Source organism: Bos indicus, chromosome 5, assembly GCF_029378745.1.
Source record: "Bos indicus isolate NIAB-ARS_2022 breed Sahiwal x Tharparkar chromosome 5, NIAB-ARS_B.indTharparkar_mat_pri_1.0, whole genome shotgun sequence".
NCBI lineage: Eukaryota > Metazoa > Chordata > Mammalia > Artiodactyla > Bovidae > Bos > Bos indicus.
Genome location: NC_091764.1, coordinates 100,034,550 through 100,178,728, shown reverse-complemented (window position 1 = coordinate 100,178,728; position 144,179 = coordinate 100,034,550). Strand labels below are relative to the sequence as shown.

Here is a 144,179-nt window from a genome sequence, read left to right as displayed (position 1 = left end):
GGTTCGAGTTTATACATCCTTTCTGTGTTTCCTGTCTAGAGAAGATCATTTAGCAGTTGTTTGAGAGCTGGTTTGGTGGTGCTGAATTCTCTCAGCTTTTGCTTGGCTGTAAAGCTTTTGATTTCTCCTTCGTATTTGAATGAGATCCTTGCTGGGTACAGTAATCTGGGCAGTAGGTTTTTTTTCTTTCATCACTTTATGTCCTACCATTCTCTTTTGTTTTGAAGAGTTTCTATTGAAAGATCAGCTGTTATCCTTATGGGAATCCCCTTGTATGTTATTTGTTGTTTTTCCCTTGCTGCTTTTAGTATTTGTTCTTTGTGTTTGATCTTTGTTTATTTGATTAACATATGTCTTGGGGTGTTTTGCCTTGGGTTTATCCTGTTTGGGACTCTCTGGATTTCTTGCACTTGGGTGACTATTTCCTTCCCCATTTTAGAAAAGTTTTCAACTATTATCTCCTCAAGTATTTTCTCTGGTCTTTCTTTTTGTCTTCTTCTTCTGGGTCTCCTATGATTTGAATGTTGGGGTGTTTAACATTGTCCCAGAGGTCTCTGAGGTTGTCCTCATTTCTTTTAACTGTTTTTTTTTTTCTTTTTATCCTGTTTCATTTAGTTCTACCACTCTATCTTCTACCTCATTTATCCTATCTTCTGCCTCTGTTATTCTACTGTTGGTTCCATCCAGAGTGTTTTTGATCTCATTTTTTGCATTGTTCATTATATATTGATTCTTTTTTTATTTCTTCTAGGTCCTTGTTAAACATTTATTGCGTCTGCTCAATCCTTGTCTCCAGACTATTTATCTGTAACTCCATTTTTTTTTTCAATATTATGGATCATTTTCACTATCATTATTCAGAGTTCTTTATCATGTAGACTCCCTATCTCTTCCTCTTTGGTTTGGTTTGGTGGGCATTTATCCTGTTCCTTTACCTCCTGAGTATTTCTCTGCAGTAGGTTATAAAAATGAAAATTAAAGGAGTAATAGAAGACTTAAAAATTAAAAAAAATTTTTTTTAATGATAATAGTAAAAGTATATCTAGGACATTCTCTGGATCTGTTGCAGACAGTGTGGGGTCAGTTCATTTTCAGATAGTTCCTTGATCTGGCTTATATTTCTCAAGATTTACAGGCCCCTTTCTATGTAGTCGGTGCTAACTACAGGGTTTGAATCTATTACACCTGTCACTTCCAAAGCAGTTCCCTCTATTTATTTTAGCTTCTGCTTCTGTTAGGTCCATACCATTTCTGTCCTTTTTCGAGCCCATCTTTGCATGAAATGTTCCCTTGGTATCTCTAACTTTCTTAAAGAGATCTCTAGTCTTTCCCATTCTGTTATTTTTCTCTATTTCTTTGCATTGATCGCTGAGGAAGGCTTTCTTATCTCTTCTTGCTATTCTTTGGAACTCTGCTTTCGGATGCTTATATCTTTCCTTTTCTCCTTTGCTTTTCGTTTCTCTATCAGATCTAGTCCCTTAAGTCTATCTCTCACTTCCACTGCATAATCATAAGGGATTTGATTTAGGTCATCCTGAATGGTCTAGTGGTTTTCCCTACTTTCTTACATTTCAGTCTGAATTTGGCAATAAGGAGTTCATGATCTGAGCCACAGTCAGCCCCTTGTCTTGTTTTTGCTGACTGTATAGAACTTCTCCATCTTTGGCTGCAAAGAATATAATCAATGTGATTTTGGTGTTGTCCATCTGGTGATGTCCATGTGTAGATTCTTCTCTTGTGTTGTTGGAAGAGGGTGTTTGCTATGACCAGTGCTTTCTCTTGGCAAAACTCTACTAGCCTTTGCCCTACTTCATTCTGTATTCCAAGGCCAAATTTGCCTATTATCCCAGGTGTTTCTTGACTTCCTACTTTTGCATTCCAGTCCCCTATATGAAAAGGACATCTTTTTTGGGTGTTAGTTCTAAAAGGTCTTGTAGGTCTTCACAGAACCCTTCAACTTCAGCTTCTTCAGTGTTACTGGTTGGGGCATAGGCTTGAATTACTGTGATACTGAATGGTTTGCCTTGGAAATAAACAGAGATAGTTCTGTCATTCACCTGCATTTAACTTTTCTCAAACCTTGAGTTAACCAAAGCATTTTTCTTATGGAAATGTTTGTCCTAAGCTCTGTTTATGTAGTATGTATTTACCCTAGACTCTATCTTCAAGCGGGTTCTGCCTGAGACTCAGAAGAGACTTGACAAACCAGTATGTTTTACTCATACATTGTTCTCCTAATCTATGTTAATGAAACTAGCTTGTAACAGAATACCAAGTCAGTTAGGGTCACAGTTTGACTCAAACATCATTTGCAAGCTAATCACACCAAGTTTAGCAATATAAATTTTACTGATTGATTTTACTGTCCAGATTTCTGTAAAAATTTAGCTTTCTTTATGAGAAAATTAGCAACCATAAACCAAGCAAACAGGGCAGCACCTCATAGTCAGGAAGATATTATATATTCACAGGTATGTTTAGAACATTCTGTATTTGGAACGTTGTAATAGTCTCTGAGGACACGTAGTGAACTAGACATAGTCCATGAATATTACAAAACCTGAGGTAAAAGGGACTGTAAGACAAAAATCATCAAATACATAATTTCCAGTATATAAAATCATATATAATTTTATGATTTTATAATCATAATATATATTATGATTATATTATATATATTATATATAATATATTATGATTATACAATATATATATTATATATAATTATATATATTATATATTATATATATATATATAATATATATAAATAGATACAAAACTAAATATCTTCAAAATTATATAAAATTACAAGGAGAAATTGATGACAAACATATGATATTGCTTATACATGGAATCTAAAAAAAGGGTACAAATGAACATATCTACAAAACTGAAATAGAGTCATAGATGTAGAAATCAAACTTATGGTTACCAGGTGGTAAAGGGGTGTAAAGAGGAGTAGAGGGATAAATTGGGAGACTGAAACTGACATATATATGCCACTCTCTATAAAATAGATAATTGGTAAGGAATAATGCATTGCCCAGGGAAACTCTATACTGTGTTAATTCCTATGGGGAAAGAATCTAAAAAGAGTGCTACATGTACATGTAGAGCTGATTCACTCTGCTGTACACCTGAAATTAACACAATTTTCATTGGAATATAGTTGTAGATCAAAATTAAAAAAAAAAAAAGAAGAAGAAAACAAGAAGCACACCACTAAGATGGGAGAAATGGAAGCACTGGGTTGGCCACAAATGTCATTTGGATTTTCTATTCTATAAGATCTTATTCACTGGACAACCCAATACAGAAGATGCATTATAAATTGCTATTTAGTCCATTTTTGGACTCATCGGTACAGTGCAGCTAATACTCTAAAAATCTAAAACATTCTGTTTCTAAAACTCAGTCATACATAAACATTTGTGAGATTGGGTATCACACGGGTAATGAGTGGTGGTAATTCAGTATTTGTGATTTAAATGGGGTGAAAGCAGGATTTTTAAAATCCATTAAAGTGTAAAAAACATATTGGTATTTGTTTATAGGTATAATGTTTACTTAGCACACTGCAATTTAAAACAGAAACACTGAGAATTAAAGTGTAAAAGGCACCTTTACAGTATTTATAATGCCTTAAAATACAGAATCTAAAATAAAGATTAGTCTTAGTAATTTTAAAAATTTTTGGCTGCCCCAGATCTTAGTTGCAGCATGTGGGATCTTTGATTCATTTCAGCATATAAAATCTAGTTTGTTTGTTTTTCTTCCAATTTCATGATTTCTTTCGTTTCCTACTTATTGTGGTAAATGGAGAATTTATTATTACTGGAGCAAAATCCCACATGCCACAGCTAAAGATTCCACATGAGGTACATCGGATTCACTTTGTTGCACAGCATGTGGAATCTTTAGTTGCTGCAAGTGGGACCTCTTGCTTGCAGAATGCAAGTTCTAGTTCCCTGACCAGGGATCCAGCAGTCCCCTTGCACTGGCAGCAGAGTCTCAGCCACTGGGCCACCAGGGAAGTCCCTAGTCTTAGTAGTGTTAAAAATTTCTCTATAGATTTGTTTTCTTAATTTAATTAATTAATTATTAGTTTTTGGCGGAACTGGGCCGTCACTGCAGTGTGTGGCTTTCTCACTGTGGTGCCGTCTCCTGCAGTGGAGCACAGGCTCTAGGCGTGAGGCTTCAGTAGCTGCAGCACTCGGGCTCATAGTTGTGGCTCACGGGCTCTGGAGAGCGGGCTCAGTAGCTGTGACACAAGAGCCTAGCTGCTCTGTGGTGCATAGAATCTTCCTGGAACAGATTTGGAGCCCGTGTCTGCTGCATTGGCAGGCAGATTTTTATCCACTGTGCCACCAGGGAAATCCAAAAAAGTGACCATGTACATTTGGAACTGACAGTAAGCGAATTTTGAATGTGTTAACCAATGGTAACATTTCTCATTTGTTATTAAAATAATTGTGCATGGTTTCAGCTATCATAGTCATTTTTATAGTCCCACATGTGCTAATAGTTGCTGTTTGATGGAAAAAAGGGAATTCTTTCATATTCATGGGTTCAAAACATAAATATCAACTCATATTATTTAACACCTACTTAACTTAGAATCTCACTCTTCCAAATCCATATCTCATTCAAGTATAGCTTGCTTCTGTGTGGTTAACAAACACTATAAATATATATTGCTGATATTTCTGGCAGAGCAAGCAATAGAGCAACTGTTTATAATATATATATAAACATTTATAATAAAAATAATAAAATTTTATTATAAATGTTTATATATAAACAGTTTTTAATGCATCTTTTAGGGATGAAAGTGAAAGTGAAAGTGAAGTAGCTCAGTCGAGTCTGACTCTGTGACCCCATGGACTATAGCCTACCAGGCTCCTTCCTCCATGGGATTCTCTAGGCAAGAATATTGGAGTGGGTTGCCATTTCCTTCTCCAGGGGATCTTCCCGATAACTTCTGAGCCAGCTCCCTAAAAATGCCTTGAAGAATTTAAGCACGTGGAGATGTTATTTGTTTGCTGCAAATCCATTCTTTATCTATATAGCTTCTGGCACTGCTAATTCCAAGGTCATGCAGGTAGGCACATTCCCCATCTCCTGTGATGATGAACCTAAAACCAAACATGAAAATGTTAAAAAAAACATAGGCTGGACATCTACATTTATTTCTCCTCTACAATCTTTAGCACCCCCACTCCAGGTATTTTTAATGTGGACAAGACAAAAATGAAAATCTGATGTTCATAAGGCTTCTGAGTAAATATACACCATTTCTGTATTCAGTTCCTTTTATATTCTGAAAGTCGCTGCTGGAAAATTGGAAGATTATTATCATCCATTCCAAATTCAGTTATGCTGTTGACTAGGTATTTAACTAGGGCTCGCTGTTGTAGCCAAGTGAACTGCTGCCATGGGTGGTGATAAAAAAAACTGTCACATACTGAAATATCGGTAAGTCATTCTGGCTTATACATGACTTAACTTGAATTTTATGCTATAAAATAGTCTGTCTGTGCCATAATAAACATCCGCTGTACATCTACTTTAATTATTACACAAAAGGGCACACTGACCAGAAGTAAAGAATGTCCAAAGTAAAAATAAAGTTTAAATGTCCCTCTTCTTGAGACACCAACGCTGGTCCTGCTTCGATGATAAGACTCCCTTCCCAGGTGCCAATGCCGTATTGACCCACCATGTACTTGCTGGTCTATTCTTTTTTTTTTTTTTTTTAAGCAAAACCTTGAAGGAATGTAACTCTGACTTGTTTAATATTCTCTTTTCTGACAAGATATAAAACAGAGCCAGAAACCCTGTTTCTCTGAAGCAGTTTCTCAGAGTAAATCTGGGAAGTGGGCTTCTGGGCTAGTCCTCAACTTGGCTCAAATAAAACTCTTTTCTATTCTTATTTTTGATCGTTTACTGATTATTTTAATTAGCTTTCAGGGAACATGATTTTCAGTGTTCTCCTGACCTGTTTCATACATGTGTGAAAATAAACATAGGTGCTTACTAGTAAATTCTTAAATGGGCTTAGCTTTGATTGAGGGAAGTGATTGCCTCTTATATTCTATATGCTCCAAAGTAATGGTTACATTTAACACATTCCCACTGAAGTGTTCACAACCCAAGATGTGTTACTAAGTTCCTTCCAGGGATAAATTATCACAGGAGGGATTCTTACTGGCTCTCTGATGACCTTCCTTTCAGGAATGGACAGGGCAGTGGGCAGAGTGGACTGAGGGTCTGTGGATACCAACTCTTCAGTGGCTTTATAAGACAGTATAGGATTCCAGAGTACCTCAGCTGCTCTCTCTACATTCTAAATATGGATTTCAGCACAGTTTAAGTCAGTGGGTAAAAGTGGAAGAACTGATTCAAATGTATTCTTTTTAATGGCTGAGTAATGGACTCTGTGGGAGAGGGAGAGGGTGGGAAGATTTGGGAGAATGACATTGAAACATGTAAAATATCATGTAAGAAACGAGTTGCCAGTCCAGGTTCGATACACGATACTGGATGCTTGGGGCTAGTGCACTGGGACAACCCAGAGGGATGGTATGGGGAGGGAGGAGGGAGGACGGTTCAGGATGGGGAACACATGTATACCTGTGGCGGATTCATTTTGATATTTGGTAAAACTAATACAATTATGTAAAGTTTAAAAATAAAATTAAAAAAAAAAGTGGAAGAACTATGTCCCATGTCATCATCATGCTTAAGATTTCAATTAAAAACATGATACGTAAATTTTTCCCAAAAGCACAGATAATAAACAGAAGAGCATACAAAGGATTTCTATTTTATACCTCATAGTGCAGCAAACTTTCCGTGATATTAAATTTATCTTCCCATAAATACAACTCACACCCATAACCACACAGAATAGAAGGCAGTCTAAAAACTTACGAGGCATTATATTTAGAGTTGTCTGTCCACTTCCAAGCATGATGTGATGATTCTCTGCTAAGGCCAATCCAATGGTCAGAAGGGCCTTTGTATCTTTTGAGAAAGTTCTATTATAAAACACCAAAAGCAAAAACATATGTCTCCTTCATTTTACTCTTGAGACCTCTTCCCCCCAGCCTTCTCTCTTTGGATGACAGCCTGGTAAGATTGAGAAGCTTAGACATTGAAGGGAGAAGACTAGTCCCCAGTTCTCAGCTTAAGTATCGCAAATGTCTCTGATCCTAAAGTACATTAAAGTGATCACACATCTCAATTTGACTGGGAAAGTCCCAGGTTATGCCTGTGGTTCCAACATAATATTGTCACTTTCACTCCCCAAAATGTCCCAACTTGGATGATAAATTACAGGATTACCATACTTCTTTTTACAATGGAAACAATATATCTAATTTGAAGATTAACTATGAGGATTACATGACAGAATGTGTCCAAATCGTCTCACAGAGTTCCAGGCAGAGAACATACCCAAGAAATATCAGGCACTAATATGCACTCTAAGCCCCCAGGTCTGCATGGAATGGGATCCTTCCTCTTCTTTCAGCTGTCACCCTGTGCGGCCTATATCCTTCTCAGGGGCTAAGTATTTAACAAAGAACATGATCCAAAAATATTCCTTACCAGCTCCTCCTCCGTTTCAAACTGAGCAAGAACAGCTCCCATGAAAATACAGGATGTCTGACTGAATGTCCAATTCTTTGAGTCTTCAGAAAAATAAAAACACTTACTCCCAAATCCAATCCATCCTTTTGGGCAGTTGACATACAGAACTTGCAAGTCTGTCTCTCTGCTTCTCACTAAAAGTTGGACAGACACAGTGAAGCAAAACAAATAAATTTTCCCATCCATTTTATCTATTTTTCCACTTACCATCCTGAGGTCAGTCTATTTTTACATATGTATATATACATAGATACATGTGTGTACATGTATATGTAGGTATGGTATAACTAAATTCCAAAATGAGGGGTTTGAAGAAAAGTATGCCAAAGAACAACTAGACTCTTGTACTTTTATGGTCTTGGCTAATAGCATTTTTTTTTTTCCCTCAAAATCTGAACACAGGCTACTTTCTATAGGTAGACAGATTCTTAGAAATGTCTTCCAAGTCTAAACTCCTTTGTTTTTCCCAAAGAATAGTTTTTCTTTATATGTACGTTGGCACCATTCATTACATATAGATCTGTGGAACCAGCTCTCTGCTTCTCAGTAAAAGTTGGACAGATGCAGTCAAGCATAACAAATTTCTCATCCCTTTTACCTATTACTCCACTTATCATTTTGAGATTGGTCTTTTTTTTTTTTTTTAATATAACATATGTATGTTTGTACACATATACACACATGTATTCATATATGTAAGTACAACAAAACTAAATTCCAAAATGAGGAGTTTGAAGAAAAACATGGCCAAATATAAACTAGACTCTTGTACCTTTATGGCTGTGCAAACAGCATTTTGTTTTTCTTAAAATCTGAACAGGACCTACTTTCTATAGGCAGACAGATTGTTAGAAATGTCTTCCATGCCCAATGTGTTTGTGTATCAGAATGCACAGTTTTACTTTATATGTATTTTGGCACCATCCATTACACAATTTCATATTATTTTGCTTCCAGAGTCATATTCTCAGGTGCTTGTCTATGTACTAAACACTCTCTATGGAGGCCACCCAACTCTGGGTTATATGCAGAATTGCTGAGCTGTAATGAACATTACTTTGCCAACAAAGGTCCGTCTAGTCAAGGCTATGGTTTTTCCAGTGGTCATGTATGGATGTGAGAGTTGGACTGTGAAGAAAGCTGAGAGCCAAAGAATTGATGCTTTTGAACTGTGGTTTGGAGAAGACTCTTGAGAGTCCCTTGGACTGCAAGGAGATCCAACCAGTCCATCCTAAAGGGGATCAGTCCTGGGTGTTCTTTGGAAGGATTGATGCTGAAGCTGAAACTCCAGTACTTTGGCCACCTCATGCGAAGAGTTGACTCATTGGAAAAGACTCTGATGCTGGGAGGCATTGGGGGCAGGAAGCGAAGGGGACGACAGAGGATGAGATGGCTGGATGGCATCACTGACTCAATGGACATGAGTCTGAGTGAACTCCAGGAGTTGGTGATGGACAGGGAGGCCTGGCGTGCTGCGATTCATGGGGTCGCAAAGAGTAGAACACGATTAAGTGACTGAACTGAACTGAATGAACTTCCAACTAATATTTCCAATGCCTCATGAAATGCTACCAGCTTTAACCATTTATAAAACACCGACTGCTACTTAGTGTGTGGAAAAGTGATTGTACTTTGCTGCTTGCCAAAAGAGCAGACTTTCCCGAGATCTCTTTTCTGTTTTTGGTTTCTTGGAAAATGCAATATTGAGATCTGTGGTCACTTGCTGAGTGTAGGAACCACTAGCTTAGTGTAGTAATCTAATAAATGATCTTATTAGATTGAGAATTTGCCTTGGAAAGAATGTTCTGTGAAAACTAACATATGAATATACATATATATATATATATATATATATATATATATTATATGGTGACTTTTTCCCCCGAGGTCAGTCTTGAAGTACATATTTTACATTTGATTGTTGCCCCCCAGAGTCATCACTAACAGACTTATCTCAGGCACAAAAGCTAGTGGTAGTTGTTTTTCTAAATGATTTTATTAGATTGAGAATTTGCCTTGGAAATAATGTTCTGTGAAAACTAACATATGAATATATATTTTTTATACGGTGACTTTTTCCCTGAGGTCTGTCTTAAAGTACATATTGTATATTTGATTGCTGCCTCCCAGAGTCATCACTAACAGTCTAATCTCAGGCACAAAAGCCATCAGTCCACTGATCTTCAAGCAGAGAATCTGTGCATCTCTCTTCTCAGGGGTCCATGGAGAGTAGTGGTTTTAAGGAAATCAATTTCTGTGGCATTTAATTCCTGTAGTACGCTTTCTTAGCATCATACAGATTTCCTTTTTCCCACATCTTCCTTAATATCAGTCCTTCTTACTCTTGACAAAAGAAAGGCAAACTCCTTACCTTTCCTAGATTTTACTATGCTACATCTCTTAGGGGTATAAACCTTCTAGTAGACAAAACATGGCATAGTTCAACTATTGATTTTAGTACCACAATACGATGAGGTATTTCCAGTGTCTCTGGAAATGCTATTTTATATGTATTTCTGTTGAATATGTATAAAAATATTTGGGCCCTTGTTAGATGCTCTGAAACCAGCAAGATATCAGAGTATAGGCTATGGGAAGAATAAGTGTTTTTCCTTCATAACCTCACTTTTCCCTCCCTTATCCAATCTGATAGGAAATACTGTTGGTTCAACTTTCGAGATAGATTGTGCCACCAGGTCCCACCTCCACTGTTATCACCAGGGCCAAGCCACGGTCCCCTCTGGTGTGGATTTCTATAAGGTTACTCTAGTAGGTGTTCCCAAAGTCTAACTTTTCTTCCAACAGTCAAATGGTTTTATTCTAATGAAATTTAGATCATGGCATTCCTCTCCTACAATTTCCCTTTTCTTGATACCCCCTACTGCACTCAGATTAAAAGCTCAAGTCTTTACCTGCCTCATTAGGCTGTGACCTCCCTGACCCCCAGCCCATTACTCTTCCTCATTCCCGCCTTGCTTTAGCTGTAGAAGCCTCCATGCTGTTCCCCAAACCTACCAGGAGATTTTTCCTTTCATTCTACTTGTTCCATCATATGGAATGCTTTCTCCACATAGCCACATGGCTCCTTCATCTCCTTCAAGTGTGCTGAAAAGTCATCTTGTCAAGGAGGCTTACCCTGGACACTTATATTCATGTCAATCTGTTACCTTATATTAGAATATCTGCATCTTCCTGCTATTAATAGAATAGGAGTTCCCTGGGAATTTTTTATGTTTTCTTCACTGATATACCTCAAACATATCACACACCCTGGCACATAATGGAACTCAATAAATATTTATTGACAATGTGAATGTGCAAAGAATATGGTACGGTTTGAAGAACAGGTAACTCACCTGCCAGAAGAACGGAAAGTGTCACCACATTTAGAGCTACAAGTATAAAAATAATCAGGACACAGTAGCAAAGCTTGGTAGGTGTAACAGGAGATATCATTGCTAGGGATATCTGTCGGAGATCTTTATCTGTAAATAGAAATGTCATAATCTCAACTTCAAGGAAGCAGTAAAAGAAAAACTTAAATTTATCACAGAATCAACATGTAAAATCCACTGTACCTCACCTCCCCTATTGCCAAAATCTCTCACAAAAGGTCCATGTCCAGGAGAGATGGCCATGGCCCAAAAGTGACCCAGAAATAAGAGAAACAGTATTTTTCCCCTGGAGAGTCTTCCAGTTATTGTAAGAAGAGCTAATAAGAGAGTAAGAGACAGACAAACTAGAAATCAGAATGAAAATGAAACATGCACACAATCCAGATTTACCTCCACAAATAACAAATTTGGTTAGAAGTTCTAAGAGGAGCATTAGAAAACTAATCAATGTAATTCATCACATTAACAGAACAAGAGAAGAGAAAGGATATGACCATCGATATAGACATAAAAGGAGAAGGAAATGGCAACCCACTCTAGTACTCTTGCCTAGAGAATCCCGTGGACAGAGGAGTCTGGTGGGCTGCTGTCCGTAAGGTCGCCCAGAGTTGAACATGACTGAAGCAACTTAGCATGCATGCATGCATGCATAGACATAAATTTCGGAGAAAAGTGAGTCATCCCAAATAACAAAGCACAGCAAATTATGAACTTTCACTTTTCATAGAAATAGTACAGCTAACATGATACTTAATGGTGAAAAAGTGAATGCCTTCCTCTAAAGGTCAGGAACAAGGCAAGGATGCCTGTTCTCACCAATCCAATTTAACATTTTCCTAGAGGTTCTATCAGTGCCAATAAGGCAAGAAAAGTAAATGAAAGAAATATAGAGATTAGGAAGAAGTGAAAGTGTTTCTAGACATGGTATCCACTCACCTCCCACTAGAAATAGTAATTTGAAAATTATCTGCACATGAAAATACCTTCCCAAGAGACAAGGATTCCAGGCACACCCACTCCCTGTCTCATCCCAGCTCCTTGCACTCCAGCAATTCTGGCACATAATGCAGTCTCAGACAGCTTCCACCCTGGGTTTCCTGTGAGCTTCTAGGAGCCAAGCTCCTGTCTCCCCGCTGCACCTGCCAATTCCAGCAGCTCCAGGTGGGGCTCCTGTAACAGTTGGTTCCTGGTGAACTCCTGGGGACCAGGCCCCCCAAACCCTTCCCTCAAGACTCGGCAGTCCAGCACAAGGAGAGTAAAACGGTGCTTGACTTCACTACAGATTCCAGGTCTACCTGCTCTAGCATCACATCAGTCTGACTCCTTCAGCCCTGGGTGACACCCTGCAGACTCACTAACCAAGGTCCCCTCTCCCCACTGTCTGCCAGCTCCAGTGAGCCAAGTGACTACTGCGAGATTAGGCTCCTGGCAGGGTCCTGGTAACCCAGGCCACCTTTCACCCTAGGGACTGTGGACTTGCGTGGCCATAGGCAGCTATCACTCCTGCTGGCTCCCATGAATCAAGAAACCAACATAACCAGTCATTGCTATGTTTAGTTTCTAAACCTTGTCTGACTGTTTTGCGACCCCATGGACTGTAGCCTGCCAGGCTCTTCTGTCTGTAGGATTTGGTGCCTATGTCCACGGGATTTCCCAAGCAAGAATTCTGGAATGGTTTGCCATTTCCTTCTCCAGGGCACCTTCCCAACCCAGGGATCAAACCTATGTCTCCTGCTTGGCAGGGGAATTCTTTATACCACTGAGCCACCTGGAAAGCTCCAACTAGTCACTAGGGAAACATAAAATCCAGTGGGCTGCCACAAGATGTGTATCAGAATGGCAAAAAAAATAACAAAACTGAATGATGGTGAAGAAATGATACAAATGGAATTCTCATAAACTGTTGAAAATGCAACAGTACAGCCACTTTGGAAAACAGCTTGGCAGTGAGGTGTGGCAAACATAACATCGCCACATGCCCTAGCAATGCCATCCCTAGGTATCTATGCAAGAGGAATGGAAATTTCCATTTACACAAAAACCTATACTTGAACATTTATAATAACTTTACTTATTGCTACCAAAACGGGCAACAATTCAATATCCTTCAGCTGGGAAAAAGGTAAATAAAGACCACTTTGTAGTAAGAAAAAAGAAAAGCTTGACTCCATGCTTCAGATCAGATCAGATCAGATCAGTCGCTCAGTCGTGTCCAACTCTTTGAGACCCCATGACTTGCAGCACGCCAGGCCTCCCTGTCCATCACCAACTCCCGGAGTTCACTCAGACTCACATCCATCGAGTAAGTGATGCCATCCAGCCATCTCATCCTCGGTCGTCCCCTTCTCCTCCTGCCCCCAGTCCCTCCCAGCGTCAGAGTCTTTTCCAATGAGTCAACTCTTCACATGAGGTGGCCAAAGTACTGGAGTTTCACCTTTAGCATCATTCCTTCCAAAGAAACCCCAGGGCTGATCTCCTTCAGAATGGAGTGGTTGGATCTCCTTACAGTCCAAGGGACTCTCAAGAGTCTTCTCCAACACCACAGTTCAAAAGCATCAATTCTTCAGTGCTCAGCCTTCTTCACAGTCCAACTCTCACATCCATATATGACCACAGGAAAAACCATAGCCTTGACTAGACAATTGCTCATTTATTATTTTGCTTTGACTCAGTAAATTTTACTGAGACTTTCTCTTCCACAAAGACCCCGAAAACTGTGGATTGCCTGAAAATGTAAAAGGGCACTAAAGAAAGCAGTGAGATGCTTCCCAACTCATGTGTGATCACCACCTCATGTCCCTAGAACACAAGTGAGAAGTGTGACTTTGGAAATGCCACCTGCTCTTCCACCTCGCTCTCCCTTCCAAACAGTGTTCTGTTCCCCTCTTTGCCTTACTTAAAAATGAGAATCTTTTTCACAGAGTGTTTCCTATTGTGAAAGTCCTTGTGAATAATATCTCTCTTTATTAAGTCTACACTATTGATATACAGTACAATATAAATGAATTTCAAATGCATTATGCTGGTGAGAAAAGCCTGACTCTGTAGGCATTCTTATAATGCAAGAGTATCACAATAGAAAACAAATCATTGGTTGCCAAATGATGAGGAGAGAGGAAAGAAATATATACAGAGAGCATGTGTGTGTGTGTTAGGGGGTGTGGGGGGTACTCTTATTGTGCTGTGGCCACATGATTATATGTATTTGTCAAAACTCATAGAAATGTACACCAAAAGGTGAATTTTACTGAATGTTAATTATACTTTTAAGAAGTTCCTGCTAACTTTCTTTTAACTGCCACATTTCACTCATTGCACCTATATTTCCTAGAATGTTCAGGAGCCTCAGTTTAAGTGCTAGGCAGGGAGAAAAAATATAGGAATGACTTCTTTAAATGCTATACAAGGGCATTTGGATTTTGGCTCCATATGAAACTTTCCGTCTTCATTCTTTCTGGTTCTGCATTAAAGCAAAATTGTCTTGAAATTCCGTATGTTATGACTTCTGAGAAATGGAAGATTTCCGGCCATAACAGTAAGCAAAGGATGCCACAGTAATTAGCAATCGCAGTCATCATAGAATGGTGAGCTGGTGAGCCCTGAGGGAACTTAGGAAGAGGAGAAATTCCTCCTTCTAGTAGCCCTCAGACTGCAGCCACTCTCTATGCTGAGCCCTGAAGGAACTCAGGATATGAAAACACTGGATACTGGCCCCAGAAATTGAGGTGCATATCAAAGGAATGATTTCAGTGACACCAGACTTTTGCATTGGACCCGACTGCGCAACTTCACTTTCACTTTTCACTTTCAGGCATTGGAGAAGGAAATGGCAACCCACACCTGCTGGGAGCGAGCTCCGCCTGTGGCAAAGGTCATGAGGAAGGAGGCTTGGCATACGCAAAGGCAGGATCAAGCCTCAGGAGTCTCCCTGGAAATTCTCGAGCATCTACCCCCAAAACCAGAGTCTGCCTACTTTCTGCTTCGTGCTTTCACCTACACCTCTGACTTTACGGGGGGCTGTCCCCCACTACCTCTCTCTGAAAAAAGAGTTAGCTTACAGCTCCAGTTAATAATTCCTGGGTGTGACAGTGTTTCAACCTACAAACTCCTTTGGAAATCCTCTAGCCTGCCTGAATAGGTTTTTCCTGCCACATGTGATTGTTCAGAGCCTCCCAACTGTGAGAGGCAAGAGATGTTCTAAACTGTCTAAACACAGATTCCTTTGAGTAGTTAAAAGATTGATTAGAAATTGTATTGGTGAAGGGTTTTTCACTTATTGGGCCAATGTTTGCTGCTAAGTCTCCATATCCCTTATCTACTGTGTCCTTGGCAGTGTATTGATTGATATAATGGGTGTATAGAAATGTAAGTAGTAGCCTCAATGTTTGTAACCTTGGACCCTTGAGTTAATTCTTTTCTTGACTGAGCCCACCTCAACTTTGCCCTATAGGAATACAACTTTATCCAATGCTTTTTGGAGGCTGGCACCTGACTTTGGAATAATCACCTTTAGAGAAAAATAAGTTTTCTGAAGAAAGAGTCTTAAAATGTTAACAGGCCTCCGGGCCAGAAGATGATGCAAATCACCTAAACTTTTGCATATGATAAGTTTGCAGGAAGAAAGCCTGGCTTACTGCATGACTCTACCCCTTCCCCCATTATCCTCTATGCATAACTTAAGGTATAAAAACTACTTTGGAAAATAAAGTGTGGGCCTTGTTCACCGAAACTGGTCTCCCCATGTGGTTCTTTCTCTCACCTTCTGGCTGAATTAATCAGCCTCTTTTCTCCATTGAATTTCCTCACTGAGCTATCCTTATTTCAGCCTCTTTTCTCCACTGAATTTCCTCACTGAGCTATTCTTATTCTACTACTCTTATATCCTTAATTAACATTTAATTAAGCAGTTGTTTCCTGATCTCGCCGACGCTGTCCCCGCTTCGAATTTCCTGGATCCACCGGGGCTTGAACCCCACACACTCCAGTGTTCTTGCCTGGAGAATCCCAGGGACGGGGGAGCCTGGTGGGATGCCGTCTATGGGGTCGCACAAGGTCAGACACGAATGAAGCAACTTAGCAGCAGCAGCATACATAGAAAAGTGCTAAATTCCTTAACCTGGGATATCTGGTTTTCTTTAATTTACAAAAACATCTTTTGATACTCAAAGGCTACATGCTGTTTGTTGCAACGTTTCTATACCACCTGGCTCCTCTCTTGCCTCCTTGGAGCAGTTCTCTCAGGGTTATTTGAGATGCTCTCTCCCTGGCTTAAGTTCTAAAAGTTCCCACTGAATAAAACATAACTCTTGTAACCAGGAAGGGTTAATTTTGACTCCATACAGGATCTGTTTCTTCGACTTTAACTCTCATTTCACTGCTTTTGTTATTACAGGCATACACACTGGCCTGCCTCAGGGAGCCCTGCCTGCCCCACTTCTGCCTGCCTCTTGGGCTGGGGTGCCTTTGTTTGGCTCACAGGGAGAGCCTGCTGTCTCTCATCTGTGAAGGACTATGACATTCTTGTTCTTTGTGTGGGAAATTGCACCCCTCCTCTGTTGATTACCAGCCTGACTGAGAAATTCATATTTGGCGGCCAGAACTGCAAAGAGCTGTTTCATCTTTGTTTATTGATATCACAGCAAATATTTCATATCACACCACCCAAGATTGACGTAAAGAAGTGAAACTAACACATCCCTCTGCGTGAGGCCTGCTATTCTAAGAGATACTGACAAAAATCAATTATTTTCTTTTTACTTTGATTCCTCATCTCCCCCCATCTCTGATCCATAAAATAACCTGGTATCCAGACCCCAACATGATGGTTATTTCAAGATGTTAGTCAGCCATCTTCATGGTCAGCCAGCTCTTTGAATAAAGTCATATTCCTTGCCTCAACACCTTGTCTCTCCGATTTATTAGCCTATTGTCAGGGATGAGCAGAGTGAACTTGGGCTCGGTAATACTCTCAACTTTTAGGTTGTGAATCCTTTTTTAAGTTTACAATTCCACAATTTTTTTCATTGTTAGAAGAGTAAGATGTGCATCTCCACTTAACTCTATCCAACGAATCTCCTATTTGCCCCTTGTCACCCTGCTTATTTAACTTATATGCAGAGTACATCAAGAGAAACGCTGGACTGGAAGAAACACAAGCTGGAATCAAGATTGCCAGGAGAAATATCAATAACCTCAGATATGCAGATGACACCACCCTAATGGCAGAAAGTGAAGAGGAACTAAAAAGCCTCTTGATGAAAGTGAAAGTGGAGAGTGAAAAAGTTGGCTTAAAGCTCAACATTCAGAAAACGAAGATCATGGCATCCGGTCCCATCAATTCATGGCAAATAGATGGGGAAACAGGGGAAACAGTGGAAACAGTGTCAGACTTTATTTTTTGGGGCTCCAAAATCATAGCAGATGGTGACTGCAGCCATGAAATTAAAAGACACTTACTCCTTGGAAGGAAAGTTATGACCAACCTAGATAGCATATTCAAAAGCAGAGACATTACTTTGCCAACAAAGGTTCCTCTAGTCAAGTCTATGGTTTTTCCTGCGGTCATGTATGGATGTAAGAGTTGGACTGTGAAGAAGGCTTAGCACTGAAGAATTGATGCTTTTGAACTGTGGTGTTGGAAAAGACTCTTGAGAGTCCCTTGGACTGCAAGGAGATCCAACCACTCCATTCTGAAAGAGATCAGCCCTGGGATTTCTTTGGAAGGAATGATGCTAAAGCTGAAACTCCAGTACTTTGGCCACCTCATGCGAAGAGTTGACTCATTGGAAAAGACTCTGATTCTGGGAGGCATTGGGGCAAGAGAAGAAGGGGATGACAGAGGATGAGATGGCTGGATGGCATCACTGACTTTATGGACGTGAGTCTGGGAGAACCCTTGGAGTTGGTGATGGACAGGGAGGCCTGACGTGCTGCAATTCATGGGGTTGCAAAGAATCGGACACGACTGAGCGACTGAACTGAACTGAATATTCTAAAAGTGGCTCCCCTGGTAGCTCAGCTGGTAAAGAATTTGCCTGCAATGTAGGAGACCTGGTTTTGATCCCTGGGCTGGGAAGATCCCCTGGAGGAGGTCATAGTATTCTTGTCTGGAGAATCCCCATGGACAAAGGAGCCTGGAGGCTGCAGTCCATGGGATCAAAAAGAGGCAGACATGACTGAGTGACTAAGTACAGTATTCTAAAAGTCCTCCCTTTTTTTTCTTATTTCTCCATATCTTTCTCCTAACACCCTCCCTTGTTTCATGTTTCATTTCTCTTCCTTGCTTACTTACTTCTGTTCTGTTTTTTTGTATGGAAATAAAATTTGCCACCCCAAAAATGTCTCTTCAGCATGTAGATTATTTCAACCTGGAAATCAGCAAGGCACCCAAAATCCAGGAAGAATGTTTGATCTTCGCTCTATCTGTCTTAATAAATTTAGATAGAGGGGCTGTTTAGAAGAGAGCTATCACCAGAAATATCTGCAAAGAATATGGGCCTGAGTGTGGTGGGGGAGACTGGGCAGGGCCTAGAGATCAGAGTCCATCGTGGCCCTAAAGATCTTTGTCTCTGCACAGCCCTGCAAACATTTATTCATCAAACTTTTGCTTTTCCATTTCCATTTCCTTCTCTCTGAAGTCCCAAATCACTACCCCCAACATCTTTTGTCTTTAGCTGAAGATGCTATTTAAGGTGAAGCTATTGGCCATTTTGGTGAGTTACTCAGTTTTCCTGGGTCTGTCTCATGTATACATATGATTCAACTTGAGATGTGGAATTTCTTGCCATATCAATAAACAAGGATGTCACAGCCATCAGCAGTTTTGACCCTCCAAATGTGAAATTCTGAGCCTTGAGTGTGCTTAGGAAGGAGAATGATACTTGCTATCTTGCAGTCATTAAGCTGCAGCCCTCCCTGCCATGAGCACTAAGGAAAAGTGCAGGAGACCAGCCCCAGACAGCTGAGGTGCATATCAAGGGAATGATTTCAGTGAGCCCAGACTCTTGCATCTTCTAGTACAAAGAAATCACTACATTCCTTAGCTTGGGATATCTGGTTTTCTTTAAATCACAATAATCTGGATGTTCAGATTACCTGCCCCTTGTTCCAAACTTCTACATAACCTGACTCCTCCCTGCTCTCCTCAGAGCAGTTTTTATGGGGTTACATGAGACACTGTCTTCCAGGCTTGAAGACCTAAAAATTCTCATTGAATAAAAGGTAACTCTCAACATTAAGGTGCATATATTTCATTAGTCTGCAAACTTTTGTTTGATTTTTGATATCTGTCTCATGTGAATTTAATTCTTAAACCAGAAGAGCAGAGGAAAATATCTTCCTCCCTTACACTCTCCTGTGGTGTGTCCTCTTACTGTCTCCCTTTAAATTCATATGGCTTTTATATTACACTTTGAACACAATAACCTTAAAATTTCTAGTTTGAAAAATGGTGTTAGAAATTATCTCACAGAAGAACAGAGAGGAGCTGATGATGGAAGCATGACATGTACTCAGGAAAGACAAAGAAGGTCTTCTCCGCCACCTACTTTTCCTTTGACTGTAGCCCAGTAAGTTCTGCAGTGCAGGAGGACACTGCCCACCCACTCGAAAGCCTCACAATTGTTCCATTCTAATAAATCACTTCTTATCTATCACCAGGGCTTCCCTAGTGTCTAAGATGGTAAAGAATCTGCCTGCAATATGGAAGATCTGGGTTCAGTCCCTGGGTTGGGAAGATCTTCTGGAGAAGAGATGGGCTACCTACTCCAGCGTTCTGGTCTGGAGAATTCCATAGGCAGAAGAGCCTGGCAGGCTACTGTCCACGGGGTCGCAAAGAGTCGGACACGACTGAGCGACTTTCATTTATTCATCACTTTGCCTCTCAGTGAATTCTTTCTAGGCTCAAAGATAAAAAACTGTGATACCGGAGCTCTTGGAGCTCCTGTAATGACACCAAACAGTTTCACCAATAGTCCTAGTTTTTGCAGTTTACCTTTTTTTGTGAATTATTAGTCATGGCTTTATTAAACAAATGTCTCTTTAGAGAACAGTAAGAAATTAATTCTCAGCTGACATCAGGGGAAAGTGACAGGAGGTTACAATTTTTTTTTAATGCAGTGATATTGACAATAACATTAACCAGAGAGGTACTATATTTCAACAAATACTTTTAATAATCAATCACTATGTTACATTAATACTCTGATGCTCTCATTAAATCAAAACTGTTTAACTAAAATGGTTATATTTAAAAGATGCTCATATTTTTATATCACTACTGACAATGTCTGGTAGTATATAAACTACTTTGTAATGTACTCTAAAAAGGATGATATAAAGCTGAGCCATTTAAGATCCTCTATGATCAAAGGACTAGATAACAAAAATTGTAGTATATTATAGTATGTAAACATTGATAGTATATATAATCTATAGAATCCCAGGGACGTAGGAGCCTGGTGGGCTGCCATCTATGGGGTCACACAGAGTCCGACATGACTGAAGCGTCTTAGCAGCAGCAACATGACCAGAGTATATAGCATATATACTATATATGTATGTGTGTACATATATGCATACACATATACATATGCATATATGTGAATGTATACGTATACATATGTATGTATGTATATAGGTGTACATGTGTGTATGTATGTACATGTGTACATGTGTATGTATATGTGTACACGTATGTACATGTTTGTGTATATGCACATGTATACATGTACATGTATTCATATGTGCATATACATATATGTATATACTGTATATATGTGTGTATATATACACATAGTATGTGTGTATATATACACATAGTATGCTATGTATACTATATATAGTATACTATATAGTATGTTATAGTGTACATAGTATATATACATATAGCATGTATATATAGTATACATAGATGTATGTACATACATACATACATGTGTTTATATACAGACATATATATACTATATATACCATATATAGCATATACTATAATATACATAAACTATTATATACATTATATAATATAGTATATATTACAGTATATAAACTATTACAGTATATATATTAGTATATATACTATATATATGTGTGTGTATATATATAGTATACTTATGTTATTATCTCTTTCTCTTATTTTCATACTCTGGTCCTTTGATCATAGTGGATCTTAAATGGCTAATGCTTTTTCCAGTAGTCATGTGAGAGCTGGACTATAAGGAACACTGAGCACAGAAGAATTGATGCTTTTGAACTGTGGTGCTGGAGAAGACTCTTGAGAATCCCTTGGACTTCAAGGAGATCCAACCAGTCCATCCTCAAGGAGATCAGTCCTGGGGTACACTGGAAGGACTAATGCTGAAGCTGAAACTCCAATACTTTGGGCACCTGATGAGAAGAGCTGACATGACTTATTTGAAAAGACCCTATGGTGGAAAAGATTGAGGGCAGGAGGAGAAGGGGATGACAGAGGATGAGATGGCTGGGTGGCATCACCAACTCAATGGACATGAGTTTGGGTAAAGTCTGGGAGTTGGTGACGGACAGGGAGGCCTGGCGAGTTGCAGTTCATGGGGTCCCAAATAGTCAGACACAACTGAGCAACTGAACTGAACTGATATATATATAAATAACACTATATATAAATACAGAAGTATACCAGACCTCGTGAGAGGGAGAAAGAGACATAAGAGGGAAACAGACAGAGGGAAAGACAAAGAAAATTATTTGGACACATAAAGGAGCCTTAGTAGATTTCAGCTGAAACACTTAATGATATTACTGAATCACATTTACCCTTAATTCCAAAAGGAAACTTTGCAGGGCACTTTTGTGCCCAATGGAAAGAAAACAGTTTTGTATTTACTTAAAATTAAAAAAAAAAAAGAAATTGTGACTTTTACTCCTATTCCTCCAGAAAATGTGATACCATCATTCAAGGCCCAAGTCAAAAGTAACTTCAGAAGCAGCAGCCATCACCAACTCCCTAGGTTTCATTAAATGCATTGTAGCACAGATCACATCAAATGATAGTAAATTCATTTGTCTGTCCATGAGATGATGATGTCCTGAAAGCAGGGTCTAAATACAATCTGTCTTTGTAGCAAATAACAAATAACAGGTTCTAAATACCTCACTACTACATTTAATCAGACTACAGAATAGGTGTCATGGTTAATTTTTTTAACATATAAATGAATCTATTCTTATTCAAATTCTTTTCCTATTTAGTTCGTTACATAATATTGAGCAGAGTACCCTGTGCTACACAGTAGATATGGGCAACTTTTATTAGTGTATGTATTACAAAATTGTTGGTATCTGTTTGCCATCACCTCTGGAATATAACCATCTGTTATTTAATATCATAATGTAACTTGCCAGAGTGAAAATTGCCCACAACATGGGAAAAATATGAGGACTAATAAAATAAATCCAGAGAACATTTTTCTCTTAAAATTCTGTAACCTAAATCTGTGCAGAAATATTTAAGTAACATGCCAGTAACAAAACACCTGATGTGACAATTACACACCTGTCATCTCACCCACCTCTAGATTCTCAAAACCTATCTCCTTCTATGGAGGTTAAATGTGAAGTACTGATATTCCTAAAGTGCAATTTCTATCCTGTCAGTGGCTGGTGGTATAAGAGCTCCCCCTCCCTCAACCCTCATTTTGTTTTGTCAAAGTTTGTCAATTTTCACTCACCAGATCTCCCCTCTTCTACACTTCCTCTGGAGGTAGGGTCACTCAGGAACATTTTCAAAGTCTCTGTCAGAGTAATGTTTCTACTTAAGCAAGAGTATTCGGCACTGTTCTTCACGTGGTTGCCAAAACAGGAACTGAGAAGTAAAGCAGGAAACTCTCATTCAATGAGTAAGCAGCAACAAGATAAGTGAAATTGACAAGACCTTTAAATTTAATGTTGACAAGATCTTAAATTTAAAATGCAAAGTGCTTTTAACTTAGAAAGATCTACTCCACAGACTTTTGTTCCCTATCACAATGGAGTAACAGGGCCCAGATTTACTTTCCTGTCTGAATCAACTAAAAAGAAAAAACTAAAAATAAAAAAAACTGTTAGAAAAAATCCTTTTCAATCACTGGGCACCTTTCAATGAAGGACAGTGAGCCTTACACTTGTCCCAGCTTATAGCCCATAGACAACTTTGTAGGGGTTGGTGTTTGTTGTTCAGATGCTAAGTCCTCAGACTTTTTGCAACCCCATAACAGCAGCACATCAGACTTCCCTATCCTTCAGTATCTCCTGGAATTTGCTCAAACTCAAGTCCATTGAATTGGTGATGCCATCCAACCATTTCACCCTTTGTCCTTCCCATCTCCCGTTGCCCTCAAGCCTTCCCAGTATCAGGATCTTTTCCAAAGCAGAGAGAAACCAACAAAATGCCAAGATATTCCCTGAGGCGAACAGGAGAAGCACAGGGGTAAGACTATAGAGTATCAGAAGAGAGAGAGACAAAAGGGAGAGAACTCGAGGGAGGTACAGTGTTCCCTTTGGATATCCAGCAGCTTACTGATCACTTGTATATGAGGATGGAGAGGGGGAAAAAAAAACCCTGTCAACTACAAACTGGCACTTGCCATAGGCATTTGCCAATGGCAACCCACTCCAGTATTCTTGCCTGGAAAATCCCATGGACGGAGGAGCCTCGTAGGCTACAGTCTATGGGGTCGCAAAGAGTCGGACAGGACTGAGCAACGGCACTTCTACAAGGAATTAATTGTGTTCTGGGCCTTTCAGGCTCAGCTGCCTCTGCTGGTGCCCATGACCCCAGGGCAGACTCGCAGCTGAGAGCCAAGCCAGGGAGGCTGCTTGAAGCCCGAGGGCCGCCTGCCATGCCTGGCTTCAGGTTGCTCCAAAGACAGGGCAGCTAGGCCAGCCACCCTGGGGGCCTGCAGCCCGCCTGCCCCCCACAAACCTACCTGGGTGTGGTTGCCTGCCCCTGGGCCAGCTGTGCTCCTCCTTCTCCGGCAGCGACGTCAAACTACCTCTCCGGCTTGGCGGCCCTCTGGGCCTCTGCCGACCCGCCGCCACCTTGGCCTGTGCTTCCGCCCGCCGGATGCCACTTGGGCTCCCTCCCGCAGAATGCTGCCTGAGCTTCCGCCCGCCAGCCCCGCCTCCGCCTGCCTGGCCAGCCACCCTTGAGCAACAGGGAGTACAGGGGCTATGACACCCTACAGGGGCTAGGAAGTGCAGCAGCACTTACTGCGCCGAGGTAATCAAGATGATTACCAGCTGGGTCCCTTGGACAGCAAGGAGACCTAACCAGTCAATCCTAAACTTAGGAAATCAACCCTGAATATTTATAGGAAGGACTGATGCTGAAGGTGAAACTCCAATAATTTGGCCACCTGATGGAAAGAACTGACTCACTCCCTGATAAGACTGAAGGCAGGAGGAGAAGGGAGTGGCAGAGGATGAGATGGTTGGATGGCATCATTGACTGGATGGACAGGAGTGTTAGCAAACTCTGGCAGATGGTGAAGGGCAGGGAAACCTGGCATGCTGCAGTTCATGGGGGTCACAGAGTCGGACACGACCAAGCAGCTGATCAACAAAAACCAGCTGGTTGGAAAACTTGGGTCGGGGAAATTATAGAGAAGTATTTGAGGCCGTTAACATCACCGACAGTGACAGAGTGGTTTTAAAAATCCTTAAGCCAGGGAAGAAAAAAATGAGAAAACGAGAAGTTGACCATTCTGGAGGACTCTCCTGGTGGAACAACTATCATTTAGCTGATTAACACCGTGAAGGATTCTGTGTTGGAGAGACCAGCTTTGGTATTTGAATATATCAATAATACAGATTTTAAGATCTGTCCCATATCCTGACAGATTTTGATATCTGGTTTTACATGTCCTTAATAAAAAAATGCCCTTATTTTATAACTACTTAAAGCTCTGAATTACTTGCCACATCAAGGGAATATGCACAGGAATATGAAACCTCACGATGTCATGAAAGAGCACCACAAGAAAAACTGTGACTGATATACTGGGGTCTGGAGGGGAACTTTATCATCCTGCCCAGGACTACAATGTCCAAGTGACCTCCAGGTACTTCATGGGACCAGAGCACTTTGTGGACTAGCAGATGTATGAGTACAGCTTGGATATGTGGAGTTTGGGCTGTATGTTAGCAAGCATGATCTTTCGAAAGGAACCCTGCTTTCAGGTGGCGCTAGTGGTAAAGAACCTGCCTGCCAATGTAAGAGATGTAAGAGACTCAGGTTTGATCTCTGGGTCAGGAAAGTCCCCTGGAGGGGCGCATGGCAACCCGCACCAGTATTTTTGCCTGGGAGAATCCCATGGACAGAGGAGCCTGGTGGACTACCGTCCATGGGGCTGCAAAGAGTCGGACATGACTGAAGTGACTTAGCACGCATGCACTTCTTTCATGGACAGGAGGACTATGACCAGCTTGTTCACATCGCCAAAGTTCTGGGTACAGAGGAGCTACGTGGGAATCGGAATAAGTATCACAGACCTAGATCTACACTTCAACGATATTTTGGACAACATTCACGGAAACGCTGGAAACATTTTATCCATAGTGAAAACAGAAGCCTTATCAGCCCTGAGGCCCTAGATCTTCTGGACAAACTTCTGCGATATGACAAACAACAGAGACTGACTGACAAAGAGGCCCCGTGGTGAAGAAGTGGTCCCAGCCTTGTGCAGATAATGCTGTGCTTTCCAGTGGTCTCACAGCAGCCAGATGAAGATTGGCAAATGATGGCCTCTCAAAGAAAGCTTCATTTCCCAGCACATCTCTCTGTACAAATGTATTTTAATGCACATCTCTGGATCAAAAACGTTTTATTCACAACCATAACAAAGGTGGAAAGTCAGTTTTCAGAAAGAGAGAGGGGCAAAAAAAGATGTAATATTAGAATTTATTTAGGAAGAACAAATTGGATGGAAGGGAAAGAAAGTTCTAGCCTCCCACCCTTTACCTCTTTTTATCCCCATGAGAAACAATTTTTCTCTATTAAGGTAATCTACATTTTTGAGCTCTGATAGGTATACATGGGGGCTTTCCTGGTAGCTCAGCTGGTAAAGAATCTGCCTGCAATGCAAGAGACCCCAGTTTAATTCCTAGGTTGGGAAGATCCCTGGAGAAGGGAAAGTCTACCCACTCCAGTATTCTTGGGCTTTCCTGGTAACTCAGCTGGTAAAGAATCCATCTGCAATGCAGGAGACCTGGGTTCAATCCCTGGATAGGGAAGATTCTCTGGAGGAGGGCATGGAAACTGACCCCAGTATTCTTGCCTGGAGAATCCCCATGGACAAAGGAGCCTGGCAGGCTACAGTCCATGGGGTCTCAAAGAGTCAGACAACACTGAGCGACTAAGCACAGCACACAGCAGAAAGAAAGAATGTGAAGTATACACAGCAGAGATATCCATGAATGTGTTGGCAAAGAAAAGTCTTTCTTGTGTGCAGGGACTGGCACTGTGTGGGCTCCTACCTTCAAGACCCTCCTAGATCTCACCCTGTATAATCTCTACATCTAGTGGTTTGTCTGTGTCCTTTATCACACCCGTTTATAAACTGGTAAGCACAAGTGTTCCCCTGGGCTCTATGAGCCACTCTGGCAAATTAATCAAAATCGAGAAGGGTTCATAATCTCTTTGATTTGTAGGCAAATTGAACAGGAGTTGTAACCTGGGTCCTGCCACTTGCATTGGCATCTTGAGGTAGGGGTGGGGGGGCAATCTTGTGGGGCTGAGCTCTTAACCTGTGGGATCTGATGCTATCTCCAGGTTGATAGTGTTAGAAGTGAGCTAAATTGTGGAACGCCAGGCTAGTGTCACAGACAGTCGTTTGTTTAGTAGGAAAGTCTTGTGCACTTGGTGTCCAGAAGTGTCAGAAGTGAAGAGGTCTGTGTGCATAATAATGGAGATTCACAGGAAAGAAAAGCCAGTGAGGAAGAACTGTGGATTTTTCCTTTACCCAAATCTTAAAAGGAAGACCCAAAAGGATAGAATTTAACTTCACTTGGAACAAATTCAAGAATATTTAGAGAAAGGCAAAAATACCCAACATCCAATGGTAAAAACTCACAATCTCTGGAGTGCAAAGATTGCACAGAAGCAGAGAAGTATGACCCCTGATGTGGAGAAAGTGACCCAAAAAAAAAAAAAAAAAAAAAAAAACCGACCCAGGAATGAAACCGAGCAGGACCCTGTGGGGCTCCTGGGTAGGGAAGTCTTTCTGCCCCCCATTTCTTGTTTGTAGGTTAGAGACTCCAGCCCTAAGATCTTCCTTGTGTTCTTTTTTTTTTTTTAATAGTTTTTTACATTTTCCTATGGTATTTCTTTTTATTATTTATTTTTAATTGGAGGATACTTGTTTTACCATGTTGTGTTTGTTACTGCCATACAAGAATGGGAATCAGACATAACTATATATATATATATATATATACATATCCACTCCCTCTTGAGCTTCCCACCTCTCCTCCCCACATTACACTCCTCTAGGTCATTACAGAGCAAGAGGCTAGTCTCCCTGTTTTATATAGCAGATTCCCACTAGCTATCTGTTTTACACGTGGTAGTTTATATATATCAGTGTTACTTTCTCAAATTTTCCCTTGAGTTCTAAACAGCAGATTAGAACAGGTGCTAATCAGGGAAGGAAAGGGACACAAGACAAGGGAGGAGGAACAGCCAAGAAACAAAAGAGCAGGCTTGGGGAAGGATCCTGGTTCTACCTCGAGGCATATATATGTATAACAATATCTTTAAGCCCTTTATAGAACTAAATCCCCAACAGATGGAAGATCCCCAACAGAATGAAGATTCTTCATTCCAAATTAAAGGGACCAGAGAAGCTCCTCTAGAAGATCACCTCAGGCCAGTTTAACAGAACCACTCTCACAACACATAACACTTAACCACACTCACAACACATAACACTTAACCACGCTCACTTAACCTGTATGACACCAAGAGGGGAACTTCTTTTAAAACACATTTATTTTGCCAGAGAGACCTTGAGGACATTCAAACCAAGCTTAAAGAGAAATCTCCCCAAAAACATTGGACATTTGTGTTCCTGGAAAAGAGGGGGATTCAGGCCAGTTCCAGAGGGATCTCTAGTTTCCAATTAAGATGCCATTCCTGGGGGGCAGGCTATATTGAGAAAAAAAGGGGGGGCAATATCCTGAACCAGCTCACTAGGAACACTGGCCACCCTCTCCCAGCTTTTCAAAGCCCTTAATCCCCAGACCACAGGACCTGTCCTAAGGAATCTCCCAGTCATCTGCTAACATTCTGCAAACTCCCATGAAGAGGGCAGCTTAGGGGCACAGCTATCTGGGGAGAAATCAGGTTATATTTTCCCAAATTACCTGTCCAGGCCAGGTACTCATTCCTGCATAAGAGGTAAGTAAATATATACTGTGCTATCAATGAAATTTAGGAGGTTATTTATTGCAGCAACTATGTTACATACCTAGTTAGTTACTAGGTAACTAGTTCAGATACTAGTTACTAGATCAGATACTCACATTGAAAACAAAGCCCTGGAGAGGTCATGTTGCCAAAACTTGGCCTCTGTTCACGGATGCCAAGGAGAAACATGGAGACCGTTTTGGGTGAAGTACAAAAGAATAGCCGTTAATTTCTTTTCCAGGCAAAGGGGACCAGAGCAGGCTAATGCCCTCAAGACTATGTGGTCATGAGGAGTTTTATAATGTTCAAGGAGCAGAGCAAGGACAATTCTCAGATTGGTTGGCATCCAGATGAAGTTTCAAGCATCTTCAGTCTTCTGGTCTCAACCAGTCTAGGATCAATGTTGTGATGGTCAGCAGTTTTCATCTGGAGAGGATCCACTTCTGTAAAAACACCTTAGGAATGTGTGTCATGCCTTTGTCTATATCTTTCAGGGAACTTGGAGTTCAGTGATTCAGCCATATGGCAGAATTATAATCTAAACTGCTACCGATTCCCCAGCCCAACACCTAGTATTTGTTTCTGCATCTTCATATTTCCTGATGACTGACTCTTGAGCTGGCATTCTACTTCAAAAGACAAAAACACAGGGAGTTGTACATGGGTTCAGTCATGGCCGAGTGAAAGCAGGGAAGGCAGTTTCTTCATCCTCTCCTTGGCGCTCCTGGTGGCAGATCCTCTTCACTGTGGGCTGCCGCTTGCCAAAGGGGTCGGCTGGTCTCAGGACTGCAAACACTGCTGCTACTGCCATGCCCTCCGGTTTCCTGGATCCTCACACACACCCCTCACCATCCACGGCCTCTCCTGGGTAGTCTCTCACTTCCAGGCCTCAGTCTTCTGCCCAGACATGGGGGAGGCACCAGATACAGGGACCAGAAAATAAGTCTGACGGTAGACCAGATTACACTAGGTATCCCTCAGTCTGGATGTCACATACTGGCTTTGTTTTATTTATTGATTTTTTTTTTTTTTTTACTGGCTTTGTTTCAACCCAGCTCTGCTTCCTGTGATTTGTTTCTCAGGGCTTCAAGCCAGAAGAGGAAGTCAGAACAGGAGGAAACAGGATGCCTGAAGGTTGCTGGTCTTGGGCTCCTCTTCAAACTGCCAAATGTCTGATGGGGGCTGGTGGACTACTGGTGGATCTAAGAGAATGAACCTCTGCTCAGGCTGTCTGCCACTCTGGGTGCCTTCCTGGCAGAGCAAAAAAAAGGTCTGCAGAAGGTGTCACAGCCTGGAAATCACCTTGGCCTAGCAGAGATGCAGACAGGCTTTGTCTCTTTGAGGTTCAATCTGAGGTAACCAAGACTTCTTGGTTTTTCTGTCCTGAGGTGACCAGGACAAAAACTCTGGTTGAGGACACACATCCATATTCAGAAGGCCTTGATTTGTGGTTTGTTAGGAGTGTTATCTCTCAGGAGCCACAGATCAAAATCATTGAAACTACCCCTGGATTACAAAATAGGGGAAATGTATAAAAACCCAAACTACAATGCTACATAAATTGTCAAGAATTAGGATTGGAGTTGGCAAGAAATAAAGGTGCTTCTTTAAGTAAGAATTGATTGGAGGTCAAAATGGTTACATAGTTGCATGTAGGGGAAGAGGGTACTTTGAAATTATGTTTGTAGCTGGCCTGCAGCTGCAGACATTGTTCTGAGAACCCTTGGGATCTTCCTGGTGGTCCAGTGGTTAAGATTCCAAGCTTCTACTTCATGGGGCACACATTCCATCTGCATGCTACAGGGCATGTCCAAAAAAAAAAAAAAATGCTGGTGGTATTCTTGAGTTTGATATAGTCCCTAAAGTTCAAGTTCTCAGAGATTTAAGAATATGTCTGACACCACATCCATGGATGGCTACCTGGCTCCATTTTGAATGTGTGAACCATGGATATTTCTTTTTAATTTTTAAATGATCTTCAATATGTCATCACCTGTTTTCATCACCCTTTTTTGGGGTGATCAGATATCAAAGCTAAGAATCTGTCCACAGTGAGGTTGGTTCAGTTGGATTAGACTTTACAAACATATTCTTAAAACAAGACAGTAACTGCAGAAAGTGGCCTTTGAACAATTTTTTTTTCTAGTGAATTACTTTAGTCCTTGAAATGATTTAGAAGTTTCACCAAGTGTTGATAATAAAAAGCAGATGACTCTTTAGAAGACAGTTTGGCAGTTTCTTAAGACATTATTATACTCATCATATCCAAAAATCTCACTTTTTGATCATATGCTCATCATATGATCCAAAAATTACACAAATAATTTGAAAACGAATGTTTTTGCAAAATATGCACAGGTATGTTTCTAGCAGTTGTATTCATGATCGCCAAAACTTGGAAACAGCCAAGATGCCTGTCGATATATAAATGACTAAACACACTTTAGACTCTCCAAACAATGGCATAATATCCTGGGACTTAACAAAGAAGCACTTAATTCAAGAAAAACATGAAAGAACCTTTAATGCAGGCTACTAGGTGATAGAAGTCAATCTGAAAAGGCTACATACTGTAAATTTCAACAAGTAATCTTTCCAAATTCAGGAAAAGGCAAAACTATGGAGACAGTGAAGAGATCTGTCTGAAGGGCCAAGGTGGAGAGGTTGAAAGGAATGAAAAGGTGGAGCCCAGGGGACTATTAAGGCACTGAAACTATGCTATATGGTATTGCAATGATGGATTCAAGTCATTATGCATTTTTCAAGATCTGTAGCATACACAACACAAAGAGTAAACCCTAGACTATAGACTTCAGATAATAGTAATGTAGCAAAGAGCTAACATCCATCCTTCTCAAACTCTTCCAAAAAATTGCAGAGGGAGGAACACCATCAAGCTCATTGTAAGAAACCACCATCATCGTGATGCCAAAACCAGACAAAGGTATTTCAAAAAAGAAAATTATAGGCCAATAACACTGATGAACATAGTTGCTAAAATCCTCCATGAAATACTAGCAAACTGAATCCAGCAATGCACTAAAAGGGTCATACACCATGATCAAGTAGGATTTAGCTCAGGGAGGCAAGGATTCTTCAATATATGCAAATCAATTAATGTGATACATCATATTAACAAATTGAAGGATAAAAACCTTATGATCATCTCCAAAGATGCAGGAAAGCTTTTGACAAAATTTTATACCCATTTATGATTAAAGAAACGCTCCAGAAGATGGGCAGAGGAAACCTACCTCAATATAATAAAGGTCATATACAACAAACCCACAGCAAACGTCATTCTCAATAGTGAAAAACTGAAAGCCTTTCCTGTAAGATCAGGAACAAGACAAGGTATCCAAACTGGACGAGAAAGACAGCAGTCAGTGTTTGCAGATGACATGATTGTATACATAGAAAATCCTAAAGATGCCACCAGAAAACCACTAGTGGTAATCAATGAATTTAGTAATGTTTCAGGATATATAATTAATACACAGACATCTCTTGCATTCATTTACACTAACAACATAAGATTATGAAAGAAAAATCCAAGAAATAATTCCATTTACCATTGCAGCAAAAAGAATAAAATACCTAGGAATAAATCTACCTAAGAGGCAAAAGGCCTGTCCTCAGAAAACTAATAGATACTAATGAAAGTAATCAAAGATGACACAAAGAGATGAAGAGATATAACATGTCCTTAAATTGGAAGAATCAATATTGTGAAAATGACAATACTACCCTAAACAAACGACAGATTTCATGTAATCATTATGAAATTGCCAAGGGCATTCTTCACAGAATTAGAACAAAAGGTTTTACAATTTGCTTGGAAACACAAAAGACCCTGAATAGCCAATCTTGAGAAAGAAAAACAGAGCTGGAAGAATCAGTCTCCTTAACTACAGACAATAGGGCAAAGCTATAGTCTTCAAAACAGTGTGATACTGGCACGAAAATAGACCTACAAATTAATGGAAGAGGATAGAAAGCCCATAAATAAACCCACTCACCTATGGTCAGTTAATCTATGACAAAAGAGGCAAGCCTACACAGTGGTGGAAAGACAGTATCTTCAATTGTTGAAAACATTGGGCAGCAACATGTTAAAAAAACATGTTTTTTTTTAAAAATCTACATAAAAAGTAGATTATGCTCTAACACCATACACAAAAATAACCTCAAAATGGGTTAAAGACCTAATTGTGAAATGGGAAGCAATAAAACTCCTACAGGAAAACATAGGCTGAGCATTCTCTGACATAAATTGCAGCAATATCTCTTTCAAACCATCTTGCAGATTAATGGAAGCTAAAACCAAAATAAACAAATAATACCTCATTAAACTCCAAAGCTTTTGGACAGCAAAGAAAACCATAGACAAAATTTAGAAAGACTAGGAGAACTCACAGATTGGGAGAAAATATTCCCAGTGATATGAATGACAAGGAATTAAGTCTCCAAAAATTGCAAATAGCTTAATATCATCAAAATAACCTAATAGAAAAATCAGCAGAAGGCCTAAATAGATATTTCTCCAAAGAAGACACACAGATAGCCAAGAGACACATGAAAAGATGTTCAACATCTCTAATTACTAGAGAAATGTAAAACAAACTACAATGAGATATCACCTCATACCAGTGAAAATAGCTATCATCAAAAACTCCAAACAATAAATGCTAGAGAGTGTTTGGAGAGAAGGGAATCCACCTACACTGTCGGTGAAAATGTAAATTGGTATAGCCACTATGGAGAACAGTATGGAGAGGCCTTAAAAAACAAAAAACAGAACTACCATATGATTCTGCAATTCCAGTCCTGGGCATGTATCCTGAGAAACACATGGTCTTAAAAGATGCATGCATCCCAATGTTCACTGCAGCACTGTTAACAATAGCCAAGATAAGGAAGCAACATAAGTGTACATTGACAGAGGAATGGATAAGGAGGATGCAGTACATATACACAGTGGGATATTACTTACTGTTAAGAAGAACAAGACACCATTTGCAGCAAAATGGATGGACCTAGAGATTGTGATACTGAGTGAAGTAAGTCAGACAGAGAAGGAGAAATACTGTTTGGCATCCCTTATATACAGAATCTAAATAGAAATGATATGAATGTACTTATTTACAAAACAGACCCACAGACCTAGAGAATAAATATATGGTTGCCATGGGGAAGGATGTGGGGAAGGATAGTTAGGGAGTTTGGGATAGATATGTACACACTGCTATTTTTAAAATGGATAACTGACAAGGACCTGCTGTATACTACAGTAAACGTTGCTCAATGTTATATGGTAGCCTGGAAGGGAGGGGAGTTTGGAAGGAAATGGATACATGTATGTGTATGGCTGAGTCCCTTTGCTGTGCATCTGAAACTATCAAAACATGGTCAGTTGGCTATACTGCAATATAAAATTAAAAAAAAATAACATTGTAGATCTTTATAGCAATATTTGTAGCACTACATTATTGTTTTTAATGTCTGTATTGTTTTCTGTAGTATTGTTTAATAACCCCCCAGGCTCCTCTGTCCATGGGATTTTTCAGGTAAGAATACTGGACTGGGTTGCTGTTTCCTTTGCTAAGTGTATAGTATAAATGTACCATAATTTAACCTAGCTCATATATATAGACATTAAAGTTGTTTATAATTATTTTACTATTTTAAATATTTTTGAAATAAGTATCATATAGGAATCCATTTATTTCCTTATGATAAATTCTTTGAAGGAGATTTGCTTGGTCCAAAATTTCTTGATATATAAAATATTTTGAAATATTATTAAAAAGGTTTCTATATTAATAAAATGCATACTTATACTGAAATAGAGGAAAGCAGTAGAATGGGAAAGACTAAAGATCTCTTCAAGAAGATTGGAGCTATCAAGGGAACATTGTATGCAAGAATGGGCATGGTAAAGGACAGAAATAGCAAGGACCTAACAGAAACAGAAGAGATTAAGAAGAGGTGGCAAGAATACACAGAAGAACTGTACAAAAAAGTCTTAATGACCTGGATAACCACAACGATGTGGTCAGTCACCTAAAGCCAGGCATTCTTGAGTGTGAAGTGAAGTGGGCCTTAGGAAGCCCGAAACAAAGGTAGTGAAGGTGACAGAAGTCCAGTTGAGTTCTTTCAAATCCTAAAAGATGATGCTCTTAAACTGCTTCACTCACTATGTCAGCAGAAAACTCAGCAGTGGCCACAGACAGGACTGGAAAAGGTCAGTTTTCATTCCACTCCCAAAGAAGGGCAGTGCCCTTCTTTTAGAATGTTCAAACTACTGTACAATAGAGCTCATTTCACATGCTAGCCAGGTAATGCTCAAAATTTTTCAAGCTAGGCTTCAGCAGAACATGAACGGAAAACTGCCAGATGTTCAAACTAGGTTTTGAAGAGGCAGAGGAAGACATCAAATTTCCAGTATCTGTTACATCGTGGAGAAAGCAAGGGAGTTCCAGGAAAACGTCTACTTCTGCTTCATTGACTATGCTAAAGCCTTTGACTGTGTGAATCACAACAAACTGTGGAAAATTCTTAAAGAGATGGAAGTACCAGACCACCTTACCTGCCTCCTGAGAAACTGGTCAAAAAGCAACAGTTAGAACTGGACATGGAATAATGGACTGGTTCAAAACTGGAAAAGGAATATGTCAAGGCTGTATGTTGACACCAGCTTATTTAACTTACATGCAGAGTACATCATACAAAACGATGGGCAGGATGAATATGTATGTATAATATGTTATTAATAAAATTGAAGATGCCTTACCACAAGCTCTACTGTGATGCAGTCAAGACAGACATCATTATTTCCACTTTATATTTGACTTAAAAAGGTTCAGTTCAGTTCAGGTGCTCAGTCATGTCCAACTCTTTGAGACCCCATGAATCGCAGCACGCCAGGCCTCCCTGTCCATCACCAACTCCCGGAGTCCACCCAAACCCATGTCCATTGAGTCGGTGATGCCATCCAACCATCTCATCCTCTGTCATCCCCTTCTCCTCCTGCCTTCAATCTTTCCCAGCATCACGGTCTTTTCAAATGAGTCAGCTCTTTGCATCAGGTGGCCAAAATATTGGAGTTTCAGCTTCAGCATCAGTCCTTCCAATGAACACCCAGAACTGATCTCCTTTAGGATGGACTGGGTGGATCTCCTTGCAGTCCAAGGGACCCTCAAGAGTCTTCTCCAACACCACAGTTCAAAAGCATCAATTCTTCTGCACTCAGCTTTCTTTATAGTCCAACTCTCACATCCATACCTGACTACTGGAAAAATCGTAGCCTTGACTAGACGGGCCTTTGTTGACAAAGTAATGTCTCTGCTTTTGAATATGCTGTCTAGGTTGGTCATAACTTTCCTTCCAAGGAGTAAGCGTCTTTTAATTTCATGGCTGCAATCACCATCTGCAGTGATTTTGGAGCCCTCCAAAATGAAGTCAGCCACTGTTTCCCCATCTATTTGGCATGAAGTGATGGGACCGCATGCCATGATCTTAGTTTTCTGAGTGTTGAGCTTTAACAAGGTTACCATATCTGGAAAGAAAAAAAAAAAACAAATTACCTATCTGGTTGAATTCACAGAATCACTGAGTAAAATAGCTGAGATTGGTACACAAATTTGTTTCTGTCCTAAAAAGTGAAAGAAAGTGAAAATAAAGTCGCTCAGTCACGTCCGACTCTTTGCCACCCCGTGGACTGTAGCCCACCATGGGATTCTCCAGGCAAGAAGACTGTTTCTGTGCTAAAGTCCTGTTTAATCTAATGTTATACTGCCTCCCAGTGGTATAAACTTATATTCACAGGCACTTGTAAATCAGTAGTTAACATATTTCCATTCTTATGCCTTGGGAAATAGTGGAGATCTATTTACTTGTTTACTAGCAAAGTAATTTTTCCTGCATACCAAAGATGCTCTTTTTAAAATATTTACATCTCTTGAATCTGTATATTCTATGCTTAAGACACACAACAAGCAGTTAATTATATGAAATTTAACATATATAGCATATATATTGTCCAAGTCATTGTATCCTAAAAGTTATTAAACTATTATTATTATTCATTTTACTTTAGTAGTAAAATGAATGAATCTCACAGAGTCTATGTAACTTGGCAGTATCACACAGCTACCAGTGGCCAACCGATACTCACACTGTCTTGTTCATTCTCAAAGCCCATCTTTGTAACCATGAATTACGCTTCTACCGTAGTTCTTCCGCAATTAGAATTTTTGTCGAGGCTTTGATCTTGCACTGCATGTTTACGGCTTTTCCAACATAATATCTTCTGCATGACCACAAGCATCAGATCTTGTGAAATCAATCCTTGAGTAATACCTTGTTCAGGTACTCATTTGTGTACTGCTACTGCTACTGCTGCTGCTGCTGCTAAGTCGCTTCAGTCGTGTCCGACTCCATGCGACCCCATAGACGGCAGCCCACCAGGCTCCCCCGTCCCTGGGATTCTCCAGGCAAGAACACTGGAGTGGGTTGCCATTTCCTTTTCCAATGCATGAAAGTGAAAAGTGAAAGTGAAGTCGCTCAGTCGTGTCCGACTCTTAGCGACCCCATGGACTGCAGCCTACCAGGCTCCTGCATCCATGGGATTTTCCAGGCAAGAGTATGGAGTGGGGTGCCATTGCCTTCTCCGACTCATTTGTGTAAACACAACAAATAAATATCTGTTCATTGTCTACCATCTATAACTGTACACTTTTTCACAAAACATAAACAAGAATTTGTGTTCAAATATGCGTTGATTTTTGCTACTCCACTCCTGACATTGGTGGTAAAAAACAGTGGTGAAAAAATTCTTCTCTAAGTGCTTTAAGGTCTAAATCCAAATCACACCTTTAGAAATGAAGTGATGTGAAAGTCACTCTATTGTGTTTGACTCTTCGTGTCCCCCTGGACTATATAGTCCATGCAATTCTCTAGGCCAGAATACTGTAGTGGGCTGGCTTTCCCTTCTCCAGGGCTCTTCCCAACCCAGGGATTGAATCCAGGTCTCCTGCATTGCAGGCGGATTCTTTACCAGCTGAGCCACAAGGGAAGCCTTTAGAACTGCTGTGCAATAGGATGGTCATTAATCACATTTGAGTATTAAAATTTAAATCAATTATAATTAAATAAAAATTTAAAATCTAGCCACATTTCAAGTGCTCACAGCTCCATGTGGCTAGTGGCTACAATTGTGGTTGCACTGATGTGGAATATTCCCACCACTGTAGAAAGTTGATTCAAAAGTGCTGATCTAGAATAAAAACAATAGTTTTCTTCCAGATGTTGAACAAAAGGAACTCCAGCTAACTTGCTTTAAAATAATGAACCATATGTAGCTCAATACATTTTATAGTAATTAGAAACATTAGCCTTCTTCAGTATGTGTGCTTGTAAAATGTATAGACGTTAATATCGAAGTGAAGAAAGACTGTACAATGAGTCTGTTGGATTAATATTTTTCATAGTTTTCTTTCACCATCTTTTTGACGTCCAAAGACTCGGTAGTATTGTGTGTGTTAGTCGCTCAGTCCTGACAATTCTGCAATCCCACAGACTGTTAAGATCCAAGTGAAGCAAGACTGTACAATGACTTTGTAGAATTAAGAATTTTCAGAATTTTCTTTCACTATCTTTTTGATATCCAAGGATTCTGTAGTATTTTCCCTTTTTTAATTTCTAGTATTATTGATTTGTATCTTCTCTCTGTTTTCCTCAGTTCACTTGAGGTTTATCAAATTTACTTATATCTTCTGAAGAACCAGCTCTGTTTTGTAGAGGCTTATCGATTTTATTGATCTTTTTCAAAGAACCAGCTTTCGATTCCATTGATCATCTCTATTGATTTCTGCTGTTTAATGTCATTTCTTTTCACTTTGCATTTTCCCTTCTTTTTCTAGTTTACTATGGTTAAAGCTTAGATATTTGTTTTTAGATATTTATTCTTTTTGAATATGTGCATTCAATGTAGTAAACTTTCCACTAAACACTTATTTTACTCTATGTCACAAATTCTGAAGTTGTATTTTCATTTAGTTAAAATATTTTTAAAATTTTCTTGAAATGTCCTCTTTGACTCATGTATTGTTTAGAAATATGTTGTTAAATCTCCTGTATTTAGAATTTTCTAGTTATATTTCTATGTAGCCATCTGATTCTAGTTTAATTCCACTATGGCCTGAGTGCATACATTATATGATTTCTATTCTTTTAATTTTTTAAGCTATAATTTTTCAGAATGTGGTCTAACATGGCAAATATTTAACATAACCTTGAGACAAATGTATATTCTGCTGTCGTTAAATAAATAGCTTATAAATGTCAATTATTTTGTATACAGTTGATTGACGGTGCTGTTAGTACAACTGTGTTGTGATTTTCTGCCAGATGGCTCTGCCCATTTCTGACAGAGGGTTACAGAAGTCTTCAGCCATAATAGTGAATTCACCTGTCTCTCCTAGCAGTTCTATCAGGTTCTACCTTACATCTTGACACTGTTGTTAGGTTCACATACAAAAGAATTGGTATGTCTTCTTGGAGAAGTAATTGTTTTATGAGTATGTAATGTTCTTCTTTTTCCCTGGTAAGTTTTCTTGTTTAGAAGTTGCTCTGCATGAAATTAATATAGTGTAGCTACTCCAGCTTTCTTTTGATTAGTATTCACAAGGAATATCTTTCTCCATTCGTTTCCTTTTTCTTTTTTTGACTACATGTATCTTCATCTTTAAAGTGGATTTTTTATAGAAAATACAAAATTGGATCTTGTTTTTGTTTCACTCTGACAATTTCTTTTAGCTGGTATATTTAAACCATTGACATGAAGATGATTATTTAAACAGATGAATTAATATCTGCCATGTATGTTAATGTTTTCTATTTGTTGCTATTGTTCTTTGTTTCCATTTTGTCTTCTATTTTTTCAGCCTTATGTAGTTTTAGTTGGGTAGCTTAGATTATTGCATTTTCTCTCCTATCTTGTATCCATTGCACTTCTTTCTTTTTAAAAAAATATTTTTAGTGATTGCCCTGAAGCTTGTAATACAAAATTACAACTAGCTCAAATATGCTTTCAATTAATACTGTAAACCTCAAAAGAATAGTGCAATATCTTATAATAACAAAATAATCCTAATTATACTCTTGTCCCTTACATTGTTACTGTCATTCATTCCACTTATGCATAAACTACAAGAATCTAATACAGTCATTATTTTGAACAAGCTGTTACCAGTGTGATCAATTAAGAATAGGAAAGATACATTTTAAATTTTCTCATTTATTCCTCAAAGTAGGTCCTAGTTTTTGACCTATATTACTTTCCTTCCCTCTTTCTATTCTTTCCTTATTTTAACATTCTTACAAGGAAGGTCTCCTGGCTACAAATTCCCTGAAGATTTTTTTCCAGGAAAAAATCTTTATTTCCCCTTCACTGTGAACAGGATTTCAGAGAATATATAATTTTATGTTGATAATTTCTTTTTGTCTCAACAATTTGAACATTTCACTCCACTCTGCTTGTTTACCTGGCTTCTTTGGAAACAAAAGGTGGCAAGGTAATTTTTTTTCTTCTTGCTTCTTTCCAAATTTTTTCTCAATTTTTGTTTGGCTTTCTGCAATTTGACTAGGGTATACCCAGATGTATTTGATGTTGTGTGTGCGCGCAGTTTTATGCTGCTTGGTTTTCTCCAAGCTTCCTAGATCTGTGCTTTAGAGTCTGATATTAATTTGGGGTAAATTCTCAGTCACCGTTCCTTAAAATATTGCTTCTACTTCTTTCTTCTCCTTTTGGTGTCCCCATTACATGTTACACTTTTAGTAGTTATCCCACAGCTCTTGGATATTGTTTTGGGTTTTCTTTTCTGTTTTTTCTGTTGTTTTGTTTTAACATTTCAGTTTTGGATGTTTCTGTTGCTATGTCCTAAACTCAGAGATTCTCTCCTCAGCCATGTATTAATGACATCATCAGACACTCTATTTTGGTAAGTGTTTTGATTCTCTGACATTTCTTTTTTTCCTTTCTTATAATGTCTATGTTCTCCTTACACTACTTATTTATTCTTCATGGTGTCTATATTTTGCATTGGAGTCATTAGCATGTCAGTCAGAGTTTTTAAAAAGTTTCCAGTGTGATGATTCTAATATTTCTGCCATATCTAAGTTCTGATACTTTTCAAACTGTGCTTAACTTATTGCTTTTGTTTTCTGTGCTTAACCATATGTGACCCTCTGCAGTGCCGTGGGCTATAGCCTACCAGGCTCCTCTACCCATGGAATTTTTCAGGCAAGAATACTGGGGCAGGGTGCCATTGCCTACCTCAGGGGATCTTCCCCACCCAGGGATTGAACCTGCATCTCTTGCATCTCCTGCATTGGCAGGGGGATTCTTTACCACTAGCACCACCTGGGTGACTGAAAACTGTGTTGCAATAGATATATTTGATCTTTACCTCTGATTCCTGGCAAGGAGCTTCAAAAATCATTATAATTTTGTCCATTTCTTGAGTCATAGAAGTAACTTTGTTATGCTAGTGATCACTCATTGTGAAGGTTCTGTATAGTTTCAAGGGAGTGTCTGGTCACCAGAAAAAACCACCACCATGTGATTAGAGGGTAGCAAATTCCTGTATTTCCCCTGTCCTCAGACACATGAGCTGTGCATGCCTACACGTGGCTCTAACGTACCAAAGACACTGAGACCTAAACTCTTCATAGCAGAACATTGCCCACATTCCAGATTGGCCGTTGGTTGATTCACTTGCAACAAATATCCAAATAACACTACAAGGGCTCTGAAAACTGAACTGGAACCAGAGCCCACAGAAGGCCTGAACCTAGCCAAAGTGATTGTCTGCTCAAACCAAAAATTTGGATATGCGTCAGATATTTAAACAAGAATCTCCTAACAAAATATTTATTAAAAATGTCCAGAAGACAATCCAAAACTATTCAGCATACGAATAGCCATGAGAATTTGGACTTGCATGGAGAAAGACAATCAACAGAAGCTGTGCTGACGTGACACAGATGTTGGAATTATCTAGCAAATATTTTAAGCAGCTATTATAAAGATACTCAAAATACCAAAGGAATGAAGAAATAAATGAAGTCATTTAACAAGAATTAGAAATCATCTTTTTACTCTTCTGAATTGCCTTCTATCTAAATTGATTGCTACTTTTATCAAGGATAAGGAAAATTTTCCATCCTAAATTATGACACCCCAATTTTTTCCAACAGGTAAAGGTCACTTTTTTCACTTAGTAAGTCATCAAACAAAATCTTAATACATGATTATTAATTTCAATCTCATACATATGTGTGTATATGTATATACATATATATATATGTATATACATATACACACATTTTTCTTTCTATACGGCATCTAATGTAAGATATTTTATTTGAATGTTCTCCTAAATTTTTATCTGGAATTGTTCACTTTTTTAAATTGGTAAATATCTTTTACTTCCTTTTAATGTTTTCCCTCCTGTGAGCTTCCATGATAAGTTTTATACTTTATTTCACAATAATAATATGCTGCATCTGTGTAACACTTTACAGTATGTATTTTTCCCAGTGAAATTAATCATTCCATTGTCAGTCATAAATTTTACCTGTTTCCATTCTCTTACCTCTTTCTCTTAATAGTTCCCTTTCATTGCCTGTGAGAACAAGAATTTCCATATCTGCTTATTCTTAAACAAATTATAAACACATTTACAATTTATAAATTATAGCACTCTTTCAAGATCTCTCAGCCTTGAAAACTCTGTAACTGTGAACCACTAGAGTCTTATCAGTAGCATTATTTTATCACCTCAATCCTCACCCTCATTCCTTACAGCCCAAATTCTTACCTCATTTTGCAATCCGCCCAGTTGGAAAACATCTTTCTCTACCATATTTATATCAGGCATTTTACCTCCAGCTTTTATTAGAGAACTAAGACTACAGTCAACCGTTTGTGGCCGGAACTTCCTGAGTAACTGAAAATGTCAAGCTAAACTAATTTGGATAGTGAAAAATTCACACAGTGAACCACACATTTTTCGTCAGAAGGCCACTTGCCACAAACACACAGAAGATTGGGCTTTGTATGAATGTTTAAAAAGACAATGAGCTATTTCATGAATAGTACTTTAATTGCAAGACAATGGATTTCAAACTAATCACCATGATAAGTCCAGTTACGACACGTCAGCTTGCAAATATATTACCCAGTTATTGACTATATTCCCTGCACTGCACGTTTGATACTTATAACTCATTTATCTTGTAACTGGAGGTTTTGGTTCTCACTCTTCCTCACCTATTTCTTTCCCTCTGCTCCCCCCACTCCTTCCTGGCAAACACTTATTTGTTATTTGCATCTATAACTATATATATGCAGTATAAAAATTTTGAACTGCTATATTGTACATTCGAAGTTAATTTTGTAAATCTACTATTCTTTAGTAAGGAAGAAAAGGAAATGGTGCTCAAGAGGACATGGGAGTTATTTACTGAAGCAAGGTCACTGGATACAGCAATAAAGATAGGAGTGATGTGGTGAGGGCTGCTTTTATTCACTTTTGTCGAGTGATAGACAAAACTGGATTTGATGCATTTAAATGCTGAGAGAATGTATTTTCCTTTAAATACATTTCCTGAAAGAAGCAGTGGACATTCTAGGTTATGCTTGTATCTGAAAAAGATGAAACATAGAAATGAAAAGAAGTTGATATTGATAATGTTGCCAAAACCCTGCCTGTGTTCTCTGTTGCCGAATAGAAACATAGAGACAGGTTTTGCCTGAAGTAGAAAAGAGTAACTTTTATTGTGCTGCCAGGCAAAGGGGACCACAGAGGGCTAATGCACTCAAGACTGTGTGACCCACGCAGGAGTGGGATAGTGAGGAGTTTTATAGTGTTCAAGGAGCGGTGTGTCACCAACTCATGGACATTTTTGGATTGGTTGGCATCAAGGTGACGTTTCAAGCATCATTAATTTTCCAGTTTCAACCAGTCTAGAGTCTATGTTCTCATGGTCAGCAGTTTTCATTTGGAGTGGGTCTGCTTCTTGTAAAAATAACGTAGCAACGTGTGTCATGCCTTCATGTATTTCAGAGAAATAGGAGTTCAGTGATCCTGCTATGTGGTTGAATTATAATCTAAATTGTTACCAGTTCCCCAGCCCAATAGCTAGTCTTTGTTTCTACATCTTCACGTTTCTCTCTTCAACGACGGGTGCTGGGAAAACTGGTCAACTCCATGTAAAAGAGTGAAACTAGAACACTTCCTAACACCACACACAAAAATAAACTCAAAATGGATGAAAGACCTAAATGTAAGACAAAAAACTATAAAACTCTTAGAGGAAAACATGGATAGAACATTCTTCAACATAAATCACAGCAAGATCCTCTATGACCCACCTCCCAGAGTAATGGAAATAAAAACAAAAAATAAACAAATGGGATCTAATTAAACTTAAAAGCTTTGGCACAACAAAGGAAAGTATAAGCAAGGTGGAAAGACAGCCCTCATGAAACAACTGACAAACAGTGAATTAATCATGGATTCTTGAGTCAGTCTTTTATTTTAAAAACAAGGATGCAGGGGTTTTTACACTTCAGAAATACAATGTGTTAATGCTACTGCTGCCATAACAAAGTGCCATGCACTGCATGATTTAAAACACCAGGAACTGATTGTCTCAGTACTACAGCCTAGAAGGCCCAACATCAATATGTCCTCTGGGTCATGCTCTCTCAGACTGCTCTAGGAGACAGTCCTTTCTTGCCTCTTCCTGCTTCTGGTAATGGCTGGCCATGCCTAGCGCTCTTTGACTTATAGGTATATCACTTCAATCACAGGGCTGTCTTTTCCCTTTGTCTTCACGTTGTCTTCACTTTGTTAAGAGTTTTGTCTGACTCCAAATTTCCTCTTCTTATAACACCACTGGTGCTAAAGAGCTTGAGGCCTAAAGTAATGATGTCTTCACTATTACATTCAGCCCAGCCCTAATTTCCAAATAAGGTCACAGTCTGAGGTCCTGAGCATTAGAATGTCAACACAACATTTTAGGCTCATAGTTGAACCTCATAAGATATGCTGCTGCTGCTGCTAAAGTTGCTTCAGTCGTGTCCGACTCTGCAGCCCCATAGATGGCAGCCCACTAGGCTCTCCCATCCCTGGGATTCTCCAGGCAAGAACACTGGATTGGTTTGCCATTTCCTTCTCCAATGCATGAAAGTGAAGTCGCTCAGTCATGCCCGACTCTTAGCGACCTCATGGACTGCCGCCTACCAGGCTCCTCCGCCCATGGGATTTTCTAGGCGAGGGTACTCATAAGATACAGGAAGAGGAAATTTTTTGAGTCTACACACAATATACGTAACTCAGACGGTAAAGTGTCTGCCTACAATGTGGGATACCTGGGTTCGATCCCTGGGTCAGAAAGATCCCCTGGAGAAGGAAATGGCAACCCACTCCAGTATTCTTGCCTTGAAAATCCCATGGACCGAGGAGCCTGGTAGGCTATAGTCCATGGGGTCACAAAGAGTCAGACACAACTAAAGGACTCACTTTCATTTTTTGGTAGTTTACAAAAATAATTCTATCCCATGGGATAGATTGTGTAGTTTTTCATATTAAAATTCATAGATATTACATAAATTAAGTTACCCTCAACTGCAAAGACCCTGTGTAATCATTGATTACTGGATATTTCACCTTATAAAGGCTTCCACCTGGGTCTGAGATCTAGGGCAAACATATATGATAGGGTCTTTCTTCAAACAACGCTTTGCTTAAAGTGCATTACAGAACTCATAAGCTCATGAAGAGCATTATTATTTAGCAAAAAATCTTCTGAATAGTGGCAAAAGGGAATTTGTTATACATTGGCTTATCCAGTGAGGGTGCATTCAGATTGTTTATGGTGTTCAGATGTTATTTCTTCTTGTTCAGGTCATGTGTGCTCAGTGGCTCAGTTGTGTCCAATTCTTTGCAACCCTGTGGACTGGAGCACACCAAGTTCCTCTGTCCATAGAATTCTCCAGTCAAGAATACAGGAGTGGGTTGCCATTTACTTCTCCAGAGGATCTTCCCAGCCCAAACCCATGTCTCCTGCAACTCTTGGATTGGCAGGTGGATTCTTTTTCCACTGAGCCACCTGGGAAGCCCCTTTCCTGTTGAGAGCCAGTGATAATATCAGATTTGTTATTGTCAAAAGTGTCTTTTCTAATTTTATTTCTCTATCAGGAGAAAATGAGTTTTTTTTTTTTTTTTTCATTGAAACAATATAAATCTTCTAGAGGCTGCAGCTCTCTAGTACCAGCATTCAACTTTGGTGACATCATTATGTCATGATATCCATGAATACTGTTTTCTAGCAGCTCCCTCAAAGGCTGCTACTGCTCTTCATTGAAGATCACAAGTGCATATCTAATGGGGTCCAGCCCCCGTTGGATCCAGGGATTCCCTCAGGAGGACGGCGTTGGTGATTAAAAGATAAATAAAAGGGAAAAGACAGAGGTGAACTATCTGGTTTACGCGGAAAGCCAATAAAACCTGTGACATCAAGTTTGCTCTGACCACGGAGGCCGCAGGTGCCCTCTTGAATAGCAGAAGGTGCCCCACCTTAGGCACCTTCTCGAGTGGGTCTTAGATGCCCAGGCAAGTAAGTGGTCTCAGAGAGCCCCCACGCTCTAAGTCAGTCACCCTGAAGGAAGAACAGAGAAGAAAAGGAGAGAAAAGGAAGCAAGAAAGAACAACACGGGGAGACCAAGCTTTGAGCAAGGCCCGTAGCTTTATTTTCAAAGGGAGCTTATATACCTTAAGTTGTGCATAGAGGATAATAGGGGGTGTGAAATCATGCAAAGTCAGCAGTCTTTGATCCTTACAAGACCAGGTTTTCTTTTCTGCAAACTTTTCATATACAAATGGTTTAGGTGATTTACATCGTCTTCTGGCCAGAAGGTCTGTTAACATTTTATGACTCTGATAAAGGTTTGTCAACCATAAGACTTATTTTCTCTAAGAGTAATTATTTTAAAGTTTGGTGCCATCCTCCAAAGGTGTTAGATAAAGTTGCATTCCTATAGGGCAAAGATGCAGTGGGCTTCCAACAAAGGAAAGAATTTATTACCTTAAGGGTCTAAAATTGTTAACACCAAGGCCACTGCTTATTTTTTCTATATACCAACTGTATTAATTAATACACTTCCAAGGATACAATACAAGGGATGTGGAAACTTGGCAGCAAGCATTGGCTCAACAATGAAATCTTCTACTAGTTCTATTCTAACAATTTCTAACTCCGAGAGAGGCTCTATACTATTTGAATATCTTAAGCTTCCTGTGCCTCTCGTGGTTGGGAGACTGTAAACAATCGTATGCGTAGCTGTAGAAGTCTGGGTAAACCTGTCAAGCAAGTAAGAGAGCCCTCTGAGGGGTTTGGATTTAAACACTCCTATTATGCCCAGGAGGCTTATTAACTAGAACTTTAAGTTGATTTCCTTCAGAGAAAGGTGGTCGGGGATAGCCCCCCGTTAATGTCGGAGGAATTGGTGAAAGTCGTAAAACAGTAAAACAGACAGATTCTGGTTTTGGGGTAGACGCTCAGGCAGGTCCAGCGGGGTTTTTTTTTGGGGGGGTGGGTTCCTCTAGCCCTGACTTGCCTTGCCCGTCTGGGTTCTCCCGCATGACCTTGTCATGGGTGGGAAATCCTGTGCTGGCTCCTGGCAGCTATCTTAAAAAAAATATGCAGAAAATGTGAGCAGGAATGAATTTTCAAGACATATGAAATTTATCATTCACATTTTTATAGCATAATTGTAAAGCAGCACATTTTTCAACCATGTCATCACTGAATTATTCAAACTATAATCCCGGCCTTCCTAAGGAAAATTTTAGAGTAATCACACTCAAGACTGTTAAAAAATAAATATAAAAATGAATATATCTAAAATAAATAGGATATCATGTCATGACCAAACTGAATTTTATCTAGGAACATAAAGCAGTCTCTTAACATTAGAAAATTTAAAATGTCATTCATTACATTAAAAGATTAAGAAATAGAAACCATGACAACATCAAAACAGATACAGCAAAAAAAAGCATACAAGAAAATGAAGTCTCTTCCTACAGAAAAAAAAAATCTCTTAACAAATAAAAATAGAAAAGAATCAACCTAACTTTTAAGAAAAGGATATAAAAAACTAGATACAATACGACTAATGTTAACATATCAGAAGCATTTCCTTTAAAATGTGGAACAATTTTTACCATCAATATTGTCCTGGAAATTCCACCCATTTTAATTATACAAGAAATAACTAATTTTTACAATATAGGAAAAATAAAACTGTTACTACTAGATGCTATGTTTTCCAGTATTTAAATGAATCCACAAATTATTAGAAAATTATGAATTGTCAGAAAGCATGTTGAACAGAACAAGAATACCTAAAAGAATTATCTTGATAATAAAAACAACTATTTTAAAAGATAATAAAAGTATATAATTGCAAAAGCAATAGATACATATAATAGAGACACATATAATAAATACTATGGAGTAACTGTTTAGAAAAATTGTAAGTTATACAAGACAAAAATCAATACAAGAGATACACTGTAAATGATTAAGAAAATAATATATAAATGCAACACTCCCAAAATTAACCTAGAGATTCTGTTAAATTTCATGATTCTTCTCAAATTGATATAGATGAGCCAAGATCCAGACAATTTAAAAAGTATAAAACTAATAAGAAAATTGCTTTCAAAATCATTCCAGCTGTGTCATCAGGCTATAATATTAAAGCAGTGAAATGCTGAAATTTCAACAAAAGGAAAGGGGAAAAGTTGATAAATATTAAAACCATCTTTCTCCTGAATGTTAAGTCCACTGTCGGAAACTGATTTAGTGCACTTTTTTTCCTGCAAATCCATTTCCTCTCTGTGTAGCATCTAGCTGTTGCAACACCATCTTCATTAAGGTAAAAACATATTTCATTCCTTGTCATATTAATCCTACAATAAAGGAATGAAACACTGTGCATTAGGGAGTCCTGTGACTTCTCTCTTGGTCAATGACACCTTTAAAAAAAAATTAATCTGTTTCAGTTCAGTTCAGTTCAGTCTCACAGTCATATCTGACTCTTTGTGACCCAATGAACCACAGCACACCAGGCCTCCCTGTCCATCACCAACTCCTGGAGTCCACCCAAGCCCATGTCCATCGAGTCGGTGATGCTATACAGCCATCTCATCCTCTATCGTCCCCGTCTCCTCCTGCCCTCAATCTTTCCCAGAATCAGGGTCTTTTCCAATGAGTCAGCTCTTTGCATCAGGTGGCCAAAGTACGGGAGTTCCAGTTTCAATATCAGTCCTTCCAATGAACACCGAGGACTGATCTCCTTTAGGATGGACTGGGTGATCTCCTTGCAGTCCAAGGGACTCTCAAGAGTCTTCTCCAACACCACAGTTCAAAAGCGTCAATTCTTAGGCGCTCAGCCTACTTTACAGTCCAACTCTCACATCCATACATGACCACTGGAAAAACCATAGCCTTGACTAGATGGACCTTTGTTGACAAAGTAATGTCTCTGCTTTTGAATATACTGTCTAGGTTGGTCATAACGTTCCTTCCAAGGAGTAAGCGTCTTTTAATTTCATGGCTGCAATCACCATCTGCAGTGATTTTGGAGCCGATAAAAATAAACTTAGCCACTGTTTCCATTGTTTCCCCATCTATTTGCCATGAAGTGATGGGACCGAATGCCATGGTCTTAGTTTTCTGAATGAATTATCTGTCTAGAATTCTGAAAAAGCATGCTGCTACACAGTCCTTTCCTACTAAGGTTAAGATGTCTGTATCAAATTGGACCAAAGTTGTCTCCCTTCCAAGAATCTGTATTTGTTAAACTAAGTTATGTGTTATTGGTAGAGTCATCAAATTGTAGAAATCAATGGTTCTTAACCGTGGGGTGAGTTTGCCTTCCACCAGACCTTGCAAGGGACACTTGGAAATATCTGAAGACATTTTTGGTTGCCTCAAGTGGAGTGGGGCAGGGGGAATTGCTACTGTCTCATGAGTAGCGGCCAGAGATGTTGCCAACATCCTATTGTGCAAAAGAAAGTGGTCCCTCCACACAGGAAAGAATGATGTGGTCCAAAATGCCCACTTTTTCTGCTATTTAGAAATTCTAGCATAGACTAAATGCCTAAGTGGCTGGCAGTCACAATTTGGGGTGTTTATACTGGGTCGTATATGCAGTGAACTCAATTTTTTAGGTCCAATTCTCCATGTTGTAAAATAGAAGGTATGAATCCCAGGTTAAATTGCAACTATCAGTGCAAATAAAAGCAGGTTAAAATAAATTTACCTTGAACTGTGAAACTTGTCAGCAAACAGATAGCATGAAGCTCGTGAAAGAGATATAAGATTAGAGAAAATAGGGTAAAATCATGAAAAAGTCTACTTCTATTGTGTATGTGAATCTCAGGTGTTTACTTTCAAAGTAACCAACTAAGAAGTCTTTTCTCTTATATCTTTTTTCATTTTTTAAATTGGAATATAATTGCTTTGATATGTTGTGTATTTTTTGCTTTACTTTTTTAAAATATAAATTTATTTATTTTAATTGAAGGGTAATTACTTTACAATATTGTAGTGGTTTTGCCATACATTGACATGAATCTGCCATGGGTGTACATATGTTCCCCATCCTGAACCCCCCTCCCACCTCCCTCCCCATCCCATCCCTCTGGGTCATCCCAGTGCACCAGCCCCGAGCACCCTGTCTCATGCATCGAACCTGGACTGGCAATTGGTTTCACATATGATAATATACATGTTTCAATGCCATTCTCCAAAATCATCCCACACTCGCTCTCTCCTACAGAGTCCAAAAGACTGTTCTATACATCTGTGTCTCTTTTGCTGTCTCACATACAGGGTTATCGTTACCTTCTTTCTAAATTCTATATATATGCATTAGTATACTGTATTGGTGTTTTTCTTTCTGGCTTATTTCACTCTGTATAATAGGCTCCAGTTTCATCCACTTCATTAGAACTGATTCAAATGTATTCTTTTTAATGGCTGAGTAATATTACATTGTGTATATATACCATGGCTTTCTTATCCATTCGTCTGCTGATGGACCTCTAGGTTGCTTCCATGTCCTGGCTATTATAAACAGTGCTGCAATGAACATTGAGGGTACGTGTGTCTCTTTCAATTCTGGTTTCCTCAGTGTGTATGCCCAGTAGTGGGATTGCTGGATCATATGGCAGTTCTATATCCAGTTTTTTAAGGAGTCTCCACACTCTTCTCCATAGTGGCTGTACTAGTTTGTATTCCCACCAACAATGTAAGAGGGTTCCCTTTTCTCCACACCCTCTCCAGCATTTATTGCTTGTAGACTTTTGGATAGCAGCCATTCTGACTGGCGTGAAATGGTACCTCATTGTGGTTTTGATTTACATTTCTCTGATAATGAGTGATGTTGAGCATCTTTTCATGTGTTTGTTAGCCATCTGTATGTCTTCTTTGGAGAAATGTTTGTTTAGTTCTTTGGCCCAGTTTTTGATTGGGTCGTTTATTTTTCTGGGATTGAGCTGCAGGAGTTGTTTGTATATTTTTGAGACTAATTCTTTGTCAGCTGCTTCATTTGCTATTATTTTTTCCCATTCTGAAGGCTGTCTTTTCACCTTGCTTATAGCTTTTTTGTTGTGCAAAAGCTTTTAAGTTTAATTAGGTCCCATTTGTTTATTTTTGCTTTTATTTCCAATATTCTGGGAGGTGTGTCATAGAGTATCCTGCTGTGATTTATGTCAGAGAGTGAGTTGCCTATGTTTTTCTCTAGGAGTTTTACCGTTTCTGGTCTTATGTTCAGATCGTTAATCCATTTTGAGTTTATTTTTGTGTATGGTGTTAGAAAGTGTTCTAGTTTCATTCTTTAACAAGTGGTTGACAAGTTTTCCCAGCACCACTTGTTAAAGAGATTGTCTCTTCTCCATCGTATATTCTTGCCTCCTTTGTCGTAGATAAAATGTCCATAGTGCTTGGATTTATCTCTGGGCTTTCTATTTTGTTCAATTAATCTATATTTCTATCTTTGTGCCAGTACCATACTGTCTTGATGACTGTGGCTTTGTAGTAGAGCCTGAAGTCAGGCAGGTTGATTCCTCCAGTTCCATACTTCTTTCTTAAGATTGCTTTGGCTATTCGAGGCTTTTTGTATTTCCACACAAATTGTGAAATTATTTGTTCTAACTCTGTGAAAAATACCGTTGGTAGCTTGATAGGGATTGCATTGAATCTATAAATTGCTTTGGGTAGTATACTCATTTTCACTATATTGATTCTTCCAATCCATGAACATGATACATTTCTCCATCTATTTGTGTCCTCTTTGATTTCTTTCACCAGTGTTTTATAGTTTTCTATATATAGGACTTTTGTTTTTTTCAGTTCAGTTCAGTCACTCAGTCGTGTCCAACTCTTTGTGACCCCATGAACCACCACACACCAAGCTTTCCTGTCCATCACCAACTCCTGGAGTCCACCCAAAATCATGTCCACCAAGTCAGCAATGCCATCCAGCCATCTCATCCTCCATTGTCCCCTTTTCCTCCTGCCCCCAATCTTTCCCAGCAGCAGGGTCTTTTCCAAAGAGTCAACTCTTCAGATCAGGTGACCAAAGTATTGGAGTTTCAGTTTCAATATCAGTCCTTCCAATGAACACCCAGGACTGATCTCTCCTAGGATGGACTGGTTGGATCTCCTTGCAGTCCAAGGGACTCTCAAGAGTCTTCTCCAACACCACAGTTCAAAAGCATCAATTCTTCGGCACTCAGCCTTCTTTATAGTCCAACTCTCACACACATACATGACCATTAAAAAAACCGTAGCCTTGACTAGACAGGCCTTTGTTGACAAAGTAATGTCTCTGCTTTTGAATATGCTGTCTAGGTTGGTCACAACTTTCCTTCCAAGGAGTAAGCGTCTTTTAATTTCATGGCTGCAATAACCATCTGCAGTGATTTTGGAACCCAGAAAAACTCAGCCACTGTTTCCACTGTTTCCCCATCTATTTCCCATAAAGTGATGGGACCGGATGCCATGATCTTAGTTTTCTGAATGTTGAGCTTTAAGCCAACTTTTCCACTCTCCTATTTCATTTTCATCAAGAAACTCTTTAGTTTTTCTTCACATTCTGCCATAAGGGTGGTGTCATCTGCATATCTGAGGTTATTGTTATTTCTCACTGTAATCGATATATTCCTAAGTAGTTTATTCTTTTCTTTGTAATGGTGAATGGAATTGTTTCCTTAACTTCTCTTTGTTTTCTCATTGTTAGTGTATAGGAATGCAAAGGATTTCTGTGTATTAATTTCATATCCTGAAACTTTGCTATATTCATTGATTAGCTCTAGTAATTTTCTGGTGGAGTCTTTAGGGTTTTCTATGTAGAGGATCATGTCATCTGCAAACAGTGAGAATTTTACTTCTTCTTTTCCAATATGGATTCCTTTTATTTCTTTTTCTGCTCTGATTGCTGTGGCCCAAACTTTCAAAACTATGTTGAATAGTAGTGGTGAGAGTGGGCACCCTTGTCTTGTTCCTGACTTCAGGGGAAATGCTTTCAATTTTTCACCATTGAGGATAATGTTTGCTATGGGTTTGTCATATATAGCTTTTATTATGTTGAGGTATGTTCCTTCTATTTCTGCTTTCTTGAGGGTTTTTATCATAAATATATGTTGAATTTTGTCAAAGGCTTTCTCTGCATCTATTGAGATAATCATATGGTTTTTATCTTTCAATTGGTTAATGTAGTGTATTACGTTGATTAATTTGCAGATATTGAAGAATCCTTGCATCCCTGGGATAAAGCCCACTTGGTCATGGTGTATGATCTTTTTAATGTGTTGTTGGATTCTGTTTGCTAGAATTTTGTTAAGGATTTTGCATCTATGTTCATCAGTGATATTGGCCTGTAGTTTTCTTTTTTTGTGGCATCTTTGTCTGGTTTTGGTATTAAGGTGATGGTGGCTTCATAGAATGAGTTTGGAAGTTTACCTTCCTCTGCAATTTTCTGGAAGAGTTTGAGTAGGATAGGTATTAGATCTTCTCTAAATTTTTGGTAGAATTCATCTGTGAAGTCCTCTGGTCCTTGGCTTTTGTTTGCTGGAAGATTTCTGATTACAGTTTCAATTTCTGTGCTTGTGATGGGTCTGTTAAGATTTTCTATTTCTTCCTCATTCAGTTTTGAGAAGTTGTACTTTTCTAAGAATTTGTCCATTTCTTCCAAGTTGTCCATTTTATTGGCATATAGTTGCTGATAGTAGTCTCTTATGATCCTTTGTATTTCTGTGTTGTCTGTTGTGATCTCTCCATTTTCATTTCTAATTTTGTTGATTTGGTTCTTCTCTCTATTTCTTGATGAGTCTGGCTAATGGTTTGTCAATTTTATTTATCTTGTCAAAGAACCAGCTTTTGCTTTTGTTGAATTTTGCTATGGTCTCTTTTGTTTCTTTTGCATTTATTTCTGCCCTAATTTTTAAGATTTCTTTCCTTCTACTAACCCTGAGGTTCATAATTTATTCCTTTTCAAGTTGCTTTAGTTGTAGAGTTAGGTTATTTATTTGACTTTTTTCTTGTTTCTTGAGGTAAGCCTGTATTGTTATTAAGCTTCCCCACTAGCACTGCTTTTACAGTGTCCCATCGGTTTTGGGTTGTTGTGTCTTCATTTTCATTCATTTCTATGCATATTTTGATTTCTTTTTTGATTTCTTCTGTGATTTGTTGGTTATTCAGCAGCATGTTGTTCAGCCTCCATATGTTGGAATTTTTAATAGTTGTTCTTCTGTCATTGACATCACGACTGAGTGACTTCACTTCACTTCACTTACCGCATTGTGGTCAGAAAAGACGCTAGGAATTATTTCAATGTTTTTGAATTTACCAAGGCTAGATTTATGGCCCAGGATGTGATCTATCCTGGAGAAGGTTCCATGTGCGCTTGAGAAAAAGGTGAAATTCATTGTTTTGGGATGAAATGTCTTATAGATATCAATTAGGTCTAACTGGTCTATTGTATTATTTAAAGTTTGTGTTTTCTTATTCATTTTCTGTTTAGTTGATCTATCCATAGGTGTGAGTGGGGTATTAAAGTCTCCCACTATTATTGTGTTATTGTTAATTTCCCCTTTCATACTTGTTAGCATTTGTCTTACATATTGTGGTGCTCCTATGTTGGGTGCATATATATTTATAATTGTTATATCTTCTTCTTGGGTTGATCCTTTGATCATTATGTAGTGTCTCTGTCTCTTTTCACAGCCTTTGTTTTAAAGTCTATTTTATCTGATATGAGTATTGCTACTCCTGCTTTCTTTTGGTCTCTATTTGTGTGGAATATCTTTTTCCAGCCCTTTACTTTCAGTCTGTATGTGTCCCTTGTTTTGTGGTGGGTCTCTTGTAGACAACATGTATAGGGGTCTTGTTTTTGTATCCATTCAGCCAGTCTTTGTCTTTTGGTTGGGGCATTCAACCCATTAACATTTAAGGTAATTATTGATAAGTATGATTCTGTTGCCATTTACTTTGTTATTTTGGGTTCGAGTTTATACATCCTTTCTGTGTTTCCTGTCTAGAGAAGATCGTTTAGCATTTGTTAGAGAGCTGGTTTGGTGGTGCTGAATTCTCTCAGCTTTTGCTTGGCTGTAAAGCTTTTGATTTCTCCTTCATATTTGAATGAGATCCTTGCTGGGTACAGTAATCTGGGCAGTAGGTTTTTTTTCTTTCATTACTTTATGTCCTGCCATTCTCTTTTGTTTTGAAGAGTTTCTATTGAAAGATCAGCTGTTATCCTTATGGAAATCCCCTTATGTGTTATTTGTTGTTTTTCCCTTGCTGCTTTTAATATTTGTTCTTTGTGTTTGATCTTTGTTAATTTGATTAACATATGTCTTGGGGTGTTTTGCCTTGGGTTTATCTTGTTTGGGACTCTCTGGATTTCTTGCACTTGGGTGACTATTTCCTTCCCCATTTTAGAAAAGTTTTCAACTATTATCTCCTCAAGTATTTTCTCTGGTCTTTCTTTTTGTCTTCTTCTGGGTCTCCTATGATTCGAATGTTGGGGTGTTTAACATTGTCCCAGAGGTCTCTAAGGTTGTCCTCATTTCTTTTAACTGTTTTTTTTTTTCTTTTTATCCTCTCTGTTTCATTTAGTTGTACCACTCTATCTTCTACCTCATTTATCCTATCTTCTGCCTCCGTTATTCTACTGTTGGTTCCATCCAGAGTGTTTTTGATCTCATTTTTTGCATTGTTCATTATATATTGATTCTTTTTTTATTACTTCTAGGTCCTTGTTAAACATTTCTTGCATCTTCTCAATCCTTGTCTCCAGGCTATTTATCTGTAACTCCATTTTTTTTTCAATATTTTGGATCATTTTCACTATCATTATTTGGAGTTCTTTATCATGTAGACTCCCTATCTCTTCCTCTTTGGTTTGGTTTGGTGGACATTTATCCTGTTCCTTTACCTCCTGAGTATTTCTCTGCAGTAGGTTATAAAAATGAAAATTAAAGGAGTAATAGAAGACTTAAAAATAAAAAAAAATTTTTTAAATGATAATAGTAAAAATATATCTAGGACATTCTCTGGATCTGTTGCAGACAGTGTGGGGTCAGTTCATTTTCAGATAGTTCCTTGATCCAGCTTATATTTCTCAAGATTTATAGGCCCCTTTCTATGTAGTCGGTGCTAACTACAGGGTTTGAATCTATTACACCTGTCACTTCCAAAGCAGTTCCCTCTATTTATTTTAGCTTCTGCTTCTGTTAGGTCCATACCATTTCTGTCTTTTTTTCGAGCCGATCTTTGCATGAAATGTTCCCTTGGTATCTCTAACTTTCTTAAAGAGATCTCTAATCTTTCCCATTCTGTTATTTTTCTCTATTTCTTTGCATTGATCGCTGAGGAAGGCTTTCTTATCTCTTCTTGCTATTCTTTGGAACTCTGCATTCAGATGCTTATATCTTTCCTTTTCTCCTTTGCTTTTTGTTTCTCTTCTTTTCACAGCTATTTGCAAGGCCTCCCCAGACAGCCATTTTGCTTTTTTGCATTTCTTTTCCATGGGGATGGTCTTGATCCCTGTCTCCTGTACAATGTCAAAAACTTCTGTCCATAGTTCATCAGGCACTCTATCTATCAGATCTAGTCCCTTAAGTCTATTTCTCACTTCCACTGTATAATCATAAGGGATTTGATTTAGGTCATTCCTGAATGGTCTAGTGGTTTTCCCTACTGTCTTCAATTTCAGTCTGAATTTGGCAATAAGGAGTTCATGATCTGAGCCACAGTCAGCTCCTGGTCTTGTTTTTGCTGACTGTATAGAACTTCTCCATCTTTGGCTGCAAAGAATATAATCAATCTGATTTTGGTGTTGTCCATCTGGTGATGTCCATATGTCAATTCTTCTGTTGTGTTGTTGGAAGAGGGTGTTTGCTATGACCAGTGCGTTCTCTTGGCAAAACTCTACTAGCCTTTGCCCTACTTCATTCTGTATTCCAAGGCCAAATTTGCCTATTATCCCAGGTGTTTCTTGACTTCCTACTTTTGCATTCCAGTCCCCTATATGAAAAGGACATCTTTTTTGGGTGTTAGTTCTAAAAGGTCTTATAGGTCTTCACAGAACCATTCAACTTCAGCTTCTTCAGTGTTACTGGTTGGGGCATAGGCTTGGGTTACTGTGATACTGAATGGTTTGCCTTGGAAATAAACAGAGATAGTTATGTCATTTACCTGAATTTAACTTTTCTCAAACCTTGAGTTAACCAATGCATTTTTCTTATGGAAATGTTTGTCCTAAGCTCTGTTTATGTACCATGTATTTACCCCAGACTCTATCTTCAAGCGGGTTCTGCCTGAGACTCAGAAGAGACTTGACAAACCAGTATGTTTTACTCATACATTGTTCTCCTAATCTGTGTTAATGAAACTAGCTTGTAAAAGAATACTAAGTCAGTTAGGGTCACAGTTTGACTCAAACATCATTTGTAAGTTAATCACACCAAGTTTACCAATATAAGTTTTACTGATTGATTTATTTTACTGTCCAGATTTCTGTAAAAATTTAGCTTTCTTTATCAGAAAATTAGCAGAAACCAAGCAAACAGGGCAGCACCTCATAGTCAGGAAGATATTATATATTCACAGGTATGTTTAGAACATTCTGTACTTGGAACGTTGTAATAGTCTCTGAGGACACGGAGTGAACTAGACATAGTCCATGCATCTTACAAAACCTGAGGTAAAAGGGACTGTAAGACAAAAATCATCAAATACATAATTTCAAGTATATAAAATCACATATACTATATAATATAAATATATAATATATATAAATAGATACAAAACTAAATATCTTCAAAATTATATAAAATTACAAGGAGAAATTGATGACAAACATATGATATTGCTTATACATGGAATCTAAGAAAAAGGGTACAAATGAACATATCTACAAAACTGAAATAGAGTCATAGATTTGAAATCAAACTTATGGTTACCAGGTGGTAAAGGGGTGTAAAGAGGAGTAGAGGGATAAATTGGGAGACTGAAACTGACATATATGCGCCACTCTCTCTAAAATAGATAATTGGTAAGGAATAATGCATTGCCCAGGGAAACTCTATACTGTGTTAATTCCTATGGGGAAAGAATCTAAAAAAGAGTGCATTCATGTACATATAGAGTTGATTCACTCTGCTGTACACCTGAAATTAACACAATTTTCATTGGACTATAGTTGTAGATCAAAATTTTTAAAAAAAGAAGAAGAAAACGAGAAGCACACCACTAAGATGGGAGAAATGGAAGCACTGGGTTGGCCAAAAATGTCACTTGGATTTTCTATTCTGTAAGATCTTATTCACTGGACAACCCAATACATAAAGACAGAAGATGCATTATAAATTGCTATTTAGTCCATTTTTGGACTCATTGGTACAGTGCAGCTAATACTCTAAAAATCTAAAACATTCTGTTTCTAAAACTCAGTCACACATAAACATTTGTGAGATTGGGTATCACATGGGTAATGAGTGGTGGTAATTCAGTATTTGTGATTTAAATGGGGTGAAAGCAGGATTTTTAAAATCCATTAAAGTGTAAAAAACATATTGGTATTTGTTTATAGGTATAATGTTTACTTAGCACACTGCAATTTAAAACAGAAACACTGAGAATTAAAGTGTAAAAGGCACCTTTACAGTATTTCTAATGCCTTAAAATACAGAATCTAAAATAAAGATTAGTCTTAGTAATTTTAAAAATTTTTTGGCTGCCCCAGATCTTAGTTGCAGCATGTGGGATCTTTGATTCATTTTAGCATATAAAATCTAGTTTGTTTGTTTTTCTTCCAATTTCATGATTTCTTTCGTTTCCTACTTATTGTGGTAAATGGAGAATTTATTATTACTGGAGCAAAATCCCACATGCCACAGCTAAAGATTCCACATGAGGTACATCTGATTCACTTTGTTGCACAGCATGTGGAATCTTTAGTTGCCGCGAGTGGGACCTCTTGCTTGCAGAATGCAAGTTCTAGTTCCCTGACCAGGGATCCATCAGTCCCCTTGCACTGGTAGCAGAGTCTCAGCCACTGGGCCACCAGGGAAGTCCCTAGTCTTAGTAGTGTTAAAAATTTCTCTCTATATGTGTTTTCTTAATTTAATTAATTAATTATTAGTTTTTGGCGGCACTGGACCGTCACTGCAGTGTGTGGATTTTTCATTGTGGTGCCGTCTCCTGCAGTGGAGCACAGGCTCTAGGCGTGAGGTTTCAGTAGCTGCAGCACTCGGGCTCATAGTTGTGGCTCACGGGCTCTGGAGAGCGGGCTCAGTAGCTGTGGCACAAGAGCCTAGCTGCTCTGTGGTGCATAGAATCTTCCTGGACCAGGGTTGGAGCCCGTGTCCGCTGCATTGACAGGCAGATTTTTATCCACTGTGCCACCAGGGAAGTCCAAAAAAGTGACCATGTACATTTGGAACTGACAGTAAGGGAATTTTGAATGTGTTAACCAATGGTAACATTTCTCATTGGTTATTAAAATAATTGTGCATGGTTTCAGCTATCATAGTCATTTTTATGGTCCCATGTGTGCAAATAAAGTGCCATTTGTGTGGGAAAAAGGGAATTCTTTCATATTTATGGGTTCAAAACATAAACATCAACTCATATTATTTAACACCTACCTAATTTAATATTCAAAGGCTACATGCTGTTTGTTGCAACGTTTCTATACCACCTGGCTCCCCTCCTTGCCTCCTTGGACAGGTTTCTTAGGGTTATTTGAGATGCTCTCTCTCTGGCTTAAGTTCTAAAAGTTCCCACCAAATAAAACATAACCCTTGTAACCAGGAAGGGTTAATTTTTACTCCACACAGGATCTGTTTCTGTGACTTTAACTCTCATTTCACTGCTTTTGTTATTACAGGCATACCCAATGGCCTGCCTCAGGGAGCCCTGCCTGCCCCACTTCTGCCTGCCTCTTGGGCGAGGGTGCCTTAGTTTGGCTCACAGGGAGAGAGTCTGACTCCTCTCATCTGTGAAGGACCATGACATTGCTGTTCTTTATGTGGGAAATGGCACCCCTCCTCTGCTGCTTACCAGCACGACTGAGAAATTCATATTTGGAGGCCAGAACTACAGATGTTCAGATTACCTGCCCCTTGTTCCAAACTTCTACATAACCTGACTCCTCCTCCCTCTCCTCAGAGCAGTTTTTATGGGGTTACATGAGACATTGTCTCCCAGGCTTGAAGCCCTAAAAATTCCCATCGAATAAAAGGTAACTCTCAACATTAAGTTGTATGTATTTTTTCAGTCTGCAAACTTTTGTTTGAATTTTATTTGTTATTAGTCTCATGTCAATTTAATTCTTAAACCAGAAGAGCAGAGGAAAATGTCTTCCTCCCTTACACTCTCCTGTGGTGTATCCTCTTCCTGTCTCTAAATTCACATGGCTTTTATATTGCACTCTGAACACAATAGCCTTTAAATTTCTAGTTTGAAAAATGGTGTGAGAAATTATGTCACAGAAAAACAGAGAACTGAATCATATTACAGGTCTACTGGTTTTAACTTTAATTTCATGTACTAGAAAACTTAGTTAATTTTCAGAAACAGTTTAAATAAAAAAAATAGATTTCACATTTGCATTGGTCAAATTGCTTCAGCTACATAAGCACTTGGTTTGCTAGTAAAATATTAATGTTCCTTAAGAACTTTCTTATCAGTAAACATGAACCCTGTGACCCAGGAACTTCAATATCCTGTTGTCCCAGATAAAAAATAAAGTGCAGGGAGAGGAGATAAGGAAAGAAGAAGAAGAAAATTTTTATTTTAGCAGAAATTAGACATATAGCAAAAGGAATTCCTTTTCTTGGACTAAAGTACAAATGTGCATGAACTACCTTCTTTTTCTCATTAAACTTGCTATAAAATAAAAATGCTAAAGTATTTGTTGGTAGATGGATTTAGCCTCTATTCCTACCCTGAACCACCACATCTGTCGTTTTAAGGTCCCATATATGCAAAAAAAGTGCTGTTTGTATAGAAAAAAGGGAATTCATTAATATTTATGGGTTCAAAACATAAACATCAACTCATTTAACACCTACTTAATTTAGAATCTCACTCTTCCAAATCCCTATCTCATTCAAGTATAGCTTGCTTCTGTGTGGTTAACAAACACTATGAATAAATATTGCTGATATTTTTGGCAAGCAAGCAATAGAGCAACTGTTTATAATGTATATATATAAACATTTATAATAAAATATTTATATATAAACAATTTTTAATGCATCTCTTAGGGATGGTGTGTGAAATTCCCTAAAAACGCCTTGAAGAATTTAAGGACATGCAGACGTTATTTGTTTGCTGCAAATCCATTTTCTATCTGTATAACTTCTGGCACTGCTAACTCCAAGGTCATTCAGGTAGCCACGTTCCCCATCTCCTGTGATGATGAACCTAAAACCAAACACAAAAATGTTAAAAAAGCATAGGCTGGACATCTACATTTATTCCTCCTCTATGATCTTTAGCACCCCAACTCCAGGTATTTTTAATGTGGACAAGAGAAAAATGAACATCTGTTGCTCATAAGGCTTCTGAGTAAGTATACACCATTTCTGTATTCAGTTCCTTTTATATTCTCAAAGTCGCTACTGGAATATTGGAAGATTATCATCATCCATCCCAAAGTCAATTATGTTATAGACTAGGTATTTAACTAGGGCTCACTGTTGTAGCCAAGTGAACTGCTGCCATGGGTGGTGATAAAACAAATTGTCACATACTGAAATATCGGTAAGTCATTCTGGCTTATACATCACTTAACTTGAATATTATGCTATAAAATAGTCTGTTTGTGACATATTAAAAATCTACTCAGTTTAAATGCTAGGCAGGGAGGGGGGGAAATATAGGATTGACTTCTTTACATGCTATACAATGGCATTTGGATTTTGGCTCCATGTAAAACTTTCCATCTTCATTCTTTCTGGTTCTGCATTAAAGCAAAATTGTCTTAGAAATCCCATATGTTATGACTTCTGAGAAATGGAAGATTTCCTGCCATAACAGTAAGCAAAGGATCCCACAGTAATCAGCAAAGCAGCCACCACAGAATGGTGAGCTGGTGAGCCCTGAGGAAACTCAGGAAGGGGAGAAATCCCTCCTTCTAGTAGCTCTCAGACTGCAGCCACTCCCTATGCTGAGCCCTGAAGGAACTCAGGATATGAAAACACAGGATACTGGCCCCAGATAGTTGAGGTGCATATCAAAGGAATGATTTCAGTGAGATCAGACTTTTGCATCTTCCCATACATAGAAAAGTGCTAAATTCCTTAACCTGGGATATCTGGTTTTCTTTAATTTACAAAGGTCTGTCTGTACCATAATAAACATCCACTGTACATCTACATTAATTATTAATCAAAAGGGCACACTGACCAGAAGTAAAGAATGTCCAAAGTAAAAATAAAGTTTAAATGTCCCTCTTCTTGAGACACCAATGCTGGTCCTGCTTCGATGATAAGACTCCCTTCCCAGCTGCCAATGCCGTATTGACCCACCATGTACTTGCTGGTCTATTCTTTTTTTTTTTTTTAAAGCAAAACCTTGAAGGAATGTAACTCTGAAATGTAACTCTGACTTGTTTAATATTCTCTTTTCTGACAAGATATAAAACAGGGCCAGAAACCCTGTTTCTCTGAAGCAGTTTCTCAGAGTAAATCTGGGAAGTGGGCTTCTGGGCTAGTCCTCAACTTGGCTCAAATAAAACTCTTTTCTATTCTTATTTTTGATCGTTTACTGATTATTTTAATTATATCACATAATATATCACACATGATTTTCAGTGTTCTCCTGACCTGTTTCATACATGTGTGAAAATAAACATATGTGCTTACTAGTAAATTCTTAAATGGGCTTAGCTTTGATTGCGGGAAGTGATTGCCCCTTCTATATGCTCCAAAGTAATGGTTACATTGAAAACATTCCCACTGAAGTGTTCACAACCCAAGATGTGTTCCTAAGTTCCTTCCAGGGATAAATTATCACAGGAGGGATTCCCACTGGTTCTCTGATGACCTTCCTTTCAGGAATGGACAGGGCAGCGGGCAGAGTGGACTGAGGGTCTGTGGATACCAACTCTTCAGTGGCTTTCCAAGATGGTAGGATCCCAGAGTACCTCAGCTGCTCTCTCTACATTCTAAATACGGATTTCAGCACAGTTAAAGTCAGTGGGTGAAAGCGGAAGAACTATGTCCAGTGTCGTCATCATGCTAAAGATTTCAATTAAAAACATGATACATAAAGTTTTCCCAAAGGCACAGATAATAAACAGAAGAGCATACAAAGGATTTCTATTTTATACCTCATAGTGCAGCAAACTTTCCATGATATTAAATTTACCTTCCCATAAATACAACTCACACCCATATGCACATAGAATAGAAGGCAGTCTAAAACTTACGAGGCATTATATTTAGAGTTGTCTGTCCACTTCCAAGCATGATGTGATGATTCTCTGCTAAGGCCAATCCAATGGTCAAAAATGCCTTTGTATCTTCTCAGAAAGTTCTATTATAAAACACAGAAAGCAAAAACACATGTCTCCTTCATTTTACCCTTGAGTCCTCTTCCCCCCAGCCTTCTCTCTTTGGATGACAGCCTGGTAAGATTGAGAAGCTTAGACATTGAAGGGAGAAGACTAGTGCCCAGTTCTCAGCTTAAGTCACACAAATGTCTCTGATCCTAAATTACATTAAAGTGATCACACATCTCAATTTGACTGGGAAAGTCCCAGGTTATGCCTGTGGTTCCAACATAATATTGTCCCTTTCACTCCCCAAAATGTCCCAACTTGGATGATAAATTACATGATTACCATACTTCTTTTTACAATGGAAACAATATATCTAATTTGAAGATTAACTATGAGGATTACATGAGAGAATGTGTCCAAATCGTCTCACAGGGTTCCAGGCAGAGAACATACCCAAGAAATATCAGGCACTAATATGCACTCTAGGCCCCCAAGTCTGCCTGGAATGGGATCCTTCCTCTTCTTTCAGCTGTCACCCTGTGCGGCCTATATCCTTCTCAGGGGCTAAGTATTTAACAAAGAACATGATCCAAAAATATTACTTACCAACTCCTCCTCAGTTTCAAACTGAGCAAGAACAGCTCCCACTGAAGTACAGGATGTCTGACTGAATGTCCAATTCTTTGAGTCTTCAGAAAAATAAAAACATTTACTCCCAAATCCAATCCATCCTTTTGGGCAGCTGACATACAGAATGAGTAAGTCTGTCTCTCTGCTTCTCACTAAAAGTTGGACAGACACAGTGAAGCATAACAAATAAATTTTCTCATCCATTTTATCTATTTTTCCGCTTACCATCCTGAGGTCAGTCTTTTTTTCCATATGTATATATACATAGATACACGTGTGTACATGTATATGTAGGTACAGTATAACTAAATTCCAAAATGAGGGGTTTGAAGAAAAGCATGCCAAAGAACAGCTAGACTCTTGTACTTTTATGGCCTTGGCTAATAGCATTTTGTTTTTCTTAAAATCTGAAAAGGGGCTACTTTCTATAGGTAGACAGATTCTTAGAAATGTCTTCCAAGCCCAAACTCTGTTTTTCCCAAAGAATAGTTTTTCTTTATATGTGTGTTGGCACCATTCATTACATATAGATTTGTGGAACCAGCTCTCTGCTTCTCACTAAAAGTTGGACAGACACAGTGAAGCATAACAAATAAATTTTCTCATCCCTTTTACCTATTACTCCACTTACCATCCTGAGGTTGGTCTTTTTTTATATATATAACATATGTATGTATGTACATATATACACATATGTGTTCATATATGTAAGTAGAGCAAAACTAAATTCCAAAATGAGGAGTTTGAAGAAAAACATGGCCAAATATAAACTAGACTCTTGTACTTTTATGGCTGTGCAAACAGCATTTTGTTTTTCTTAAAATCTGAACAGGACCTACTTTCTATAGGCAGACTGATTGTTAGAAACGTCTTCCATGCCCAATGCGTTTGTTTATCAGAATGCACAGTTTTACTTTATATGTATTTTGGCACCATCCATTACACAATTTCATATTATTTTGCTTCCAGAGTCATATTCTCAGATGCTTGTCTATGTACTAAACACTCTTTATGGAGGCCACCCAACTCTGGGTTATATGCAGAATTGCTGAGCTGTAATGAATATTACTTTGCCAACAAAGGTCCATCTAGTCAAGGCTATGGTTTTTCCTGTGGTCATGTATGGATGTGAGAGTTGGACTGTGAAGAAAGCTGAGCCCCAAGAATTGATGCTTTTGAACTGTGGTGTTGGAGAAGACTCTTGAGAGTCCCTTGGACTGCAAGGAGATCCAACCAGTCCTTCCTAAAGGAGATCAGTCCTGGGTGTTCTTTGGAAGGATTGATGCTGAAGCTGAAACTCCAGTACTTTGGCCACCTCATGCGAAGAGTTGACTCATTGGAAAAGACTCTGATGCTGGGAGGGATTGGGGGCAGGAGGAGAAGGGGACGACAGAGGATGAGATGGCTGGATGGCATCATGGACTCGATGGACGTGAGTCTGAGTGAACTCCCGGAGCTGGTGATGGACAGGGAGGCCTGGCGTGCTGTGATTCATGGGGTCGCAAAGAGTCGGACACGATTGAGTGACTGAATTGAACTGAACTGAATGAACTTCCAACTAATATCTCTAATGCCTCGTTAAATGCTACCAGCTTTAACCATTTATAAAATACCAACTGCTAGTTAGTGTGTGGAAAAGTGATTGTACTTTGCTGCTTGCCAAAAGAGCAGACTTCTCTGAGATCTCTTTTCTTTTTTTGGTTTCTTGGAAAATGCAACATTGAGATCTGTGGTCGCTTGCTGAGTGCAAGCTAGTGGTAGTTGCTACCACTAGCTTAGTGTAGTAATCTAATAAATGATTTTATTAGATTGAGAATTTGCCTTGGAAAGATGTTCTGTGAAAAACTAACATATGAATATATATATATATATATACATATATATATATATATAATATATATCTATATATATATTTTTTTATATGGTGACTTTTTCCCCTGAGGTCAGTCTTAAAGTACATATTGTACATTTGATTGTTGCCTCCCAGAGTCATCACTAACAGTCTTATCTCAGGCACAAAAGCCATCATCCACTGATCTTCAAGCACAGAATCTGTGCATCTCACTTCTCAGGGGTCCATGGAGAGTAGTGGTTTTAAGGAAATCAATTTCTGTGGCATTTAATTCCTGTAGTACGCTTTCTTAGCATCATACAGATTTCCTTTTCCCCACATCTTCCTTAATATCAGTCCTTCTTACTCTTGACAAAAGAAAGGCAAACTCCTTACCTTTCCTAGATTTTACTATGCTACATCTCTTAGGGGTATAAAACCTTCTAGTAGACAAAACATGGCATAGTTCAACTATTGATTTTAGTACCACAATACGATGTAGTATTTCCAGTGTCTCTGGAAATGCTCCTTTATATGTATTTCTGTTGAATATGTATAAAAATATTTGGGCCCTTGTTAGATGCTCTGAAACCAGCAAGATATCAGAGTATAGGCTATGGGAAGAATAAGTGTTTTTCCTTCATAACCTCACTTTTTCCTCCCTTATGCAATCTGATAGGAAATATTGTTGGTTCAACTTTCGAGATAGATTGTGCCACCAGGTCCCACCTCCACTGTTATCACCAGGGCCAAGCCACAGTCCCCTCTGGTGTGGATTTCTATAAGGTTACTCTAGTAGGTGTTCCCAAAGTCTAACTTTTCTTCCAACAGTCAAAATGGTTTTATTCTAATGAAATTTAGATCATGGCATTCCTCTCCTACAATTTCCCTTTTCCTGGTACCCCCCACTGCGCTCAGATTAAAAGCTCAAGTCTTTACCTGCCTCATTAGGCTGTGACCTCCCTGACCCCCAGCCCGTTACTCTTCCTCATTCCCACCTTGCTTCAGCTGTAGAAGTCTCCATGCTGTTCCCCAAACCTACCAAGAGATTCTTCCTTTCATTCTACTTGTTCCTGCCATCTGGAGTGCTTTCTCCACATAGCCACATGGCTCCTTCATCTCCTTCAAGTTTGCTGAAAAGTCATCTTGTCAAGGAGGCTTACCCTGGACACTTATATTCATGTCAATCTGTTACCTTATATTAGAATATCTGCATCTTCCTGCTATTAATAGAATAGGAGTTCCCTGGGAATATTTTATGTTTTCTTTACTGATATACCTCAAACATATCACACACCCTGGCACATAATGGAGCTCAGTAAATACTTATTGACAATGTGAATGTGCAAAGAACATGGTACAGTTTGGAGAACAGGGAACTCACCTGCCAGAAGAGCAGAAAGTGTCACCAAATATAGAGCTACAAGTATAAAAATAATCAGGATGCAGCAGCAAAACTTGGCAGGTGTAACAGGAGATATAATTGCTAGGCATTTCTTTCGGAGATCTTTATCTATAAATAGAAATGTCACAATCTCAATTTTATGGAAGCATTAAAAGAAAAACTTAAATTTATCACAGAATCAACATGTAAAATCCACTGTACCTCACCTCCCCTATTGCCAAAATCTCTCACCAAAGGTCCAAGTCCAGGAGAGATGGCCATGGCCTAAAAACGACCCAGAGATAAGAGAAACAGTATTTTTCCCCTGGAGAGTCTTCCAGTTATTCTAAGAAGAGCTAATAAGAGAGTAAGAGACAGACAGACTAGAAATCAGAATGAAAATGAAACATGCACACAATCCAGATTTACCTCCACAAATAACAAATTTGGTTAGAAGTTCTAAGAGGAACATTAAAAAACTAATCAATATAATTCATCACATTAACAGAACAAGAGAAGAGCAAGGATAAGACCATCGATATAGACATAAAAGGAGAAGGAAATGGCAACCCACTCTAGTATTCTTGCCTAGAGAATGCAGTGGACAGAGGAGCCTGGTGGGCTGCTGTCCGTAAGGTCGCCCAGAGTCAAACATGACTGAAGCAACTTAGCATGCACGCATGCATGCAGGCATAGACATAAAATGTGGAGAAACATGAGTCATCCCAAATAACAAAGCCCAGCAAATTATGAACTGAACTTTCACTTTTCATAGAAATAGTATAGCTAACATGATACTTAATGGTGAAAAAGTGAATGCCTTCCTCTAAAGGTCAGGAACAAGGCAAGGATGCCTGTTCTCACCAATCCAATTGAACATTTCCCTAGAGGTTCTATCAGTGCCAATAAAGGCAATAAAAGTAAATAAAAGACATATAGAGATTAGGAAGAAGTGAAAGTGTTTCTAGACATGGTATTCACTCACCTCCCACTAGAAATAATTTGAAAATTATCTGCACATGAAAATACCTTCCCAAGAGACAAGGATTCCAGGCACACCCACTCCCTGCCTCATCCCAGCTCCTTGCACTCCAGCAATTCTGGCACATAATGCAGTCACAGACAGCTTCCACCCTGGGTTTCCTGTGGGCTCCTAGGAGCCAAGCTCCTGTCTCCCACTGCACCTTCCAATTCCAGCAGCTCCAGGTGGGGCTCCTGTGACACTTGCCTCCTGGTGAACTCCTGGGGACCAGGCCCCCCAAACCCTTCCCTCAGGACTCTGCAGTCCAGCACAGAGAGAGACCCTCTCCCTGTGGGAAAAGGAGAGTAAAACGGTGCTTGACTTCACTACAGATTCCAGGTCTACCTGCTCTAGCATCACATCAGTCTGACTCCTTCAGCCCTGGGTGACACCCTGCAGACTCACTAACCAAGGTCCCCTCTCCCCAGTGTCTGCCAGCTCCAGTGAGCCAAGTGACTACTGTGAAATTAGACTCCTGGCAGGCTCCTGGTAACCCAGGCCACCTTTCACCCTAGGGACTGTGGACTTGCGTGGCCATAGGCAGCTCCTATCACTCCTGCTGGCTCCCATGGATCAAGAAACCAACACAACCAGTCATTGTTGTTGTTTAGTTTCTAAACCTTGTCTGACTGTTTTGCGACCCCATGGACTGTAGCCTGCCAGGCTCCTCTGTCTGTAGGATTTGGTGCCTATGTCCACGGGATTTCCCAAGCAAGAATTCTGGAATGGTTTGCCATTTCCTTCTCCAGGGCATCTTCCCAACCCAGGGATCAACCCTATTTCTCCTGCTTGGCAGGGGGATTCTCTATACCACTGAGCCACCTGGAAAGCTCCAACTAGTCACTAGGGAAACATAAAATCCAGTGAGCTGCCACAAGATGTGTATCAGAGTGGCAAATACAATAACAAAACTGAATGATGGTGAAGAAATGATACAAATGGAATTCTCATAAACTGTTGAAAATGCAACAGTACAGCCACTTTGGAAAACAGCTTGGCAGTGAGGTGTGGCAAACATAACCTCATCACATGCCCTAGCAATGCCATCCCTAGGTATCTATGCAAGAGGAATGGAAATTTCCATTTACACAAAAACCTATACTTGAACATTTATGATAACTTTATTTATTGTCACCAAAAACTGGCAACAATTCAAATATCCTTCAGCTGGGAAAAAGGTAAATAAAGACCACTTTGTACTAAGAAAAAGAAAAGCTTCACTCCATGCTTACAATTGCTCATTTATTATTTTGCTTTGACTCAGTAAATTTTACTGAGACTTTCTCTTCCCCAAAGACCTCAAAAACTCTGGATTGCTTGAAAATGTAAAAAGGCACTAAAGAAAGCAGTGAGATGCTTCCCAACTCATGTGTGATCACTACCTCATGTTCCTAGAACACAAGGGAGAAGTGTGACTTTGGAAATGCCACCTGCTCTTCCACCTCACTCTCCCTTCCAAACAGTGTTCTGTTCCCCTCCTTGCCTTACTTAAAAATGAGAATCTTTTTCACAGAGTGTTTCCTATGGTGATAGTCCTTGTGAATAATGTCTCTCTTTATTAAGTCTACACTATTGATATACGGTATAATATAAATGAATTTCAAATGCATTATGCTGGTGAGAAAAGCCTGACTCTGTAGGCATTCTTATAATGCAAGAGTTTCAAAACAGAAAACAAATCATTGGTTGCCAAATGATGAGGAGAGAGGAAAGAAATATATACAGAGAGCATGTGTGTGTGTGTTAAGGGGTGTGGGGGGTACTCTTATTGTGCGGTAGCCACATGATTATATGTATTTGTCAAAACTCATAGAAATGTACACCAAAAGGTGAATTTTACTGAATGTTAATTATACTTTTAAGAAGTTCCTGCTAACTTTCTTTTAACTGCCACATTTCACTCATTGCACCTATATCTCCTAGAATGTTCAGGAGCCTCAGTTTAAATGCTAGGCGGCGGGGAATATAGGAATGACTTCTTTAAATGCTATACAATGGCATTTGGATTTTGGCTCCATATGAAACTTTCCATCTTCATTCTTTTGGTTCTGCATTAAAGCAAAATTGTCTTGAAATTCCGTATGTTATGACTTCTGAGAAATGGAAGATTTCCTGCCATAACAGTAAGCAAAGGATCCCACAGTAATCAGCAATCGCAGTCATCATAGAATGGTGAGCTGGTGAGCCCTGAGGGAACTCAGGAAGAGGAGAAATCCCTCCTTCTAGTAACCCTCAGACTGCAGCCACTCTCTATGCTGAGCCCTGAAGGAACTCAGGATATGAAAACACAGGATACTGACCCCAGATAGTTGAGGTGCATATCAAAGGAATGATTTCAGTGAGACCAGACTTTTGCATCTTCCCATACATAGAAAAGTGCTAAATTCCTTAACCTGGGATATCTGGTTTTTTACAAAAAAATCTTTTGATATTCAAAGGCTACATGCTGTTTGTTGCAACGTTTCTATACCACCTGGCTCCTCTCTTGCCTCCTTGGAGCAGTTCTCTCAGGGTTATTTGAGATGCTCTCTCCCTGGCTTAAGTTCTAAAAGTTCCCACTGAATAAAACATAACTCTCGTAACCAGGAAGGGTTAATTTTGACTCCATACAGGATCTGTTTCTTCGACTTTAACTCTCATTTCACTGCTTTTGTTATTACAGGCATACACACTGGCCTGCCTCAGGGAGCCCTGCCTGCCCCACTTCTGCCTGCCTCTTGGGCGAGGGTGCCTTAGTTTGGCTCACAGGGAGAGAGTCTGACTCCTCTCATCTGTGAAGGGCTATGACATTCCTGTTCTTTGTGTGGGAAATGACACCCCTCCCCTGTTGATTACCAGCGTGACTGAGAAATTCATATTTGGCGGCCAGAACTGCAGAGAGCTCTTTCATCTTTGTTTATTGATATCACAGCAAATATTTCATGTCACACCACCCATGATTGATGTAAAGAAGTGAAACTAACACATCCCTCTGCATGAGGCTTGCTATTCTATGAGATACCGACAAAAATCAATTATTTTCTTTTTACTTTGATTCACCTCTCCCCACCTGATCCATAAAATAACCTGGAATCCAGACCCCAACATGATGGTTACTTCGAGATGTTAGTCAGCCATCTTCTTGGTCAGCCAGTTTTCTGAATAAAGTCATATTCCTTGCCTTAACACCTTGTCTCTCAGATTCATTAGCCTATTGTCAGGGGTGAGCAGAGTGAACTTGGGCTCGGTAATACTCTCAACTTTTAGGTTGTGAATACTTTTTAAAGTTTGCTGGTGCTGCCGCTAAGTTGCTTCAGTTGTGTCTGACTCTGTGCGACCCCGTAGACAGCAGCCCAACCAGGCTTCTCTGTCCCTGGGATTCTCAAGGCAAGAACACTGGAGTGGGTTGCCATTTCCTTCTCCAATGCATGACAGCAAAGAGTGAAAGTGAAGTCGTTCAGTTGTGTCCGACTCTTAGCATCCCCATGGACTGTAGCCCACCAGGCTCCTCCATCCATGGGATTTTCCAGGCAAGAGTACTGGAGTGGGGTGCCATTGCTTTCTCCATTTCCACAATTTTTTTCATTGTTAGAAGAGTAAGATGTGAATCTCCCCTTACCTCTCTCCAATGAATCTCCTATTTGCCCCTTACTTATATTTTAAAAGGGGCTTCTCTGGTAGCTCAGCTGGTAAAGAATTTGCCTGCAATGTAGGAGACCTGGGTTTGATCCCTGGGTTGGGAAGATCCCCTGGAGGAGGTCGTGGTATTCTTGCCTGGAGAATCCCCATGGACAGAGGAGCCTGGTGGGCTACAGTCCATGGGGTCACAAAGAGGCAGACGTGACTGAGTGACTAAGTACGGTATTCTAAAAGTCCTCCCTTTTTCTTCTTCTTTATTTCTCTATATCTTTCTCCTAACACCCTCCATTGTTCCATGTTTCATTTCTCTTTCTTGCTTACTTACTTCTGTTCTGTTTTTTTGTATGGAAATAAAATTTGCCACCTCAAAAATGTCTCTTCAGCATGTAGATTATTTCAACCTGGAAATCAGCAAAGCACCCAAAATCCAGGAAGAATCTTTGATCTTCTCCCTATCTGTCTAAAAAAAATTAGATAGAGGGGCTGTTTAAAAGAGAGCTATCACCAGAAATACCTGCAAAGAATATGGGCCTGAGTGTGGTGGGGGAGACTGGGCAGGGCCTAGAAATCAGAGTCCATCATGGCCCTAAAGATCTTTGTCTCTGCACAGCTGTGCAAACATTTATTCATCAAACTTTTGCTTTTCCATTTCTATTTCCTTTTCTCTGAAGTCCCAAACCACTACCCCCAACATCTTTTGTCTTTAGCTGAAGATGCTATTTAAGGTGAAGCTGTTGGCCATTTTGGTGAGTTACTCAGTTTTCCTGGGTCTGTCTCATGTATACATATGATTCAACTTGAGATGTGGAATTTCTTGCCGTATCAATAAACAAGGATGTCACAGCCGTCAGCAGTTTTGACCCTCCAAATGTGAAATTCTGAGCCTGGAGTGTGCTTAGGAAGGAGAATGATGGTTCCTACCTGGCAGTCATTAAGTGCAGTCACTCCCTGCCGTAAGCACTAAGGACAAGTGCAGGAGACCAGCCCCAGACAGCTGAGGTGCATATCAAGGGAATGATTTCAGTGAGCCCAGACTCTTGCATCTTCTAGTACAAAGAAATCACTACATTCCTTAGCTTGGGATATCTGGTTTTCTTTAAATCACAATAATCTTTGGATGTTCAGATTACCTGTCCCTTGTTCCAAACTTCTACATAACCTGACTCCTCCCCCCTCTCCTCATAGCAGTTATTATGGGGTTACATGAGACATTGTCTTTCAGGCTTGAAGCCCTAAAAATTCCCATAAATAAAAGTTAACTCTCAACACTAAGTTGCATGTATGTTTCAGTCTGTAAGCTGTTGTTTGATTTTTAATTGTTATCTGTCTCATGTCAACTTAATTCTTAAATCAGAAGAGCAGAGGAAAATGTCTTCCTCCTGTACACTCTCCTGTGGTGTGTCCTCTTCCTGTCTCTCTCTAAATTCATATGGCTTTTATATTACACTCTGAACACAATAACCTTCAAATTTCTAGTTTGAAAAAGTGGTATTAGAAATTATGTCACAGAAAAACAGAGAAGTGAATCATATTACAGGTCTACTGGTTTTAACTTTAATTTCAGATACTAGAAAACTTAGTTAGTTTTCAGAAAGTTTAAATTAAAAAAAAAAAAAGATTTCACATTTGCATTGGTCAAATAGCTTCAGCTACATAAGCACTTGGCTTAACTAGAAAAATATTAATGTTCCTTAAGAACTTTCTTTTTCATTAAACATGAACCCTGTGTCTCAATAACTTCAATATCCTGTTGTCCCAGATAAAAAATAAAATGCAGTGAGAGGTGATAAGGAAAGAAAAAGAAGAAAATGCATATTTTAGCAGAAATTAGATGTTCAGTAAAAGGAATTCTTTTTCTTGGACTAAAGTACAAACATGTATGAACTACGTTCTTTTTCTCATTAAACTTGCTATAAAATAAAAATGCTAAAGGATTGCTGATAGATGGATTTAGTCCTGCCCTGAACCTCCACATCTGTTTTTCAGTTACAAAAGAAAAGCAAAAAGCAATATATGGGAAACCACTGTAATTTAATGATTATTCAAGAAAGCAGATTTGCTTAACCACAAAACCAAGCAGACTTGTCTAGAACAGAATCATGTGATAGAAGCATGAGACACATCCCAAAACAATAAAACAGTGGCACAGTGAGACCCTAATCCTGTGCAGTGAGCTCAGTAAGTTAACGATTCTTGTGATATGCTCTCTGCACACATTAAAAAAAAAAAAAAAAATTTGTGGACTTAGCTTGACCATCTAGGCAAAGGAAACTCTTGATCAACCTGGATTAGCTGATGATAGAAGCATGACATGTACTCAGCAAAGACAGAGGTCTTCTCCCCCACCTACTTTTCCTTTGATTATAAAGCTGTAGCCCAGTAAGTTCTGCAGTGCAGGAGGACACTGCCCACCTACTTGAAAGCCTCACAAGTGTTCTATTCTAATAAATCACTTCTTATCTATCACCAGGGCTTCCCTAGTGACTCAGATGGTAAAGAATCTGCCTGCAGTATGGAAAATCTGGGTTTGATCCCTGGGTTGGGAAGATACCCTGGAGAAGGAAATGGCTACCTACTCCAGTATTCTGGTCTGGAGAATTCCATGGACAGAGGAGCCTGGCAGACTACTGTCCACGGGTTCGCAAAGAGTCAGACACGACTGTGACTTTCACGTTTACTTATGGATCACTTTGCCTCTCACTGAATTCTTTCTGGGATCAAAGATAAAGAACTGTGGTACCGGAGCTCTTTGGAGCCCCTCTAATGACACCAAACAGTTTCACCAATAGTCCTAGTTTTTGCAGTTAACCTTTTTATTTTGTCAATAATTATTCATGGCTTTATTAAATAAAAGTCTCTTTAGAGAACAGTAAGAAATTAATTCTTGGCTAACATCAGGGGAGAATGACAGGAGGTTACAATTTTTTTTTTTAATGCAGTGATATTGATAATAACATTAACCAGATAGGTACTATATTTCAACAAATACTTTTAATAATCAATCACTATGTTACATTAATACTCTGATGCTCTCATTAAATCAAAACTGTTTAACTAAAATGATTATATTTAAAAGATGTTCATATTTTTATATCACTACTGACAATATCTGGTAAGATATTATATAAACTACTTTGGTAATGTACTCTGAAAAGGATGATATAAAGCTTAGCCATTTAAGATCCACTATGATCAAAGGATCAGAGAATGAAAATAAGAGAGAGATATAATAACAGAAGTACACTATATATACTATATATACATAAATAACTATATATAAATAACAGAAGTACACTAGACTCCATGAGAAAGAGAAAGGGACATAAAGAGGGAAATAGAGGGAAAGACAAAGAAAATTATTTGGACACATAAATGAGCCTCAATAGATGTCAGCTGAAACACTTAATGATATTACTGAAAATCACATTTACCCTTAATTCAAAAAGGAAACTTTGCAGGGAAATTTGTGCCCAATGGAAAGAAAACATACTTTTGTATTTACTTAAAATTTTATCTTATTTTATTTTACCTTATTAAAATTCTTTTCCAATTAAGTTTGTTACATAATACTGAGCAGAGTACCCTGTGCTATACAGTAGGTATGGGCAACTTTTATTAGTATATGTATTACAAAATTATTAGTGTCTGTTTGCCATCACCTCTGAAATACAGTAATCTATTACTTAACATCATAATGTGAGTTTCCAGGATGCAAGTGGCCAGCAACCTGGAGAAAATACAAAGACTAATTAAAAACAAAACCCAAAGACCATTTTTCTCTTAACCTCCTATAACATAATTCACTGTGCAGTAATATTTAAGTAACATACTAGTAGCAGAATAACTAATATAACAATTACACACCTTCCCTCTCACCCACCTCTAGTCCCTCAAAATATCTCTCCTTCTATGAAAGTTAACTGTGAAGTACTGATACTTCCGAAGCACAATTTCTCCTCTGTTGTCAGTGGTCAGTAGTATAAGAACTCCCTTCCACAACTACCATTTTGTTATGTCAAAGTTTATCAATTTTACCTTACCAGATCTCCACTGCTCCATGTTCACTCTATAGGTAGAGTCTGTCTCTAAGATTTTTAAAGACACCTCTGTCATTGTCATGTTTCAAAAAAGCATTTGGTGGTACCTTTTCTCAGTAGTTGCAAAGCAGGAAATGTGAATTGAAAGGAAATTCTGCTAACATTTCCTTCCAGTTCAGACTCTACCTGAACTGGATGGAGTTAGCACCCTCCAAGTTCAGACTCCGCCTCTCATTGCGAAAGAGGCTCTTGATGAAAGTGAAAGTGAACTTCCAACTCTGGAAGATAATGGAGAACAGAGGATCCTGGTATGCTACAGTCCTCGAGGTTACAAAGAGTTGGACGTGACTTAGCAACTGAACGGCATCATGTCACTATGTCACTGGGTGCAGATCTTCCAAAAATGTACATGTTTTTGTTGTTCAGTCACTCAGTCATGTCCAACTCTTTATGACCCCATGGACTGCAACACACCAGGGTTCCCTGTCCTTCACCATCTCCTGGAGCTTGCTCAAACTCATGTCTACTGAGTCAGTGATGTCATCCAACCATCTCATCCTCTGTCATCCCCTTCTCCTCCTGCCTTCAGTCTTTCCTAGCATCAAGGTCTTTTCCAATGACTCGACTCTTCACATCAGGTGGCCATGTTTAGAGTCATCTCTTGTGCTGTTGGAAATGTACATGAGGCAGGAGCTAAATGGACTTGGGGCTGTATAGCTGGATTTTGTCCCCTGTGGACAGGTATCCCAAGATAAAGAGGAGGAGGAGCTAAGCCCTGCCCAGAAATGAGATAGTACTTTTCTCATTCTCAGGGTCCAGAGGACCTTTCCAAGAACACACCTGCAGCAAGACTCTTTGTGGATCAAAAAAGGAGTAATGTCAACCTGTCCACAGGCCTCTTCACTAGAAGCCATCTTGGCTAGGAAATGTGGGCACACACCTGGGAGGACACTGATAATCACCAAATATGGACTCAGAACCAGCCAAAGCAAGACGTTTGGCCAAAGGAAACCCAGAAGAAAATCGCATAAAAGTGATTCGACTACCACAAGGACCCGACGCTCTGGGCTTGCCAGTGTGTGCCTATGCCATGTACTCTTTTCCCTCCTAATAAATGTCTCACTTGTTTCACTAGTTTTGGTTTCTCTGTGGAAATTCATTTTCTGGAAATGAATCCTAATGGCCAGGACTCAGCACTTGGCCTGACTTCAATTTCTGGCCAGAAACCAAAGTCCTGTTTCAAGTCCCTGCAGGTTGAGGCCACCTAAGTTCAGACATATCTTCACAAAAACCTTTACCTTTCTCTGTTCATGAAAAGACAATAACAACAAGGAGACCTGAGAGGTAGCACAGCCTCAAGATAAAAGAAACTTATGTCCCTGAATTTCCACGTGGAAGAAAGCTGCATTCTAACTAGAACCTCCTATATTTCACAGCTACATGAGTGATAAGTAAACATACACTGTGCTATCAATGAAATTCAGGAGGTTATCTATTGTAGCAGCTGTGTAATGTATCTAGTCAGAGTGGCAGCCTCATTTTTTCCATATTTTTTGCATTACTAATCACTTCTTATCCAGTCACCAAATATCTGCAGATTGTTTACTACTATGGTAGGTGCTGAGAAACAAAAGCTCTGCAAATTCTGATGAAGAGGATGAAGCAGGTACCTGGGTCTTGTGTGGGAGAGGTCTGGATGGATTTTCCAGAATGGCTGAGGCAAGGTTAGTGTCCTCTCTGGTGTCTAGTCAAGACAGGGACATTTTAAAAGATTACGGTTTATAGTACCACTGAAAACCTGACAGAGCTAAGAGCAATGACAAATTGAAATTATAATAGAGTGATCATTATAATTAGAGTAATAGAGTAATTATAATAATCATTATAATGAAGTGTTCAGCATACAAAAATGGAGTTGGAAGGCGAGGGTCTGATTTCAGAATTTAAGAACTAGAACTTCTTTGTATCTTGGTATTGTACCACACAAAAGGACAGAGCAACATCTGCCAATTCCTGTGACCTCAAGGTACCCTGAGAAATCTTATAGTCACCCTCAAGATCTCCCTCCCTCCCTTTCCTGTGTTCGTGCAACCAATCCTTAACACACTTCACTTCTCATCAACTGAAGTTTTAATGCTTGAGAAACAAGCTCTGTAATGAACCCATGGCTTCTCGCATTTAAAAAAATAAATAAACTTCCTCCTTTTTTTTTAAGTCTGTCAGTCACAACTCAGAGCTACATCTGTATCATCTGTATCTCCAAGCTGGGGCTCTAACAATCCAGCCAAAAAACGCCTCTTCTCAATCAGGTCTTTGTTTCTGAAATTTCAGTTAATAAAAGCAATACATTATGAAAAAGGTGACACACTCAACCTGCATGACACCAGGAAGGGAACCTTTTTTTTTTTTTTTTAAACACACTCTTATTCTGCCAGAGGGAGTTTTAGGCTCTTCAGACAAAGCTGAAAGACAAGTCTCCCCAAGAACCTGGGACCTTTGTGTTTCTGGAAATGAGCGGAGTTCAGGCAGTTCCAAAGGGATCTCAACTTTTCAATAATGACACAATCCTGGGAGTGAGGCAGACAGAGAAATAAAAAGGGGAAAGACCCTGGACCAGGTCACTAAGAACGCCTCCACCCTCTCTCAGCCTTTCAAAGCCCTTAATCCCTAGACCACCGAGCTTACCCTAAGGAATCTCCTCGTCACCCACTAAAGTTCTGCAAACTCCTATGAAGAGGGCGGCTTAGGCGCACCGTCATCTGGGGAGAAATCAAGTCAAATTTTTTCAAATCACCCAACCAGGCCAGATGTTCACCCCGTATTGGAACAGGCCTGGAGAGTTTGCAACCTGTTTGAGACCAAGAAGGCAGTTTCTTCATTCTCTTCTCCTCTGGGTGGTAGCGGTTCTTCTTTCACTATGAATTTGCTCTGGACCAGAGGTGGCCAATGGAGAAGGAAATGGCAACCCACTCCATTTTCTTGTCTGGAGACTCCTGTGGACAGAGGAGCCTGGTGGGCTGCTGTCCATAGCTCACACAGAGTCAGACACGACTGAAGCGACTTAGCAGGCGTGCATGCATTGGAGAAGGAAATGGTAACCCACTCCAGTATTCTCGCCTGGAGAATCCCAGGGATGGAGGAGCCTGGTGGGCTTCCGTCTATGGGGTCGCACAGAGTCTAACACAACTGAAGCGATTTAGCAGCAGCAGCAGCAGCAGCAGCAGCAGCAGAGGTGGCCAAACGGGGATGCGGCATCTCAGGGCTGCTACCACTGCCCTCTCCCGGCAGCTTCAGCTTCTCTGTGGGGCGACCACATCCCTCTCCATTTGCAGCCGTCTCCCACATCCAGGTCCCAACCATCTGCCAAGTTCTAAGGAAAACACCGGATGCAGGGTCTGGAAAATAAGCCCATGGACCGGATGGTACCCCAGATGGTACTATATAACCCTCCCTCCCCATCCTCCATCTTCTGCGCTCCGCCCTAGATGTTACGCCCCACTTCCCGTGTTTCATTTCTCAGGATGTTGAGGCAGAAAAGGAAGTCAGAACACTTGTAAACAGGATGCCTGCGGTTGAAGGGTCTTTGGCTCCTTTCCAACCTGCCAAACGCCTGATGGGGACCTGGTGGACTAACAGTGGATCTAAGAGGACAGCCCTCTGCTCAGGCTGTCTGCCACGCTGGGTCCCTTCCTAGCAGAGCAGGAGAACGTCTGCATAAATCTCCACAGCCTGCGAGTCTCCCTGGCCTAGCAGAGATGGGGACAAGGCTCTGTCTCTCTGAGGTTCAACCTGTGGTAACCAAGAGCCCTGAGAACAGAAACCCTGTTGTGTGTAGCCACCCACACACAAACCTACTCTAAAAGGTGTTGATCTGTGGTTTGTTCGCACCACTGTTCTCAGGAGATCATACACAGATCAAAACCCCAGGCTATTACGTTCTGAGGCTACAAAATGAGGAAAGGTTATAAAGGCCAAAAACTACAAGGTTATATAAATTGTCAGGAATTAGGACTAGAGTTGGGAAGAAATAAGAATGCTTGTTTAAACAGGAGTTGTTTTGGGGTTCAGGATGGTTACACATTTGCAGGTGTAGGAGGGAGGTGCTTTGAAACTATGTTTGTACCTGGCAGTGCTCGCAGATACTGTTTTGAAAATGTCTGGTGATGGTCTTGAGTTTGATATAATTCAGAAAGTTTAAGTTCTCAGTGATGCATCTGCAAGTTCTCAGATGCAAGAATGCATCTGAAACTACCTCCACCTAAGGCCATCTGGCTCCATTTTGTATGTGTGAACCATAGTTACTCCATTTTTATTTTTGAAAGATCTTAAATACATCATCAGGCTTCCCTGGTGGCTCTGTGATGAAGAACCTGCCTGACAATGCAAGAGAGACAAGTTCAATCCCCAGTCCAGGAAGATTCTTTGGTGAAGAAAATGGTAGTCCAGTCCAGTATTCTTGCTGGGGAAATCCCATGGACAGAGGAGCCTGGTGGGCCACAGTCCATGGGGTTGCAAAAGAGTTGGATAGGACTTAGTGACTAAACAACAGCAGCAGCAAATATATCATCACCTGTCTACATCACCCGTTTTTTGGACTTTTGTGAGGTGATAAGATTTCAACCCTGAGGATCAGCTATAGTGAGATTGGTCCAGTTGGAACAGAGTTTACAAACAGAGTCTTAAAACAAGACAGTAACAGCAGAAAATCAGTCTTTGATGAACAAAAATTTCTTTCCTGGTGAATTATTTTGATCCTTGAAATGATTTAGAAGTTTCACCAAGTGGTGACAATAAAAAGCAGATGACTCTTTAGAAAACAGTTTGTCAGTTTCTTATGAAATTAATATACTTGCCAGATGATCCAACAGTCTCACTTCTTGGCAGTTACAGAAACGAGTTGAAAACTGATGTTTATGCAAACTTACACAGGTGTGTCTATAGCAGCTGTATTTTTGATTGCCAAAACTTGGAGGCAACCAAGATGCCTGTTAATATATAAATGGCTAAACACACTGTAGACTCGCCAAACAATGGTATAATGTTCAGGGGACTTTAAGAAAAGTTCTCAAGTGAAGAAAAGACATAAAAAGAACCTTTTATGCAGGTTATTAAGTGAAAGAAGGCAATCTAATAAAGCTGCATACTGTAAAATTGCAACAATTTGACATTTAGATAAAGGCAAAACTATGGAGATGTTGAAAAGACATGTCTGAAGGGCCAAGGTGGAAAGATTGGGAGGGATGAATGGGGGAGGCCAGGGGGTTTTTAAGACAATGAAACTATACTCTGTGATTCTATAATGATGGATTTAAAACTATTAGGTGGTGTTTTGGGGGATTCTCAAGAGCTCTAGTTCTTTATGTCTCAGCACAGAAAGAATCCAGTGAGAGGCAACGTGATAGATAAGAAGTGATTTATTAGAATAGGAAGTTTGTGAGGCTAACAAGTGGGTGGATGAGACGGTGCTGTGCCTGAGAACTTAGTGGGCTATAGTTTTATATTAATAATCAAAGGAAAAATACCACTTTTTTCCTCATTCTTGAGTAGATGTCAAGCTTCCATAGTCAGCTCTGCCTTCACGTCAGGCTGGGGAGTTTTCTTCTCCCTATGTGGTTAAGCCAGGACAGTCATGGCACTATGGAAAAATTATTTCAAGTCTCAGGACCATGAGGGTCTTTCACTTTGAATCTCACCTTTCCATTTTATTGTTTTTTTATATGTGCAGAGAGGTTGTCCTAGGGGGTCATTAACTTACTGAGCTCACTAGGTGGGATGTGGGTCTCATGCCATCATTGTTCTATTGTTTTAGGAGATGTCTCATGCTTCTGTTTTGCAAGGTTTTGTTGCTAAGCAACCCTACTTGGTTTTGTAGTAAAGCAAAACTGCTTTCTTAAGCAATCATTAATTTACAGGGGTTTCCTGTTCTCATACTTTTTTACTTACAATGTGCAGTGGGATTAACCATTTAATTACCTACTTTGTCCCCTTACCCTATCTCTATCAAATTCATGTCATTATGAAAGTGAAAGTGTTAGTTGCTCAGTCGTGTCTGACTTTTTGTGACCCCATGGACAGTAGCCCACCAGGCTTCTCTGTCAAGGAATTCTCCTGGCAAGAATATTGGAGTGGATAGCCATTCCCTTCTCCAGAGGATCTTCCTGACCCAGGATTGAACCCCAGCCTCCTGCTTCGCAGGTGGATTCTTTACTGTCTGGGCCAACAAGAAAGCCCAATCTTGCCATAGAATATAGAACATAAAGATTAAACCCTAATGGCACCCCACTCCAGTACTCTTGCCTGGAAAATTCCATGGACGGGGAGCCTGGTAGGCTGCAGTCCATGGGGTTGCTAAGAGTTGGGCACGACTGAGCAACTTCATTTTCACTTTTCACTTTCATGCATTGGAGAAGGAAATGGCAACCCACTCCAGTGTTCTTGCCTGGAGAATCCCAGGGACGGGGGAGTCTGGTGGGCTGCCATCTATGGGGTCGCACAGAGTCGGACTCGACTGAAGTGACTTAGCAGCAGCAGCAGTAGTCTATGGACTTCAGTTCATAATATTGTACCAAAATTTGTTCATCAGCTGTAACCAATAAAACAAGCTAATACAATGTGTTTAAAATAAGGAAAGCTGTGAGGAAGAATTACCTGTGGGAACTCTGCATTTCTGCTAAAATTTTCCCAAACCTAAAACTGCCTTTTTTTTCCCCCATAAACCTAAAATGGAGTCTATTAACTTAAAAGAGCAGTTGACTCTTGGTCAGCATTATCATTGTTTTTAGCTCAGTGACCTAGGAACTGCTCTCATCCTTAAACTAGAACTAGAAGTTAAAGATGTGACATATATGGAGCTCTAGTGTGTTCTGTGTGACATGAGTTAAGGGTCAAAGATTATTTGCTGTCAGAATCCTTTAAACTTAAAGTGTAAGTCTGAAAAGGGCACCTTAGAAACCACTGGAGACAATGCTGAACAAATTAAAGCACTAAACCATCAAGAGAAAAAGAAAAAGAGGCTGAAATCTCTACTTTTGCTTTGCTATGACCACAGTAACCTTTGAAACAGAATTTTTATCCATCCAACTACTCTTGCTGAAGGGTAAATATAATTGGGACTTCCCTGGTGGTTTAGTGGTTAAGAATTCAGCTACCAGTGGAAGGAAAGCAGGTTCAGTCCCTGCTCAGGGAACTAAAATCCCACATGCTGTGGGGGCAACTAAACCCTCAGGCTGCAACTAGAGAATAGCCATGCCACAAAAAAAGACCCTGCATGCTGCAACTAAGACCCACTTAGCAACTAAACTACCACCACCATAGAGCTTCTCCATCTTCAGCTGCAAATAATCTGATGGTGATATCCATCTATAGAGTTGGGCTGCCCAGGTGGCACTTTATAAAGTGCCACCTGCCACTGCAGGAATTGTGGGTTCAATCTGTGAGTGGGGAAGATCTCCTGGAGAAGGTATCTCTTGACTTAGGCTAACACCTGTTTAGAGCTTAAACAAGGGGCTTCCTTGGTAGCTGAACTGGTGAAGACTTTGCATGCAATGCATGAGACCCTAGTTCGATTTCTGGGTCAGAAAGATCTCCTGGAGAAGGGATAGGCTACCCACTCCATTATCCATGGGCTTCCTTGGTGGCTCAGACAGTAAAGAATCCTCTTTCAATGCAGGATACCTGGGTTATATCCCTGGGTTGGGAAGATCCCTGAAGGAGGCCATGGCAACCCACTCCAGTGTTCTTGCCTGGAGAATCCTCACGGACAGAAGAGCCTGGCGGGCTGCAGTCCATAGCATCACAAAAGAGTCAGACATGACTGAATGACTAAGCACAAAGTGTACACAAAGTTAGGGAAATATCAAGGCGATCTAGGTCACCATATATATATACATCAATCTTGTTCAGAGGTACCCTGGCACAATAAGCAACACAGTAAATACTGTTTTCATCCACTCTAACTTAGACAAACTACCCACCCAGGAGCAGAGCTGCTGTTTGTGATACAATGGCCAGCCTTGAGCAAAATTTTTTATTTTAGCTTTTTTTCTCTCTGCAGAACTTGGTTTTGTAGGTATTACAGGAGCAAAATGTGGTGTGGTAGGTTGCAAAAGGAGCCTGGGTTTTGAGGTGGGAAACAAATGGTCAGTCTTGCTCCTTCAGTTCAGTTCAGTTCAGTCTCTCAGTCATGTCCGACTCTGTGTGACCCCATGAATCGCAGGCCTCCCTGTCCATCACCAACTCCCGGAGTTCACCCAGACTCACGTCCATCAAGTCAGTGATGCCATCCAGCCATCTCATCCTCTGTCGTCCCCTTCTCCTCCTGCCACCAGTCCCTCCCAGCATCAAAGTCTTTTCCAGTGAGTCAACTCTTCACATGAGGTGGCCAAAGTACTGGAGTTTCAGCTTCAGCAGCATACCTTCCAAAGAAATCCCAGGGCTGATCTCCTTCAGAATGGACTGGTTGGATCTCCTTGCAGTCCAAGGGACTCTCAAGAGTCTTCTCCAACATCACAGTTCAAAAGCATCAATTCTTCGGCGCTCAGCCTTTTTCACAGTCCAACTCTCACATCCATACATGACCACAGGAAAAACCATAGCCTTGACTAGCCGGACCTTGGTTGGCAAAGTAATGTCTCTGCTTTTGAATATGCTATCTAGGTTGGTCATAACTTTCCTTCCAAGGAGTAAATGTCTTTTAATTTCATGACTGCATTCACCATCTGCAGTGATTTTGGAGCCCCCAAAAATAAAGCCTGACACTGTTTAAACTGTTTCCCCATCTATTTCCCATGAATTGATGGGACCAGATGCCATGATCTTCGTTTTCTGAATGTTGAGCTTTAAGCCAACTTTTTCACTCTCCACTTTCACTTTCATCAAGAGGCTTTTTAATTCCTCTTCACTTTCTGACATAAGGGTGGTGTCATCTGCATATCTGAGGTTTCTGATATTTCTCCCGGCAATCTTGATTCCAGCTTGTGTTTCTTCCAGTCCAGCGTTTCTCATGATGTACTCTGCATATAAGTTAAATAAACAGGGTGACAATATATAGCCTTGACGTACTCCTTTTCCTATTTGGAACCAGTCTGTTGTTCCATGTCCAGTTCTAACTGTTGCTTCCTGACCTGCATACAAATTTCTCAAGAGGCAAATTAGGTGGTCTGGTATTCCCACCTCTTTCAGAATTTTCCACAGTTTATTGTGATCCACACAAAGGCTTTGGCATAGTCAATAAAGCAGAAATAGATGTTTTTCTAGAACTCTCTTGCTTTTTCCATGATCCAGTGGATGTTGGCAATTTGATCTCTGGTTCCTCTGCTTTTTCTAAAACCAGCTTGAACATCAGGAAGTTCACAGTTCACATATTGCTGAAGCCTGGCTTGGAGAATTTTGAGCATTACTTTTCTTGCTCCTTACTCATCCATAAATTCAAAAAAATCCAATGCCTGGATAAGGCAGATATTAATGTATCAAATGAAATAATGTGGATTGAAGCATTTGCCAATAACTTGAGCTTTCTGATTTCAGTATACAGAAGTTTTAAGGATATAAAACAGAAAGGTCAGCAGCGCCCCATTAGTAAATGAACTCAGATTTTTTTAAAAAATTAAACAACAGAAAGCAACCCCAAAACAAAAACCAACCAGCCAACCAGACAACAACAACAAAACCCCACAAAGCAAAAAATACTTGAGTTTTTGGGGCAGCTACACAAGTTTCACTCTAGCAATCAATACTCCATTTCTTTATGTGCGTGCATGCATGGGTGCTCAGTTGTGTCCTACTCTTTGCGACCCCATGGACTATAGCCTGCCTGTCTCTGCTATCCATGGGGATTTTCCAAGGAACAAGAATGGAGCGGGTTGCCATGCCCTTCTCCAGGGCATCTTTCCAAACCAAAGATCCAACTCACATCTCTTATGTCTCCTGAATTGGCAGGCAGATTCTTTACCATTGGCATCACCTGGGAAGCCCTAGACATAGGGAGAAACTTATGTCCTTGAATTTCCATGTGGAAAAAAGCTGCATTCTAACCAGGAACTCCTATATTCCACAGCTATATAAGAGATAAGTAAATATATTCTGTTCTATCAGTGAAATTTAGGAGATTATTTATTGCAGCAGCTGTGTTACATACCTAGTTAGAGTGGCAACCACATGTTTTCATGGTTTTTTTTGCATGCCTAATAATTTCTTATCCAATCACCAAACAGCTGCAGAATGTTCACTTCTGCTGTAGGTGCTGAGAAACAAAAGCTCTGCAAATTTTGATGAAGAGGGTGAAGCAGGCACCTGGGATGGCCCAGAAAGGCAGGTGTCTTCTCTGGTGTCTAGTCAAGAGATGGATGTTTTAAAAGATCATCGATTATAGTACCATGGAAACCCTGACAGAGTTAAGAGTAATGACAAATTGAAATTATAATGGAGTAATCACAGTTCAGCAAATAAAAATGGAGTTGGGAGGCCACTGAGGCCTCTGATTTCAGAACTCAAGAACCAGAACTTTCTTTGCATTGTACCACACCCAAGAACAGATACACATCTTCTTTTGTCAGCTCCTTTGGCCTTGTTGACTAAAAAGATGCACAATGGAAGAGTTGTGAGTTAAGTTTTATTAGGGGCAAAATGAGGACTGCAGCCTGGGAGACAGCACTTCAGATAGCTCCAAGAAGCTGCTCCAAAGCAGCAGTGAGGGGAGGTGAATATATAAGATTTTGGTGAGTCCAATGCAATGAAGTGCTTACTTTATAAAAGATTTTCCACTAGTCCAGAGGAGCTGTCACCATGAAAGGATTTAGTGCTTTTGAGGATATTTGGAGATGCAAAGGTTGGGATCATGAAATCAGTTCCTGAAAATATCTAACTCTCTAAAGACTTGTTCCACCAGTTTCCGTGGAACACAGAGTACCTCACTGTCCACCCTCAGTTTCCTTCAGGGGGTGTCGAAGTCAGCAGCTGCAGTAGCAGTGCTGCTGCTAAGTCACTTCACTCGTGTCCAGCTCTGTGCCACCCCACAGACAGCAGCCCACCTCCTCTGTCCCTGGGATTCTCCAGGCAAGAACACTGGAGCAGGTTGCCATTTCCTTCTCCAATGCATGAAAGTGAAAAGTGAAAGTGAAGTCGCTCAGTTGTGCCCAACTTAGCGACCCCATGGACTGCAGCTTACCAGGCTCCTCCATCCATGAGATTTTCCAGGCAAGAGTACTGGAGTGGGGTGTCATTGCCTTCTCCGTAGCACAGGCAGATGGAAAATGTCCTTGTTGTTGTTGCTCAGGCGCTGGCAAATGCTCTTAGCAATTGCAGTTGACAGCCTAAAAGTACCCCTTCCCCCACTGCAATCTTTTGGTCTCAGGGTCCTGCCTCCTCCACCTTGTGGTTATACAATGAATTCTGCCTTAACAAGCACCCTCACTTCTCAACAGCTCCAATTACAATTTTGGACAAACGAAATGAGTACTAACCATGATTACTTGCGCTTTTGTCTTTAATAAACTTCCCAATTTTTAGCCTGGCAGATCACAACTTGAGAAGTTCCTGAGTCTGTATCTGCAGGCTGAAGCTCTAACAGTTCCCACAATAAATGCCTCTTTATCTCAGGCAGGTCTTTCTTTCTGAAATGTCAGTTAATAAGAGCACTAAGTCATGAAAATGGTGACACACTTAACCTGTATGACCTCAAGAAGGGAACTTCTTTTTAAAACATACTTATTCTGCCAGAGAAAGCTTGAGGACATTCTAATTAAGCTTAAAGACAAGTCTCCCCAAGAACATTGGGTGTTTGTGTTCTTGGAAAGGAGGGGGATTCAGGCCAGTCCCAGAGGAATCTCTAGTTTCCAATTAAGATGCCATTCCTAGGGGGCAGGGCAGACTGAGAAAAAAGTGGGGCAAGATCCTGAACCAGCTCACTAGGAACACCTGTCACCCTCTCCCAGCTTTTCCAACCCCTTAATCCCCAGACTGATGCTGAAGCTGAAGCTCCAATACTTTGGCAACCTGATGCAAAGAACTGACTCACTGGAAAAGACCCTGATACTGAGAAAGATTGAAGGCAGGAGGAGAAGGGGATGACAGAGGATGAGATGGTTGAATGGCACAATCAACTCTATGAACACGAGTTTGAGCAAGCTCCAGGATTTGGTGATGGATAGATAGGGAAGCCTGAAGATCTCTTTTGTATAGTTCTTCTGTGTATTGTTGCCACCTCTTCTTAATATCATCTGCTTCTGTTAAGTCCATACCATTTCTGTCCTTTATTGTGCCCATCCTTGCATGAAATGTTCCCTGGTATCTCTAATTTTCTTGAAGAGATCTCTAGACTTTCCTATTCTATTGTTTTCCTTTATTTCTTTGCATTGATCACTGAGGAAGGCTTCTTATCTCTCCTTGCTGTTGTTTGGAACGCTGCATTCAAATGCATATAGCTTTCCTTTTTTCCTTTGCACTTTCTTTCTCTTCTTTTCTCAGCTATTTTAAGGCCTCCTCAGACAAACACTTTGCCCTTTTGTATTTCTTTTTCTTGGGGATGGTCTTGATCACTCCCTCCTGTACAATGTCATGAACCTCTGCCCATAGTTTTTCAGGCACTCTGTCTATCAGATTTAATCCCTTGAATCTATTTGTCACTTCCATTCTATAATCATAAGGGATTTGATTTAGGTCATATCTGAATGGTCTAGTGGTTTTCCCTACTTTTTTCAATTTAAGTCTGAATTTGGCAATAAGGAGTTCATGATCTGAGCCACAATCAGCTCCCGGTCTTGTTTCTGCTGACTGTATAGAGCTTCTCCATCTTTGGCTGCAAAGAATATAATCAATCTGATTTCAGTGTTAACCATACTGTGATGTCCATGTGTAGAGTCATCTCTTGTGTTGAAAGAGGGTGTTTGCTGTGACCAGCGCATTCTCTTGGCAAAACTCTGTTAGCCTTTTTTTGTTAAGAAAACTTTCCACATTTCAGCAGCAAAAAAAAGTGTTAGTCTCTCAGTCATGTGCAACTCTTTGTGACCCCATGGACTGCAGCCTGCCAATCTCCTCTGTCCATGGAATTCTCCAGGTGAGAATTCTGGAGTGGGTTCCATTCTCTTCTCCGGGGGATCTTTCAACACAAGATTGAACCCCAGTCTCCTGCATTGCAGGCTGATTCTTTACCATAGCTCCCTCTGAACACAGAGACCTGCTCTCCCACCAAATGTGGATGATGATACCAAGCCCTGGTAGAACTCTGGGCAGGACGATGGGTCTCAGCTTAGCAGGCCCTCTACCCTGCTAAAGCCACATTGGCAGTGGTGACAAAACTCAGAGTCTTAACTTCTATCCTCCTGGGAAGAGCTCACAAATTCTCAGTCCCACTTGCTTCCCATAAGCCCAGCTGTGTCATCCCTACACATGTTGATTGAGTGTATGTGTGGGTTAAGTACTGGTCCAGAGAAGCCTTGACGAACAACAGAACTGGAGTCCCAGCCCACAGTCCCAAAATCCGACAGCAAGAACAACAAAAACCATATAATTTAATTAAAACATGAGAGGAAATGAATATACATTTTTTTAAAATTTTATTTTATTTTTAAACTTTACAATATTGTATTAGTTTTGCCAAATATCGAAATGAATCTGCCACAGGTATACCTGTGTTCCCCATCCTGAACCCTCCTCCCTCCTCCCTCCCCATACCCTCCTTCTGGGTCGTCCCAGTGCACCAGCCCCAAGCATCCAGTATCATGCATCGAGACAGTTAGCAGGAACATGAAAAGATGTTTTACATCACTAATCATCAGAGACAAAAATCAAAGCTACAATGTTAGATTGGACATTATAAAAAAGACAAGTTTTGGCAAGAATGTGTATAAAAGGGAACCCTTGTGCACTGCTGGTAAAAATTTAAATTGGTAAGCCACTATGGAAAACATTATGGAATTTCCTGAAAAAATGCAAATCAAAACCACTATGAGGTACCATTTCACACCAGTCAGAATGGCTGCAATCCAAAAGTCTACAAATAATAAATGCTGGAGAGGGTGTGGAGAAACGGGAACCCTCTTACACTGTTGGTGGGAATGCAAACTAGTACAGCCACTATGGAGAACAGTGTGGAGATTCCTTAAAAAACTGGAAATAGAACTGCCTTATGATCCAGCAATCCCACTGCTGGGCATACACATTGAGGAAACCAGAAGGGAAAGAGACACGTGTACCCCAATGTTCATCGCAGCACTGTTTATAATAGCCAGGACATGGAAGCAACCTAGATGCCCATCAGCAGATGAATGGATAAGAAAGCAGTGGTACATATACACAATGGAGTATTACTCAGCCATTAAAAAGAATACATTTGAATCAGTTCTAATGAGGTGGATGAAACTGGAGCCTATTATACAGAGTGAAGTAAGCCAGAAGGAAAAACACCAATACAGTATACTAACGCATATATATGGAATTTAGAAAGATGGTAACAATAACCCGGTGTAGGAGACAGCAAAAGAGACACTGATGTATAGAACAGTCTTATGGACTCTGTGGGAGAGGGAGAGGGTGGGAAGATTTGGGAGAATGACATTGAAACATGTAAAATATCATGTAAGAAACGAGTTGCCAGTCCAGGTCGATGCACGATACTGGATGCTTGGGGCTAGTGCACTGGGACGACCCAGAGGGATGGTATGGGGAGGGAGGAGGGAGGAGGGTTCAGGATGGGGAACACATGTATACCTGTGGCGGATTCATTTTGATATTTGGCAAAACTAATACAATTATGTAAGGTTTAAAAATAAAATTAAATTAAAAAAAAATTTTAAATAGAACTATCATATGACCAAGCAAGTTCCTCAACATCTTATAGCTCCTTCCACACACCATTATAATTTTACTTTATTATTGTATACTATTTCACTTTATGGACATATCAATTTTGCTTAGCAGTACTTCTATTGATTTATATTATGTTTTTTGTAGTTATAAATTCTATAAATTTAAATCTTTAATATGAATAAATCTTACAAATAAATGAATAAGTATATAAATAAATACATTTTAAAAGGTTAAGGTGTTTAATGTTACATCTTTAGAAAAAGCTGAGCAGACTGTTCATTCTTTCTGATGCCTCCTGTGAACCTGTCAAGCACTTGTGCTTCCAAATTGTCCAGCCAAGGAAGCAAAGGAAATAGACAGAATGCATCTTGCATTCTTCCTGTCCCCTGTCCCCTTCAGTCAAAGTTTGCTTTCTAAGGAATTAATTTCTTATGACAGTCAGGGTTCTACAGGAAAACAGAACTAACAGAATGTGTGGAAGATTTACTTTGAAGAATTGGTTCATTTGATTATGTTGTTGTTTAGCCACTATGTTGTGTCTGACTCTTTGAGACCCCATGGACTATAGCCTGCCAGTCTCTTCTGTCCATGGGATTTCACAGGCAAGAATACCGGAAGGGGTAGCCATTTCCTTCCTCAGGGGATTGTCCCAACCCAGGGATGCAACTCAGGTCTCCTGCATTGCAGGCAGCTCTTTACCACTGAGCCATCAGGGAAGCCCCTAAACATATAATATTTATACATATATGGAAAATTAATATATACAAGATTGCATAAAATTACACTAAGAAACTAACAAGGAAGACAAATATCACATGATATCACTTGCATGTAGCATCTAAAAAACAAAAAAAGGCTACAAATGAACTTATAAAACAGAAATAGTGTCACAGATATTGAAAACAAGTTAAAACGAGGGGATAAGGAGTCAAAGAGAAATGGAGGTACATAGAGAGGATATAAGTTACTATTTTCTACTTTTGTATACTCATGAATACAGTGTAGTTAATGCTGTAAAAATTTAAAACATTTTGTTTATCAAACTCAATCATATATTCTGAGATTGGGTATCACATGGCTAATGGGTAGAAGTAACTATTTGTGATTTAATTAGAGTGGAAGCAGGAATTTAAAATCCAATAAAGGGTAAACAAAAGATTGATATATAAAATACCAAAACCAAAATATTGGTTTATAGGGATAACATTTATTTAGCACACTGTAACTTATAAACACCGAGAATTAAAGTATACAAAGCATTTTTTCAGTGTTTCTAATGTTTTAAAATATAGACTCTACAATAAATATTATGGTTAGTAAACTTTTTTGGGGGGGGTGCTGCTTGGATCTTACTGGCAGCATGAGGAATCTTCTATATGGGTTGTGGTATGTGGAATCCTGTTTTTTTTTTTTTTTCCTTGCCAGCTTCTGTGATGCCTTTTTTTTTTCCCCTGCTTTTTGTGGTAAGATTTTGTTCTTTTAATTGGAGTAAAATCTCACATGCATCAACCAAAGATTTCACATGCTGTACAGCCGATTAACTTTGTTAGAGAGCATGTGGAATTTTTAGTTGCTGCAAGTGGGAACTTTTGGCTCAAACAAGCCTGGGGAATGTTATAGTTTAAGCATGCAGGATCTAGTTCCCTGATCAGGGATTGAACCCAAGCCTCCTGCATTGGGAGCAGAGTCTTAGCCACTGGACAATCAGGTAAGTCTCTAGTCTTGGGAGTTTTAAAAATTTCCCTATATATGTGTCTTTTTAAAACAAAAAATTTAATGAATGAGTTAATCTTTGGTTGCACTGGGTCTTCTTTGTCTTGCAGTTTCTCTAGTTGCAGAGAGTGGTGGCTACTCTTCACTGCAGTGCACGGGCTTCTCATTGTAGTGGCTTCTCATGCTGCGGAGGACAGATTCTTGGGTACTTGGGCTACAATAATTGCTGCTCATGGACTCTGTAATCCAGGCTCAGGATTGTGGCACATGGGCTTAGCTGTTCCGTGGCATGTGAAATCTTCCTGGACCAGCGATCGAACCCATGTTCCTTGAATTTGCAGGCAGATGCTTATCCACCGTGCCACCAGGGAAGTCCAAAACAATTTTCCCTATACATTTGTAACTGATGGTAAGAGAATTTCAACTGTGTTAACCAATTAATAACATCAGTGATTAAACTCATTTTGCATGGCTTCAGTTATCATACTTATTTTTATGGTCCCATGTGTGCAAAGAAAGTACTGTTTGTATATAGGAAGAGGCATTTATTCACATTGACTGGGTTCAAAACATAAATATCAACTCATATTATATAAGGCTTATTTAATTTAGAATCATGCTCTTCCAAATCCCTGTATCGTTCAAGTATAGCTTGTCTCCTTACTGTTAACAATGCTATAAACGAATATTGGTGATATTTTTGGAAGAGCAAGCAATAAAGCAGCAACTGTGCATAATTTATAATGCATCTCTTTGAGATGGTGTATGAAATTCCCTAAAAAGGACTTGAAGAATTTAAGGACATGGAAACATTATTTGTTTGCTGCAAATCCATTTTCTATCTGTATAACTCCTGGCACTGCTAACTCCAAGGTCATTCAGGTAGCCACATGTTGCATCTCCTGTGATGGCAAACCTAAAACCAAGCACAAAAATATTAAAAAAGCATAGGTTGGACATCTACATTCATTCCTCCTATGTATGCTTCAGCACCCCCACTGCAGTTACTGCTAATGTGAACAAGAGAAAAGTGAAAATCTGTTGTTCATAAGTCTTCTGAGTAAATATATATCATTTCTGTATTTAGTTCCTTTTATATTCTCAAAGTCTCTGCTGGAGTATCAGAAGATTATCACTATCCATCCCAAATCTAGTTATGTTGTTGACTAGGTATTTAACTAGTGCTTGCTGTGGTAGCCAAGTAAACTGTTGCCATGGGTGGTGATAAATGAAAATTTCACATATGGAGATATAGGGAAGTCATTCTGGTTTATACATGAATTAAATTTTATGCTATTTAAAACAACCTATTTGTGGCCTATCAAGCATATTTTATACTTCTGCTTTAATTATTAAAGAAAAAGATACATTGACCAGAAGTAAAAATGTCCATGTTAGAAATAAAGATTAAATGTCCCCCTTCTTGAGACATCAGTGCTGGTCTCCTTTGGTGATAAGACTCCCTTCCCAGGTGCTAGGGCCATACTGATCCACTGTGTATGTGCTGGTCTATTCTTTTTTTTTTTTTTCCTAGGGGAAACCTCAAAGAAAGGCAACCCTGACTTGTTTAATGTTCTCTGTTCTGACAAGATGTAAAACTGAGCTAGAAACCCTGTTTCTCTGGAGCAGTTTCTCCGAGTAATCTAGGAAATGGTCTAGTTTAGTCCTCAACTTGGTTGAAGACTAAAAAACATTTTCTACTATTATTATTGATAATTTATTGATCTATTATTGATTATTTTCATTGCCAGTGGCCTTGAGTGAAGAATATTTTCAGTGCTCTACTGACCTGTTTCATACATGTGTGAAAATAACGTGTTTACTTACTAGTAAATTATTAAAAGGGCTTAGTTTTGATTGAGGGAAGTGACTGCACCCTTATATTCTATCTGCTCCAATGTAATGATTACATTCAAAACATCCCCACTGAAGCACTCACAATCCAAGGAATGTTACTAAGTTCCTCCCAGAGACAATTTACGGAGGATTCCCACTGGTTCCCTGACAACCTTCCTTTTAAGAATGAATGTAGCAAATGAAAGAGTGGACTGAGGGTCTGTGGATATCAATTCTTAGTGGCTTTCTAAGACTGCAGGACCCTCGTGTGCCTCAGCTGTTCTCTCTGCCTTTTAAGTAGGGAATTAGCACAGTTTAAGTCAGTGGGTGAGAGTGGAAGAACTACATCCAATGTTATCGTCATGAAAAAGGTTTCAGCTGAAATCATATTAAAGTTTTTCCAAAGGTGCAACTAATAAATGGAAGAGCATACAAAGGATTTCTATTTCTTAATTCATAACTTTTCCATGATATTAAATTTATTTTCTCATAAACACAATTCATACCCAAAACCACACGTGAATACAGTAGAAGAAAGTCTATAAACTTACGAGGCATTATATTTAGAGTTGTCTGTCCATTTCCAAACATGATGTGATGATTCTCTACTAAGGCCAATCCAATGGTCAGAATGGCCTTTGTATCTTATCAGGAAGTTCTATTATAAAACACAGAAAGCGAAAACACATGTCTCCTTCGTTTTACCGTTGAGTCCTCTTCCCCTTAGACATCTCTCTTTAAATGGCAGCCTAAATAATTGATAAGTTTAGAATCTGGTGGGAGACTAGTCCCCAGTTCTCAGCTTAAGTCACTCAAACATCTCTGATCCTAAATTACATTAAAGTGACCACACATCTCAGTTTTACTGAGAAAGTCCCAGGTTATAACTGTGGCACCAACATATTATTAATATCGTCATTTTCACTCCCCAAAATGTCCTGATTTGGATGATAAATTACATGATTACCATATTTCTTTGTACAATGGGAACAATACTTTTAACTAAAGGTTAACTATGAGGATACAAGAGAGAATGTGTCCAAATTGTCTCACAGGGTTCCAGGCAGAGAACATACCCAAGAAATATCAGGCACCAATATGCACTCCAAGTCCCCAAGTCTGCCTGGAATGGGATCCTTCCTCTTCTTTCAGCTGTCACCCTATGCAGCCTATAGCCTTCTCAGGGGCTAAATATTTAACAAAGAACATGATCCAAAAATATTTCTTACCAGCTCATCCTTAGTTTCAAACTGAGCAAGGACAGCTTCCAATGAAGTACAGAATGTCTGACTGAATGTCCAGTTCCTTGTGTCTTCCGAAAAATAAAAACATTTACTTCCAAATCCTATCCATCCTTTTGAGCAGGGAACATACAGAACATGTGAGTCCAGCTCTCTTCTTCTCACTAGTAGTTGGACAAACACAGTGAATATAACAAATTTTCTCATCCCTTTCATCTATTTTTCCACTTACCACCCTGAGGTCAGCCTTTTTTTCTTTACATATGTATGTATACACACATATATACACACATATGCATAAATCTTGCATAGTATATATGTGTGAAAGTCACTCAGTCATGTCTGAATATGCAGTCCATGGAATTCTCCAGGCCAGTGGATCTTCCCAACCCAGGGACTGAAGCCAGGTCTCCCGCACTGCAGGCAGAGTCTTTACCGTCTGAGCCACCAGGGAAATTCCAAAATGAGGGATTTGAAGAAAAACATGATAGAATATCAACTAGACTCTTGTACTTTTTTTTTTTTTTTTTTTTTTTTTTTTTATTTTTTTTTTAATTTTTATTTTATTTTTAAACTTTACATAATTGTATTAGTTTTGCCAAACATCAAAATGAATCCACCACAGGTATACATGTGTTCCCCATCCTGAACCCTCCTCCCTCCTAGACTCTTGTACTTTTAGGACTTTTGGAAATAGCATTTTGTTTTTCTTCACATCCGAGCAGGAGCTACTTTCAATTGGTAGACAGATTTTTAGAAATGACTTCAATGCCCAAATGTGTTTGCTTTTCCCAATAAATAGCTTTCCATTATATGTATTTTAGTACCATTCATTACATAATTTTCCTCATCATCATATTTTGCTTCCAGAAAGACATCCAAATGCCTGGCTATGTAATAAATACCCTCTATGGATGCTGCCCAATTCTCAGTTATGTGCAGAACTGCTGAGCTATAATGCATTGCCAACTAGTATTACTAATGCCTCTTAGGATGCTGCTAGCCATAACGATTTATAAAGCGCCAACTGCTAGTCAATATTTGGAAATTTGTTTGCATTTCACTGCTTCCCCAAACAACAGTCTTTTCTAAGATCATTTTCTTCTTTTGGTTTCTTGGAAAATGCAGTATTGAGATATGTGATCACTTGCTGAGTGCGAGCTAGTGGTAGTTGCTTTCCCTAAATGATTTTATTAGATCGAGAATTGCCTTGGAACAAAATGTACTACAGAAACTAATATATGAATAAATGCATATATATTTTATATGGTGAACTTTTACCCAAGGTCAGTCTTGAAGTATGTATTGTACATTCAATTGTTGCCTCCTGGAGTCATCACTAACAGTCTTATCTCAGGTACAAAAGCCATCAGTCCACTGATCTTCAAGCAGAGAATCTGTGTACCTCACTTCCCAGGGGTCCATGGACACTAACTGTTATAAAGAAATCAATTTCTGTAGCATTTAATTTCTGTAGTACTCTTTCCAAGCATCGTACAGATTTTCCCTTTCCCCACAGCCTCTTTATATCTGTCCTTCTTCTCTTGACAAAAGAAAGGCAAATTCCTTACCTTTCCTAGATTTTACTATGCTACATTTTTTAAGGGTAAAAAATCTTCTAGTAAAAAAAAAAAATCTTCTAGTAGACAAAATATAGCATAGTTCAAATACTGATTTTAGTACCAAAAATACGATGTAGGGTTTCCAGAAGTTTTTTGTTTTATGTGAATTTCTGTCAAATATGTGTAAAAATATACGGGCCCTGATTAGATACTCTGTAACCAGCAATATTTCAGAGTATAGGCTATGGGAAGCATAGATGTTTTTGCTTCATAATCTCGCTTTTCCTCCCTTAGCCAACCTGATAGGAAATACTGTTGACTCAACTTTCAGAATAGACAGATTCCGATACCCTGTCCCACCTCCACTGTTATCACCAGGGCCAAGCCACTGTCCTATCTGGTGTGGATTTCTACAACTTTGTCCTAGTAGCTGTTCCTATGTCTAACTTTTCTTCTAACAATCTGTTCCCAATGTAATAGTCAAAATGATTATTCTACAATGAAATTCAGATCATGACATTCCTCTCCTACAATTTTTCTCATCTAGTTCCTCCTCATTGCACTCAGAACAAAATCCAAAATCTTTAACTGACTTATAATACTGTGACTCCCAGCCCATTACTCTTCCTCATTCTCACCTTGCTTTAGCTGAAGAAGCTTCCTTGCTGTTCCTCAAACCTATCAGGAGATTCCTTCTTTCATTCTGCTTGTTCCCACCATCTGGAATGCTTTCCTCACATAGCCAATGGCTCCTTCATCTCCCTCAATAGTTTGCTGAAAAGTCATCCTCTCAAGGAGGCTTGCCTATACACTTGTACTCCTTGAGTGAACGAGTGAAAGTCGCTCAGTCGTGTCCGACTCTTTGCGACCCCAATAACTATACAGTCCATGGAATTCTCCAGGTCAGAATACTGGAGTGGGTAGCAGTTCCCTTCTCCAGGGGATCTTCCCAACCCAGGGATTGAACCCAGTCTCCCACATTGCAGGCAGATTATTTACAAGCTGAGCGACAAGGAAGCCCAAGAATACTGGAGTGGGTAGCCTATCCCTTTTCTAGCAGATCTTCCCAACCCAGGAATTGAACTGGGGTCTCCTGCATTGCAGGTGAATTCTTCACCACCTCTAACAGGAAAGCCCCTTGTACTCCTTACCCTGTTACTTTTTATTATAGTATTTGTGTCTTCCTGATAGAATAGGAGTTCACTGGCATGGGGATTTGTGTGTGTGTGTGTGTGTGTGTGTGTGTGCGTGCATGTTTTGTTCATGGTATACCATACCTCAAGCACTTCACACAGTGCCTGGTTCATAATGGAGCTCAATAAACATTTATTGACTATATAAAAGTGCAAAGAGAAGGAAATGGCAAGCCACTCCAGTGTTCTTTGCCTCGAGAATCCCAGGGACAGGGGAGCCTGGTGGGCTGCCGTCTATGGGGTCGCACAGAGTCGGACACGACTGAAGCAACTTAGCAGCAAAAGTGCAAAGAACATTGTAAAGTTTAGAGAACACCCAACTTACCTGGGAAAAGAGGATAAAATAGCATTAGATTTGCAGCTAGGGATGCAATGAAGATGAAACGATAAAACTTGGCAGAAGTTACAAAAGATATAATTGGTAGGCATATCCTTTGGAGTATTTGTCCCGATTGGCTCAGCAGGTAAAGAATTCCGAGTAATTTACCTATAAATGCAAATGTCAGAATCTCAATCTCATGGACATATTAGGGAGAAAAACTTGACTTGATTTAACACAGAATAAACCTGTAAAGTAAGCTGTACCTCACCTCTCCTATTGTCAACCTTCTTCACAAGAGATCAAAGTCCACAAATGATGGCCATGACCCAAAGGGGACGAGAGTAAGAGAAATTGAGTTTTTCCCCTAGAGAATCTTCCAGTAATTGGAAGAACAGATAGGGAAATAGTAAGAAACAAAAAGAGTAGAAATCAGGATGAAAAAAAGTCCAGATTTACCTCCTTAAATGAGAAATCTGGTTAGAAGTATTGAGAAGAGCATTAGAAAATTAATCAATGCAATTCATCATATTAACAGAATAAGAGAAGAGAAAGGATATGATCATCTCAATAAGTATAGACAAAATATGTGAAAAACATAATATTCACCAAGATAACAAATTCCAACAAATTAGGAATTGAAGGACATAAACCGATACTTGTCATTTGCAGAAATAGTACAGCTAACAAGATATTTAATGGTGAAAAAGTGAACCCCTTCCACCAAAGGCCAGGAACAAGGAAAGGATGTCTGCTCTCACCAATCCAATTTAACATTTTACTAGAGGGTCTATCAATGCCAATGAGGCAAGAAAAGTACATAAAAAGCATAAAGATTAGAAAGAAGTGAAAGTGTTTCTAGAAGTCACATCCACTCACCTCCCAGTAGAAATATCAATTTGAAAATTATCTGCACATGAAAATACTTTCCCCAGAGCCAAGGATTCCAGGCACACCTACTCCCTGCCTCATCCCAGCTCCTTGTACTCCACCAATTCCAGGCAGATAATGCAGCCTTAAAGTGATTGCCTCCAATGTGGGAGACCTGGGTTTGATCCCTGGGTCAGGAAGATCCCCTGGAGAAGGAAATGGTAACCCACTCCAGTATTCTTGCCTGGAGAATCCCATGAACAGAGAAGCCTGGTAGTCTACAGTCCACGGGGTCGCAAAGAATCAGACATGACTGAGTGACTTCACTGAATGCAGCCTCAGAGAGCTTCCACCCAGAGCTTCCTGTGGGCTCCTAGGAGCCCAGGCTCCTGTCGCCCCTCTGCACCTGTCAACTCCAGCAGTTCCAGGTGGGGCTCATGTGACACTTGGCTCCTGATGAACTCTTTGGGATCAGCCTCCCAAAACCCTTCCCTCAGGACTAGGCAGTCCAGAAAAGAGAGAGACCCATTCCTCTTGGGAAAAGGGGAGTAAAACAGCACCTGACTTCACTACACATCCCAGATCTGCCTTCCCCAGCATCACATCAGGCTTGATTCTGCAGGCTTATGTGACTCCCTGCAGGCTCCCACAAACCCAGGACCCCTCACCCCAGTGCTTGCCAGCCCCAGTGACCCAAGAGACACCAGCCTCCTGGCAGGCTCCTGGGAACCCAGACCTCCTTTCACCTCAAGGACTTCTGGCAAAGATATGGGCCTGAATGTGGTGGGGAACAGTGGGCAGGCCCTGGAGATCAGACTCTCAGACTTAGCTTTGTGTCTATCATTTCTGTGTGGCCCTGCAAATGTTTATTCACCCAACTTCCCCTTTTTTCATGTCCATGTCAATGACCTTCTGCCCCTTTGCAACCCAAGCCGCCACCCCCAGCATCTTTTGTCTTTAGCTGGAGATGGTATTTCATGTGAAGTTTTTGGCCATTTTGACCAGTTACTCAGTTTTCCTGAATCTGTCCCATGTATATTTGTTAGCCAACTTTTCTTTGATTTTCTCTTGTTACCTATGTCAAATCAACTGAATTCTTAAACCAACCAGAAAAGCAAAGGAAAATTTCTTCTCATCTCCTATGGTTTGTCTCTTCTTGTCTCCCTCTAAATTCGAATGCCTTATATTATACTCTGAACAAAATAACCAATTTTCTAATTTGAAAAATAGTGTTAGGGATTATCTCACAGAAGAACAGAGAAATGAACCATAATACTGGTCTATTGGGTTTTTTTTTTTAAATTTAATTTAATTTTTTAAAAATTTAATTTAATTTTTTTTTATAGAGAATTTTTTATTGGCTTCCCACCCTCCCTGCCTTTTTTTTTTTAATTAATTTTATTTTATTTTTAAACTTTACATAATTGTATTAGTTTTGCCAAATATCAAAATGAATCCACCACAGGTATACATGTGTTCCCCATCCTGAACCCTCCTCCCTCCTCCCTCCCCATACCATCCCTCTGGGTCGTCCCAGTGCACCAGCCCCAAGCATCCAGTATCGTGCATTGAACCTGGACTGGCATCTCGTTTCATACATGTATTTTACATGTTTCAATGCCATTCTCCCAAATCTTACCACCCTCTCCCTCTCCCACAGAGTCCATAAGACTGTTCTATATGTCAGTGTCTCTTTTGCTATCTCGTATACAGGGTTATCGTTACCATCTTTCTAAATTCCATATATATGCGTTAGTATACTGTATTGGTGTTTTTCCTTCTGGCTTACTTCACTCTGTATAATAGGCTCCAGTTTCATCCACCTCATTAGAACTGATTCAAATGTATTCTTTTTAATGGCTGAGTAATACTCCATTGTGTATATGTACCACAGCTTTCTTATCCATTCATCTGCTGATGGACATCTAGGTTGCTTCCATGTCCTGGCTATTATAAACAGTGCTGCGATGAACATTGGGGTACACATGTCTCTTTCCCTTCTGGTTTCCTCAGTGTGTATGCCCAGCAGTGGGATTGCTGAATCATAAGGCAGTTCTGTTTCCAGTTTTTTAAGGAATCTCCACACTGTTCTCCATAGTGGCTGTACTAGTTTGCATTCCCACCAACAGTGTAAGAGGGTTCCCTTTTCTCCACACCCTCTCCAGCATTTATTATTTGTAGACTTTTGGATTGCAGCCATTCTGACTGGTGTGAAATGGTACCTCATAGTGGTTTTGATTTGCATTTCTCTGATAATGAGTGATGTTGAGCATCTTTTCATGTGTTTGTTAGCCATCTGTATGTCTTCTTTGGAGAAATGTCTATTTAGTTCTTTGGCCCATTTTTTGATTGGGTCATTTATTTTTCTGGAATTGAGCTGTAGGAGTTGCTTGTATATTTTTGAGATTAGTTGTTTGTCAGTTGTTTCATTTGCTATTATTTTCTCCCATTCTGAAGGCTGTATTTTCACCTTGCTAATAGTTTCCTTTGATGTGCAGAAGCTTTTAAGGTTAATTAGGTCCCATTTGTTTATTTTTGCTTTTATTTCCAATATTCTGGGAGGTGGGTCATAGAGGATCCTGCTGTGATGTATGTCAGAGAGTGTTTTGCCTATGTTCTCCTCTAGGAGTTTTATAGTTTCTGGTCTTACGTTTAGATCTTTAATCCATTTTGAGTTTATTTTTGTGTATGGTGTTAGAAAGTGTTCTAGTTTCATTCTTTTACAAGTGGTCTATTGGTTTTAACTTTAGTTTTATGTTCTAGAAAACTTAGTTAACTTACAGAAACAGTTTAAATTAAAAAAAAATAATAATAGCTTTCACACTTGCACTGCTCAAATAGTTTCAGCTACATAAGCCCTTGGCTTAGCTAGTAAACATTAAAGCTCTTTAAGAATTTTCTTTTTGATTAAGCGTGAACCCTGTGTTTCAGGAAATTCAATATCGTCTTGTCCTTGATAAAAAAGTAAAATTCAGAGAAAGGGAGAAGGAAAGAAAGATGGAAATTCATGTTTTTACCAGAAAATAGATGTTCAGTAAAAGATATTCTTTCTGCTGGGCTGAAGTACAAACATGCATGAGATATACTCTTTATCTTTCTCATCAAATTTGTTATAAACTAAAAATGTTAAAGCATTTTCTGGTGGATGGCTTTAGCATCCTATTCCCAAACCCACACATTTGTTTTCTAAATTATAAAGTAGGATCTGTATATCAATATTCCCGGTTTGGGGGCAACTTTTATTTTAGTCAATAATTATTCATGGTTTTAATAAACAAAAGTCTCTTTAGGGAACAGGAGAAGGAAATGGCAACCCACTCCATTGTTCTTGCCTGGAGAATCCCAGGGATGGGGGAGCCTGGTGGGTTGCTGTCTATGGGGTCGCTCAGAGTCAGACACAACTGAAGCGACTTAGCAACAGCAAGAAATTAATTCTCAGCTAATATCAACTGGGGAGATTAGAAGGAGGTTATAATTATTTTTTGTAATGCAGGGATGTTGAAATAACAACATTAACTATATTAACTAATTTATTAACTATATTAATCTAGTATTAACTAGATACTATATTTCAACAAATGCTTTTAATAATAAATCACTATGTTGAATTAATACTGATGCTCTCACTAAATCAAAACTGTTATACTTATGGCTGATTCATGTTGATTTTTGGCAGAAATCAACACAATATTATAAGGCAATTATCCTTCAGTTAAAAATAAATTAATTAAAAAAACCTGTTTAACTAAAATGGTTAGGTTTAAAATATGCTCATATTTTTTATGTTCACTACTGAAAATCTCTGGTAAGACACATTATATAAACTACTTTGGTATTGTACTCTAAATAGGATGACATAAAGCTTGGCCATATAAGATCCACTATAATCAAATGAATAGAGAATGAAAGACAGAGAGAACACAAAAGTAAAGCAGACCCCGTGAGACATAAAGAGGAAGACAGACAGAGAGGGAGAGACAAGAGAAAATTATCTGGACACAAAATAGGCCTCAATTGATTTTAGCTGAAACATTTAATGATCTCACTGAAAAATCACATTTACCCTTTACTCCAAAAGGAAACTTTGCAGGGCATTTTTGTGACCAAGGGAAGGAAAGTATACTTTTGTATTTACTTAGAATTTTTTTGAAGAAAATTGACTTTTATTCCTATTTCTTTCAGAAAAAGTGACAGTATCATTCAAGGCCCAGGTGAAAAGTAACTTCACAATTATGCCATCACCAACTCCCTAAGTTTCATTAAACATCTTCTCACTCTAATCACATCAAGTTATAGTAACTCATTTGTCTGTCCCTGAGATGATGAAGCCCTGAAATCAGGGTCTAAATGTAATTTGTCTTTGTAGCTCTATGTCTAACAAATGGCAGACTCTAAACATGTGATTAAGGCAATGGCACCCTCCTCCAGTACTCTTGCCTGGAAAATCCCATGGATGGAGGAGCCTGGAAGGCTTCAGTCCATGGGGTCGTTGAGGGTCGGACACGACTGAGCAACTTCACTTTCACTTTTCACTTTCATGCAGTGGAGAAGGAAACGGCAACCCACTCCAGCGTGATTGCCTTGAGAATCCAAGGGACAGGGGAGCCTGGTGGGCTGCCGTCTATGGGGTCGCACAGAGTCAGACACGACTGAAGCGACTTAGCAGCAGCAGCAGCAGCAAACATGCGATTACTAGATTCAATCACACTACAGCAAAGGTGCCATAGTTAGTTTTTTAAAGCATATATATGCATTTATTCTTTTAAAAATTCTTTTCTCATTTAGGTTGTTACATAATATTGAACACAGCTCCCTGTGCTATACAGTAGGTTTGGGCAACTTTTACTAGTATATGTATTACCAAATGTTGGTGTCTGTTTATCATTACTCTGAGATATAATCGTCTGTTATTTAATATCATAATGTGACTTGCCAGAGTGCAAATTGCCAGCAACCTGGAGAAAATATAAAGACTAATAAAATAAACCCAAAGAGCATTTTTCTATTAACCTCCTGTAATGTAATTCGTGTGAAATATTTAAGTAACATAAACAGTAGCGTAATAACTGATGTAACACTTACCTGTCCTCTCAGCCACCTCTAGACTTTTAAACCATCTCTCCTTCTAGAGAGGTGAACTGTGAGGTACTGATATTCCTCAAGTGCAATTTCTATCCTGTTGGTAGTCAGTGGAATAAGAATTATTCCCCTCCCCAGCTCCCATTTTACTTTGTCAAAGTTTATTAATTTTCACTTACCAGATCGCCCCTCTTCCACGTTTTCTCTGGAGATAGAGTTTTTCTGAAACATTTTCAAAGTCTCTGTCACAGTAATGTCTCTATTTAATCAAAAGCATATGGCACTGTTTCATAAGTAGTTGCAAAAACAGGAAGTGAGAAGTGAAAGCAGTAAACTTACATCCAGTAAGTGAGCTGCAACAAGATAAGTCAAGTTCACAAGAGTTTTAGATGTATAAAATGCAAAGTGCTTTTAACTTAGACAATCTACTCCACAATCTTCTTTCCCTGTCAAAATGTCAAAATAACACAGACCAGTTTTATTTTCTTGCCTGAATCAAAAAGGTTAAATAAAACGTGCAGAAAAAAATTCCTTTCCATCACTGGGCACCAATCAATGAAGGGCAGTGATCCTTTGGTGAGACCTGGAATTGCTTCGGTTTACTTCACAGACATAGATTTGTTAGTCAGTCAGTCAGTTCAGTTGCTCAGTCGTGTTGACTCTTTGCGACCCCATGAACTGCAGCACACCAGGCCTCCCTGTCCATCACTAACTCCCAGAGTTTACCCAAACTCATGTCCATTGAGTAGGTGATGCCATCTAACCATCTCATCCTCTGTCGTCCCCTTCTTCTCCTGCCTTAAATCTTTCCCAACATCAGGGTCTTTTCAGAAGAGTCAGCTCTTCACATCAGGTGGCCAAAATATTGGAGTTTCAGCTTCAACATCAGTTCTTCCAAGGAATACCCAGGACTGATCTCCTTTAGGATGGACTGGTTGGATCTCCTTGCAGTCCAAGGGACTCTCAAGAGCCTTCTCCAACACCACAGTTCAAAAGCATCAATTCTTCTGCACTCAGTTTTCTTTATAAGTCCAACTCTCACATCCATACATGACTACTGGAAAAACCATAGCCTTGACTAGACAGACGTTTGTTGACAAAGTAATGTCTCTGCTTTTGAATATGCTGTCTAGGTTGGTCATAACTTTCCTTCCAAGGAGTAAGCATCTTTTAATTTCATGGCTGCAATTCCCATCTGCAGTGATTTTGGAGCCCCGAAAAATAAAGTCAGGTACTGTTTCCACTATTTGCCATGAAGTGATGAGACCGGATGCCATGATCTGAATGTTGAGCTTAAAAAAGGTTACCATATCTGGAAAAAAAAAAAAAAGTTACCATATCTGGTTGAATTCACAGAATCACTGAATAAAATAGCTGAGATTTGTACGCAAATTTGTTTCTCTGCTAAAGTCCTATTTAATCTAATGTTATACTGCCTCCCAGTGGTATAAATGTATATTCACAGGCACCTGTAAATCAATAGTTAGGTATTTCCATTCTTAGGCCTTTGGAAATACTGAAGATCTATTTACTTGTTTACTAGCAATTTTCCTGCATACCAAGGATTCTGGTTTTTTTTTTTATTATTTACATCTCTTTGAATCTGTATAATTTTATGCTTAAGACACACAACAAGCAGTTAATTATATGGAATTTAACATATATAGTGATTATATTGTCTAAGTCATTGTATCCTAAAAGTTATTAAACTATTATTATTATTCATTTTACTTTACTAGTAAAATGAATGACTGTCACAGAGTCTATATTACTTGGCAGCATCACACAGCTACCATTGGCCAACCAATACTCACATTCTCTTGTTCATTCTCAAAGCCCATCTTTGTAACTATGAATTACGCTTCTACCATAGTTTTCCCCAATTAGAATTTTTGTCAAGGCTTTAATCTTGCACTGCATGTTTACAGCTTTTCCAACATAATATCTTCTGCATGACCACAAGCATCCGATCTTTTGAAATCAATCCTTGAGTAATACCCTGTTCAGGTACTCATTTGTGTAAACACAACAAATAAATATCTGATCATTGTCTACCATCTATAACTGTACACTTTTTCACAAGAAATAAACAAGAACTTGTGTTCAAATATGCGTTGATTTTGCTACTCCTCTCCTGACATTGGTGGTAAAAAACGGTGGTGAAAAAATTCTTCTCTAGGTGCTTTAAGGTCTAAATCCAAACCACACCTTTAGAAGTGAAGTAAAGTGAAAGTCACTCTATCGTGTCCGACTCTTCACAGCCCCATGGACTATATAGTCCGTGGAATTCTCTAGGCCAGAATACTGTAGTGGGTTGGCTTTCCCTTCTCCAGGGGTCTTCCCAACCCAGGGATTGAATCCAGGTCTCCTGCATTGCAGGAGGATTCTTTACCAGCTGAGCCACAAGGAAGTCTTAAACTCCTATGCAATAGAATAGTCATTAATCACATTTGAGTATTAAAATTTAAATCAATTATAATTAAATAAAAAATTAAAATCTAGCCACATTTCAAGTACTCACAGCTCCATGTGGCTAGTGGCTACAATTGTGGTTGCACTGATGTGGAATATTTCCACCACTGTAGAAAGTTGATTCAAAAGTGCTGATCTAGAATAAAAATCATAGTTTTCTTCCAGATGTTGAACAAAAGGAACTCCAGCTAACTTGCTTTTAAACACTGAACCATATGTAGCTCAATACATTTTATAGTAATTAGAAACATTAGCCTTCTTCAGTATGTGTGCTTGTAAAATGTATAGATGTTAAGATCCAAGTGAAGAAAGACTGTACAATGAATCTGTGGGATTAATATTTTTCATAGTTTTATTTCACCATCTTTTTGATGTCCAAAGACTCTGTAGTATTGTGTGTGTGTGTGTTAGTTGCTCAGTCCTGTCCAACTCTGCAATCCCGTGGACTGTTAAGATCCAAGTGAAGCAAGACTGTACAATGAATTTGTAGAATTAGGAATTTTCAGAATTTTCTTTCATGATCTTTTTGATATCCAAAGATTCTGTAGTATTTCCCCTTTTTTATTTCTAATATTACTGATTTGTATCTTCTCTCCGTTTTCCTCAGTTCGCTTGAGGTTTATCAATTGTATTTATTTCTGCTGAAGAACCAGCTTTGTTTTCTAGAGGCTTATCAACTTTATTGATCTTTTTCAAGGTGCCAGCTTTTGATTGCATTGATTGTCTCTATTAATTTCTACTGTTCAATTTCATTTCTTTTCACTTTGCATTTTCCCTTCTTTTTCTAGTTTACTATGGTTAAAGCTTAGATACTTGTTTTTAGATATTTATTCTTTTTGAATATGTGCATTCAATGTAGTAAACTTTCCTCTAAACACTTATTTTACTCTATGTCACAAATTCTTAAGTTACATTTTCATTTAGTTAAAAATATTTTAAAATTTTTCTTGAAATATCCTCTTTGACTCATGTATTGTTTAGAAATATGTTGTTAAATCTCCTGTATTTAGGATTTTCTAGTTATATTTCTATGTAGCCTTCTGATTCTAGTTTAATTCCACTATGGCCTGAGCGCATACATTATATGATTTCTATTCTTTTAATTTTTTAAGCTATAATTTTTCAGAATGTGGTCTAGTATGGCAAATATTCAAAATAACCTCAAGACAAATGTATATTCTGCTGTCATTAAATAAAGTAGCTTATAAATGTCAATTATTTTGTGTACAGTTGATCGATGGTGCTGTTAGTACAACTGTGTTGTGATTTTCTGCCAGATGGGTCTGCCCATTTCTGACAGAGGGTTACAGAAGTCTTCAGCCATAATAGTGAATTCACCTGTCTCTCCTAGCAGTTCTATCAGGTTCTACCTTACATTTTGACACTGTTGTTAGGTTCACATACAAAACAATTGTCTTCTTGGAGAATTGTTTTATGATTATGTAATGTCCTTCTTTCTCCCTGATAAGTTTGATTGTTTAGAAGTTGCTCTGCATGAAATTATTTCCAAGTGCTTCATAGGGTTTTGGTTTAATGTTAATACCCCCAAACTACTATCAACTCAATGTTACAATAAAACATTAAAAAAATGAAATTAATATAGTGTAGCTACTCCAGCTTTCTTTTGATTAGTATTCACAAGGAATATCTTTCTCCATTGGTTTCCTTTTTCCTTTTTTGACTACATATATCTTCATCTTTAAAATGGATTTTTTATAGAAAATACAAAATTGGATCTTGTTTGTTTCACTCTGACAATTTATTTTAGCTGGTATATTTAAACCATTGCCATGAAGATGATTATTTAAACAGATGAATTAATATCTGCCATGTTTGTTAATGTTTTCTATTTGTTGCTATTGTTCTTTGTTTCCATTTTATCTTCTACTTTTTAAGCCTTAGGTAGTTTTAGTTCGGCAGCTTAGATTATTGCATTTTCTCTCCTATCTTGTATCCATTGCACTCCTTTCTTTTAAAAAAAATATTTTTAGTGATTGCCCTGAAGCTTGTAATACAAAATTACAACTAGCTCAAATGTGCTTTCAATTAATACTGTAAACCTCAAAAGAATAGTGCAATATCTTATAATAACAAAATAATCCTAATTATACTCTTGTCCCTTACATTGTTACTGTCATTCATTCCACTTATGCATAAACTACAAGGAACTAATACAGTCATTATTTTGAAACTAGCTGTTACCAGTGAGATCAATTAAGAATAGGAAAAATACATTTAAAATTTTCTTTTATTCCTCAAAGTAGATTCTAGTTTCTGACCTGTATCGCTTTCCTTACCTCTTTCTGCAGCTGCTGCTGCTGCTAAGTCACTTTAGTTTGTGCAACCCCATAGACAGCAGCCCACCAGGCTCCCCCGTCCCTGGGATTCTCCAGGCAAGAACACTGGGAGTGTGTTGCCATTTCCTTCTCCAATGCATGAAAGTGAAAAGTGAAAGTGAAGTTGCTCAGTCATCTCCGACTCCTAGCGACCCCACAGACTGCAGGCTACAGGCTCTTCCATCCATGGGATTTTCCAGGCAAGAGTACTGGAGTGGGATGCCATTGCCTTCTCCTACTCTTTCTAGTCCTTCCTTATTTTAACATACTTATAAGGAAGGTCTCCTGGCTACAAATTCCCTGAAGGTTTCTTTTTCTGGAAAAAATCTTTATTTTCCCCTTCACTTTGAAGGTGATTTCATAGAATATAGAATTCTAGGTTGGTAATTTTTTTTCTCTCAACAATTTGAACATTTCACTCCACTCTGCTTATATACCTGGCTTCTTAGATAACAAAAGGTGGCAAAGTAATTTTTTTTCTTCTTGCTTCTTTTCAAATTTTTTCTCAATTTTTGTTTGATTTTCTGCAGTTTGACTATGATATACCCAGATGTATTTGCGGGAGGTGTGTGTGCGTGCGCGGATTTACGCTGCTTGGTTTTCTCCGAGCTTCCTAGATCTGTGCTTTATTGTTTGATATTAATTTGAGGTAAATTCTCAGTCCATTTCTTAAAATATTGCTTCTACTTCTTTCTTCTCCTTTTGGTGTCCCCATTACATGTTACACTTTTAGTAGTTATCCCACAGTTCTTGGATATTGTTTTGGGTTTTCTTTTCTTTTTTTTTTTTCAGTTGTTTTGTTTTAACTTTTCAGTTTTGGATGTTTCTGTTGCTATGACCTAAACTCAGAGATTCTCTCCTCAGCCATGTCTAATCTATTAATGAGATCATCAGACACTGTATTTTTGTAAGTGTTTTTGATTCTCTGACATTGCTTTTTTTCCTTTCTTATAATTTCTATGTTCTCCTTACACTACCTATTTATTCTTCATGGTGTCTATATTTTGCATTGGAGTCATTAGCATGTCAGTCAGAGTTTTTAAAAAGTTTCCAGTGTGATAATTCTAATATTTCTGCCATATCTAAGTTCTGATACTTTTCAAACTGTGCTTAACTTTTTGCTTTTGTTTTCTGTGCTTAATCATGTGTGACCCTCTGCAGTTCCATGGGCTATAGCCTACCAGGCTCCTCTACCCATGGAATTTTTCAGGCAAGAATACTGGGGCAGGGTGCCATTGCCTACCTCAGGGGATCTTCCCCACCCAGGGATTGAACCTGCATCTCTTGCATCTCCTGCATTGGCAGGGGGCTTCTTTACTACTAGCACCATCTGAGTGAATGAAAACTGTGTTGTAATAGATATATTTGATCTTTACCTCTGATTCCTGGCAAGGAGCTTCAAAAATCATTATAATTTTGTCCATTTCTTGAGTCATAGAAGAAGTAACTTTGTTATGCTGGTGATCACTCATTGTGAAGGTTCTGTATAGTTTCAAGGGAGTGTCTGATCACCAGAAAAAAACCATCACCATGTGATTCAGTTCAGTTCAGTTCAGTTCAGTCGCTCAGTTGTGTCCGACTCTGCGACCCCATGAATCACAGCACACCATGTGATTAGGGGGTAGCAAATTCCTGCATTCCCCCTGTCCACAGACACACTAGCTGTGCATGCCTACACCCGACTCCAATGTACCAAAGACACTGAGACCTAAATTTATAGAGGAACATTGCCCACATTCCAGATTGGCGATTAGTTGATACACTTCCAAGAAATATCCAAATAAAACTACAAGGGCTCTGAAAACTGAACTGGAACAGAGTTCACAGAAGGCCTGAACCTATCCAGAGTGATTGTCTGCACAAACCAAATATTTGGATGTGCTCCACACGTTTAAACAAAGAGTCTCCTAACAAAATGTTTATTAAAAATGTCCAGAAGACAATTCAAAATTATTCAGCATACAGATAGCCATGAGAATTTGGACTTGCATGGAGAAAGACAATCAACAGAAGCTGTGCTGATGTGACACAGATGTTGGAATTATCTAGCAAATATTTTAAGCAGATTTATAAAGATACTCAAAATACCAAAGGAATGAAGAAATAAATGCAGTCATTTAACAAGAATTAGAAATCATCTTTTTCTTCCTCTGAATTGCCTTCTATCTAAATTGATTGCTACTTTTATCAAGGATAAAGAAAATTTTCCATCCTAAATTATGATACCTCAATTTTCTCCAATAGGTAAAAGTCACTTTTTTCACTTAGTAAATCATCAAACAAAATCTTAATACATGACTTTTAATTTCAATCTCACACACACACATTTTTCTTTCTATATGGCATCTAATGTAAGATATTTTATTTGAATGTTCTCCTAAATTTTTATCTGGAATTGTTCACTTTTTTAAATTAGTAAATATCTTTTACTTCCTTTTAATGTTTTCCCTCCTGTGAGCTTCCATGATAAGTTTTATACTTTATTTCACAATAATAATATGCTGCATCTGTGTAACACTTTACAGTATGTATTTTTCCCAGTGAAATTAATCATTCCATTGTCAGTCATAAATTTTACCTGTTTCCATTCTCTTACCTCTTTCTCTTAATAGTTCCCTTTCATTACCTGTGAGAACAAGAATTTCCATATCTGCTTATTCTTAAACAAGTTATAAACACATTTACAATTTATAAATTATAGCACTCTTTCAAGGTCTCTCATCCTTGAAAACTCTGTAACTGTGAACCACTTTCCCTGTGTAGACACTAGAGTCTTATCAGTAGCATTATTTTATCACCTCAGTCCTCACCCTCATTCCTTACAGCCCAAATTCTTACCTCATTTTACAATCCACACAGTTGGAAAACATCTTTCTCTACCACATTTATATCAGGCATTTTACTTCCAGCTCTTATTAGAGAACTAAGACTACAGTCAACCGTTTGTGGCCGGAACTTCCTGAGTAACTTAAAATGTCAAGCTAAACTAATTTGGATAGTGAAAGATTCACACAGTGAACCACACATTTTTCGTCAGAAGGCCACTTGCCACAAACACACACAGAAGATTGGGCTTTGTATGAATGTTTAAAAAGACAATGAAGCTATTTCCTGAATAGTACTTTAATTGCAAGACAATGGATTTCAAACTAATCACCATGATAAGTCCAGTTACGACACGTCAGCTTGCAAATATATTACCCAGTTATTGACTATATTCCCTGCACGGCATGTTTGATACTTAAAACTCATTTATTTTGTAACTGGAGGTTTTGGTTCTCACTCTTCCTCACCTATTTCTTTCCCTCTGCTCCCCCCACTCCTTCCTGGCAAACACATATTTGTTATTTGCATCTATAACTATATATACGCAGTATAAAAATTTTGAACTGCTATATTGTACATTCGAAGTTAATTTTGTAAATCTACTATTCTTTAGTAAGGAAGAAAAGGAAATGGTGCTCAAGAGGACATGGGAGTTATTTACTGAAGCAAGGTCACTGGATACAGCAATAAAGATAGGAGTGACGTGGTGAGGGCTGCTTTTATTCACTTTTGTTGAGTGATAGACAAAACTAGATTTGACTGCACTTAAATGCTGAGAGAATGTATTTTCTTTAAAATACATTTCCTGAAAGAAGCAGTGGACATTCTAGGTTATGCTTGTATCTGAAAAAGATGAAACATAGAAATGAGAAGAAGCTGATATTGATAATGTTGCCAAAACCCTGCCTGTGTTCTCTGTTGCCGAATAGAAACATAGAGACAGGTTTTGCCTGAAGTAGAAAAGAGTAACTTTTATTGTGCTGCCAGGCAAAGGAGGCCAACAGAGAGCTAATGCACTCAAGACTGTGTGACCCACCCAGGAGTGGGATAGTGAGGAGTTTTATAGTGTTCAAGGAGCAATGTGTCACCAACTCATAGACAATTCTTGGCATCAAGGTGAGGTTTCAAGCATCATCAATTTTCCGGTTTCAACCAGTCTAGAGTCCATGTTCTCATGGTTAGCAGTTTTCATTTGGAGCTGGTCTGCTTCTTGTAAAAATAACTTAGCAGCGTGTGTCATGCCTTCACGTATTTCAGAGAAATAGGAGTTCAGTGATTCTGCTATGTGGTTGAATTACAATCTAAATTGTTACCAGTTCCCCAGTCCAATAGCTAGTCTTTGTTTCTACATCTTCACATTTCTCTCTTCAACGAGGGGTGCTGGGAAAACTGGTCAACTCCATGTAAAAGAGTGAAACTAGAACACTTCCTAACACCACACACAAAAATAAACTCAAAATGGATGAAAGACCTAAATGTAAGACAAAAAACTATAAAACTCTTAGAGGAAAACATGGATAGAACATTCTTCAACATAAATCACAGCAAGATCCTCTATGACCCACCTCCCAGAGTAATGGAAATAAAAACAAAAACTAAACAAATGGGACCTAATTAAACTTAAAAGCTTTGCCACAACAAAGGAAAGTATAAGCAAGGTGGAAAGACAGCCCTCATGAAACAACTGACAAAAAATGAATTAATCATGGATTCTTGAGTCAGTCTTCTACTTTAAAAACAAGGATGCAGGGGTTTGTACATTTCAGAAATACAATGTGTTAATGCTACTGCTGCCATAACAAAGTGCCATGCACTGCATGATTTAAAACACCAGGAACTGATTGTCTCAGTACTACAGCCTGAAAGGCCCAATATCAATATGTCCTCTGGGTCATGCTTTCTCAGACTGCTCTAGGAGACAGTCCTTTCTTGCCTCTTCCTGCTTCTGGTAATGGCTGGCCATGCCTAGCGCTCTTTGACTTATAGGTATATCACTTCAATCACAGGGCTGTCTTTTCCCTTTGTCTTCACTTTGTTAAGAGTTTTGTCTGACTCCAAATTTCCTCTTCTTATAATACCACTGGTGCTAAAGAGCTTGAGGCCTATAGTGATGTCTTCACTATTACATTCAGCCCAGCCCTAATTTCCAAATAAGGTCACAGTCTGAGGTCCTGAGCATTAGAATGTCAACACAACATTTTAGGCTCATAGTTCAACCTCATAAGATATAGGAAGAGGAAATTTCTTGAGTCTACACACAATATACATAACTCCAATGGTAAAGCGTCTGCCTACAATGTGGGAGACCCTGGTTCCATCCCTGGGTTGGGAAGATCCCCTGGAAAAGGAAATGGCAACCCACTCCAGTATTCTTGCCTTGAAAATCCCATGGACCGATGAGCCTGGTAGGCCTTTATAGTCCAAGGGATCACAAAGAGTCAGACACAACTGAAGGACTTCACTTTCACTTTTCAGAAGTTTACAAAAATTAATTCTATCCCATGGGATAGATTGTGTAGTTTTTCATATTAAATATTCATAGATATTACATAAATTAAGTTACCCTCAACTGCAAAGATCCTGTGTAATTATTGATTACTGGATATTTGGTCTTTTAAAGGTTCCCCCTGGGTGTGAGATCTAGGGCAAACATGTATGGTAGGGTCTTTCTTTAAACAAACACTTTGCATAAAGTTCTGTGCATCACAGAACTCATAAGCCCATGAAGAGCATTATTATCTAGCAAAAAATCTTCAGAACAGTGGGAAAAGGGAATTGGTTATATATTGGCTTATCCAGTGAGGGTGCATTCAGTTTGTTTATGGTGTTCAGATGTTATTTCTTCCTGTTCAGGGCATGTGTGCTCAGTTGCTCAGTTGTGTCTGACTCTTTGCAACCCTGTGGACTGGAGCACACCAAGTTCCTCTGTCCATGGGATTCTCCAGTCAAGAATACAGGAGTGAGTTGCTATTTCCTTCTCCAGAAGATCTTCCTGACCCAGGGTTTGAACCCGTGTCTCCTGCAACTCTTGGATTGGCAGGTGGATTCTTTTTCCACTGAGCCACCTGGGAAGCCCCTTTCCCGTTAAGAGCCAGGGATAATATCAGACTTCGTTACTGTCAAATGTGTCCTTTCTAATTTTATTTCTCCTATCAGGAGAAAATGAGATTTTTTTCCATTGAAACAATATAAATCTTCTAGAGGCTGCAGCTCCCTAGTAGCAGCATTCAACATTGGTGACATCACTATGTCATGATGTCCATGAGTACTCTTTTCTAGCAGCTTTTTCAAAGGCTGCTACTGCTCTTCATTGAAAATCACAAGTGCATATCTAAAAAAAAATATGCAGAAAATGCGATCAGGAATGAATTCTCAAGACATATGAAATTTATCATTCATAATTTTATAGCATAATTGTAAAGCAGCACATTTTTCAATCATGTCATCACTGAATTACTCAAACTATAATCCCTGCTTTCCTAAGGAAAATTTTAGGGTAATCACACTCTAGAGTGTTAAAAAATAAATATCAAAATGAATATATCTAAAATAAACAGGATATTACATCATGACCAAATTGAATTTTACCTAGGATTGTAAAGCAGTCTCTTAACATTAGAAAATTTAAAATGTCATTCACTACATTAAAAGATAAAGGAATAGAAACCATGACAACATTGAAACAGATGCAGCAAACAAAAGCATACAAGAAAATGAAGTCTCTTCCTACAAAAAAAAAAAATCTCTTAGCAAATAGAAATAGAAAAGAACCAACCTAACTTTTAAGAAAAAGATATAAAAAACTAGATACAACACAACTAATGTTAACATATCAGAAGCATTTTCTTTAAAATGTGGAACAATTTTTTACCATCAATATTGTCCTGGAAATTCCACCTATTTTAATTATACAAAAAATAACTAATTTTTACAATATAGGAAAAATAAAATTGTTACTACTAGATGCTGTGTTTTCTAGTATTTAAATGAACCCACAAATTATTAGAAAATTATGAATTGTCAGAAAGCATGTTGAACAGAACAAGAATACCTAAAAGAGTTACCTTGCTAATAAAAACAACTGTTTTAAAAGATAATAAAAGTATATAATTGCAAAAGCAATAGATATATATAATAGAAACACATATAATAAATACTATGCAGGAACTGTTTTGAAAATTATGTTATATAAGACAAAAATCAATACAAGAAATATGTTTTAAATGAATAAGAAAATAATATATAAATACAACACTCCCAAAATTAACTTAAAGATTCTGTGAAATTGCATGATTCTTTTAAAATTGCTACAGATAAGCAAAGATCCAGACCATTTAAAAAGTAGAAAACTAATACGAAAATTGCTTTCACAATCAGCCAACTGTGTCATCAGGCTATAATATTAAAGCAGTGAAATGTTGAATTTTCAACAAAAGGAAAGGGAAAAAGTTGATAAATATTAAAACCATCTTACTCTTGGATGTTAAGTCCACTGTTGGAAACTGATTCAGTGCACTTTTTTCCTGCAAATCCATTTCCTCTCTGTGTAGCATCTAGCTGTTGCAACACCATCTTCATTAAGGTAAAAACATATTTCATTCCCTTTCATATTAGTCCTACAATAAAGGAATCAAACACTATGCATTAGGGAGTCCTGTGACTTCTCTCTTGGTCAATGACACTTTTTAAAAAAATATTATGTCTAGAGCTGTGAAAAAGTATGTTTCTACACAGTCCTTTCTTGCTAGGGTTAAGATGTCTGTACCAAATTGGACCAAAGGAGTCTCCCTTCCAAGAATCTGTATTTGTTAAACTAAGTTACATGTTATAGGTAGAGTCGTCAATTTGTAAAAACCAATGGTTCTTAACCCTGGGGTGAGTTTGCCTTCCACCAGCCCTTGCAAGGGACACTTGGAAATATCTGAAGACGTTTTTGGTTGCCTCAAGAGGAGTGGGGCAGGGGGAATTGCTACTGTCTCATGAGTAGAGGCCAGAGATGTTGCCAACATCCTATTGTGCACAAGAAAGTGCTCCCTCCACACAGGAAAGAACAATGTGGTCCAAAATGTCCACTTTTTTCTGCTATTGAGAAATTCTAGCATAGACTAATGGAGAAGGAAATGGCAACCCACTCCAATATTCTTGCCTGGAGAATCTCAGGGACAGAGGAGCCTAGTGGGCTGCTGTCTATGGGGTTGCACAGAGTCGGACACGACTGAAGCGACTTAGCAGCAGCAGCATAGACTAAATGCCTAAGTGGCTGGCAGTCACAATTTGGGGTGTTTACACTGGGTCATATATGCAGTGAACTCAAATTTTTAGGTCCAATTCTCCATGTTGTAAAATAGAAGGTATGAAGCCCAGGTTAAATTGCAACCATCAGTGCAAATAAAAGCACTTAAAATAAACAAATTTACCTTGAACTGTGAAACTTGTCAGCAAACAGATAGCATGAAGCTTGTGAAAGAGATATAAGATTAGAGAAAATAGGGTAAAATCATGAAAAAAGTCTACTTTTACTGTGTATGTGAATCTCAGGTCTTTACCTTCAAAGTAACCAACTAAGAAGTCTTTTCCCTTGTATCTTTTTTTTTTCATTTTTAAATTGAAATATAATTGCTTTGCAATGCTGTGTTATTTTTTGCTTTATAGCATCATGAATCAACTATATGTATACGTATATTCCCTCCCTCTTTAGCCACCCTCCCACCTCCAATTCTATCCATCGAGGTCATCACAGAGGACTGAGCTAAGCTCTCTATGTTATACAGCAGCTTCCCACTAGCTATCTGTTTTACACATGGTTGTGTATATATAGGCCCACTGTGGCTCAGAGGGTAATGCGTAATGCTTCTCTCCCAATTTGTCCCACCCTTTTCTTCCACTGCTATGTTCACAAGTCCATTGTCTATGTCTGTGCCCCTATTCCTGCCCTGCAGATAGATTCATCAGGACCATTTGTCTAGATTCCATATATATGTGTTAACATACAATATTTGTTTTTCTCTTATATCTTGATTTCCAACCTCTCTGGTTGACTCTTGAAACCAGTCTTAATACATGATACACTAATCCTTAGTCCACTTTTCCAACATGAAGACAAATCAAGGACTGTACAGAAATATACTAATGTACAGGTTCTAGAAGGCTGCACTGTGTGTGTGCACTTAGCCACTCAGTTGTGTCCGACTCTGCAACCCTATGGACTGTAGCCCACTAGGCTCCTCTGTCCATGGGAGTTCTCCAGGCAAGAATACTGGATTGGGTTGCCATTCCCTCTTCCAGGGAATCTTCCCAACCCAGGGATCAAACCCAGGTCTCCTGCATTGCAGGCAAATTCTTTACCAACTGAGCTGCCAGGAAAGCCCAAGAACACTGGAGTGGGTAGCTTATCTCTTCTCCAGGGGAACTTTCCAACCCAGGAATTGAACCTGAGTCACCTGCATTGCAGGTGAATTCTTTTTCAGCTGAGCTACCAGAGAAGCCCAGAAAGCTGTACTATCTACACTTAAATAATCCCAGAAAAAAGACACTCACCCTTTGTTATGTATGTTTTCATCCACCCATTGTCCTGTTAGATCTTCTGTCATGTCTCTCCAAATCCAGTGATCAGAAGTGCACTTGAATCGCTTAAGAAAATGCTTTAGAGGCAAAATAAAATTAGTAATTTTATTTGGCAGTTTTCACTACAACTTACTGTGTCCCTCTTGCTTTGCAGGTTGTGAGGAAAAAGGCGACAAAGCTTCAAATCCTAGTTTCACTGGAAAATAGCTATGTGATTGTGAAAAAGTATTTTACCTTCTGACTCTCAATTTTCTCATTTATGAAACAAAGAGAGAAATTTGTCAGAGAAATTTTCTTTAAGACACTTTCGATTCCAAATTGATAAATATTCAATATAAATATGTTGAAACTCTATTCCTCCAAGATTTTTAGTCTGTGAACTCCTAGAAAGCTAGACTTTTCAACGGAGTTCTTACATAGACTTCCTAATCATCAGATATGTATTATAATGTTTTTTTAACTTCCCAGTAAATACTAGTATATTGAATTTAATGTAATATTTTACTTCAACATTTCTTTCAACTATCATGTTTGCACACCCATACACACACATCTTTCATGTATCCAGTTCCTTTAGAAGAACCTAATTCCCAAATTTCAATTTTTTTTTTACCAAATATTTACATTTCTAAAGACATAATTTGGGGGGAAATTTTTATTTTTTTCTGATATTTCTCCTTATTCATTTGATGTTGAAAATTTTTCCTACCTTAGAGCCTTTCATGCCATAAAATTATGTTCTACACAGAAAGTCACTGAGTCTACCTGCCCCCAAAATAGTTGCAAAACCATAAACTTGACTTTGTATCACTCTACGTTTCAGTTTTATATAAATGCAAAGGAATTATGACAGATCACAACACTGTGGTCCATTCCTACCTGGTAACAGTGATGCCAATAACCTTGGCATTTTAATATACCATCTTCTATAGCATTTCATGAATTTATTTGAAAAAAAAAATCCAATTTGCTGAGCCAAGCTATGGGTTTACAAAGGAATCTATTAAGAAAACAGTGTCCCTGGATTCACAGAGTTTCCTGTAGAGTGAGCAAATCCATGCAAACTTAGAAAACATTCTACTAAATGGGAAGATTATGAGTATAATAAATACAGAGTGAAATTTTAGTTTATAGAAGAAGTGTCCCAGTCTTTACAGGAGACCATCACACAGGATGCACTGTAAGAGGCATATCTGGAAAGAGTAAAAGATTCCATGACAAATACAGAATCCAGGGAGAAAAGGACAATTCATGTTCTAGGCTTAGGAAAGAGCTTGTTTTAAGGCAGAAAAAACAAGCAAGACAGGATGTATGTATTGGAAAACAACAGGATATATTGCACTGAATAGCTGGAAAAATTGGATGAAGATGTGGAGCTGAGCTTTTGATGACAGGGAACTGGGAAGTGACAAGGTACAGGGAAGTGTCCTATGAAAAATATTGAACATTATTTGCTTAATAAAGAGTAGCTCATGGAGCTGCTTGTTAAAAAGACAAGGTAATTCTAAATAGGTGCAAATAAATAGGGGAAAATTTTCACGAAGCAAGCTTCATCTCATTTTAACTAAGAAAATACTTTGCAATTTAAATAAACATTTGTAATATTTTAATTAAACTATTTAAAAATGGCCTTTTAAAATTCTTTTATACATTACTTTCATTACTTCTTCACAGATACCATATGCAATAACAACCTCATTCTGTTTGTCACTTGTTATTTTTTTTTTTTCATCTTACTGCCAAGTTAGCCTTTTTTCCACAAAAGGAACTGTAAGGACTGTTTAAGGATTTCTCAGAATGTTCATATCAAGAGTCTTGTTAAATTCAGCAGTGAAACCATTTGCTACAGAAGTTCTTTGTATTAAATTAAGCCTGCATCTTACTTTTTGACTTGGTATATCTACTCTTAACATATCTAGTTTTTCACATTTTATTCAGGTTTCTCTGTCTTTTCTTGCTTCCAAAATGGTTTAGTTTCCTTACACTGATCTATAAATTACCCCAGCCTAGTTTGTATCTCGGAGAAGGCAATGGCACCCCACTCCAGTACTCTTGCCTGGAAAATCCCATGGATGGAGGAGCCTGGTAGGCTGCAGTCCATGGGGTCGCTATGAGTCGGACAGGACTGAAGCGACTTAGCCGCAGCAGCAGCAGCAGTTTGTAGCTACTTAAACTTGAACCAATCAGGTAGATTGCATAACTATACATTGTTTACCCTGAAAGTAATACACAGTTCTTTTAACAATGTTGACCACTTTTAAATGTTTAAATGTCATTTAAAAATGACCACCTTTAAATGACCACTTTTAACAATGTTGACCACTTTTAACAATGTTGACCACTTTGTTGACCACCAACAAAACACCACAATTTTAAAGAAGTTAATTACCTTTTAAATTAACCTTTTACTTTAAAAGAAACGAAACAAAAGTAAAAAATATACTTGCCATGTAAGTCACCCAGGGAAAGAACAGATTTCATAAGTGCAGAGGTACAAGGTCTCCTGCTTGTTAAAGCTCTTGGAGAGTCTCTTTATTTATTGCATGTTTCCATCAATGTTTTTTGAACAAAGATTTATTAACCTTTTAATTTGTACCTGCCTATGAGAAACCTGTAGCAACAGTTAGAACTGGACATGGAACAACAGACTGGTTCCAAATAGGAAAAGGAGTACGTAAAGGCTGTATATTGTCACCCTGCTTATTTAACTCATATGCAGAGTACATCATGAGAAACGCTGGACTGGAAGAAACACAAGCTGGAATCAAGATTGCTGGGAGAAATATCAATAACCTCAGATATTCAGATGACACCACCCTTATGGCAGAAAGTGAAGAGGAACTAAAAAGCCTCTTCATGAAAGTGAAAGAGGAGAGTGAAAAAGTTGGCTTAAAGCTCAACATTCAGAAAACGAAGATCATGCATCTGGTCCCATCACTTCATGGGAAACAGATGGGGAAACAGTGGAAACAGTGTCAGACTTTATTTTTCTGGGCTCCAAAATCACTGCAGATGGTGACTGCAGCCATGAAATTAAAAGACGCTTACTCCTTGGAAGGAAAGTTATGACCAACCTAGATAGCATATTCAAAAGCAGAGACATTACTTTGCCAACAAAGGTTCGTCTAGTCAAGGCTATGGTTTTTCCTGTGGTCATGTATGGATCTGAGAGCTGGACTGTGAAGAAAGCTGGGCGCCAAAGAATTGATGCTTTTGAACTGTGGTGTTGGAGAAGACTCTTGAGAGTCCCTTGGACTGCAAGGAGATCCAACCAGTCCATTCTGAAGGAGATCAGCCCTGGGATTTCTTTGGAAGGAATGATGCTAAAGCTGAAACTCCAGTACTTTGGCCACCTCATGCGAAGAGTTGACTCATTGGAAAAGACTCTGATGCTGGGAGGGGTTGGGGGCAGGAGGAGAAGGGGACGACAGAGGATGAGATGGCTGGATGGCATCACTGACTCGATGGACGTGAGTCTCAGTGAACTCTGAGAGTTGGTGATGGACAGGGAGGCTTGGCGTGCTGCTATTCATGGGGTGGCAAAGAGTCGGACACGACTGAGCGACTGAACTGACTGAACTGATATGCTACAGCAATGGATATAATTTCAGATAAAATATGGTGGTGATCTGGCCACTGGAAACTCATAACTTCAGCCTACAGGGAAACTTTCAATTACACCTATTGCAATGTTGATAGTGAGCACTCTGACAGAAGGCTGCCATGATATCTCAGAGAAACACGGGGAAGCAAGATTGAGTAGCTAGAGGAAATTTTCACCAAGGAAGTGAAATGGAGAATGCCATCCTTCCTCTTCGATGGTTTTAAAAGTTTTCCAAATAGTGTTAAGCTCTTCTATTCATATTCCTTAAAATGGAAAAGCTAGCTACCAAGTCTAGAACTTGATCAGAGTCTTAAACTATCCAAACAAAATATCACTAGCTTTTTCAATTGTATCTTCTATGGCATGTTCTAAACTTCTGCGACATTTTGCATATATAAACAGGCATGTTTGAAATGCTTTGAAGACCATAACGGAATTTGAATACTTCCAGTACCTCTAATTAATGCAATTGATAAGGAATGCATATTAAATTACTTACTTTTTCTTTTGTAGTGGCAATCATAACTAGGCTAGCATTTTGAGACAAACAGTCGTATCTGCTTGAATTCCAATCTTTTTCTTCTTCAGAAAAATAATAGCATTTATCTTGGAAGCCAATCCAATTATCTGGGCAGAAATACTGAGCACCCCTATCTTCTTTAGCTAGGGCGGAGATAAATACGTATTTTAAGAATCAGATGAAATAATATGTCACTGTGTTTTGAGATCATTGAAGAAGGACGGGATTGTGACAAAAAAGATGATGCTCATGGCCAGAATTGCATGTCTATCCCATAACAAGTTGAAAACAGACTTCATGTTAGGTTAAACGAGAACCGTCCAGAATGTGACAGGACACTCACGTTGGTCTCAACTCCAAATTCAGTGATTCATAGGCCTTCCTAGAGCAGTTAATGTGATTTCACACATGTTAAGTCACTTTTGTCATTTCCAGGTAAATAAAATATAACAAAATCAGGTGGTACTAAAAATACTGATTTATTTTAGACTGTTATAAATCTAGGACAGATTTTAATCTCTAAAAAAGCAATGAAAATAATAAAACACTATATAACTAACAAGACATGTACTCGGTTTCCAGTTGTAACTAGACACCACCATCATTGTGTGGTTCTAGGTTAATCAACAGAAAGAACTCATGTGAAATTTAGAAGATGAAAATAAAGCAGAATTCATTGTAGTTGGAGGCATTGTGCATAGGAAGTTCACAAGCCTTTTCATGAGTTTCCTTTTGTAGTCGCTGCAGTTAGATGTTTCTAGACTTTCCTCACCTGGGGGATCTCCAAACATACTAGTGCTTTAAGCCAAAATCATTAGTGACTATTTCCTCTTTAGCCTTCCACATCATCTCTTCACAGTTCCTTCCAGTTGTGTCATGCATAGTTCTTATATTAAAGTCTTTTCTATGGTAACTAGTTTTATCGTGGTGATCATTTTGAAATATATAGAAATGGTAGAAATAAAATAAAATAAAGTTGTATTCTTGTAATATTTATGCCATCAACTTTTCTGAACACTCCCAGACAATCAGTTTTTGGTATCAAAAGTGGTTCTAAGGGAACAGAACCTTAAGGATGAGATATGCTATTGGTTTTCCAATGTGATCTGCATTAAAGGCATTTACCCAGTCACCAGTTGTAAATGGGATGCTGGTGATCTATGGTGCATAGAGGTAAAACTATTAGTTAATTATCACTCCTAAACACCTCATACCAGGTACCTGTAGATGGTAAACATTTTAGCGCCCTTCTCTTAAATGTTGATAAAACAACGGTCCAAACGTCTAAGTGAAAGTGAAAGTCGCTCAGTTGTGTCGGACTCTTTGCGATCCTGTGGTCTATACAGGCCATGGATTTCTCTAGGCCAGAATACTGGAGTGGGTAGCCATTCCCTTCTCCAGGGAAATCTTCCCAGTCCACGGATCGAACCCAGGTCTCCCGCATTGTGGGTGGATTTTTAACCAGCTGAGCCATAAGGGAAGATCAAGAATTTTGCAGTGGTTAGCCTATCCCTTCCCCAGCGGATTTTCCTGATCCAGGAATTCAACTGGGGCCTCTTGGATTGCAGGCAGATTCTTAACCAACTGAGCTATCAGGGAAGCCCATGTCTAAATGTCTAAGAATAATAACATTTGAACACCATAAGTAACAAAATTGAGTTGACATATAGGAGAGCTAAAAGCAGTAACTACAGAATATGCATTCCCAAAAAAGCACGCAAAACATTTACTAAAGTGTGGGACAATAAAGTTTTAACTACAGATTTTAAAAGGTTGAAAACATTAACAGTGTGCCACCTGACTGTAGTGGAATTGAGCCATATACCAATAAAAAAATTTTTTTTTTAATCACCAAAGGCTGTAAATTAAGAAACTCAATGCTAAATAGTTCATGAATCAAAGGGAAAAAAAAAAAAAGAAAGAAATCTTGGGAAATAAAATGTGTTTTAAATGAAAGGTAATTACATATCTTTTTATATATGTGATATATATCGTATTAAAAATTATGGATATAACTAAGCTTGTGGGTCTTTCTCTTTTGTTTTTGGCCATGCCATTTGGCTTGTGGGAGCTTAGTTCCCTGACAAGGGATAGAACCCAGACTCTCAGCAATGAAAGCAAGGCATCCTAACCACTGAACCACACAGTACATTTCCTTTAATCTTAGAGGAAAATTTATTGGTTTAAATTTATGTTTTTTTTTTAATTAGCTCTCTCAAACAATTGGAGTGATAAATTAAAAGTAAAAAGTAGAAAGACTCCATTAAAAAAATAAGACCAGAAAACAATTGAATAGAAACTAATATAAAGCTAAAAAGTCAAGAAACTCATTGTTGGCTTTTTGAATAATCTAGAATAGACAGAACATTAGCTGAAAAAAGAAAAACACCTTTTTAAAGGGAAGTAGACAAATTAGCAATACTAGGAATAAAAGAGAAATTTCTGAACAACACAGAAAAACTGACAAAGGAAAGGTAAATGTGAATAAATACTCTATGTAGTGAAGAAATTAAACTTTTAATGAAAAAAATCCCACACAAAGAAATCTCCCAGTCCAGGTGGCTTCAGATGTGAACACATCTAATTATTTAGGTAAGACGTAGCAATGTCACCCAATCTTTTTCAGAAAATAGAGTGGGAAGGAATCTTTAACAGCTCAGTTTTAGAGGCTAGCATAATCTTGGTGGCTCAGATGGTAAAGAATCTGCCTGCAGTGTGGGAGACCTGGGTTTGATCCCTGTTTTGGGAAAATCCCCTGGAGAAGGGAATGGCAACCCACTCCAGTATTCTGGCCTGGAGAAGCCCAGGGACAGAGTAGCCTGGTGGGCTACAGTCCATGAGGTTGGAAAGAATCTGACATGACTGAGCACTTAACACTTTCACATAATTTCAATATTGCTGACAACACTATTATCAAATGGGAAATTATAGTTCAGCCTTGCATGAGCATATGCACATATTATTATAAACAAAATATTAGCCAGGTTAACTCAAGAATGTTACAAAGGTTAATATTTTATGATCAAATTGAGTTTACTCCAGATAGGAAGGTTTACTTTAACATTTTGTAAAACTCTGTGTAACTCAACACATTAACAGAAAGAAGAGACAAACTAAGCATTTCTCAATAGTACTTGATAACATTCTATGTCCTTTTAGAATAAAACTCTTTGGCTATCTAGGAATTATTTAATTAGGAATAATCAAATAATCTTTATTTGATTAAGAATATCCATAAATAATCATTCTTAGTAGAGAAATATTTAAAACTTTATTATGTATATTAAGAATGAGATAAAGATGCAAGTTCTCACTAGTTCTCAACCTTTTATTGGAAGTATTAGCCAGTGAAATGAGGCAATATAAATATATAAAAAGATATAAGTATTTCAATACAATAAATAAAATCACTATTATTTGCAGATAATCTGAATGCTTACATAAACATACAAATGAAAATGAAGATAAAATATTAAAATTAATAGTTAACATAACTATTAACACTAACAAAATCTAAAGAAAAATTAATTATGTTTTCTGATCACAGTGAAATTAAAATAGAAATAAAGAACAGAGAGATAATTGGAAATCCCTAAAGTATGTAGAGATGAAAGAATACACTATTAAATAACACATGGGTCAAAAAGGAAATACAGAGAATTTTAAAAGCAATTTGAATTAAACAAACATGAAAACACAACTCTTCAAAATTGATGGGAAGAAGCAAAAGCAGTCCTTAGAAAAAAATAAATAGCACTGAATTCATACGTTAGAAAACAAGAAAGTTTTAAAATCATCAATCTACATTCCTTTCTTAGGAAACTAGGAAAAGAGGTGAAAATTAAACCCAAGAAAAACAGAGCAGAAATAATAAGAATCACAGAGCAAAAAAACAATTAAACTGAAAACAGGGAATTAATAGAGAAAGTCAACAAAAGCAAAAAGCCCTTTCTTTGCAAAGAACAATAAAATCAGTCAGCCTCTAGCCAAGTTAACTTAGAAAATAAAGGAGAGATAAATTAATCATATCAGAAATAGAAGAGACAACATCACTACACATGCCACAAAAGATAATAAAGGAATACTACGAACAAGTTAATGCCCACAAGCTTAATGACTTATGTAAAATGGACCGATTCCTTGAAAGATGCAATCTTCCAAAACTCACAAAAGAAGAAATAAACAATGTAAATAGGCTCATATCTATTAAAGAAACTGAATTAATAATCAGTAATGTCCTAAAACACAGTAAGCAACAGGCTCAGATGTGTCCACTACCGAACAACTGAGGAAGAAAACAGCAATTGACGACAACCTCTTTTAAAGTATAAAATCAGAGGGAATGCATCTTAACTCATTACATGAGGCCAGCATTATCTTAACCACAAAACCAAAGACATTCAAAAAGAAGAGAAAACTATAGACAATATCTCTCATGGGAATAGGTCCAAAAATTCTTATCAAAATATTGGTAAGACAAATCTAACAGTGTACAAAGAGAATTATACACTATGAAAAAGTAGGATTTATCCCAGGTCTGCAAAGATGATTCAACATTTGAAAATCCATTAATATAATCCATCTTATCAATAGGCTAAAAAAGAAAAATCACACGATCATACCAATATGTGCATCTGAAAAATTTAACACTCATTCACAGCAAAAATTCTCAGTAAAGTAGGAATAGAGGGGAGCTATGCCAATCTGATAGACAATTTACCAAACAAACAAACAAAACTACCCTACAGCTAATTTCTTATTTAATAGTGAAAAATTGGAGGTTTTCCCCTCTAGAATCAGGGTAAGGATACCCCTTCACAAAATATTGCAGTTAAATGAGCAGTAACTGTGAAAAGAATTTTCTAAAGGAAAACAATCCTGAATATTCATTGGAGGGACTGATGCTGTGGCTGAAGCACCAATACTTTGGCCACCTGATGCAAAGAACTGACTCATTGGAAATGACCCTGATGCAGGGAAAGGTTGAAGGCAGGAAGAGATGGGGACAACAGAGGATGAAGTTGGTTGGATGGCATCACCGACTCAATGGACATGAGTTTGAGCAAGCTCCGGGAGATGATAAAGGACAGGGAAGCCTGGCGTGCTGTAATCCATGGGGTCGCAAAGAGTTGGACATAACTGAGTGACTGAGCACCAAAATGTGAAAAGGAGCTTAACAGTATTGGTCATCAAGAGAATGTCGATTAAAGTTGCAATAGGTACCAACAAACATACCAACACACACTCATCGGAATGGCTAAAATGGGACTTCCCTGGTGATCCAGTGGTTAAGAATCCACCTACCAATGCAGGGAATACGGGTTTGATCCCTGACCCAGAAAAATTCCACATGCCTTGAGGCAAGTAAGCCTGTGTACCACAACTATTGAGTCCGTAGTTTGTCACAAGAGAAGCCACCACAATGAGAAGCTCCCACATGCAACCAGAGAGTAGCTCCTGCTCACTGCAACTAGAGAAAACCAACATACAGCAATGAAGACCCCGCACAGCCAACAAATAAATGAATAAAATTAAAAAAAAAGAAAGAAAGAATGACTAAACTGGGTAAAGCTGACAACAAATCATTGACAAAATTCTTGAGCAACAGACATTTGCATACTCTTTCTGTTGGCCTATCTGTGGTATTATCTACAAAAACTGACCTATGCATCAGTTCAGTTCAGTCGCTCAGACTATCAGGGTGAAAGATTTTGTCGTAATCATCTTTACATCTCCCTGTGCCTTAATGTAGATTGCATAATTCATAAACATTCATTCATTGATACCCACTATATATATCATGGATAATGGGAAGGGAGTGAGAATAATGAGAAAAGATAATGACTGAGGCAGAAAGGAAAAGTATCATACAGTAGGAAGCTCTGAAAACAAAAAATAAAATTGAAGAAATAAAAGGATGTAATTTACTCACCTGAAAAATATATACTTGTTAAAACAACATTAATAACTACAGATATTGCTAATGCAGAAATAAGTCCCATTGTACACCACTTGCACTGTGTGTCTTTAACATCTGAAACAAAACAAAACAAAACACCACTTAGATTAAGAAACAGGTAAAAGAAAGACCTAATTTGCATTCAAAACCATACCTGACAAACTTCTTTACGCCAATATTTCACAAGGAGATGACACAAAACGTACTTTCTCTGTTTGTCATATGGGAAAAAAAAGAAACATAATTTTTCCTTTTGGCTGAAATTTCTCAGGAGAACCTTTTATCAAATCCAGATGTTACTATGAACTTTACTGCCACAGCCCAAGGGATAAAACATATGACTTTTCTGGTAGGGTTTCCTCAAGTCTGAAGCCACCTCCAGACCTTCAACAACCTTCTATGGTGAAATATTAGCACATCCTAACAATTCTTGAATATTTCTAAGAAAATCTACTTTATAACTAATAAAAAGTTTAATTTTAAAGGATAGACAGTATAGTATATTTGAAAGACCACGGAATAATCAATAATAATAATAATAATCAGTAATAATTATCAATAAACAATCAAAAAATTTAGAATTGAGATTTTCACCACTAACAAAGGAACTTGGATGAGTCACTTTGTTTTCTAGTTCTGTATGTCCTGATCTACAAATTCAGTAGAACAGAACAAATCTTTGTGAGGAATTGTTTTTCTTTTGTTAGTGGTCATTTAGGAAAAAATTAAATTGGTATGCAAGTTTTTTGAAATGAAACTTTTTATTATTTCATGTGATTATAAAATATTTATCCTTAATGTAAAATTTCATGAAATGTAAAAAATTATAGCAGATACTTTAAGATGGACAATAAAATTATTGACAAAATTGATTCTCCTTGTCTTTTTTTACTTAGTGAAGAACTAGTTGCTTTTTTTGTTGGATAAATTTTTTCCTTAGTGGATATATAAAAGAAATAATTATTTTCAATCATGAATTTTTTTTTTTTTTTGGCTGTACCATGTGGCACATGGGATCTTAGTTCCTTGGCCAGGGATTGCATCTGAACCCCCTGCCTTGGGAGCCTGGAGTCTAAACCACTGAACTGCCAGGGAAGTCCTCCTAAGAAATTAAATTTAAAATAAATCTAAATTTACCCTCTTTAGAAATAGCCAGTGTTATCATTTGTGTTAAGATCCCTCCACACATAGATCTTTCAAATCCATTTTTACATATATAACCTCCCTCCCAAATACTGGTAATTTTAAACGAGTACGATCATCATTTGCCCACTGTTTTATATTCTAATATTTTCAGTTAACATTTTGTTGTTCTGCCTATCTGTAACAAATTGTTAAAATGGCCCCCAAAGAATCATGCCTTTCTATGTCCACCGCCCCTTTGGTACACAATCATGCTATTTCTCCTACCACGAGGTATATACTGCATTTCCCAACACTTGAATATGAATTGGTCTTGTGTCTCCCTTTGACCAATAGAATGTGGTACAAGTGACACTCTGGGACTTCAGAACATAGACCTTAAGAGACTTCGACCATTAACATCTCTCTTTTTTAAAGTTAAAGGATATATTATGTACTATGTTTTCAGATCTGGCTTATAACAGGAATTAAATAAAAGTAAGTGAAAGTCGTTCAGTTGTGTCCGACTATTTGTGACCCCATGGACTGTATAGTCCATGGAATTCTCCAGGTCAGAATACTGGAGTGGGTAGCCTTTCCCTTCTCCAGGGGATCTTCTCAACCCGGGTATCGAACCCAGGTCTCCTGCATTGCAGGCAGATTCTTTACCAGCTGAGCCACAAGAGAAGCCCAAGAATACCAGAGTGAGTATTTGACTATCCCCTCTCCAGCAGGTGGGCAAGATCTGCTGGAGAAGGGATAGTCAAAACTTTTATTAACTTTCCTGTGTTAGCTCTCCCATATTTCCATATTTTAATTACCATATGAGTAGGAGTTGAAGGTTAATTATTGCTCTATTAAGCAGAATTATTTTAAAATCATTTTCCTATTCATTGTTTCAAGGAGGTCTTCAGCTATTTGCCATCCTTTTCTCCAGAATGATTATTGAAATTAGTGACTCCTTCATTTAAAAAAAAAGAAAAGAAAATTCTAGTTTATTAAAGGGAATATTTTGAGAATCATAAAGGGCTTTAAAAAGAGGAAGTACTTATAAGCCACAAGAAGATGGTGCACATCCTGCTAATATGAGAAATGCTCCAGGTACTAGTGATATAAGTCATTTATAACTCAAAGTTGGCAAAATACTAAATCATTCAACTTTGTGGAGCATATGGAGATATCCTACCTGCAGAAAAACCAGTCTCAACAAAGATGCATGTCATGAGTGTGGCAAACAGAGTGGCTTTTGTTATATTAGCACAGAAATAGCAGAACTAGAACCAAAGGGGTTATGAATGTTGATATAAATACCTCCCTGATGGCTCAGTGGTAAAGAATCTGCCTGCCAATGCAGGATACTCAGGTTTGATCCCTGGGTGGGGAAGATCCCCTGGAGAAGGAAATATTAAATAGCAACCCACTCCAGTATTCTTATCTGGAAAATCCCCCAAGATTTCTTGACTAAAGAACAAAGTAATCAGTGAAAAGAGATAAGTAAAAACCCTCAACCTCAAATTCAATGTCTTACAAAATTTGGGAAAGTTCATATAACCCTGTAGGAAAATCACCAAGATTAAATATATTGTCAGCTCAGTGATGTAGGAACTTGGAGTGATATTTAGTTTGATTTAAAGCTCTAAAGAATTGGAAATTTATTTCACTTCTGAATATGCAGGTGCATACTTTAATCTGCTACACAATTATTCTCTATTTAATCTGCCTACTCCCTAAGCCTTAAAATCTAGTTTTGCACACTCAGTATAGTTAGTTTTCATCTTTAAAATTCCTTGTTTCTACTATTTTACTCAATCCTCAATACCTGCAACTTGCAAAAATATCCAAAAAACAAAAGCAACAGAAAATGTTGGTCTCTCAGTATGAAGTTGGTATTGAAAGATGAATTTCAAAGAAGTTGGTCATAGTGTGTACAATGAATGTATGTTCAGTCACTTTAGTCGTGTCTGGCTCTTTGCAATCCCATGGACTGTAGCCCGAAGGCTCCTCTGTTCACGGGAGCCTGCATTGGCAGGCAGATTCTTTACCACTGCATCCTCTGGGAAGCCTGTAACACTGGTAGACTAAAACAAAATTAAATGGCAAATTTTAAAACTCACCACCATCACTAAGTCACAGATTGCTTTCTTTAATGCACGTTAGCTTCATTTCCTCAACTCTGTTTCTACCTATTTAAGGACTCCTGTTCAAAAAACTTTGAAAGATTGTCCTGGGGATTCTCCAGACAAGCATATTGGAGTGGGTTGCCATGCCCTCCTCCAGGGGAATCTTTCTGACCCAGTGTCGAACCCACATCTCCTGAGTCTCCTGCATTGCAGGCAGATTCTTTATTGCTGAGTCACTGGGGAATCCCAGTGTGTACAATGAAGGAATGAAAAAAAAAAAAAAAGTCCAGGGCAGCTTAATAAAAATATATTTTATTAACAATGTAACTAAAATAGTTCTACATTCATCGCTGTTATAAATAGCTAAATGTTCCAATTATTTTTCCCATAGAGAAGCTTTACTGGCAACTAATTTCTCTGTTTCTGACTCTGATCTTCTCCAAGGAGATATGAGAAAAGATCCAGGGTGACCAATGAATTTAAAACCAGATAAAATCCCCTTTTTCCGAGTTTACAGCTATAGAAAAAAATCACAAAATACCAATATGCAGAAAGAATAAGAGAAAATAAAATGTTTAAAAATATTAAGCGTTTAGAAATGAATTACATGACACTAAGTTATTACTATTTCAATGGTGTTTAAAATGTCAAAATACATATACATGATATAGATATTATATATACCACATAAAATTTAATTTATATATTTATGTGATACATATAAATTTATAGATAAAATATATAAATTTATACTGTTTATTGATATATAAGGCAAAAACTAACACTGGTCTTATGAGTGGGTAGAAAACACTCTTAAAACTTTATTTTAGATATTTTCATGTTATCTAATATTTGATACCATTGTCCCTAACCTTCTTTGATCTAACTTTAGAATTATTAAATTGTGAAAAAAATGAGGAATAAAGCATTTATACATGCTAATATGAACTGCAACAATATTTTTGACTGTTGCATAATGCTGGTGTATATGTTTTTGTGTTCAGTTGTGTCTGACTCTTTGTGAGCTCCTGAACTGTAGCCCTCCAGGCTCGTGGAATTTTCCAGGCAAAAATATTGGAGTGGGTTGCCATTTCCTCCTCCACGGGATCTGGCTGACCCAGAAACTGAACCCAAGTCTCTCGCATCTCCTGCATTGGCAGGCAGATTCTTTACCACTGCATCCTCTGGGAAGCCCATAACACTGGTAGACTAAAACAAAAATAAATGGCAAATTTTAAAACTCACCACCATCACTAAGTCACAGATTGCTTTCTTTAATGCATGTTAGCTTCATTTCCTCAACTCTGCTTCTACCTATTTAAGGACTCCTGTTCAAAAAACTTTGAAAGATTGTCTTGTTACTAATAGATTTAGAATTTGGATCTTACCTACTCTGAACTTTCTATTTAAAACACCCAATGTTACCAAATTGTTTTCTTTTCTTTTTTTTTTAGGCTGGAACTTCTTTTTTTTTAAATATTTTTAAAAATTTTTATTTTATTTATAAACTTTACATAATTGTATTAGTTTTGCCAAATATCAAAATGAATCTGCCACAGGTATACATGTGTTCCCCATCCTGAACCCTCCTCCCTCCTCCCTCCCCATACCCTCCTTCTGGGTCGTCCCAGTGTACCAGCCCCAAGCATCCAGTATCGTGCATCGAACCTGGACTGGTGACTCATTTCATACATGATATTATACATGTTTCAATGCCATTCTCCCAAATCTCCCCACCTTCTCCCTCTCCCACAGAGTCCATAAGACTGATCTATACATCAGTATCTCTTTTGCTGTCTCGTATACAGGGTTATTGTTAGCATCTTTCTAAATTCCATATATATACGTTAGTATACTGTATGGGTGTTTTTCTTTCTGGCTTACTTCACTCTGTATAACAGGTTCCAGTTTCATCCATCTCATTAGAACAGATTGAAATGGATTCTTTTTAAAGCCTGAGTAATACTCCATTGTGTATATGTACCACAGCTTTCTTATCCATTCATCTGCTGATGGGCATCTAGGTTGCTTCCATGTCCTGGCTATTATAAATAGTTTTCTAAGTTTTGTGTTGTTGTTTTAGTACATTTTCTTTCCTTCTCCATTTAAAAATTGCCAGAGACATCTCAAAATATTAGGGTACCAGCAATTGCTTAGATAAGAATAGAAGAAGGAGATAATCACCCTGCTATTAAGTACCTCTAAAGAGTAGTTTATTTTGACTCTACTCATGGCCCATAAACAATCTTTTAAAATATTACAAATATTTGCCAATTATTTCATATCACATATGTATTCTAGACATTGAATGGCTATGGTTCATATTTAACCTCTCTTGAAGTACAGATTTAACTGAATATTTAGTAAAAGTGAAACCTAATCTTGAACAATTTTACAGTATGGATAATCTTCCTCCATGATCAATTAAGATAAAGTGAATCTGAATTACAAGGACAAAATAATCAATTACCGATTTTAATTTAACAGAAAAAAGGGATTTTTTTCTTTTTTTTTTTTTCCTTGATGGAAAAAACTACAAAACCCTATTCAGGCCTTTCAAAATTTTTGTTTTGAAGTTATGATTCATAATTTCAATAAATAGCTTTCATTTTGAACAACTGAAAATGTTCTTACCTCGCTTCTTTTCATCAGCTTCTTGTTTGCTCGCATCTTTGTAAGCTGACTGCATACTTGATGACTCCTTTCTTCAAAGTTTTAATTTTAATGTAAAAAACAAAAACAAAAACAACGTTTTTACAACACAGCTCCAAACTAGAGTTAAGCTACTCTGAAGTAAAACACAGTTTATTTAAGTAGATGTCTCAAAAGGAAAGAAATCATGTGATGAAGACTGAGTCATACAATTATCTATATAGTTTGCTCCCTGGAAAACAAACACAAAACAATTACTGGAAAGGAAGGAAGTTATGGTAAATAGTGAAGAGAAATGCATATATTCTTTACATAACAAAGAATCATCACCTGATCCACAAAGAAAAAACCTTCAAATGGCACTTAAATTCTCAAGAAAGTGACACGTAACTAGTGACACACGACTCTCTTTGATTCATTAAAAGGCAAGTTTTAGGACGTTATGGTTTCATTATCAAGTGTTAAGAAAGGCCATCTCAAAGGTGATGAAATTAAAGAGAAGAGAGGTATGCTTTAAAATGGCTACTGAAACTGAAATAAAAGCAGTTTCTGTTTCAAACAGAAACATCCTGAGCTGAAGTGTACAAAAGCGTGTGTGTGCATATTCGCATGCGTGCACACTCACACACACGGAAAAAGAGAAAAAGACAGTTTAAAAAGTACTCAGAATGTTACATGAATATTCAAGATGATAATGTTATTATGCTAGTGTTATTGATGCCAAAAATCTTGACTCTCTGTATGCTACTGCTACTGCTGCTAAGTCACTTCAGTCGTGTCCGACTCTGCACGACTCCAGAGACTGCAGCCCACCAGGCTCCCCCGTCCCTGGGATTCTCCAGGCAAGAGCACTGGAGTGGGTTTCCATTTCCTTCTCCAATGCATGAAAGTGAAAAGTGGAAGTGAATTCGCTCAGTCGTATCCGATTCTTAGCAACCCCATGGACTGCAGCTTACCAGGCTCCTCCATCCGTGGGATTTTCCAGGCAAGAGTACTGCAGTGGGGTGCCATTGCCCTCTCCAGACTCTCTGTATGCTGCTGCTAAGTCGCTTCAGTCATGTCCGACTCTGTGCGACCCCACAGATGGCAGCCCACCAGGCTCCCCCGTCCCTGGGATTCTCCAGGCAAGAATACTGGAGTGGGTTGTCATTTCCTTCTCCAATGCATGAAAGTGAAAAGTGAAAGCGAAGTTGCTCAGTCGTGTCTGACTCTTAGCGACCCCATGGACTGCAGCCCACCAGGCTCCTCCGTCCATGGGATTTTCCAGGCAAGAGTACTGGAGTGGGGTGCCATTGCCTTCTCTGTATACTGATGTGCAAAAAATTACAGAGACAGAGTTTTGGAAAAACAGAAAAGAGCTTTACTCTTTGGCAGGCAAAATGCAAAACTCAGGAGGCTAGCGCCTCAAAAACTGCTCTGCCTCTGGGAAATAGGGAGAGGTTTTGTATCCTAAGGAAGGTCTTCCTTTTTTTTTTTCTTTTGCAAAATTTCAAAACAGCCAGAGCTGGCATCAGGCAACTGGATATCTGGGGCTTGTCTTTTCAGAAGTTATCGCCTATGGCCTTCTTTCTGAAATGAAAAATGTTACAAGAGGAAAAGAATACCAGATACAGAGTATAATTCATACAGAGTCAGAGAGTAATTGACTTTGTTTACCTTTGGGAAGGACAAGTACAGCTACAAGTGTTTGTTAGTAGTAACAGCTAAAGAGTAATCAAGATTGCTTTAACTCTCTCAGGCCTGTTTCTGTCATTTCCCCACCTGTTCATTGTTTCCTTATTTTTCTTATCAGAAAAGTCTTATTTTTGTTTAAGAAAAGGCTCACTTCTATTTTTGCTGCAATATTATCAGGGCTCTTGTTTCCTTTTCACATCTTTCCCCATCAGCACTTTGACGTGATTTCCTGTTTCCCCTCAATACATCTAAATATAGTTGACTCTTGGTATTTGTGGGGAATTTGGCCCAGATCCTCCTCTCCCTGCTATGGATGCCACAGATACCAGAATCTGAGCACACTCAGGTTCCTTACAGTCTGCTCTCCCACGTGCCCTGTTTACCCTGAGTTCCCCATCCATGATTGACTCCCCAGTGTAAAAGCTGCTAATATGAAGGGTCAAATGTATTTACATTAAGAAGAATACTAGGGCTTCCCTGGTGGCTCACTGGTAAAGAATCTGCCTGCCAATCCTGGTGGCTCAGTGGTAAAGAATTGGTCTGAAAGAGACCTGGGTTTGATCCCTGGGTTGGGAAAACCTCCTGGAGGAAGGCATGACAACCCACTCAAGTATTCTTGCCTGGAGAATCCCTGAACAGAGGAGCCTGGCAGACTGTAGTCCATAGGGTCGCACAGAGTTGGACATGACTGAAGCGACTAAGCAGCAGCAGCCAATGTGGAAGACGTAGTTTGATCCCAGATCTGGGAAGATCCCACACACAGGGGAGCAACTAAGCCCGAGCACCACAGTTACTGAGCCTGTGCTCTAGAGCCCGGGATCCATAACTAATGAAGCCTGAGTGCCCTAGAACCCATACGGGCAACAAAAGAAGCCACCACAATGAAAAGCCTGCACACAGAAACTAGAGAGAGGTCCCCACTCGCTGTAACTAGAGAAAAGCTGGCGCAGCAACAAAAACACAGCACAACCAAAATAAATAAATAAAATGTATTAAAAAATTAAAGAGGAGGCAGAAGACTAAAGAAAAGCAGCTGGTGTCCCAGTGACTGCTTTGCGATCAACACTACATTTGTCTGACAGGGACACCGAGGCAGGGGAAGGAAATTAGAACAGAAAGGAAAGTAGAGTAAGAAAGTGTGATGAAAATAAGAAGTAAAGGCTTAAACTCTTCCAGGTGGTCTCAAAGATATTCTGCTGGTCAGTTCTGTCACCATCTGAAGTGAAATTATGCAAGGTAAAATGCAGAAGGAAGGACAGATAAAACTGTTTTTTCCATGGTCTTTGCATGGGTTGGAAAAAAATTTCCAGACATGAGACCGAATGATAGAAGAATAGAGTTCATTAGGATGGTAGACACTCTTGGAACAGCCGTCCAGTTCAAGGAAGAGCTGACACTTTCCTGGGCTAGTAGCCAATTTTTATAGCCTCAAGACAAACAAAATTCCTGTGGAAGGAAGTTATTAGGTGACTGGTTAGTATTTACCTAATATGATATCAGGGAGCTGGCCAGTTTAGATTAGGGGGGTTCATGGCAACAGTTGCTATGGAGCTCAGTAAGTTCTGGAGATGACTTTGGTGTGGGTTCCTTGTCCGTGGCCTTCGTACAAGGCCTCTCACTTGTGACCTTGGTATAGGATTCCACAGTTTCCATTTGGGGACAGAAAGAAGACAGAAAGTTTGAGGGAAGATGAACATATTCTACTTATGCCATCACCAAATCATTCTATCCATAGGACTATTAGGAACGCATACAAGAAAATACAGACCACTTTGTATTTTAGTGCTTTTTGAATACTGCATTTTTTACAGGTTGAAGGTTTGTACCAAATAGATTTAAGGGCCTAGATCTGATAGATAGAGTGCCTGATGAACTATGGAATGAGGTTTATGACATTGTACAGGAGACAGGGATCAAGACCATCCCATTGGAAAAGAAATGCAAAAAAGCAAAATGGCTGTCTGGGGAGGCCTTACAAATAGCTGTGAAAAGAAGACAAGCAAAAAGCAAAGGAGAAAAGGAAAGATATAAGCATCTGAATGTAGAGTTCCAAAGAATAGCAAGAAGAGATAAGAAAGCCTTCTTCAGCGATCAATGCAAAGAAATAGAGGAAAATAACAGAATGGGAAAGACTAAGGATCTCTTCAAGAAAATCAGGGATACCAAAGGAACATTTCATGCAAAGATGAGCTCGATAAAGGACAGAAATGGTATGGACCTAACAGAAGCAGAAGATATTAAGAAGAGATGGCAAGAATACACAGAAGAACTGTACAAAAAAGATCTCCACGACCCAGATAATCACGATGGTGTGATCACTGACCTAGAGCCAGACATCCTGGAATGTGAAGTCAAGTGGGCCTTAGAAAGCATCACTATGAACAAAGCTAGTGGAGGTAATGGAATTCCAGTTGAGCTATTCCAAATCCTGAAAGATGATGCTGTGAAAGTGCTGCACTCAATATGCCAGCAAATTTGGAAAACTCAGCAGTGGCCACAGGACTGGAAAAGGTCCGTTTTCATTCCAATCCCAAAGAAAGGCAATGCCAAAGAATGCTCAAACTACCACACAATTGCACTCATCTCACAAGCTAGTAAAGTAATGCTCAAAATTCTCCAAGCCAGGCTCCAGCAATATGTGAACCGTGAACTTCCTGATGTGCAAGCTGGTTTTCGAAAAGGCAGAGGAACCAGAGATCAAATTGCCAACATCCGCTGGATCATGGAAAAAGCAAGAGAGTTCCAGAAAAACATCGATTTCTGCTTTATTGACTATGCCAAAGCCTTTGACTGTGTGGATCACAATAAACTGTGGAGAATTCTGAAAGAGATGGGAATACCAGACCACCTGATCTGCCTCTTGAGAAATCTGTATGCAGGTCAGGAAGCAGCAGTTAGAACTAGACATGGAACAACAGACTGGTTCCAAATAGGAAAAGGAGTTTGTCAAGGCTGTATATTGTCACCCTGTTTATTTAACTTATATGCAGAGTACATCATGAGAAATGCTGGACTGGAAGAAACACAAACTGGAATCAAGATTGCCGGGAGAAATATCAATCACCTCAGATATGCAGATGACACCACCCTTATGGCAGAAAGTGAAGAGGAACTCAAAAGCCTCTTCATGAAGGTGAAAGTGGAGAGTGAAAAAGTTGGCTTAAAGCTCAACATTCAGAAAACGAAGATCATGGCATCCGGTCCCATCACTTCATGGGAAATAGATGGGGAAACAGTGGAAACAGTGTCAGACTTTATTTTTCTGGGCTCCAAAATCACTACAGATGGTGACTGCAGCCATGAAATTAAAAGACTCTTACTCCTTGGAAGGAAGGTTATAACCAACCTAGATAGCATATTCAAAAGCAGAGACATTACTTTGCCAACAAAGATTCGTCTAGTCAAGGCTATGGTTTTTCCTGTGGTCATGTATGGATGTGAGAGTTGGACTGTGAAGAAGGCTGAGTGCCGAAGAATTGATGCTTTTGAACTGTGGTGTTGGTGAAGACTCTTGAGAGTCCCTTGGACTGCAAGGAGATCCAACCAGTCCATTCTGAAGGAGATCAGCCCTGGAATTTCTTTGGAAGGAATGATGCTGAAGCTGAAACTCCAGTACTTTGGCCACCTCATGCGAAGAGTTGACTCATTGGAAAAGACTCTGATGCTGGGAGGGGTTGGGGGCAGGAGGAGAAGGGGACGACAGAGGATGAGATGGCTGGATGGCATCACTGACTCTATGGATGTGAGTCTGAGTGAACTCCGGAAGTTGGTGATGGACAGAGAGGCCTGGAGTGCTGCGATTCATGGGGTCACAAAGAGTCAGACACGACTGAGGGACTGATCTGATCTGAGTGTGTCAGAGATGGTGAGCATTTTTCAGCAATAAAATATTTAAAAATTAAACTATGTGCATTTTTTAGACATAACTATTTCACACTTTTCACTTTCATGCATTGGAGAAGGAAATGGCAACCCACTCCAGTGTTCTTGCCTGGAGAACCCCAGGGACGGGGAAGCCTCGTGGGCTGCCGTCTTTGGGGTCTCACAGAGTCAGACATGACTGAAGTGACTTAGCAGCAGCAGCAGCAGGCTATAATATCATATAAATATAAAGTTTATATGCATTGGAAAACCAAAACATTTGTGCGACTTGCTTTATGGCAATCTTAACTTTATTGTGGTGGTCTGAAACCAAACCACAATATCATGGTTGAGTGAAATCTACTTTTGTTCCAAAGGAAGGTCAAGATATAAAATTTGACTCAAAATATAAAACATTTTCATTTATTCAAAATGTTCCCTGATGTATCATTGCAATTCATTTCCCTACCCTGTGGAAGCAGGCAGCCACTAACCTCTTATTAATGGAGATAAATTTTGCTGGTTTTAGAATTTTGTATAAATGGAAACACACAGTATACATTCTTTGTAAGTCTAGTGTCTTTTACTCGGCATAAGGCTTTTGAGTTTCATCCATATGGTTGCATAGACAAACGGTTCATTCTTTATTATTGCTACATGGTATTTCATTGTGTGGATTTATAAAGTTTTGCTTATCATTAGCCCATTGAGTTGTTTCTGACTTTTTGCTACTACATATAAAACTGGCATCAATATTTCTGTTAAAGTCTTTCTGTGGAAATTTATTTTCTTATCTTTTGAGGAAATACCTGGGAGTAGAATTGCTAGGTCAGATACAAAATATGTATTTTTGTCTTTTCCCTCTCTTTTGTGATAAGAACCCTCCAGTTGTGATATGGAAGGTGATGGGTATGTCTACCATCTTAGTTGTGCTGAAGTTATCATTGGCTTATGTCCACACTCTTCAGATTGCATGCATTAAATACAAACATTTTGGTTATAAATTTTACCTCAAGCTATTTTCTTATTAGATGAAAATATGTTTAAAACAGCTTATAAAAATATAACATTTTCCAAAGAAATTGTACTATGCCCATCATTAATGTAGAATGGTTCCAGTGATTTCACATCAATGGCAACTTTTGATATGGTCAGTCTCTTTATTGTAATAATTCAGTGGTTTCTATGATGCAATTATGCCCAATGTGGCTGATTGCAAGCTACCTTTGTGACATTACTGAATACCAGAATTTAATAGAGATGTGCAGTAGCAGATCTGTGTATAAATACACAGTATTTCTATTATATAGATATAATAGATATAAATAGCTTCATACTACTACTACTAATAAAAAAACTGGTGACTTCTGTGTTTTTATTCAGTTCAGTTCAGTCGCTCAGTCATGTCTGACTGTTTGCGACCCCATGGACTGTAGCACACCAGGCTTCCTGTCCATCACCAACTCCTGGAGCTTGCTCAAACTCATGTCCTTTGAATAAATGATGCCATCCAACCATCTCATCCTCTGCCTTCCCCATTTCCTCCTGCCTTCAATCTTTCCCAGCATCAGGATCTTTTCTAATGAGTCAGTTCTTTGCATCAGGTGGCAAAAGTTTGGAGCTTCAGCTTCAACATCAGTCCTTCCAAAGAATCTTCAGGACTGATTTCCTACATGATTGACAGGTTTGATCTCCCTGCAGTCCAAGGGACTCTCAAAAGGCTTCTCCAACACCACAGTTCTAAAGCATCAATTCTTTGGTGCTCAGCTTTCTTCATGGTCCAGCTCTCACATCCATACATGACTGCTAGAGAAACCACTGCTTTGAATTTTTGTGTGTTTTTAATCACCTTTGTTTTTTTAAAAAAAGTTTACTGGATCATAGTGTTTACAACTTCGTGCTAATTCCTGTTGTAAACCAAAGTGAGTTAGCTATACATATACACATAACACCTCTTTTATGGATTTCCTTTCCATTTAGGTCACCACAGAACATTGAGTAGGGTTCCCTGGGCTATACAGTGGGTTCTCATTAGTTATTTATTTTATACATAGTAGTGTAGATACTTTGCATTTAATATGAGTTATTTAAGTTTAGATAATGTAATTTTCAATAATGATTCTATTTAATGATTGGACTTTAATTATTGAAAGAGAAAGCAGGTCCTCAGAAGGAAGTTCTCTTCAATACCACGACTAGTATAAATCCTAATAAATGCCGAGTCCACCCTCAAAGTGACTTTTGTTATGGCAACTTCTCAGGTCACTGTAAAAAAAAAAATACGTGGTGGCTTAAACAATAGAAATTTATTTTCTCACAGTTCTGGAGACTGAAAATCCAAGATCAAGGTGCCGGAAGGCAGATGGCTGCTGAGATCTTTCTTCCTGGTTTACAGATGGCTGTCTTTTCACTGTGTCCTCATGTTACCTTTTTTTTTCCCCTGTGTGCAAGAAGAGAGAGCACTCTCTGGAGTCTCATCCCTTTTAACAGGGGCACCAATCTTAATCAGATTAGGGCTCCACCCAGTGTCTTCATTCGACTTTAATTATCTCGATCAAGGCCCTGTTTCCAAATACAGTCACATTTGAAGTTAGGGCGTCAATGTCTGAACTTTGAGGGACAAAACTTAGCCCGTAATTTTCCATCTTCTGGCTCCCAAAAGTCATGTCTTTCTAATATGTTAAATACATTTAACCCAACAGTCTCAAGAATCTCAACCCATCCATCAATTCCAAGTGTACAGTCTCATCTAAATCAGAGATGGTGAGACTCCAGGTGTGATTCATCCCAAGGCAAAATGCCTCTGTAGCTGTGAAACCATCCAAGTTATGTGCTTCTATAATACAGGATCAGGCAGGCTCAAGGCAGACACTCCTTCTCCAAAAGGGAGAAATCAGAAAGAATAAAGTAGTCATGGGTTCCATGCCAATCCAAATCCTGGAGGGGCAAATTCCACTGGCCCTGAAGGCTCAAGAATTATCCGCTTTGACTGGATGTTCTGTTTTCTGGGTCTACTGGAGCAGCAGTGTCATCTCCAAGGTCTTAGGTGGAGGCCCTGCCTCCTCTGATCTGAGTGACGGCCTTGTCCCTGAGGTTCTGAATGGGGGCGGCCTTGTCTGCTGAAGCTGACGAGGTGGCCCCACATTCAGAAATCCAGGAGGAAATAGTCTTGTCACCATTCCTCACCCCTGCCTGTTTCTGCATGCTCTAGGCTTATGGGGGGAGTAGTAACCGTGATGATTCCCAAATGGTCTTCAGGACCATTCTTTCTTGAAGGATAAATCATGTTCACAGCTGGATAGCTCCAGAAGTCTGAAAACCGTCCTTTATATTAGCTTACCTCTGCCCCATTTATTTCAAACTTGCAATGTCTCTGTTGGTATATTTCTACCTTTACTCATGGCTTCTGATGATGGTGATGATGTGTGTTTGTGTGTGTGTGCTCAGTCATTCAGTTGTGTTCGACTCTTTTCGATCTCATGGACTCTAGCCCACAAGTCTCCTCTGTCCATGGAATTTCCCAGGCAAGAATGCAGGTGCAGGTTGACATATCCTACTCCAGGGGATCTACCCACCCAGGATTGAACCCACATCTGTTGCATTGGCAGGCAGATTCTCTACCACTGCAACCCCGAGTGGGCTGATGATATGGCTAATTAAAATTATGCATAGTCTCTTTATGGAATGATTGTCTGGCCATACTTTTGG

General features: G+C 38.8%; 4 protein-coding genes and 1 pseudogene across 18 annotated transcripts; 1 reads left to right on the top strand and 4 right to left on the bottom strand.

The window, feature by feature from the left end:
- Positions 1 to 2,330: 2,330 nt before the first annotated feature.
- LOC139176036 (C-type lectin domain family 2 member H-like) lies at positions 2,331 to 42,507 on the bottom strand. Of its 6 annotated transcripts, none has more exons than XM_070790159.1 (7): positions 42,351 to 42,507; positions 28,584 to 36,025; positions 22,754 to 22,887; positions 11,010 to 11,138; positions 7,612 to 7,787; positions 6,934 to 7,040; positions 2,331 to 5,135 (listed from the first exon to the last, which is right to left on the bottom strand). In XM_070790159.1, exons 3-7 carry the CDS (start codon positions 22,803 to 22,805, stop codon positions 5,015 to 5,017), a joined length of 585 nt encoding a protein of 194 aa, XP_070646260.1. In that variant the 5' UTR covers positions 22,806 to 22,887; positions 28,584 to 36,025; positions 42,351 to 42,507; the 3' UTR covers positions 2,331 to 5,014. The 6 variants fall into 6 exon arrangements, with proteins under 6 accessions (XP_070646260.1, XP_070646261.1, XP_070646263.1 ...); XM_070790160.1 differs by having other exon boundaries at positions 35,261 to 36,025; XM_070790162.1 differs by lacking the exons at positions 28,584 to 36,025; positions 42,351 to 42,507 and adding exons at positions 12,032 to 12,218; positions 23,990 to 24,646.
- Positions 24,619 to 25,788, top strand: LOC109558582 (casein kinase II subunit alpha' pseudogene; annotated as a pseudogene).
- An 18,123-nt stretch (positions 42,508 to 60,630) lies between the features above and the next one.
- Positions 60,631 to 87,438, bottom strand: LOC109559682 (C-type lectin domain family 2 member D11-like). Of its 5 annotated transcripts, none has more exons than XM_019961585.2 (6): positions 78,832 to 79,573; positions 67,698 to 67,755; positions 67,471 to 67,599; positions 64,232 to 64,407; positions 63,554 to 63,660; positions 60,631 to 61,545 (listed from the first exon to the last, which is right to left on the bottom strand). In XM_019961585.2, exons 2-6 carry the CDS (start codon positions 67,750 to 67,752, stop codon positions 61,425 to 61,427), a joined length of 588 nt encoding a protein of 195 aa, XP_019817144.2. In that variant the 5' UTR covers positions 67,753 to 67,755; positions 78,832 to 79,573; the 3' UTR covers positions 60,631 to 61,424. The 5 variants fall into 5 exon arrangements, with proteins under 5 accessions (XP_019817144.2, XP_070646253.1, XP_070646254.1 ...); XM_070790152.1 differs by lacking the exon at positions 67,698 to 67,755 and adding an exon at positions 76,150 to 77,890 and having other exon boundaries at positions 78,832 to 79,572; XM_070790153.1 differs by lacking the exons at positions 67,698 to 67,755; positions 78,832 to 79,573 and adding an exon at positions 87,311 to 87,438.
- Positions 87,439 to 92,135: 4,697 nt separating this feature from the next.
- LOC109559681 (C-type lectin domain family 2 member D11-like) lies at positions 92,136 to 110,195 on the bottom strand. Of its 2 annotated transcripts, none has more exons than XM_070790151.1 (5): positions 109,531 to 110,195; positions 104,941 to 106,073; positions 95,727 to 95,902; positions 95,049 to 95,155; positions 92,136 to 93,577 (listed from the first exon to the last, which is right to left on the bottom strand). In XM_070790151.1, exons 2-5 carry the CDS (start codon positions 104,990 to 104,992, stop codon positions 93,457 to 93,459), a joined length of 456 nt encoding a protein of 151 aa, XP_070646252.1. In that variant the 5' UTR covers positions 104,993 to 106,073; positions 109,531 to 110,195; the 3' UTR covers positions 92,136 to 93,456. The 2 variants fall into 2 exon arrangements, with proteins under 2 accessions (XP_070646252.1, XP_019817140.1); XM_019961581.2 differs by lacking the exon at positions 109,531 to 110,195 and adding an exon at positions 98,819 to 98,980.
- Positions 110,196 to 110,336: 141 nt separating this feature from the next.
- LOC109559680 (C-type lectin domain family 2 member B) lies at positions 110,337 to 136,110 on the bottom strand. Of its 5 annotated transcripts, XM_070790157.1 has the most exons (8): positions 135,267 to 135,543; positions 134,919 to 134,989; positions 129,197 to 129,253; positions 129,016 to 129,117; positions 123,063 to 123,226; positions 118,933 to 119,036; positions 116,870 to 117,011; positions 110,337 to 115,726 (listed from the first exon to the last, which is right to left on the bottom strand). In XM_070790157.1, the coding sequence occupies exons 4-7, from the start codon at positions 129,083 to 129,085 to the stop codon at positions 116,903 to 116,905; spliced, it is 447 nt and encodes a 148-aa protein (XP_070646258.1). In that variant the 5' UTR covers positions 129,086 to 129,117; positions 129,197 to 129,253; positions 134,919 to 134,989; positions 135,267 to 135,543; the 3' UTR covers positions 110,337 to 115,726; positions 116,870 to 116,902. The 5 variants fall into 5 exon arrangements, with proteins under 5 accessions (XP_070646258.1, XP_070646257.1, XP_019817138.1 ...); XM_070790156.1 differs by lacking the exons at positions 129,197 to 129,253; positions 135,267 to 135,543 and adding an exon at positions 135,893 to 136,110; XM_019961579.2 differs by lacking the exon at positions 129,197 to 129,253 and having other exon boundaries at positions 135,267 to 135,731.
- Positions 136,111 to 144,179: the final 8,069 nt, after the last annotated feature.

Coding starts and splice junctions, on each gene's coding strand:
- LOC139176036 (XM_070790159.1), bottom strand. CDS start 22,805: ATGTTCCTGAGTGACCCTACCTCCAGAGGAAGTGTAGAAGAGGGGAGA. Junction 11,139..22,753: donor TGTAGAAGAGGGGAGATCTG/GTGAGTGAAAAT, acceptor TTCTATTTACAG/ATAAAGATCTCCGACAGATA. Junction 7,788..11,009: donor ACTTTCCGTTCTTCTGGCAG/GTGAGTTACCTG, acceptor TCCAACTTTTAG/TGAGAAGCAGAGAGACAGAC.
- LOC109559682 (XM_019961584.2), bottom strand. CDS start 76,228: ATGACAATGACAGAGGTGTCTTTAAAAATCTTAGAGACAGACTCTACC. Junction 67,600..76,149: donor CATGGAGCAGTGGAGATCTG/GTAAGGTAAAAT, acceptor TTCTATTTATAG/ATAAAGATCTCCGAAAGAAA. Junction 61,546..63,553: donor AACTCTAAATATAATGCCTC/GTAAGTTTTAGA, acceptor GTTTGGTTTTAG/GTTCATCATCACAGGAGATG.
- LOC109559681 (XM_019961581.2), bottom strand. CDS start 104,992: ATGTTTCAGAAAAACTCTATCTCCAGAGAAAACGTGGAAGAGGGGCGA. Junction 98,981..104,940: donor CGTGGAAGAGGGGCGATCTG/GTAAGTGAAAAT, acceptor TTGCATTTATAG/GTAAATTACTCGGAATTCTT. Junction 95,156..95,726: donor TTGAAACTAAGGATGAGCTG/GTAAGAAATATT, acceptor GTTTTATAATAG/AACTTCCTGATAAGATACAA.
- LOC109559680 (XM_070790156.1), bottom strand. CDS start 134,973: ATGCAGTCAGCTTACAAAGATGCGAGCAAACAAGAAGCTGATGAAAAG. Junction 123,227..129,015: donor AACAAGTATATATTTTTCAG/GTGAGTAAATTA, acceptor TCTCCGCCCTAG/CTAAAGAAGATAGGGGTGCT. Junction 117,012..118,932: donor GAAAACATACATAACAAAGG/GTGAGTGTCTTT, acceptor CCTTTATTGTAG/GACTAATATGAAAGGGAATG.